At 38.8% G+C, this 144179-nt stretch overlaps 2 protein-coding genes across 3 annotated transcripts; one reads left to right on the top strand and one right to left on the bottom strand.

The window, feature by feature from the left end:
- Positions 1 to 7034: 7034 nt before the first annotated feature.
- On the bottom strand, positions 7035 to 8501 carry LOC138389287 (TIP41-like protein). The gene is made up of 2 exons (XM_069477543.1): positions 8190 to 8501; positions 7035 to 7828 (listed from the first exon to the last, which is right to left on the bottom strand). The coding sequence occupies exons 1-2, from the start codon at positions 8362 to 8364 to the stop codon at positions 7185 to 7187; spliced, it is 819 nt and encodes a 272-aa protein (XP_069333644.1). The 5' UTR covers positions 8365 to 8501; the 3' UTR covers positions 7035 to 7184.
- A 32465-nt stretch (positions 8502 to 40966) lies between these two features.
- On the top strand, positions 40967 to 141429 carry EYA3 (EYA transcriptional coactivator and phosphatase 3). 2 transcript variants are annotated; one of them, XM_069479644.1, is made up of 18 exons: positions 41011 to 41051; positions 71905 to 72005; positions 77555 to 77598; positions 82086 to 82165; positions 87315 to 87381; positions 89868 to 90004; positions 96403 to 96540; positions 105231 to 105316; positions 109290 to 109476; positions 111827 to 111966; positions 117010 to 117093; positions 119158 to 119247; positions 121354 to 121412; positions 123522 to 123682; positions 125905 to 126019; positions 127063 to 127184; positions 135184 to 135284; positions 137848 to 141429. In XM_069479644.1, exons 2-18 carry the CDS (start codon positions 71973 to 71975, stop codon positions 137926 to 137928), a joined length of 1725 nt encoding a protein of 574 aa, XP_069335745.1. In that variant the 5' UTR covers positions 41011 to 41051; positions 71905 to 71972; the 3' UTR covers positions 137929 to 141429. The 2 variants fall into 2 exon arrangements, with proteins under 2 accessions (XP_069335746.1, XP_069335745.1); XM_069479645.1 differs by lacking the exons at positions 96403 to 96540; positions 137848 to 141429 and adding an exon at positions 135958 to 136076 and having other exon boundaries at positions 40967 to 41051.
- Positions 141430 to 144179: the final 2750 nt, after the last annotated feature.

Here is a 144179-nt window from a genome sequence, read left to right as displayed (position 1 = left end):
CATTTGCCCCAGGTTACATGGCCAGTAAGTGGCATGACCAGGATTCTGAACACCCATCCTATTTTGCCCCATACTATGATGACAGTTCCAGACAAGAGGGCATGGCGAGCTCAGGGAGGATTCAGTCTGCCACCAACATCCCACTTTGGGCCAGGTGTGTGGTGGCTCACCCTTGTAATCCTAGCACTCTGGGAGACTGAGGCAAGAGGATCACTTGAGGTCAGGAGTTCGAGACCAGCCTGAGCAAGAACAAGATCTGTCTCCACTAAAAACAGAAAAAATTAGCCAGGCATGGTGCCACATGCCTGTAGTCCCAGCTACTCAGGAGGCTGAGGCAGGAGGATCACTTGAGCCCAGGAGTTTGAGGTTGCTGCGAGCTAGGCTGATGCCACATGACGCCACAGCCCTCTAGCCCAGGCAACGGAGTGAGACTCTGTCTCAAAAAAAAAACAAAAGAAAGAAAGAATCCAAAAGAAGGGAACTAGAGCCAGAGCAGCCCAGATGCCATAGATTCACTCTCCTCAACCCCGGCTACGTCTTGAGAGACATTGGGAGGGACTCTGAGTCTCCCATCCTCCGGGACTGGGAGTTCAAGCCAATTCTATTAATAAACTTCCCAAGAATTACTATTTTCTCCATCTTAGCAACTCCTTACTTTTTTCCTTCATTAGATTTATCACTTGTGTTCTTTTGCATTTTTTTCTTTGGCATTTTTATTTGGTACTATCTGTCTTCCTTACTAGAATATAAACTACACAAAGGCAGGGAATACACTGTCTCATTCATTGTCAGGTCCCCAGCTTCAGGCAGATGCTAGGTGTTTAGGAAGTATTAATGGAATAAAGGGTAGCCCTGGTGGGCTGGAGATCTGGGGGATATCCAGGCTGCCAACCCCTGGGCTACATATATTTATTTCCTTTATAAAATAGTCCTATACCATATGCAATTAGTAGAGATGGATTTGAAAACAGGCAGGCTAACTCCAAAGCCTATATACTTAACCATGAGGTTTTGCAGCTAATGCAAAGGAAGGTTATGCAGCAATTAAATCCATGTGCAGAAGAATATTTTTGGACAGGGGAAAATAGTCACAATGTGTTGGTGAGTGAAAACATTAGGCTTCAATATAGAGCACTTACCACACAGGGTTACTGGAAGAATTAAATGAGTTAATGTGTGTGAAACAGATAGGACAGTGTCTATACATGGAAAGTTCTGGATAAAGGTTGCCAAAGCAGTTGGGGAGCCATCTCTCATCTTTGGATTCTTAGGCAGAAGTCAGCCCCCAGGCCATAGCGTGGAGTGGCACCGCATCTGTAGGCTTGAGATAATGTATGTGTGCAGAAGGAAAGACTTTAAGGATCTGTGAGTCAGGCCTGGGTACTAAACTGACAAAAGACATAGTGACAGGAGAAAAGCATACACGTTGTATTTGATGTTAATATTTTTACGTGACACAGGGGCTTCATAGAAAGAAGTGAAACCCCAAAGAAGTGGTTAGACCTGGGGGCTTCTGTACCATTTTAACAAAGAGCGATAAATTGTGGAGACATGACAAGACAAAGGAAAAAGGGGTTTGGGCTGGGACAGCTAATTGTGGGAAGGCGACCAGGAAACAAATGACGAAAACATAGGTCCTAGTGACCCAGGCCTGGATGAGATTCTCCTCTTGAAGTGGGCGGGAATAAGGAGAATCAGAGCAGAGAGTCTGAGTCAAAATCCCCCACAAGTTCAAAGGCCTGAAATGGAGCAGAAAAAGGAAGACAGAGTTATGGGTCAGGGCCAAGGCCCCAGGGCTGAGCTGCAAGTGAAGAGGAGGAGGTTGAATTCAAAGAGAGGTGGTATCTTGGGCAATGGCCCCCTTCCACTTGTCACAGTTTTGCGTTCTGGACTCTGCCGCCTGTGATGTGTGGTTGGCTAAAAGGTACCAGGTCAGGAAAGGCAGCCATCAGTATCTTCAGGCCTCTGGCCTTTGGCTTTTGTTAATTATTTTTGGAGTGGAGTGACTCTTGGTATCAGCTACCAATGGCTTTGCCCCCTGGTGATGCTAATTAGCCCTGCCCTTAGCCTTTATGAGCATGTCTAGGAGTACAAAGGTGCAGAGTTACAGGCACAGGAGTGCCCGGGATGTCCTTTAAGGGAATGAACAGATGCAGGAGGAGGAGCTGGGGAAAATAACAAGTTGGGAAGACAAGGCATCATCCAGCAGTCCAGTCTTCTGGACGTTTCTTTGGCTTTGCTCTGCTGTGGATTCCTGACTCCCACTTCTTGGTTATCCCCAGTTCCTGGGCTGTGTCCTTTACAGGTTGGACTTTTCTAACCACATCCCCCTCTCTCCTTGTCTGCTGGCCAGTCTTGCACATACGAAGGGTCACTGGTTCCCGCCAGTCTTTGCCTTTCCGGCCCTTCAGCTCCTGAACCCACTCTGAAAGGTCTGCTGGACTCTACTGGAAGGTGCTCTCTGGCCAGGGCACCCCATGCCTACATCTGTTCTCTTACCCTCTTGTGAGGCAGGATTGCAGAACGGTCCGGAGCCAGACTGCTTGGGTTCAAATGCTGACTCTCCCCCTCCCCCCACTTATGAGCTGGATAAGTCAAGGCTACTAATATTTCACTACTAATATTTCACTTCTCTATGCCTCAGTTTCCTCTTCTGTAAAATGGGGATGAAAATAATCATGCCTAACTCATAGGGCTGTGGAGCGGGTTAAACGCAGTTAATGTATGGAAAGCCAGGGACACTAAACCAACCACAGTGAATCACATGGATAATCTTGTACAACAAGGAATCCTCCCACCCAAGACACCATTAGTGCTCCTAGTTGAGAAACATTGGCTTAGAGTATTGAGTCCAAACACCTAGGTTGAATTACTTACTAGTTTTATGATCTTACATACTTTATGAACTTCTGTGCCTCAGTTTACTCATCTGTGAAATAGGAACAAGGCTATGATCTGTAAAATAAGAACAATTATAGCCTACCTCATAGGGTTGCAGAGCTCAAATGAGCTAATATATACCAAGCTTTTAGGACAAGTCCTGACACACATAATCAGCTATATCTATTTAGCACCTTTTACTACTCTCTGTACTCCCTATCTGATGTTGTAGCCATAACTGGAAGTGGCATATGACATATCATAAACATTTTTCCTACATCATAAAATTAAGTCTTCTTACGACTGCTTCCTTTGAAAATTCTCCATAAGAAAAGTTTCCCAGCTGGGCGTGGTGGCCCACACCTGTAATCCTAGCGCTCTGGGGGCCGAGGTGGGAGGATCCTTTGAGCTCAGAGTTCAAGACCAGCCTGAGCAAGAGTGAGACCCTGCCTCTACTAAAAATAGAAAAAATGATCTGGGTATGGTGGCTCATGCCTGTAGTCCCAGCTACTCGGAAGGCTGAGGCAGGAGAATTGCTTGAGCCCCGGAGTTTGAGGTTGCTGTGAGCTAGGCTGACGCCACGGCACTCCAGCCCGGGCAACAAAGCGAGACTCTGTCTCAAAAAAAAAAACAGTTTCCCTCAGGAAGTTGTCAATTCCTGTGTGTATTACTCACAAGACAACACACTTCACACAGGGAACAAGAAACCGGATCATGTCCTAGACAGTGGTGAATTAGACCAGCCTGGGGTGCCAAGGTGTGTGGTCAGGATGGTTCAGCTGCAAATAACAGAATCCTTCTCACACACTAGCTTGAGCAAGAAAGAAATTTGGGGGGAAATTTGGATGAACTCAGGGGCAGGAAGTAGACAGATGTGATGAGGAACTAGAACCAGGAACTGGAACCTTCAGAAATGGATCCAGACTCCCACTCTTCCTTACCACTCCCCCTCACCCCCGGGGTCCTGCCGTCATCCCCTCTCGCCCAGACTGTTGCAACATTCTCTCTGCTTCTCCCCTTGTCCTCCCACCCTTCACAATCTATTCCTCGCACAGCAACCACAGCAATCTTTTAAAAATGTAATAAGATTGTTTTGTTTCCCTGTACAAAACTTTTACGGTGGTTTTCCATTTTAGCTGAATAATATCCAAATTCCTTACCAAGCCCCATGGTGATCTGGCTCTTGCCCAATCACTCTCCCCTGACTCACTCACTCCAGCCGTGAGGCTTTCTTGTTGTCCCTTGGTATACACCAGGGATGGATTGTAGGACCCTGTGGATACGAAAATCCACGGATGCTCAAGTCCCTTATATAAAATAGCGCAGTATTTGCATGTAACCTACACGCATGTTCCCATATACAAGTATACCTCATTTCATTGTGTTTCACTTTATTGTGCTTCATAGATATTACATGGTTTACAAATTGAAGGTTTGCGGCAACCATGCATTGAGCAAGTCTTTCAGTGTCACTTTTCCAGCAGCATGTGCTCACTTCATGTCCGTATGTCACATTTTGGTAATTCTCGCAATATTTCAAACTATAGTGATCTGTGATCAGTGATCTTTGATGTTACTATTGTAATTGTTTTGGGGCGCCACAAACCGCACCCATGAAAGCCAGGAAACTTAACTGGTAAATGTTTGTGCTGTGATCTCATGATAAAACTTGAACAGATGAGGAGTTGCTTCTTATGGATGAGCAAAGAAAGTGGTTTCTTGGGATGGAGGCTTCTCCTGGTGGCGATGCTGTGAACGTTGTTGAAATGGCAACAAAGGATTTAGAATATTCCATGAACTTAGTTGATAAAGCAGCAGCAGGGTTTGAGAGGACTGACTCCAGTTTTGAAAGAAGTTCTCCTGTGGGTAACATGCTCTCAAATGGCATCACATGCTACAGAGGAATCTTTCATGAAAGGAAGAGTCGATTGTTGCAGCCAACTTCGTTTTTGTCTTATTTTAAGAAATTGCCACATCACTTGACTAGCCTAAAAAAAATTGCTACAGTGACCCCAACCTTCAGCAACCGCCACCCTGATCAGTTAGGAGCCATCAACATGAAGGCAAGACCCGCCACCAGCAAAAAGATTGGGACTCACTGAAGGCTCAGGTGATTATTAGCATTTTTTAAAGCAATAAAGTATTTTTATTTTTTTGAGACAGAGTCTTGCTATGTTGCCCGGGCTAGAGTGCCATGGCGTCAGCCTAGCTCACAGCAACCTCAGACTCCTGGGCTCAAGTGATCCTCCTGCCTCAGTCTCCTGATTAGCGGCTACTACAGGCATGCGCCACCATGCCTGGCTAATTTCTTCTATATTTTTAGTTGTCTGGCTAATTTCTTTATATTTATAGTAAAGACTGGGGGCGGGGCGGGGGGGAAGTCTCACTCTTGCTGAGGCTGGTCTTGAACTCCTGACCTCAAGTGATCCTCCGACCTCAGCCTCCCAGAGTGCTAGGATTACAGGCATGAGCCCCCATGCCCAGCCAGCAATAACATATTTTTAAATTAAGGCATGTACATTGTATTTTTAGACATAATGCTATCACACACTTAATAAATTACAATATAGTGTAAACATAACTTTTATATGTACTGGGAAACAAAAAAAATTGTGTAACTCACTTTATTGAAATAATGTGCTTTATTGTGGTGGTCTGGAACTGAGCCCACAACATCTCCAAGGTATACTTGTATGTTTAATTCTCTCTAGATTACTTATAATACCTTATACAATGTAAATGTTATATAAATAGTTATACTGCATTTTTTGTATTTTATAATTTTTGCATTAAAAAAAATCTTTTATTTCTTCAATATTTTTGATCTGTAGTTGCTTGACTCTGCAGATGCTGAACCCGTGGATGCAGAGGGCCACCTGTACAGTCTCCTTCCCGCCTTAGGGACTTGACCCTTGCTCTTCTCTGTCCCTCGAGTTCTCATTCCTCAGTTCTTAGCTCCCCCCAGAAAGTCCACGCTCAACTATCCAGGCTAAAATGATTGCCCTTTCGCCCAGCCTCTTCCCTCTCTGTCCTCTCACTTGTTTGTTTTTTTTTTTTCTTTACAGTAGTCATCGTTCCCTGGAATTATGCCTTTTTATTTACTTGTTTATTGCTTGTCTTCCCCACTAGTTTAAGGCTTCATGAGAGCAGATACACGTCCCTTGTGTTCACTGCTGTATCCCTGGGTGTGGCATGTAGAAGATGCTCAATAAATTTGCTGAAGGAATGGAAATGCTTCAGGATCCAAGGCACAGCTCCTCTGTCCTCCCCCTGAGGCTAGTGGTTTCTTGTCATTCTCTGTGAGTCTGATTCATGGTTTTCTCTCTGGCTTCTTGACACCTACATTCATGTGACACGAAATGGTTGCCCCAGCCTGGAGCTATGTCATCTCTCTGCTCCAGCACCACCTGCTAACATATCCTAGAGTCCTAATTCCAGGTACCTGGGGGAGAGAAGTTGACTGACCCAGCGTGGATAAAGTTCAGTACTAGGTTTGTATGGGCAGTTACGTCTTGTCAAGGAGATCCCAAATAGAATCTATGACATGAAATAGATACAGTAAACTATTTACTATTTATTTAACTATTGAGCAATGTGCCAAGTATAGTTCTTAAAAGTTTATAGGTATCAACTCAATCTTATAGGTATCAACAATCCTAGGAAGTAGATACTATTATCCCCATTTAACAGGTAAGGAAGTAGAGGCACAGGTAGATTGCCAGTGATAAAGCCAGGATACTAACAAGCATTCCAATCTCAGACTGCACCTGTCCCTTAACCACATACACAACTTTGCATGATAAGAATTATAATTCCTTGGGGAAAGGGACAGGTGCTTCAATAAATGGTGCTGGAAGAACTGAATATCTATATGTAGAAGAATGAAACTGGAGCCCTATCTCTTACTATATACAAAAATCAACTCAAGATGGATTAAAAACTTAAATGTAGGACCTGAAACTGTACAACTACTAGAAGAAAATAGAGGAGAGGCCAGCACGCTTCTAATTCTAGCACTCTGGGAAGCCGATGGGGGAGGATCACTTGAGGTCAGGAGTTCGAAACCAGCCTGAGCAAGAGTGAGACCCTGTCTCTAAAATAAATAAATAAATAAATATAAATAAGATAAATTTTTTTTTTTTTTTTTTTTTTTTTGCCTGTGACAATCCTTTATTATTGTTTTTTCCTTTAAGGCTACAGAAAATCTGCTTGTAAACAAGGCAATTAATTCTCATAAAAATACCCCCCTACAAATAGCCAAGGTGTCCAGTCAGTTCCACCGTAAGTATATGTTGTATCACATTCTATTTTGCAGGTGTACTTTCTTGTGAGCCTTCTGGGTTAGGATTAATTTTTTCTGGAAATATTAGCTTCTCACAAACTGCTTGCTTTATTGGTAAATACTGGGATATTTCATTAGGTTCCGTGAACAGAGAAGGTGGAACATGCATTAAGTTAGCAATTTTGCTCTCTCGTGATGTATATTCTCGTAACATGTAGGTCTTATCAGCCTCATGGTAAAGTCTTGTGTCATTCATTCTGATAAGCACCCCATCAACTCTCAAGAAAAACCGCAATAGCAGGAAAAAACTAGAAGGCATTACTCTAACTTTCACACTCAGGCTTGAAACTCCATGATCATGAAGTTCATCCTCAAACAGAAGAACTTCTTCAAAAAACTTAATCTGTTCTCTGGCTTTCAATTTCTCTGTGTCTATGTGATCTGTTGTAGGTACAACCTTTAACTTAAGAGATTCTCCAAGTAATGTTCCCTTATAATCTGTTGTATAGGTCCAATCATATGGTTTAATAACCTCTTTGGAGTGTTCACCCTCCGTCCTGCTTTCCTGCCATTCTTCAGCGCAGGCTACTTTAAGCATTCCTTGATAGTTGTTTACACGTCTTAACGCATCTGTAGCATTGAACTCAATCCCAAAGCCAGAGCCATGTTGGATTCTTTTTTTTTTTTTTTTTTTTTTTTTTTGAGACAGAGTCTCACTTTGTTGCCCAGGCTAGAGTGAGTGCCGTGGCGTCAGCCTAGCTCACAGCAACCTCAAACTCCTGAGCTCAAGGGATCCTCCTGTCTCAGCCTCCCGAGTAGTTGGGACTACAGGCATGCACCACCATGCCCGGCTAATTTTTTCGGTATATATATTTTTAGCTGTCCATATGATTTCTTTCTATTTTTAGTAGAGATGGGGTCTCGCTCTTGCTCAGGCTGGTCTCGAACTCCTGAGCTCAAACGATCCGCCCACCTCGGCCTCCCAGAGTGCTAGGATTACAGGCGTGAGCCACCGCGCCCGGCCTATGTTGGATTCTTAAAACATTGTCTCCAAACATCATTTCAGGGAGAGATGGCATATGCAATTCATCAGCTAACTTCTCGACATCCGCTGATTTCATGATGTGGGTCTTGGATGCCGTCAGCTTCCAGGGACCGAAGGAGAAGTCCTGGTGGCTGCTCTGGAAGCCGTGGATCATCATGGCTGAGGCGACGCCCACGACGGCCACACGGAACGGGCTGGAGCAGTGGCAGCGGAGGCGGCGACAACGGCGGCGGCGGACACCGGTTCCTCCGCCTCCCTCCGGCCCAGCCCCCGCGGCTTCCGAGCCGTTACCATGCCCCAAGATAAAATTTTTTTAAAAAATTAAAAAGAAAAACGTAGGAGAAACACTTCAAGACATTGACCTAGGCAAAGATTTTATGGCTAAGACCTCAAAAGCACAGGCAACAAAAACAAAAATGGACAAATGGGACTATATTAAACTAAAAAGCCACAAAAAAAGAAAAAATAAAGAAAATAAAACAAAAGAAAAAAATAAACTAAAAAGCTTCTGCACAGCAAAGGAAACAATCAACAGAGTGAAGAGGCAACTTGTTGAATTTTGGAAGATTTTTTTTTTTGCAAACTATTCATCCAATGAGGCACTAAGATCCAGAGTATACAAGGACTCGAGCAACTCAACAGCAAAAAACAAATAATCTCATTAAAAAGTGGGTGAAGGACATGAATAGACATTTCTCAAAACAAGAAATACAAATGGCCAACAGGTATATGAAAAATTGTGCAACATCATTAATGATCAGGGAAATGCAAATTAAATCCACAATCAGATATCATCTTACCCCAGTTAGAATGACTCCTATTAGAAGGACAAAAAATAACAGATGTTGGCAAGGATGGGAAGAAAAGAGAACTCCCATATACTGTTGGTGGGAATGTAAAGTAGTATAGCCACTATGGCAAACAGTATGAAGATGTCTCAAAAAACTAAAAATAGAACTACCGTATGATCCAGGAATCCCACTACTGGGTGTTTATCCAAATGAAAAGAAATCAGTATGTCAAAGGGTTATCAGCACTTGCATATTTATTGCAGCACTATTCACAATAGGAAGGATATGGAATCGACCTAAGTGTCCATCAATGGATAAATAGATAAAGAAAATGTGGTATAGATGCACTGTGGAATACTGCTTGGCCACAAAAAAAGAATGAAATTGTGTCATTTGCAGCAATGTGGATGGAACCGGAGATCATTATGTTATGTGAAATAAGCTAGGAACAGAAAGACAAATATTTCATGTTGTCACTCATACGTGGGAACTAAAAAGGTGGATCTCATGGAGGGAGAGAAAAGAATGACAGAGGCTGGGAAGGGTGTGTGGGTGGGGGAGGCGGATAAGGAGAGGTTGGTTTATGGCTACAAACATACAGTTAAGTAGAAGGAATACATTTTAATGTTTAATAGCAGAGCAGGGTGACTAAAGTTAATAATAATGTATTGTATATTTCAAAATAGCTGGAAGACAGGACTTGAAATGCTCCCAACATGTGGAAATGATAAACACTTGAGGTGATGGACACCCCAAATACCCTGACTTAATCATTATACAGTTTATGCATGTGGCAAAACATCACATGCACCCCATAATATGTACAAATATTTGTATCAACAAAAAATTGTAATTCTCCTCTTACAATGAGAAAAATGAGGTTCACAGAAATAAAGAAATGTGCCCAAGGTCACCTGGCTGCAAAGTAGCAAACCCTTGATTGCAATAGTCCTACTTCCCCTATCACCAAGCCCACTGCAAAATAAAAAAAAAAAAAAAGCAGCTTAATTGAGATAAAACTCATACCATAAAATTCACCCATATAAAGTGTATAATTCAACAGTTGCTAGTTTTGTCACTGTTATGTACAACCATCACGACTGTCAACTTGTGCACTATGATTTTACAGATGAGATAATTCCACCCCAAAGAGGGGAAGTGATTGGCTAACAGCTACACAGACAATAGGCTGGTAGAACCCAGGGCACTATCCCAACCACTGTGAGAATGCTTCTGGAAAACGATGGCTTGTCATGGTGAGATGGCATGGGGCAGAGACGGGAGGAGGCAGGAGCTGGGTAGGACAAGGAAGCCCCCACTCCGTGGAGACAGTGACAGTCCAGAGCTGAAACTCTGGCCTTCATGACCTCTTCTGCTTACCCAGCCAACCTCTTTTTTTGCTTCTCTCCTTTATCCCTTTGACAAATCCTTGCGGTCCTTTTAAGCCTCAGTTCAAGTGTGTCCTCCGGAAAACCTTCCCTGATTTGTACTCCCAGGCGGCACTAAGTGTCCTTCAGTGGTGCCTCTGGCCATTTCTCGCTATCACAAGAACACAGCTCCTCCCTGTCTTGGCCCCGCTGCCTTTGACGGGTCCTCCCAGGGCTAACTGCATGGACGTGGAACTAAAAAGGCATAGATTTAAGTCCAGCTTCTGCCACTTCCTAGTATCTGTGGGGCCTTAGGGTAACACACAGTAGGCCCTCCCAAACTCCAGTTCCTTTCACTTTCCTTCTGGTTTCTTGGAAGATGGCCTTAAGGTTCTGTTTGCCCTGGAACCCTGGTGTCCTCATGTTCTACAGCCTTCTTGCTTGTGGCAGACACATTCTCATTACTTGGCCTGTGTTCCTACAGGAAATCATTCCTCCTCCCCCAAATTTAGCTCAGTCCCTGTGGTTTGGGTGGTCCTGACCCCAAGTTCCAGGGGTAGGCAGAAGACCCAAGACTGGTCAATCCAAGGTCTGCACTCCTCTGCCCCCAGTGATTGGTTCAAGTTTGGGCCTGTGAGTTAATCAGATCCCTTCATGATGTTTGTTACACAGACATCGAAGAAAGAAGCTCTCTTTCTCCCATCGTGAGATACACAGCAGTGAAGGCTTGGCACTGCCAGCAGCTGTCTTGCTGCCTGTCTGCGAGTGAAGCCAAACACGATCAAATAACCCTGAAATACGGAAAGAAAGAATTCTGATGCAATGGTGAGATCATAGTTCGCTGCTGCCTCAAGCTCCTGGGCTCAAGTGATCCTCCTGTCTCAGCCTCCCGAGCAGCTAGGACTACCAACATGTGCCACCACGCCCAGCTAATTTTTTTTGTATTATTATTTGTAGAAATAGGGTCTCACCATGTTGCCCAGGCTGGCTTCAAACTCCTAGCCTCAAGCAGTCCTCCTGCCTTAGTCACCCAAATTTCTAGGATTAAAGGCATGAGCCACCATGCCTGGCTTAGGCTGGATTTCTGACATTTACAACCAATAGAATTCTGACTAATACATGGGTTCACTTTACTTTTTCTTTCTTTTCTTTCTTTCTTTCTTTCTTTCTTTTTTTTTTTTTTTTTTTTTTTGAGACAGTCTCACTCTGTTGCCCGGGCTAGAGTGCCGTGGCATCAGCCTAGCTCACAGCAACCTCAAACTCCTGGGCTCAAGTGATCCTCCTGCCTCAGCCTCCCCGGTAGCTGGGACTACAGGTATGCGCCGCCATGCCCGGCTAACTTTTTCTATATATTTTTAGTTGTCTGGTTAATTTCTTTCTATTTTTTAGTAGAGATGGGGTCTCACTCTTGCTCAGGCTGATCTCGAATTTCTAACCTCGAGCGATCCTCCCACCTCGGCCTCCCAGAGTGCTAGGATTACAGGCATGAGCCACCATGCCCGGCCATGGGTTCACTTTAATATGCAAACGGGATGGGTGGATCTAAGCTGGCCTGTAGGTAAGCCAACAAGCTGAGGATAGCAGAGTAGCAAGGGGCAAAGAACTTGGGCCTTTGATGACACCATTAAGCTACTGAATTAACCAACTCTGGAGCCTATCTAATTTAAGACTTATTATGTGAAATAATAACATTTCCTTACTGGTTAAGTAGTTTCGAATTGGGCTTTTTATTAGAAGTAGCCAAAACCGTCCTTAACTTGCACTCTAGTCTTCTCTCCCTTATTCCTGTCATTTTGGCAAGGGATGGGTGGAGGTGGGGCAATCTCCCACCCTTCAGCCCAAGGAACAGCTTGTTTTCTTACAGTTAAACTTGCTTCTCTGCTGCTATTTTTTCTTGCACGCCCTCTCAGCCCCTTCTGGGTACATTCCTGATTCCTTCCTTCCTTCCTCTAAGTAGCTCCAAAACTTACCATGTTCTACTGAGGATTTGGAAATAGAGAGGGAAGTTCAGCACAGTATAGGCACCAACTTAAAATTATATATAAGATGTCACCGTCCTGAAACTTTATGGGACATGATGCCAAATTTGGCCATCTCTTGCCAAATTTCTTTCTGGCCATATTCCTCCTTGGCTATCAGCTTGCTACCATCTCTCCCAGCCTCTCTCTAGCTCCTTTCCACTCTCTAGCAGTCTGCTCCAAAACGTCTCCACTCTCATGCAAAATATTTTCTTCTCTGCACCAGCCCCCAGGGTGAACTTCAGACTGAAGCTGACCCAGAGCACATTTATTAAAGTGCCCTTCTAAACAGAGAGCCAAGTACCCCGAATCTTTGTCGTTTAGCGCCACAAAGAAGGGGCAGAAAATTGAAAGTACAGGATATTTTTTTTCTTTAACAAAATTAAATTCTTAGGCTGGTCTTCCTTTCCCACTACTTTTTGTAAGCTAAAGAGAACAGAAGGCCGGGTGTGGTGGCTCACGCCTGTAATCCTAGCACTCTGGGAGGCCGAGGCGGGCAGATTGTTTCAGCTCAGGAGTTCGAGACCAGCCTGAGCAAGAGTGAGACCCCATTTCTACTAAAAATAGAAAGAAATCATATGGACAGCCAAAAATATATGTAGAAAAATATATATTTTCTATATGTAGAAAATACAGGCATGGTGGCACATGCCTGTAGTCCTAGCTACTCAGGAGGCTGAGGCAGTAGGATTGCTTGAGCCCAGGAGTTTGAGGTTGCTGTGAGCTAGGCTGACACCACGGCACTCTAGCCTAGGCAACAGAGTGAGACTCTGTCTCCAAAAAAAAAAAAAAAAAGAGAATAGAATAACAAATAATTCTCTTTCTGTCCCAAGCAAGCTTCCAGAATCACTGTGCAGCACTGTAAAAAAATACACACACACACACACACACACACACGTTTGTCCCTGTGTAAAAAAAAAAAAAAATGGAAAAAAAGACAAAAGCAAAAATAGAAAAAACAGTTTTATTTCAGATATAACTCACATGCCTTTTAAAGTGTACAACTCAGTAGTTTTTAGTATATTCGTTCATGAAGTTGCGCAACCATCACCACTATCTAATTTCAGAACATTTTCATCACCCCCAAAAGAAACCCCGTACCCACTGCCAGTCACTTCCTATTTTCCCCTCCCCCAGCCCCTGTACAACTGATTTTCGGGGAAAGCGGTGTTGCACAAGTAAGTTTGATGTTAAGTGGGGGTTTTTGTTGATGATCTTTATTAGGTTGAGGAAAATGACCTTCTATCCCTAGTTTTTTAAGTGTTTTTATCCTGTTGGATTTTGCCAAATGTTTTTTAGACATCTATTGAGACAGTCATGTGGTTTTTGTCCTTTATTCCATTAATATGGTTTATTACATTGATTGCTGTATAAATATTAACACGATGGCTTTAACAAACTGCACGTTGATGTGTTAAGTCATATTGGTTTGTAAGCTAAGGTGGGCCTCATCTTAAGAACATTTGACAGATGACAGTCTAGACTTACATATAGGCTTGTTTAGGTTAACAATTTTTTTTCTCCCTGCAAAGATTTTCTGAAGGAGAGAATTCATCGTCAGTGAAGGGGATTAGGACATACCACCCAAAATATGCCACTTTGGCATATAGATTATTTTACGATGAAGGCACTTGACAGCTCTCTGACTTCTCCCTTTCTGCCTAAAAGCAGGTCATAAAATTTCCCTCGAAAAAGTGCCCTTTCTGTATCAGGAAGAGAACTTTCCTCTGGAATGCGCAAACAAACCTACTAAAATAACCCCCATCCTCTCTTAGTTTTCCCCGTATATTTCATCGTCATTGTCCCAGAATTAACTGCCCAAGCCCCTTTGTCTTGTCACATCCCCACAATTTATCATTCTTTATGTAAGAAGCTTTGGGGCCTAATGGCTTCTTTGGGTTTTCATTTTCCTTCTGACGACTCCAGAAGGAAGTCGCTTTTTTTTTTTGTATGCTTTTCTCCTGCTGTTCTATCTTATGTCAATTTAATTCTTAGGCCAGGTTGGGCATGGTGGCTCATGCCTGTAATCCTAGCACTCTGGGAGGCCGAGGCAGGAGGATCACTTGAGCTCAGGAGTTTGAGACCAGCCTGAATAAGAGCGAGACCCCGTCTCTACTAAAAATAGAAAAATCAGCCAGACAGGGTGTTGAGCACCTGTACTCCCAGCTACTTGGGAGGCTGAGGCAGGAGGATTGCTTGAGCCCAGGAGTTTGAGGTTGCTGTGAGCTAGGCTGACGCCATGGCACTCTAGCCGGGGCAACCGAGTGAGACTCTGTCTCAAAAAAAATTCTTAGGCCAGCCATAGGATCTAAGAGCGTAGAAGGAAGTTTTTTCTCTCCTACTGGAGCTTATAAAATACGATGCAAATATGAGATGCTTAGGCCTCTTAAGAACTATCTGTTAGTGCTGATCTCTCTGAGGCTGAGAAAAGCTACAACATGCATGATGACACATTGTCCTGGGCAGTGGCCTAACTGGTCAAAGTGGCCTCTATACAAAGTCTACTGACTCCACAGTCACCAAAGCTGCTGTGGAATTGATCTCTGGCCTCTAGGGGGCAGGAGTCTCCTCTCTTGGACAGGAAAGTAGACTGCAGTATGGATAGGGATAATGGCCAGTAGGAGTCCACCTTCTCCCTCCTTTCCGACCCCCTCCAATTCCGTCTTCTGGAACTTTTTGTCCTGAGAGGTGAAGTTGCTCTCGATTGAGAGAGTTGTGCATCCAGCTTGTCCAGCTACCACTTCGAGGGCATCTCCAAATCTGTGTCCAGCATTCCCTTCTTTGAGGAACTTCCCCCACCCCCCACCCCATGTGATAGTCACAGGGCTGCCAATCACAGGACTCCGCCCCTCTGACCCAAGAGTGACTCAATCCTGGGACACCTAGACTTTCTCAGGACTTTGGAATGGTGAGTGGAGAACCCAGTGATGGAAGACAGTAGGAGCTGAGTCATTTGATGTGTTTCCCCAGAGCAGTGCTTTTCATGATGTGGTACCCGGACCAGCAGCAGCAGCACCTGAGAACTTGTTAGAAATACAAATTCCTAGGCCCCACCCCACACCTACTGAATCAGAACCTGGGGGCGAGTGGGGGGGGCGGGTAGGCCTCAGCAATCTATTTTAACACCCTTTCAGGTGATTCTGTTGTACGCTAAAAACTGCCCTAGAGAAACTAGAAGTTTCTGCAAGTGGGATTCCCAGAACTTACCTGGATCTTGTCCTTTCCTTGGCCCTAGCTGTTGAGATCTTCCTTAGATTCTTTATCTCCCCAGTGTCCTTCTAGTAAATTATTTTTGTTTTGTTTTGTTTTGTTTGAGCAAGTCAGAGTTGCTTTCTGTTGCTTGCAACCTAAAGACTCTGGGACTAATGGTCCTCCTGCCTAATGCAAAGTTATATAGACCTTTCTTGAACCACGGGCCTTCATGCCGTATGCATAGGCTGCAATGGAAAAGCATCTTTTTCTATTCCTCTACTTATTTGACCCCTCTCTTGTCCCATCTTAGCTCTAACCCTCCTTTTTTAACTATTAACAACAGCTGATGGCATAATACAATTTTTCCCCCTATGTTAGTTAAGGAACAGAATAGCTGCTTTAATAAAGAGACCCAAAAATACAGGATAAAATTTGTTTTTAATCTCTTGTTTAACAGGTTTTGTTTTTTTTTATTTTTGTTTATTTTTCTTATTTTGGTTTTTGTTGTTGTTGTTTTATCTCTTTAAACATATTGATGGTTCAGGGTGAGTCCAGAGGTAGGTGGCTGTGCTCTGGGTAGTCATTTAGAGATACAAGTCTGTTGCTCTGCCATTTCCTAGGACACTGTTGAAGCAAGCTCTCCACCACAACATCTGCCTCCCAGCCCATGGGAAACGGGGAAAAGAGGAAGTAGATGGCTAACAATTTCCTTTTAGGAAATGATATAGAAGTGATACTCATATCAATTCTATTCACTTTCCAAAGGTGAGTACTTAGTTACATGGTCACACCCAGCTAGCTGCAAGGGAGGCAGGGAAATATGATCTGGAGCTGGGCAGCCATATACCCTGCTAAATCTTGGGGTAAGGATTATTTTATTACTGGAAGTAATGGATAATGGAAGACAATTAGCAATCTTTTCACACTTTCTAACTCTGAGCCTTATATCCAAGTGTTGAAAGGTCAAATGCCTTTAGGTGCTAGGCAGGTGCTAGTACAGCAATCTGTGACAAAGTGGGAAGTGCTTTGTCCTGTCTAGGGGATGCAACAGCTAGTTGCCTACAATGTGCCTTCACCCTTCTTCTTTGCTAACAGAACTCTAAGCTTGTTTGAGTGGTAGCGTGACCAGCCTCAGGGCATAAATCATGATTTCCCAAACCAATCATGAAATTCTGTTTCTAGTGTCCACAACCTCTCTTGTAGATGGGAGTGTCCATGTATTAATAACTCAGCCAATGAGAAAGTTAGGGAAGTCTTGTGGGGCACTTCTGGGAAAGCTTTTGCTTTCTTGTAAAAAGCTTGTAAAAATGATAGGATGTCACTTCTGTAATTAGGTTACAAAGGACTGTGACTTTTGTACTGCTGGCTCGCTCTCTTGCCCTCTCATTTGCTAGCTCTGATGAAGGCAGCTGCCATGTCTGCTTGAATGGCAAGGCCTACGTGGCAAGGAACCCAGGGAGGCCCCCAGCCAGCAGCTCTTGAGGAACTGAGGCCTTAGTCCAACAGCCTGTGAGGAACTGAATCCTGCCAACAGTCATGTGAACTAGGAAGCAGATCGTTCCAGTAGAGCCCTAGCTGACCAAGGACTCAGCTAAGCCATGCCAGGATGCCTAAAGCACAAAACTGTGAAAGAATGAATGAGTGTAGTTTTAAGCCACTACATCTGGGAGAAATTTGTCATGCAGCAGTAGATCACTAGTACACAAGTGGAGTGGTACACATAGCACAATGTGTGATAGGTGAGCACGGAGACGAGGCATGACACCACCGTGGTGGGGAAGGGCCGCATCTGGTAAGGTTTCTGAGAGGAGGGAAGGCTTGCACTGCAGTTTGCGGGCTCAGAAGGCATTCGTTAGGGGAATATGGGAACGGAGTTTCCAGGCAAGGTTACAGAACAATCAAGCTCTAGGACCATTTCCTGAACCTGTTACCAGCTCACTTGCCACACCCTTGGTTAGGGGCAAACTTACTGTGAAGTCAACAGAGCTTATACTTCAGGGCCTCTCACCTGCAAAAACTCCTTTTGAAGCCCAGGAATGGCCCTAGCAGTTTTGTGTTTATAATTCTGCATTCTTTTTCTTAAGGAGAGCCACCTAATTTAGGCCCCTGCCTCAATGGACTTGCCAAGAGCCTCCTAATGCCCTGCCCCTCGCCCCTCCCAGTCTTACGCTTACCAGTCCTGCTTGGCGCTGCCTCTTTGAATGATGTTTCTCGGCAGCCCACTGTCCCCCTCCAGCCATCACTTCCTTAACCTGAACAATCTAGGTTCTGTAGTTTTCCTCACAGGCGCTATTCTCTGGCTCTTTAATCATCCTCACTGCTGTTTTTGAAGACTTGCAGTTTTTCCTTAGGTGGTGGTGTCCAGAACGGATGTGTTTTTCTAAACAGCGAGTCTGGCTCCTGATCAAATGGCATCAGAGCAGGGCCACTTTGGGGCAGGCTGAGTCCCTGGGGACAGCTTTTCTGCCTAATGTCTCCCTGTCTCCCTCTCCCCACCTTCAGAATGGGAAAGGTTCAGAGAAATAAAGGAGGGGTGCCTGGGGAGGAGGCAGAGTGACAACAGGAGAGGGGGAGCCTTGTGATTATTTCCTTAGGGGGGGACCTACCTCTCTTTTAGGACGCTGTTGGCAGTATTTCAAGTTGTTGATGGGCTGTAAGAGGGAAGGAAACCGACATCATTCCTGCTTACTCTGTGCCAAACACATGGGCTTTCCAGCCAGTATATCATGGGATCCTCACTACACCCCTGCAGGTTAAGGGTGAGACCCTCCATTTCACAGCTGAGGAAACTTAGGTCCGGAGCTGTGAAGTACTGTGACCATGCCTCACCGTCAGCGAGTGCCGGGTCAGGTCCAGCTAACTTGACAGCCCAGCCTCCAGCCTCACCCCACGTCCCCCCATCCTTTATTGGTTCTCCCAGGGGCCTGCACCTACATTCAAATTCTAGATGAAAATTGGGCATTGCAGCAAAAATCCACCTGGAAATATGTTTAATAAAAGAAAAAGTCGGATGGGCGCGGTGGCTCACGTCTGTAATCCTAGCACTCTAGGAGGCCGAGGCGGGAGGATTGTTTGAGCTCAGGAGTTTGAGACCAGCCTGAGCAAGAGTGAGACCCCGTCTCTACTACAAATAGAAACAAATTAGCCAAACAACTAAAAATAGAAAAAGTTAGCCAGGCATGGTGGCGCATGCCTGTAGTCCCAGCTACCCGGGAGGCTGAGGAAGGAGGATTGCTTGAGCCCAGGAGTCTGAGGTTGCCGTGAGCTAGGCTGATGCCATGGCACTCTAGTCAGGAAACAGAGTGAGACTCTGTCTCAAAGAAAACAAAGAAAAAGTCATGGAGGCCAAATTCTTGGTTCTGGGAGATCTGTGTAATCGAAAAAGACTAATCAGTGATTCACTTCCAGAGAGAAAAATATATTGACAGCAGAAAGCAGGAGAGATCTAGGCCCCAATCCGGAAGACTGGGGGTGAGAGTTAGGCTGGACAGGCTCTAGTGTGGGGATAACAATGGGAGAAAAGAGAGTAACTATTGTTTATTGAGTGCTCACAGGTTCCAGGCACTGTACTATATGTTATGTGTGTGTGGTGAGTGTGTATATGTATGTGTATGCATGTGTGCATACGAAATATGTCTGGAAAATATCCAGCCATGTAATATGAAAAATCGAGACATTTATTGAAGAAGAGACAAGATACAAGAAACATTGTGCATAGGACAATGATACCTCAGTCCCTTCAAAGTAGGCACTTTGGGGCCTCACACAGTTCTCCTCGCGTCTCTTAACCTTACCTGTACACGGTCAACATTCTCAGGTGTTCTGTTGGTTGCAGGCTTCCAGAACATGGATCACTTTCAACAGTCTCTTGACCATCTTTGAAGTGTTTGTGCCACACTTTTATTTGTACTGCACTCATTGCATCGTCCCCAAAAGCCTTCTGAATCATCCGAATAGTTTCCACGGAGGATTGTTCAAGCTTAACACAAAATTTGATGCAGATTCGTTGCTCTGCTCGCTCAGTCATTTTGAATGCAACAGCCACACAGCACACATGCTCACTCAACAGTGTCTAGTACAGTGAGGGCATCATTGTTCACGCAAGCGCATCCCAGTCCACTCTCCCTGGCTGCCAAGATGTCCTGCTAACCGTTTTTGTTACATTAACAATGGCTGGATACTTTCTGGACAGACTTCATATATATGTATATATCACACACACATATATATTCTATAGGTTAGTGTATTTTTTTTTTTTTTTTTGAGACAGAGTCTCACTTTGTTGCCCAGGCTAGAGTGAGTGCCGTGGTGTCAGCCTAGCTCACAGCAACCTCAAACTCCTGGGCTCAAGTGATCCTCCTGCCTCAGCCTCCCGAGTAGCTGGGACTACAGGCATGCACCACTATGCCCGGCTAATTTTTCTCTATATATATTTTTAGTTGTCCATATAATTTTTTTCTATTTTTAGTAGAGACGGGGTCTCGCTCTTGCTCAGGCTGGTCTCGAACTCCTGACCTTGAGCGATCCACCCGCCTCGGCCTCCCAGAATGCTAGGATTACAGGCGTGAGCCACCTCGCCCGGCCTGGTTAGTGTATTTTATCCTCACAACAACCCTACTAAAAAGGTAGGATTATTATTCCTATTTTTAGGTTGAGAGTCAGACGAGAAGAATCTTACACACACAGGCAGTGGTGAAGCAGAGACTTGGACCTAGGTCGGTCTGGCTTCAACGCCCTTGCTTAATTTAACCACCAGGTTTTACTAAGTCAGAGGGAGTGGGAGAAATCCAGTTCCAGTGGATGACCCTAACACGGAGAAGCCGGGCTTAGCAATTACTAGAACTTGGGAGGGTGGGGCATAGAGGTGGCTAGGGCTTACCCAGACCCAGTTCTTGCAGGCAGCAGAAGTGACTCATGGGACCCCCAGGAGCTAGCAGTTGAGTGCTTTGAAAAGCGTCTGCAGCCCGAGCTCACGGAACCAGAGTAGAGGATGCAGAGTCTGTCAATATCCATTGGCCTCTCTCTGGATTGGCTCAAGAATCTGATGGGGAGGGGCTTAGGCCCGGGATGGTGATGTGAGGTTGGGCCAGGAAGCTGGAGCTTGCTGGCTCCTTTGCCCTCATAGTGCTCCTGCCCCAGCACTGGAATCACACACCTGTGTTTGGATCCTGCCCCTCCTACTAATGGGGCTTCGACTTAATGATTTAACAATCTTGAGCCCCAGTTTTTGTAAAGTGGAGATAATCAGAGTATACATAGCCAAATAGTAGATAATAATTGTGCTGTTGAATTCAACACATGAAGAATTAACATGGTGCCCCCCACAGTGGGTGCTGGGTAAACCGCAGCCATATTATTATTGCACGATTCCTACTTGGGGGAGCCAGAGAAGCTTTTTCTACTTTCCGCTCACTTTCCCTCCCATCACCACCTTCTTCGGTAGGAAAGTGGGACTGTATTCCAGGGATGGAGTAAATTTAATGTCTTTCTCATCTTTCATTTGTTCAAACTCTGAATGATTTTTATTGGTTTTATGGTTCACAGCTCATTTCACAGTTGTAATTCGTCTCTTCCCTGGAAGTCATTAAACTGGCACACAACGGCAATAAATTTTTTCATACTAGGAATTTCCACTATGCCATTTTTCTATGGCTTTTCTAGACAAAACAGATCAGCCATGGTTCATTGATTAAAAACATCAGTGGCCAATTCTGGTCTTAATAACAACAACAACAAAAAGATTTTATTGGGAACATATGGGACGGCTCACTGAAGGAAAGCTGAACGTCAAGCCTTAGAAAAAACACATATTGGGGTTGGGGAGAGGTGGAGCAAGATGGCCCAATACAAACCTCCAGTGACCATCTCTCCACGGGAATACCAAACTCAACAACTATCCACTGGAGCAAGCACCTTCAGAAGAACCAAAAATCAGGTGAGCAATCATACTACCTGGTTTTAACATTATATCAAGGACACAGGCACTGCAGAGGGCAGAAAAGACAATCTTGCATTGCCTACATCACCCCTTCCCCATCTCGCAGCAGAGTGGCCAGCATGCTGAGTGGAGAGAGAATTCATGTTCCCTGGGGGAGGGAGAGTGAAGTGATTGTAGGACTGGGCATTGGAATTCAGGACCACCCTGGCACAGAGGACGACAGCACAGGGCAGAATTCTGCCGGTGCCCAGGGTGGGAGCATTTAGACCAGCCTGGCCAGAGGGAAATCCTCTGCCCTGAAACTCGAGTTCTGGCTAGCCCCACCACTAGCTGACAAAAAGCATCGTGGGGCCTGGACTAAATTTGTGAGACAGTTGGGCCACAAAGGCTGCAGTCCTTGGGCAATTCCTGGGGCTGTGCTGGCTCCAAGCCAGTGGACTTGGGGTGCATGTGACCCAATGAGATACCAGCAGAGGCAGCCAAGCTAGTGCATGTGTCACCCCTCCCCAACTCCAGGCAGTACAGCTCAGGGAGAATGTTTTTTCACTTGGGGAAAGGAAAAGGAAGAGTTTGGAGGACTTGGTTTTGCATCTTGGATACCAGCTCAGCCACAGTAACATAAAGTACCAAGAAGACTCCTGAAGCCCCTGAGTCCAGGTCTTAGTTCCTGGAAGGCATTTCTGGACCCACCCTGGGCCAGAAAGAAACATGCTGCCCTGAAGGGAAGGACCCAGTCCTCGTAGGATTCACACCTGCTGTCTAAAGAGCTGTTGGGCTTTGAATAAACATCAGAGCTAGCCAGGTAACAATCACCATGGGCTTTGGGTGAGACAGGGCTGGCTTCAGGTGTGACCTGGCCCTAGTGGCCACTAGGGAGTGCCCACATCACTCCTCCGCTATCTCCAGCAGCCCAGCACAGAGAGTGAGGGAAGAGAGTGAGACTTTACGTGATAATCCAGGTGTTAGGTAGATAGTGAGAGATTCCAGGTCTCCCAGGGACAAAAATGGATGCCTTACCTTGGTGCTGCCATGAGCAATTGCCCCAACTGGGAATAAGGCCCCCAGCTTGGTGTCCCCCCAACCTTAATCCTGTCCCGAGTGACTGCTATACCTGGGGAGGAGGGAACACATTATGAATCTGCCAATCAGAATTTAGTGTGCCAACTGCAAAAGAATGCAGAGGACTCTCTAGCCCCCAGGCCAAGCAGCATAGGTACAATAGAGTCTGGAAGATGACTTAGGACAACCTAAAGCTAATTATCATGTCATTAGCTTAAATCTACATTGCAGTTCACCCCCTGGTGGGTTTTCAGAGAGACTCATGGGAGATCCCCATGTGCAGTAAGACTCAGGTCACATAACTCCCAACTGTCCATCAGAATGGTTCCATAATGATGTCTGAACCATGGGGAGGTCCCTATATGGACACTATAAAACAAGACCCAGACCATAAGCAACGTCTTTTTTGCTATGACAGTGGGTCCGGTCATCATTTGTGGCCTATGTATCTTGCTCTGTAAACCTGTATCTTGCTCTTGCTCTATAATCCTATCTTGCTCCCCCTCAATAAATTTCACCTCATGCTTGCCTTCCTTTGGTGTGTCTGGTCATTCCTTGGCCAAGAGCACACCAAGAACCGAGAACACAAAACGAGATTGCCAAACCCAACACAGGGAATTCTCCTGTATCTTACCCAAGTCCACTAAGGTGGTACCACCAGGAGTTGGCAAGAGTTATAGCATTACTGGGCTTGCTTGGGGCACCCCCAGTGCTGATATGGCTATACTGGCCAAACACTTAGATAATAACACTCAATTCTCCTTGAATATCTGGAAGGCCTTCTCAAGAATGATGGGTTCAAGGCTGGGCGTGGTGGCTCACATCTGTAATCCTAGCACTCTAGGAGGCCAACGCAGGAGAATCGCTTGAGGTCAGGAGTTTGAGACCAGCCTCAGCAAGAGTGAGACCCTGTCTCCACTAAAAATAGAAAGAAATTAGCTGGGCAACTAAAATAAAAAATTAGCTGGGTGTGGTGGCACATGCCTGTAGTCCCAGCTGCTCAGGAGGCTGAGGCAAGAGGATCTCTTGAGCCCAGGAGTTTGAGGTTGCTGTGAGCTAGGCTGACCCCACAGCACTCTAGCCCAAGCAACAGAGCAAGACTCTGACTCAAAAAACTTAAAAAAAAAAAAAAGAATGATGGGTTCAAGCAAGCCCGGACTGCAAAGATTAAAATAAATACCTAACTCTTCAATGCCCAGACATTGATGAACATCCACAAGCATCAAGAAATCAAGAACATCCAAGTAAACATGTACTAGTGACCAGTCTTGGAGTGATGGAGATACGTGATATTTCAGACAAAGAATTCAAAATAGCTGTTCTGAAGAACCTCAATGGACTTCAGGCTAACACAGAAGAGAAATTTAGAAGACTACTGGAGAAATTTAAAAAAGGGATTGAAGGCTGGGCACGGTGGCTCACGCCTGTAATCCTAGCACTCTGGGAGGCCGAGGTGGGCGGATCACTGGAGCTCAGGAGTTTGAGACCAGCCTGAGCAAGAGCGATACCCCATCTCTACTAAAAATAGAAGGAAATTATCTGGCCAACTAAAAATATATATAGAAAAAATTATCCAGGCATGGTGGCACATGCCTGTAGTCCCAGCTACTCGGCAGGCTGAGGCAGTAGGATTGCTTAAGCCCAGGAGTTTGAGGTTGCTGTGAGCTAGGCTGACGCCACGGCACTCACTCTAGCCCGGGCAACAGAGTGAGACTCTGTCTCAAAAAAAAAAAAAAAAAAAAAAAAGGGATTGAAATTAAAAAAAAAAAAAAAAAAAAAAAACAAGGAGAAATTCTGGTGCTGAAGAATTCAATTGACAAACTAAAAAATCCATCATAGTCTCTCAACAGCAGAATTGACCAAGCAGAAGAAAGAATTAGTGAGCTGGAAGACAGGCTATTTGAAAAGGCACAGTCAGAAGAGGAAAATGTTGCCCAGGATAGAGTGCCATAGTGTCAGCCTAGCTCACAGCAACCTCAAACTCCTGGGCTCAAGCAATTTTCCTGCCTCAGCCTCCCTAGTAGCTGGGACTACAGGTGCACACCACTATGCCCAGCTAATTTTTTCTTTCTATTCTTAGTTGCGTGGCTAATATTTTCTATTTTTAGTAAAGTTGGGATCTTGCTTTTGCTCAGGCTGGTCTTGAACTCCTGACCTCAAGGGATCCTCCCACCTTGGCCTCCCAGAGTGCTAGGATTACAGGTATGAGCCACCTTTCCCAGCCAGAGCCACTTATATCTGAACTAGGAAGATTAAAAGACAAACCTATAAAAATATTTAATACAGCAAGGATTTGAGAGATAGTATAAAAAGATATGGATGGAAACAACAAAAAGTTAAAAAGTTGAGGAAGGGATGGAGTTAAAGTGTAGAATTTCTGTTAGATTTCTCATTGCTTGTGTTTGTTTGTAAGCAGAGTTGTCCCATGTTTAAAATAATTGGTTATAAAATGTTTTTTTGCAAAACTCATGGTAACCTCAAATCAAAAAAATCTACAACAGATACACAAAAAATAAAAAGCAAGCTATTACAACACACTGCCATAGAAAATCACTTTCAATAAAGGAAGACAGGAAGGAAGGAAGGAATAAAGAAAGGACCACAAAACAACCAGAAATCAAATAACAATAGTAAGTCCTTACCTGTCAGTAATAACAATGAATGTGAATGGACTAAATTCTCCAATCAAACATCATAGAGAGGCCAGTGCAGTAGCTCAAGCCTGTAATCCTAGCACTTTGGGAGGCTGAGGCAGGAGGATTGTTTGAGTTTAGGAGTTCGAGACCAGCTTGAGCAAGAGTGATAGGAGTTTGAGACCAGCTTGAGCAAGAGTGAGACCCCCATCTCTACTATAAATAGAAAAAGTCAGCATTGTGGCACTTGCCTGTAGTCCCAGCTACTTGGGAGGCTGAGGCAAGAGGGTCACTTGAGCCTAGGAGTTTGAGATTGCAGTGAGCTACGATGATGCCATTGCACTTTATCCCGGGTGACAGAGTGAGACTCTGTCTCAAAAAAAAAAAAAAAGGGTAGAAAACTTCAAATAAACAACCTAATGATTCATCTCAAAGAACTAGAAAAACAAGAGCAAACCAAACCCAAAATTAGTAGAAGAAAAGAAATAATAAAGATCCAAGCAGAAAAAATGAAATTGAAATAGGCTGGTCTGAATGCAGTGGTATTTACAACTAATTGATCCTTTACAGATTCCTTTGTTCCTTCTCCATGCCCACTGCTTCACTTGACCAGCCTTTAAAAAAAAATGAAAAAATAAAAATAAAAAAAATGGAAATTGAAACAAAAAATACAAAAGATCAATGAAACAAAAAGTTGGCTTTTTGAAAAGATAAACAAAATTGACACACCTTTAACCTAAGAAAAAGGAGAGAAGACCCAAATAAATAAAATTGCAGATGAAAATGGAGACATTACAACTGATACCACAAAAATTCAAAGAATCATTAGAGACTACTATGAGCTACCATATACCAATAAATTGGAAAACCTAGAAGAAATGAGTAAATTCCTGGACACATACAACCTACCAAGATTGAAGTAAGAAGAAATCCAAAACCTGAATAAACCAATAGAAGCAGCAATAAAAAGTCTCTCATTGGCCAGGTGCGGTGGCTCATGCCTGTAATCCTAGCACTCTGGGAGGCCGAGGCAGGAGGAAGGCTCGAGGTCAGGAGTTCGAGACCAGCCTGAGCAAGAGTGAGACCCCATCTCTACTAAAAATAGAAAGAAATGATCTCGACAGCTAAAATTATATATATAGAAAAAAATTAGCCGAGTGTGGTGGCACATGCCTGTAGTCCCAGCTACTATGAAACTACTAAAACAAAACATTGGGGAAATGCTCCAGGGTACTGGTCTGGGCAAGGACTTCTTTAGTAAGAAGCAAGAAGCCCCCAGAGCATAGGCAACCAAAGCAAAATTGGACAAATGGGATCACATCAAGCTAAAAATCTTCTGCACAGCAAAAGAAACAATCAACGAAGTAAAGAGACAACAGAATGGGAGGAAATATTCACACACATCCCATCTGACAAGTGATTAATAACTAGAATATATAATGACCTCCAACAACTCAATAGGAAAAATATCAAATGATCGGATTTAAAAATGGGCAAAGGATCTGAATAGACGTTTCTCAAAAGAAGACACACAAATGGCCACCTGCTATATTAAAAAATGTCCAAATCATTAGTCATCAGAGACATGCAAATCAAAACTACAATGAAATATCATTTCACCCCAATTAAAATGACTTTTATCAAAAAGACAGGCAATAAAGAATGCTGGTGAGGATGTGGAGAAACTGTCGGTGGGAATGTACACTGTTGGTGGGAATGTAAATTAGGGCAACCACTATGAACAGAATGGAGCTTCCTCAAAAAACTAAAAATAGAACTACCATATGACTCAGCGATCCCACTGCTGGGTATGTATCCAAATAAGGGGAATTCAGTATATCAAAAAGATACCTGCACTCCCACGTTTATTGCTCACTATTCACAATAGCCAAGATATGGAATCAACCCAAGTGTCCATCAGTGGATAATAGATAAAGAAATTATGGTACATATACACAATGAAATGTTTTATAGCCACAAATAAGAATGAAATCCTGCCATTTACAACAACATGGATGGAACTGGAGAACCTTATGTTAAATGAAATAAGCCAAGCACAGAAACACAAATCTCTCATGTTGTCACTCATATGTAGGAGCTAAATATTAAAAAAAAATTGATTTCATGGAGACAGAGAATAGAATGATGGGTAGGGTATCAGTGAGGGGGGGATAAATTGGGGATGGTTAATGAGTACAAACATTTAGTTAAATAGATAGAACGAGCAACATATGATGGCACAACAAAGTGACTGTAATCAGCAATAAGTTAAGATATACTTTAAAATAACTAAAAAAGTGGAATTGGAATGTTCCTAACACAAAGAAATAATAAATGCCTGAGATGATAGATACCCCAATTACCCTGATTTGATTAATTCACATTGCATTCCTGTATCAAATCATCACATGTGCCCTATAAAAATATACAACTATTAAGTACCCATAATAATTAAAAGAAAGAAAAAACAAGTGAGCACACAGTGTAGTTCTAGGGATCTAGGTAGCAGGAAGTGATGAGCAGTCTCTCCAGGCACTATCAGAGGGGACTTGCATTAATCTACCCAAAGTCAAATTCTTACAACGAGGCATTTGGTAGACCTTACTTGGGTTATGCACCTACGCTCTTGTCTAGGGGAGGAGAAGGCAGCTTGGTTGATATTCAAGTATGTATACACTGGAAGAGAGTAAACTCCAGAAGAAAAATACAGGTTGTGTTACCAGAAGAGGGGCATGTATGCTGGATGGACACAAAGAGCAGGTGTCTTCTACACTGTTCTGTCTGTGATGAAATATCAAGATTCTGAATTTTCCAAATATTCTCAAACATGCAGAATAACAATGAACACTTACATACCTTCCAACTAAATTCAATAATTGCTAATATTTTGCTAGATTTGCATTATCTCTCTCTATATATTTTTATTTGTTGAACTATTTGAAAGCCGTAGACATCATGGCCTTTTACCCTTTAAATATTTCAGCATACATCTCCTGAATACAGTGACACTCTCCTGCGATACCATTACCACACTTATATCCGTAAGTATTCCACAATGTCTTCTAATGGCTAGTATATGTTAAAATTTCCTCAATTGATACAAAAATGTATTCTATACATTTTTTCTCAAATCAGAAGTAAATAAATATTCAGTCATTGCACTTGGTTGTTGGGTCTTTATTCTGTTTTAATCTAGAGCAATTCCTCTACATTTGGGGATTTTTTTTTTTTTTTTTTTTTTTTTTTTTTTGAGACAGAGTCTCACTCTGTTGCCCAGGCTAGAGTGAGTGCCGTGGCGTCAGCCTAGCTCACAGCAACCTCAAACTCCTGAGCTCAAGGGATCCTCCTGTCTCATCCTCCCGAGTAGCTGGGACTACAGGCATGCACCACCATGCCCGGCTAATTTTTTCTATATATATTTTTAGCTGTCCATATAATTTCTTTCTATTTTTAGTAGAGATGGGGTCTCACTCTTGCTCAGGCTGGTCTCGAACTCCTGAGCTCAAACGATCCGCCCACCTCGGCCTCCCAGAGTGCTAGGATTACAGGCGTGAGCCACCGCGCCCGGCCCATTTGGGGATTTTTCATGACATTGACATTTTAAAGAGTCCAGGCTAGTTGTCCTGCAGACAATTTTACAATGTTTCCTTTTCATTCCTTTTTTTCTGGTATAGTATTTTTTATTTTGGCAAAATATATGTAACACAAAATTTACCATTTTAACCATTTTAAAGTGCACAAAATTAGTGGTATTAAGTACATTCACAATGTTGTACAAACATCACCACTATCCATTTCCAAAACTTTTGCATCATCCCAAACTGAAACTCTATACCAATAAACAATAACTCTCCATTATTTCCTACCCCCCAGCTCCTGGTGACTTCTATTCTACTTCTTACAGAAAGCTTGGCACTTTTTCCCAAGACCACATAAGAAGAAAGAGGACAAGTGGTTTGAGGAGAAGGAAAGAGAGATTTATTAATTTTCCGGCAAATCAGGAAGATAAAGACTGCTGTGTAAAAAATGCCATTGTCCTCATAATAAGCAGAAATACAGAGCTTTTAAAGGGTGGGTTCTCAGCTTCAGGCAATTGTTGTTCAACTACAGTTGATGATCCTGATCTTCCCATCTCTGTCCCATCTCCTCTGAAGACAATCCTGTGACCTCCGCCCAGGACCTCCCTCCATCAGGTCAGGGCTGAACAATCTCCTGTAGCACAAAGAGCAGAAGACATTCCCCTGCCCCTCTGACCACTGGTCTGTGCAGAGATGCAGAGAGGATGCAGGTCCTAGTTCTCCAGAAGGAGTAGGAGAGGTTTTAAATAGACATAAAATATTTTTGCCATTTTTTTTCCAGGCCCTTCCTTCTGCTACACTTTCTGTCTCTATGAAGTCGCCTATTTTAGGTACTTCATATAAGTGGAATCATGATATTTGTCCTTTAATATTTGGCTTATTTCACTTAGCATAATGTCTTCAACATTGTAGCATGTATCAGAATTTCATTTTCTGCACTGCTTTTAAAAGTTAATTTGTTAGAGTCTTATGTTTATTTCCTTATAACCTTTTTTCACATGAAGAAATGTATTTAGATTTATTCCCAAGTTTAAGTGAATCTGCCTAGACTTTTACACTGGCTACATTTATTAGATTTAGATCAATGAGGTCATGGTGAGTAGGTTAATTTATCACCAAGTTGGAGTAAAATTAACCTTCTATAACAAACATAGTTTAGAGCTTTAAATGAATAACACTATTTTCTACAACATTCTTTTATTTTATTTTTATTTTTCTTTATTTTATTTTATTTTTTTTTTGAGACAGAGTCTCACTCTGTTGCCCAGGCTAGAGTGAGTGCCGTGGCGTCAGCCTAGCTCACAGCAACCTCAAACTCCTGAGCTCAAGGGATCCTCCTGCCTCAGCCTCCCGAGTAGCTGGGACTACAGGCATGCACCACCATGCCCGGCTAATTTTTTCTATATATATTTTTAGCTTTCCATATAATTTCTTTCTATTTTTAGTAGAGATGGGGTCTCGCTCTTGCTCAGGCTGGTCTCGAACTCCTGAGCTCAGACGATCCGCCTACCTCGGCTTCCCAGAGTGCTAGGATTACAGGCTTGAGCCACCGCGCCCGGCCTACAACATTCTTTTAAAAATGTAGTTTCTTATAATAAAAATTAATAGCCTCAGTGTTACAAATAAATACTCCCTGCAATTATTAAAACAAGCACTTTAATATTATAGAAAAGCTCTTTGTCCTTTTAATTAAAAGACTTAGTATACTTTTATGGTGAAATAATTCAGAATCCATTTAGATTTATCTTGAATTTTATGGTAACTCTTATGTAAAATTCACTAACCTTCTTCCTTATCTTTCTAAACAAAGTGGGGTGGATAATCCAGTGCTTAACATTCTCTAAAGCACTTAAGTTAATAGCATCTCATCTCAAGTTTCCTGATAAAGATCAGGACTTTAAGATTTATTATTTTTTTCTATATCTCTATACTCATGAAAGCTTCATAGCATAGTTTTTATACCTTCATTCTTTTCCAATTTTTATCACACACACATACATATATGTATGTATCTTGCATAATTCTAAGCAATATATATATATATATATATAAAATTCTCACTTAACCCTATGAGATAAGGGCTTTTTCTTTTTCTTTCTTTCTTCCTTTTTTGGATTTTTTTTCCTTTTTTTGAGATAAGTCTTTTTAAAATCTCCATTTTACATGTGGGAAAATGGAGGCACTACTTGACCTGTCCAATGGCACACAACTGTGCCATTGGGATTCATACAGACACAACTTTCTGCAGAGCTCTTATTCTTAATCTCTACACATTCTAACTTTAGGGGGAAATTAAAAGAACAACAACAACAAAAAAGCAAACTTGACAGATACATATAGCATAGAAACTAATAGTCCCCTTAACTCTATCCATGAGAAACATCCATTGATAACAATTTACGTTTTAATCTTACACCTAAATATACGGTACAAATACACATTATTGAGGAAGGTATAGCCATAATTAAAAGCAAACATTAAGCCATTATCTGGATGGCAGGAAACCTCTAGGCAACCTCAGTGTGACCCAGCTCACTCTCTGGAATTGGACAGGGATAGGGTCGGGGTGGCTCGCTTAGTTGTGGGCAGCTGACAGTTGAGCTCCACAGCAGGGGCCACCTGAACAGGAGGGGAACCAAGAGTAGGAACAGGAGGCCAAAGTGGGTCAGACTGTTACCCAAAGCTTGGTGCTTGCCCCCAAGGCCACATTGGAAGAATGACGACAAGTGGTTTGAGAAGGAAAGAGAAGTGGTTTGAGGAGAAGGAATGAGAAGTTTATTATGATACTTTGCTGGCAAAGGAGGAGGATGGAGACTCCTGTCTGAAAAATGCCGTTGTCCTCATAATAAGCATAAATACAGGGCTTTTAAAGGGTGGGTTCTCAGCTTTAGGCAATTGTTGTTCAACTACAGTTGATGATCCTGATCTTCCCATCTCTGTCCCATTTCCTCTGAAGACAATCCTGTGACCTCCGCCCAGGACCTCCCTCCATCAGGTCAGGGCAGAAACAAAGAACAACAGACATTACCCTGGCCCTCCCAACCACTGGCCTGAGGCAGGGATGCAGGTTTTAGTTTTCAAAAAGGAGTGGAGGATGTTTCAAAGCACAGAAAATGTTTTTGCTATTTTGTTTCAGGCTATTCTCTCTATTACACATTTCCCACTGTCAATATTTCCCTTCCATATCTATGGGAGGAGAGGTGACTACTCTGTTACAAGATCAGCTCTCAGTAGGGTGAAGGCAGGGGCAGAAACCAGGTATCCCAGATGAGTTCAGTCAGAAAGGATGAGCCAGCACCAGTGAGGTGAGGGGCTGGCCTGTGGTCTAGTGTTGTCCATGAGGACAGTTCGCAGTTATGTGGAGCCCCAAGGCTGTGCCAAAACAGCTGTTCCTGGTCATCTGTGCAAGAAGATACTGTCTCAAGTGTGTTAATTAAAATAGAAAGGCATCCTAGTAGAAGAGTATTGGACATGGCATGGGTGTGACCATGTGTGGGCATCAGGCATCCAGAAATAATCAAAGTGGGAGCCACAGCAGATAGCACAAGAATGACTATATACAGTGACCTGGGTCAGCAGTTCACAAAGGTTTTGTTCTCGGGATCCCTTAATACTCTCAAAAATTATTGATGACCCCAAAGAGCTTTTGTTTATATGGGTCATAGCTGTTTATATTTTCTCTTTTAGAAATTAAAACTGAGGAACCCACTGGCACACATTCCATTAGCCATCAGCAATGATATCATCATGTAGTCTCTGGAAAATGCCAGCACAGTTTTGAAAGAATGAGAATGAAAAAGGCAAATAATGAGTGAGTGTTATTTTTAAAGTAGGTTTGATTTCACTGACCCCTGTTAGCGTCTTAGAGATCTCCAGGGGATCCTCAGACCATCCTTTGAGAACCCCTGGTCTAGATAACATGTAGCATTTTATATTTGTGTAGTACTGCATAGTTTACAAAGCTTCTTGAATCAGGAAAAGTATTTTAAACTCCATGTTACAGCTGAAAAACACATTGCTATGGAGCAGGGGAGGGTTCCGGCTGTTCTGCCTCTGAAGAGATGTCACTGAGATGGTGGCCTGGAACCCATCACTGCAGCTGTTGCACTGGGATTGCTGCTTTCCGAGCTTCCCACGATTCCTGGGACTTGCTGTCTGCCACACTTGGCATTCTGTTCTTGGCTTTCTCTCTGCCAGGGAGCTGATCGTGTCCACCCAGTCCTTGGAAAGCTGTGGAGTGTCTGGGAGGAATTAAAGGCAAGAATATCAGATGCTCAGATTTCCACGTAGGGCCGGGCGCGGTGGCTCACGCCTCTAATCTTAGCACTCTGGGAGCCCGAGGCGGGTGGATCGCTCGAGGTCAGGAGTTCGAGACCCTGTTTCTACTAAAAATAGAAAGAAATTATATGGACAACTAAAACTATATATAGAAAAAATTAGCGGGGCATGGTGGCACTTGCCTGTAGTCCCAGCTACTCGGGAGGCTGAGGCAGGAGGATCGCTTGAGCCCAGGAGTTTAAGGTTGCTGTGAGCTAGGCTACGCCACGGCACTCTAGCCTGGGCAACAGAGTGAGACTCTGTCTCAAAAAAAAAAAAAAAAAAAAAAAGATTTCCACGTAACTAATTTAACTGTCAGGTGAATATGGAAGAGTCCACCTAGAGGGCAGAGATAGTGTTAACTGAATATATCAATTTTAATGTCATACCTTCTTAGTCAGGTTTCAGCACAGGAAACAGAAATAATTCTAGGTGTTTTAAGCAGAACACAATTAATTTTAGGAGATTGGATGTTGACAAAATCATTGGAAAGGCTGAGGAGCGAAACCAGGAGGTTAACTCTGGAATTGCTGATTTCAAGAACATACCTCTACGACTAAGATTCAGGGATCAGAAAGCTAGGATTGGGTGAGTACTGCCTTCGCAGCCGCTGTTGCTGCAACTCTTTCAAAACTCCTGGAGGGAGACTAGAAACGGAAATTCTGCTGCAGAAAAACCCCATGTCTCCAGCAATGATCATATTGGCCAGCAGAAATAGCCAAAGTATAGGAAAATGGCCTCTTCCTCATTTCTACCCTGCCAATCTTACCCAAGTGCATCTAATGGACAATATCTAGTTCCCATCCGGAATCCCACCTGAAAGGAAGCCTGAGAAATGCCATCTTTAACCTTCCTATCTCTGCAGTAAAGGAAGGCTCACTAGAATGAAGTGGGAAAGGATGTTCAGCCCCATCTGAACATACTCAGCACACAATATTTTTGTCTGTGGATTGATAAGAATGTGAGCTCCATGAGGGCAGGGGTTTTGTCTGATTTGTTTTTTACTGGGTCTTTAGAGTCTAGAGTTTTACAAAGTAGTAGCTAAATAAACAGGTAGAACACATCAAAACGAAGATTTCCTCAGGATCTGTTTTTGTGAACATCAGACAGATTACAGTAGTGGTAACAAGACTAAGTTATTCTGAAAATAGTCCTGGGGAATAAAAAAAAATATCAGATGCAGAGTGTAAAGAAAATACTCTAGTGAATTAAAGATGGCCTCAAATTCTTTGACATTTGCCCCATCACAAGGTGTGGTCTAGGTGAATCTAAGTGAATTCTATGACTGCTTTGACCAATAGACTAGGATGGAAGTGATGCTGTGCCAGTTTCCAGAATGGCAGTTTCCACAACCCATCTCTATGGAGCCCTCAGCTGCCATGTAAGAATTGCAACTACCCTAATAGAGAGACCACGTGGAGAGACTCTAAGCCTACATGGAGAGGGTCAGCTAAGTCCAGCCTTTCAGTGCCAGGCACTCAAGTAAGGCTGTGTTGGACCTTCCAGACCAGCCTAGCATCAAGCTATGATACTACTAACCGACTCTGGTTGATGTCATACGGAACGGAGAAATCACCCAGCTGAGCCCTGCCCAAATTCCTGCCTCAAAGCATTTGCGATATGCCATAGTGGTTGTTGTTTTAATCCACTGAGTTTTGGGATAGTTTGTTATGTACCAATAGATAACCAGAGTACACTGGAAGTGTGGTCTTAGTGAATACAAAGCTGACTATGGTAAGGATGGAGGAAATGTTCCATGTGTATCTCATGTGGATTCCCATGGCTACAATTTTAATCCATGGTTATAATTTTATAGTACATATTTCTGTAAGGTGTTCCTAAAACACCCATGTTTTGTTCCAGATACATTTTCTACAAAGCAAGCAAGAGATCTTGGATGTTGCTAAATGATATAGATTTCTCGGGAAAATAATAAGAACAGTAATAGTGACTATATAGAAAAGATGCCTGTGGGTAAACTGAGGATAATATATACTCAGGAAACTGAAAATGCTTTGTTCTAAAGGTAGCAATATATATTGCATATCTTAAAAATGTGAATTTACTCTACTCCAAAGGCTTTTTGCTTGTAAAATTTTGGACAAAACTATGAAAAAGACTCTAGTAATTTCTAGGAAAGGTCATGGAGGCAAAAAGTGACCCATGTTTTCATTACAATGACTAGATTGCTATAGATTTAAAACATTTTTTTGACTCACCACTATACTAATGAGGAGCTATAGATTTTTAAAATATTTATTTATTTTATTGTAGCAAAAATATCTATCATGAAATTTGCCATCTTAACCATGTTTAAATATACAGTTTAGCAGTGTTAAGTATATTTGCATTGTTGTGAAACAGATCTCTAGAACCTTTTCAGCTTACAGAACTGAAACTCTATACTCATGAAACGATTCCCCCTTGTTGTCTTCCCCAACCCTTTGTAACCACCATTCTAGTTTCTAGATCTATGAATTTGACTAATTTAGATACCTTACCTAAGTGGAATCATACAGTATTTGTCCTTTTGTGAATGGCTTATTTTACTTAGCATAATGTCCTCAAGGTTCATCCATTTTGTAGCATATGTCAGAATTTCCTCCCTTTTTAAGTCTGCATAGTATTCCCCTCTATGCATACACCACACATTTTGATTGTCCATTCATCCCTCAATGGACATTGGGTTGCTTCCACCCCTTAGCTACTGTGAATAGTGCTGCTATGAACATGGGTGCACAGATATCTCTTTGAGACTCTACTTTCAATTCTTGCAGATATATACCCAGAAGGGGATTACTGGATCATATGGTAATTCTATTAATTTTTCTGAGGAACCACCACACTGTTTTCCATAGGGGTTGTACCATTTTATAATCCCACCAACTGTAGATTGCTTTTAGAGGCTGAACTGTCAGGTATATAATAAGAAATTGCCTTAAGTACAATAGAGAACATCAACAGAAATAAAATCCAGACACTGTACTTCAGATATATCAATCAGGAGAGTTTAAATTAATAACTGTTACAAAACACTGATCATACATACATCATGTCTTTTTTTTTTTTTTTTTTTTTTTTGAGACAGAGTCTCACTCTGTTGCCTAGGCTAGAGTGTTGTGGAGTCAGCCTCGCTCACAGCAACCTCAAACTCCTGGGCTCAAGCAATCTTCCTGCCTCAGCCTCCAGAGTAGCTGGGACTATAGGCATGCGCCACCATGCCCGGCTAGTTTTTTCTGTATATATTTTTAGTTGTCCATATAATTTCTTTCTATTTTTAGTAGATATGGGGTCTTGCTCTTGCTCAGGCTGGTCTCGAACTCCTGAGCTTCAAACGATCCACGGGCCTCGGCCTCCCAGAGTGCTAGGATTACAGGCGTGAGCCACCGCGCCCGGCCCATCATGTCTTTTTTTAAGGAAATATATAGACGCCTTATTTTTAGACCTTTTTAATGTAATTAATTTTGGGCTTTGATTTACATTTTGGCTTTGTTTAGAAAGATTTGGTTATAATGTTTTTGAACTATATTAATAGCCTTTCTTTAGTGTTAAACTTTGTGGTGGTTGTTGTTTTAGAGACAGGGTCTTGCTCTGTCACCCAGGCTGGAGTACAGTGGTGCAATCACAGCTTACTGAAACCTCAAGCTCCTGGGCTCGAGTGATCCTCCTGCCTCAGCTTTCCAAGTAGCTGGGACTACGGGTGTGATCCACTGTGTCTGGCTCTTTTGTGTTACATTTGAATGAAATATTTCAAATCCGCAGAAAAGAATAGAAAACAATGTAACCAATATCTGAGTACTTACAACTCAGCTTGAACAATTCTAACCATATTTTTTGCCATATTTAAAAAATTTTTTCCCAAGAAGTAGTATAGTAGAGTAAGAAAAAACCCTCAACAAATACTTCCACTGCTTGCTGGCCACGGTAGCAAGCAAAATGCATGAAATCAAAGAAGAGAAACTTGTAAGTAAATGAATTCATACTTGGCTACCTGTTGCTCTTCCTGTAGTGTGAGAGGAAATGGCCCAGTAGTTACCATCATGGGCTTTGAAGTCATACAGAACTGTATTCAAGTCCCGTGTTTGCTTCTTGCCAGTTGTGCAGCCTTAAGCAAGTTTCCTAACTTCTCCCTGCCTCAGTTTCCTCATCCATAAAATAGAGATAATCATAATTTTTCCCAAGAGGATTAAAAGAGAAATGTGAACACTGATGTATTTACTACATATGGTCAATGAATATAGTTAAGCTTCAATAAATATTAGTAATTACTTGTGTTTACTGAGCACTCACCATATGGTAATCAGTCCTCTAGTGCTGAGAATTCAGCAGTGAACAAGAGAGATAAAGACCCCGGTGGAGTTTACTTTCTAGTGACAAACAAGTAAATAAGATAATGTCAAATAATGATAGGAACATGAAGAAAAGATTAGTTATGGGAAGGGAGGAGATAGGAGGGTATGGGAGGCCTTCACAAGGTGAGTGTAATTGCAGCCAGCAGAAGGAACCATTCATGGGGGAAGGTTTGGGGAACAGACAGAGGGAACAGTATGTGCTTAGGCCCTGAGGCAAGAAAAGTTGGTTTGTGCAAGGAACAGAAAGGAGAGCATGGCTGGAGCTCAGTACGTGAAAGGAAGGAGGCTGGGCACGACATCTGAGATTTGGGAAGGGCAGGCCACAAAAGGCCTTGTAGACCATAGGAAGGAGCTTAGATTTTATTCTTAATGGATGTAAAGACAGTGGAGATTTTTTGTATGGCCGGTGAGGTACAGCACTCTCTGCCCTGGGGAGGAATTTGTGTTTTCCTATAGCTCTGTTTTAGCATTACAGTCATGTGCTGCATGACAACATTTCAGTCAACGACATATGACATTGGCCCCGTAAGATTATAATACTTTTAACTATACCTTTTCTATGTTTAGATTGTTTAGATACACAAATACTTACCATTGTGTTACAACTGCTTGCATATTCAGTGCAATAACATGCTGTACAAGTTTGTAGTCTAGGAGCAATAGGCTATACCACATAGCCTAGGTGTGTATAAATGCACTTTATGGTGTTCGAACATCAAGGAAATTGCCTAACGAGGCATTTCTCAGAACACATCCCTGTCGTTAAGCACTGTGTGACTGTATGTGTATGTACGTGCTTTAGGAGTAACTTTTCTGAGGATGCCACATTGGTTACTCACGGGGTCCCCCTGGTGGACTCACTTGCATAGTTTCAGATCAGCAAAAGCAAAGTAAAATGACCAATTTTTCTCAAAGTAAATAAGCATTTTATCCTTTGATTTAACAAACATTTATTTGGCACCTATGATGTTCCAGGCTCTGTTCTTGTACTGAAATACATCCATAAACAAATCAAACATCCATGCCCTAATAGAGTTTACATTTGGTCAGGGGAAGGGAGACAGTAAACAAATTTACAAGCAACTTGTGATAAAAAGAGAAAAATTAAGGGAGGAACTGGGGTAGAAAGTACAAGGATGATGGTAGTGTTCCAATTTAAAATACAGTGTCAGAGACGGCTCATAGAGAAAGTGACATTTAAATAAAGATATAGGGCATATGAATTATATCTCAAACTTGTTATTTAGAATATTTTTATATCAAGAACTTAAAATTTGATTGAATAGTGCATGACATAAAGAAATTATTGTTAATTTTTGGTAGGATAATATTGTGGTTGTTTTTCAAACAGGTCTTACCTTATGGAGATGATCACCAAATACTCACCAAATACCTAAAATTTGCACCTGTAATCCTAGCACTCTGGGTGGCCGAGGTAGGAGGATCGTTTCAGCTTAGGAGTTGGAGACCAGCCTGAGCAAGAGCGAGACCTCATCTCTACTAAAAATAGAAAGAAATTAGCTGGACAACTAAAAATATATAGAAAAAGTTAGCCAGGTGTGGTGGCACATGCTTGTACCCCCAGCTACTCAGGAGGCTGAGGCAGGAGGATTGCTTGAGCCCAGGAGTTTGAGGTTGCTGTGAGCTAGGCTGACGCCATGGCACTCTAGTCCAGGCAACAGAGTGAGACTCTGCCTCAAAAAAATAAATAAATAAAGATGTAAAGTCCGTGAAAGGGTGAATGATGCAGGTATGTGGGGGAAGAGCATTTCGAGCAGAGGGAACAAATTTCCAGAGCCCACGTGCAGGTCTGAGGAAGGTGAAGAGGCCAGTGTGCCTTAAGTGGAAGGGTGACAGAGAGAGTAGGAGATGAGGTTCTACTGGCGGGTGTCGTATAGGCCAATGTAAGGATTTTGGCTTTCACTCTGAGATAGGAATCCACTGGAAAATGGATAGGATCTGATTAAGGTTTTAACAGGAACTCACTGCTACTGTATTAATGGATTGTGGGAAGGCAAGGGTATAAATAGGGCACTCACAGTCACCGATTGACTGTGGCTTATACCAACCGATTGACTGTGGCTTATACCAACAGGGGCAGTCAATGGTCAGATTTTGTACAGATTTTAAAGGCAAAGTCTGCAGAACTTGGTGAATTAGATGTGGCATGTGAGAGAAAGAAGTTAGGCTATCAGTAAATGAAGTTACTTAGTACACTGTTGTCATAGGAAGACATGATCAAAGATTATGCAGCCAAAAAGATAGGAAACAACGTATTTTAGAGGTGTATCAAGCAGTTAATTAATAAAAATAGTGTTCTGTGGTATTTGTGAGCTAATTTTTTAAAATTTTCAATTTGTGATTTCTTTTCTGGAACTCCTGACCTCAAGTGATCCTCCTGCTTTGGCCTCCCAAAGTGCTAGGATTACAAGCATGAGCCACGATGCCTGGCCTGTTCTTTTCTCATTATAAAAGTTTCACTTTTGTATCTGTAATTTTAGATTCTTTTTCTTAAAGAGGACCCCCAAATTGAGTAAACTTCAACTCCACAAAGCCTGAATTTAACCTTGCTCCTTGCCCATACTTGGGTTGTAATTTACAATTAACGAAGTATTTAAAAACTTTGTTTCTGAAAACAATGTGCACGAAATGAAGTTAATTGTAAACTCAATACGCTATTAGGAATAAACTGAATTCAGGGACAAAAAGATCACCTTGTGCTAGCCTCCCAAGTGTCTTCCAAAACTTCCCACCCATTCTTCCTACCAGTTTTTCTAGATCTACCAAATGCATCCAGCATTTCTCCTCACATTTCCTTTAGGTAGGTAGGGATTACATGCGTTTAAAAGGACCTGGAGAGGCCAGGCGTGGTGGCTCACGCCTGTAATCCTAGCACTCTGAGAAGACCAAGCGCGAGGACCGCTTGAGGTCAGCAATTCGAGACCAGTCTCAGCAAGAGCGAGACACCCCTCCCCCCCTCCCCCCCGTCTCTACTAAAAATTGAAAGAAATTAGCCAGACAACTAAAAATAGAAAAAATTAGCCGGGCGTGGTGGTGCAGCCTGTAGTCCCAGCTACCTGGGAGGCAGAGGCAGGAGGATCGCTTAAGACCAGGAGTTTGAGGTTGCTGTGAGCTAGGCTGACTCCACGGCACCCTAGCCTAGGCAATAGAGCGAGACTCTGTCTCAAAAAAATAAAAAAAATTTAAAAAAAGATCTGGCGAAACGAAGGCCGTGGTACTGTTTGCCAGGGATGCTAGCAGCTCTGTAGTGCAGCAGATATCAACCATACACTGCACGACTCAGAGGCGCTGAGCCGGGCAAGACAAGGGGCGGGGCTCGCTAAGCCGGCGAAGTGGGCGGGGCCTAGGCGCTTCCCCGCCTCCTGAGGCCCGACACATGCGCCCAGAGGCTTCTCGTGGAACGAGGTGTGGATTGAGGTGACCGTGGCCGCTTACTTCCGGTTCCTAGGGATACACTTCCGGTTCCTAGGGATGCGCATCCGGGTTACGTTAGCGCCGCGGTTTACTCCACTCGTTTGGTTCTACTGTGGGTCTGGACTGGTCCCCATGTCCTGCTGTGGGGCTTCTGCAGCCTGTGGGTGAGTCTCCGCGGTCGACAGGGTATGAGCGCAGCCGATCGAGTACAGCCTGGAGGGGGACGGGTCAAGAGTTCTGCCTCGGTCCTTGTGGGTGGGGGTCTCTTCGCCTGTCCCTTGTCCCTGCAGTGCTTCCCTCACTCCACCCCTTTCCTTCACGCTGGCCTCGCCTCTTTCACCTCAGCTTAGCCTTCTCGGTCCGCGCACTTCTCGCCTCGCTATTTTTCCTCAGCCTCATCATCAGCGCCTTTCTAACCCCGGTTTCTTGCCTTCCGCCTCAGCGCTTCCCTCAGCCACTGCCTCTCTGTTTTCCTTCTGTTTTCTTGTTTTAACACCTCTTTTTCCCATCCCCTGATTCTCACCGTTCTTTTACCTAGCGAGATGGCCCACCTCCTTATCGTGCTTACTCTTCTCCACTGCGAAACTGAGCCTCTCTCTAGGGTCTTAGGTCCTTGTCTCCCAACTTTCCTCACCTTTGACCCTTTCTCCAGAGACTAGTAGGTGACAGTGCTGCGCCTGTAGTTCTCTGCCTGTTTTTAGCTAGAGGAGGGCTCTGCCAAAGCCCCAATCTGGGAAGACTTCCCCAGCCTAGCGGAAGTTTTGCCCTAAAGCTCTGGGTTGGACTGAACTCTCGGGTAGCTTCCGTAGTTAGGGAACAACAAAGGCGTTCCCAGTTCTTCGCTGGAGCTCAGTTTTGGGGCTCTCAAGAGCAGCTAACAGGTGGCAGGCTCACGGTACTGCTGGCGGTTGGGCTTGTGTGATCTTGTTAATTGACAGATCATGAGGACGTTCTGTCAGTCTTGTGTTCCCATGAGAATGGATATGCACAGCTGAGGCAAAAATGCGAATGTTCTGGGACGGTCAGCTCCTTTTTCTGCGTGGGCTTTACTTACAGGACAATTACTATGAGCGAGGACAGGCTTTTTTTGGCGATTATTGGCCCCAGACTTATAAATTTATTGTCAAAAATTTTAGTGTGTTGTTACTGAAACGTTTTCTGTCAGAGAGTTCACTTGAGTGATTTCAAAGTAATTTTCTCTAGTTGAACTCAGTGTGCAAATGTATCCCTATCCTTGCCTGTTCTACATTGTTTTTTCATTTTTACTGTATTAAGGTTTCTATATCTCTTTCTGTTTCTTCATAAGCCAGACATTACAGTACCTCTTAGAATATTCTGCTAACTTTTGGTTTTTTTCTTTACCATTTCCACTTTAGTCTTAAAACCATCTTTTTCTCATTTTGAAACTTGGGGTGTCTTTCTTGAATTTCTCTGAAGGTTTTAAGTCCTGTATAATATGAAAGAACTGGATTTAATAATGGTTAGTGCCCCATTTCCCAAATTTTGTGATCTGAGGTATACTTAGAGATACAGGATTGGGTAATCTTTGTTTTTTTAAGTTTATAGTGTACATCTAGCATTTGATTGCAAAGGTTTTTTTGTGTGATCAGTTTCTGTAATCATATAGATTGTGCTCTAAAATTTAGTACTTCAATGTGAACAGAACAAATACAGGTTTTATCATCTAATTCTCTTTTAGCTAATAAGTTATAGAAAAATATCCCTCATTATGTGATACATATACATATAAGAGTGTATAAACCTTGACTTATTCCAAAATTGGTCTGCTCTCTTCAGCTATTTTTAGCAAAGGACTTAGGAGCTTGACTATGTTAGTCCTAGAAGCCACAAAGAAGGACCCTTCTGGTGGGCTTTCAAGACTTATCTAACTGCTGAGGGAAGCCCCTTTGAATGTTTCTTTTTTTTTTTTAAGCTCGTATTTTGTTTTATTAAGCTAGACATCAAAGAGATTTGTAAAAAATGTAAAACAATGCTACTCTTTTTTTTTTTTTTTTTTTTTTTGAGACAGAGTCTCATTTTGTTGCCCAGGCTAGAGTGAGTACCGTGGCATCAGCCTAGCTCACAGCAACCTCAAACTCCTGAGCTCAAGGGATCCTCCTGTCTCAGCCTCCCGAGTAGCTGGGACTACAGGCATGCACCACCATGCCCAGCTAATTTTTTCTATATATATTTTTAGCTGTCCATATAATTTCTTTCTATTTTTAGTAGAGATGGGGTCTCGCTCTTGCTCAGGCTGGTCTCGAACTCCTGAGTTCAAACGATCCGCCCACCTTGGCCTCCCAGAGTGCTAGGATTACAGGTGTGAGCCACCGCGCCCGGCCAACAATGCTACTCATTAAATTTTTTTTGTTTTGGAAAATATTTTAATAAAAATAAATTATATTGACTTGTAACAGGTTTATTATTTTTACTTTTAAATGAATTAAAAAGCAGTTCAAATATTTCTCAATTTCTAATAAAGATCAATAAATATAACCCATGTAAATAAAAGTGTTTTGGAATACTCAATAGTTTTTAAGAGTTTGGGTCCTTAGTGAAAGTTTCTTATCGCTACCTCTTTCCCTGCACCTACACTGGAAACTGTAGCTTCTGTCCATCCTGGCCTTAACATGTCCCATCCTTAAAAACTAACCCCAATGAGTATAGTTTACTCCAGCTGCTTCCTTTTAGTCAGGTTTGTGGACTTTTTTTTAAGCCATGGGAACCCCATCAAGAACATCAAACCCAAAAATGAGAAATCACTGTTTTCAAAACAGTAGGAAATCATAAAATCTAGTTTTAAAAATTACATAGCATTGTCACTGGTAACAGGTGACACTTTGTTTTACATGTAAGTAAATCAGGGCTTAAAGAATTAATGATTTCCTTCAGTCAGTCTGCTTGTAGAAAAAAAAAAGAATTGATGATTTTTCCAAGGTCATTTTATTTTATTTTTGTATTTTTTTTTATTTCAGCATATTATGGGGGTACAAAAGTTTAGGTTACATATATTCCCCCCCCTCAGAGCTTCAAGAGTGTCTAGGAGACAGTGCGCATTGTACTTTTTATGTACACACCCGTTGCCTCCCCCCTACATCTGCCCGACACCCGATTAATGTTATTCCTAAATGTGCTCTTAGGTGATGATCAGTGAAACCAATTTGATTTTTTTTTTTTTTTTAATAAAGAAGTCCTGCACATGCACTCAGAGTAGTGGGTTTTAGTTTCATCAAAGCTGAAGGCTGGAGAGCACCATATAGTATTTAGTGGGTCATTTTGATACATTTATGCCATGGGAATGAGATTATTAGGATAAGAAATCTGTGGCACAGATTTTTAAATCCAAGGCTGAAATCATTTTCTCTTCAGAAAGGGACTAGAGAAAGAAACTTTTGTGCAGAAGTGGAAGTCAATTTAGGAGTCTGTCTTTTTTCTTCTAAAATAACTTTGGCCTATTGTAATATAAATTCTACACAAAAGCCCTTAAATGAAATGAACATCCTATGTTCTCATTGGAACAGTTGTGTTTATGCTGCTAGTCTTCATACAGAACACTGATAGACTTTCTGATTACTGAAAAGCCTGCCCTTCTATCTAGCTGCCAAACCAAAAAAACAAAAAACAAAAAAACCAAAAACCACTAGAAATAGCTTATTTAGTGCATGTTTATTTTTAAGGCTCAGGAGAGGAATCACTGTCTGTTTTCTATAGAAACTTCTACTGTAGCTTGTTAATCTTAGTTTGTAACCCTGAGAGCTCAATTTAAAATACATTTCTGCATATTGGTTTTCTGTTTTGTTTTGGTTTGATTATTTTTGGTTATTCTTTATTTTACTTGCTAGTATACTTTGTCTTACATGTTTTAATTTTTGTTCTTGAACCCTATGTTGTGTTTTAAGGAGGATGCAGTTTTAAAAATTTAAGAAGCAAAATGTACCTCCAACATATTCTTGCTGTTTGTATCTTGCAGCATCCTGGTTTCTGTGATTTGCCTAAGCTGCTTCATGACTTCATTCTGTTTGTTTTGATTACAAATAAAAGGCTCATAGAACTTCTTTTTTCGTTGTTGTTTGTCTAAAAGATTTTTGTGTTCTGCATATAACAGGATATTTTAGCTTATGTATGATTTAAATGAAAGAATAATAGTTCAAAGGAGAAATGTATATTTAAAAATATGAGGAATAGTTAATTCTTCCCATATAGTCATCTAATTGGTTTATATACCAAAGGATTGAATTGTTTTATTTATAGTAAAGTGGAAAATAGGTGGACTTTCTGTCTTTTGATTAACTTAAAAATACAAGTGCATGTTCTTTTACAGAATATATGGCTTAAGCTATAAGCTACCCTTATTGGGAGTAGTATGTTTTATTGTCAGAACATAGCAAATAATGGAACATGTCATCATCTTGGTACTTTTATTTTGTCCCATCAACCTAAGTCCTAGGGTAGCTAATTGGTAAATGTAGAAACAATTAAGATATTTTCTCTGTTATTTATAGTAAATTTAAAAACAGACATTTAAAAGATAGGCTTCATAAAATTTGTCCTTACTGTTTTCTCTTTATAAATATGCAATAGTATTTTGAATCAGAAAGGAAATGTGTAGTTTAACTAGTACACTTATTTTAAATAAGTTAACAGAGCAGCCCAAGGCAGTCAGTGCTTAATATCTTAAAGATCTTACCACAGATTCTGTTGGATGCACTTTAACTTATTAGCTTGGTTAATGTTTGTACCAGTTAGATTTGTTTTTTTTTCTCCCTAGAAAATAGCAGTAATCTTTGTAATAACATTTCGTAATAACATTTCTTTCAGCAAATATATGGGTACCTGCTATGTACAATTATTAGGTTATTAAGTATGAAATGTTAGATTTCCTTAAGTACTGAGTTTGACAGTTAAAATCTGTGACATTTCACTTTGACATTCTTGTTTTATTTTTATTGTAAAGGTACATCCTCATTCTTTCAAATGCATGTTTTGAATTGTGATTATCTTTTAAATTTTTTTATTACAATTTTTGTACAACCATAGATAAGTCAAATTCGCATTATTTTCAAATATCAGTTCCATTGTAAAACCAATACAACACAAATAGCTCAAAATATCAACAAAGTGTTTGGAAAGGATGTAGCTAATGAAGACAGTTCATTGATGGTTTAAAAAGTTCCATTCTGGTAATTTTAATATTAAAAATGAGCCACGGGGATGACCTGAGACCAAGGGGGATAATGATAAAACTGTAGTGGAAGTGAATCCTTCTCCACCTACAGATAAATTAACAAGGTTTGACATTACTATTCCGACAATATTAGACCATTTAAAACAAATCCACAAGGTAAAGAAGCTGGATAGATGGCTACTACATAAATTAAACAAACGTCAAAAGAAAAATCGTCTCAAAGCTTGTCTTTTGCTGTCACCGACATAAAGGTGAACCATTTCTACCATTATTATGTGTGATAAAAAATAAGATTCTTTTTGACAATCACAAGCATTCAGCACAATGACTGGTTAAAGTGCTGAAACATGGTCCAAAACCAAATATTCATCAGAAGAAGTGAATGATGTCTTGGGTTGGTGGTCCAGAGCTGCTTTTATCCACTGCAGCTTCATAAAACCTAGTCAGTTGATTACAGTGGATGTCTGCTACCACCAATTGGACAAAATGATGAGGATGCTTGCGATTAAATAGCCAAGACTGGTCAATAGAGACAGGCCAATCCTATTACAACACTCAACCACATGCCGCACAAAAACACTGCTTAAACTACAGAGCCTGGACTTAGAAACTCTCTATCATCCACCAGGTTCACCAGACCTTACACCAACTGACTACCACTTCTTCCAGATTTTGGGCTACTTCTAGCAAGAAAAAATATTCAATTCTTAACAAGCTGTGAAAAATGACTTTCTCAATTTCATTGCCACTTGCTTTCCAGTCTTCTTCACTGTTGACATACACAAGCTACCATTAAGATGACAAAATTTTTTTGATAGTTTAGACACATACTTTGATTAACTGTACTACTTCTTGTTTGAGATATAGTAAACTAAACTTTGATTCAAAATCAGATATTTCTTATTTAATGACTTAATACAATAATATATATTTAGGCTGTTCATATGATTAGGTGACATTGTACAGAGCTGAAATTTACCCTTTTTTTTTGACATTTACCCTTAAATACTGAATTTGATTTGATTTGTACATTTCCAAATTAAACATAAGACTTAATATAATTAGAATTAAATAAGCTTAATATAAAATAATGTTTTTTCATTATAGATACGATTAAATAACTTTCACTTGAGAAACTTTTTTACAACTGAACTGTAAAAATCTGTAGTGGTAAAACAGTAAAAATAAAGTGAACTTTACATAGCATTTACTGTGTGCTAGGAACAATTCCACGTGGTTTACATGTATTAACTCTTTAATCCTTACAACTCTATGAAGTAAGTGCTATTCTTATTATCTCCATTTTACATATGAGGAAAGCGAGGCATAGAAGTTACATAACTTGCACAAAGTAACACAACTAGTTATTGAGAGAGCTATATCTGAACTTAGTCTTTTCTGGCTCCAGTGTTCATGACCTTTTTTGTACAAGGTTCTACTACTTTAGTGATTTCTTCCTTTATAGGTTAAGGTTAAAAATCCAATTTTTCTAAAGTACAAAAGAATACTGCTTTTGGTTGGGAACCTTTAGAGGAGGTTTTACCTGGCTTTTTTATTAATACTGGCTTACAGCAAATCACAAACGCTTTACTACCTGTTTCTCTGGTGGCAAAAACCGTATGTTAAGAAAGCAAAACAGGATTAAATTCCTCCCCCTTTTAGAAAAATCATCTTATGGGAAGTTAATTACTTCAGGGTTATTTGCAGAAAAGGCAGTGTTTTTAATAAAATGCCCTCTCAAAGTTAATTTTTTTCGTTCATCTGCAGAGTATTAAATAAGCTTATGTGATAGTCTTAAAATGCTGAAATCTTAACATCCCCCATATGAATTTAACAGCTTCAAAATATAAAACAGAAGATAAAAATGAAATTTCTGATTTGCCTCTAGTCTCATTTCCAAATTTGGAAATTTGTGCAAAATTAAGTACATTCAGTAGGGCTACCATGTTTAGAGTAAAATATTTAGTGTTTTTGCTTTTACTTCAGAAGAGAGAAAGGGAACTTTCAAGAACCAGTTTAATTTTTTATATTAAAAAAGTGCAAATCATTTGGAATATTAATCATATTAATATTATCCTTTTGTGCCTTATTATTCCCAAATAAAAATTTTAATTGCATACTGGGGGGAAGGAGAGGATTTTATATTAGTTGAGGTGCACCTCAGTGCAAAAATCTTGTACTCAAGTTATTTTTGTGAATATTTTGAAAACATGAGAATCATAGAAAAGTATATTTCTGGTAAGAAGGAACACTTGATTAGGAGTACTACTTATGTTAATTCTTATATGTTAATTCCTCTTATTAATTCAGACATGTTAATTAAGTACACTTTTTCATAGTGGCTTTTTTCTCAATGTTTTTTTTTTTTTTCCTGGTGGGAAAAGTATAGTTATGGAGCTGAAAAGAGTAAGCTTTATTTACTGTGGTGATTTATTTATTGATATTTAGATTGTTGTTTACTTTTACTTAAACATTTAATTTTTGATTCAGAGCAATTCTCTTTTAAATGTAGGCTTGATAATCAGTTTGTCTTTTAAAATTTCACTAGTTTTCTTTCACCTGAAATTTAATAATGTAGCAATTATGAATTTAGGAAAATTAGTAGTTAGTTGCTATCAGCACTGTTACTATGGGAATAAATTAGAGTGATTAGCTTTCAGGTGGAACTGAACTTTATTCTTTAGTTTCCATAGTACTCAAAAAATATTTAGGTCAGCTTCACCTGTTGTCCCCCTTCCCCGTTTCACAATGAGAGGAACATTTAAGAGTGTATATTCTGGAAAACTTGAATCTATGTTCCTGGAGGGCCATCCCCAACCTTTACATTTGAATAAACTCTTGTTAAACTAAAAAACAAAAACAAAAACAAAAAAAGGAACATTTAATTTAGCGCAGTGATGTTAATATTTTCCTATAATCTCACTCTCTTTACCAACAGCGTAATCCAAAATATATGTGTACGAAGTTTTTTCTTGGAATATTTCAGACTTTAGAGGACATTTTAGGATAAAAATAGTATATAAATGTCTTCTAAAAAATACCCTAGGAATCAGTGTGTTATTACTTCACTGAATTTTTCTCTTTTAAATTTTAAAGATGTCAAATTTAGGAAACATCTGTGATGATAATTTAAAATAAAGCAGAATATTCCAAATCTGCTGTTCGATTTCACCAGGTCTTCCTTTGCAATAGGTTAAGAAGCAGTGATTAGATAACGCTGATGAATAGTGTTCTTCAGAGTGAAGCTAAGGCTTTTGCAAAGAGAATAGGCCATCTCATATTTGATGGGGCATTTAATATTAGCTAGATTAGCTAGATGAACTGAAAACCTTTGCTTTACCTCATTTCTATGTATTTTCTCTTAGTATATATTTATGTAGTGTTGGTACCTTACATTTTGTGAAACTGGTTTTTTTTTTTAAGTGACTGTTGATTCTTACCAAGATGGTTTCATTTTCCTTTTTTGTTCTCTTTTGGAGGTTTGCTTTTATAAAACTATAACTTAGAGAACCACCAAATTCTGAGTGTTGCTTCATACATAGTTTGAAGTGGGTATTTTCCTCCTTTTTTGACTGGCCAGTTTTTTTATTTCTGGTAAAGTGGCCCACTATAAAATGCATTTTCCTTTGATACCCAGTACTTATACACATATATGTATATGTTAATATTTTAAATTGAAACAGAAGTTTCGTGAAATTGTATTTCTCTTTACTACTGGTGATACATTGTAATATTTTCTATCTTGTTTTGTTTATGTCATTTAAAACAAACTGGTTTCTAGTCACTAAGTCAATATGATAACCTATTAATGCAGTGTACCTGCAGTTTGAAAATTCTAGTGACTGCTGGGTTTTTTCCAATATTGTCTTTTTGGAATTAAAAATGTTTGGGCCTGCTAGTTTTATTTTTTTCTCTGAAATGTACCTTGATTCTGTAAAGCTTTTAACCTAAATAATTGTGCAGAGCTTCTGTCATTAAAATCCTTTGCTAGTTTCCATCTAACAGTCAAAAGTTTAGATCCATTCAGCTGCTTTTCACAAACTTTGCTTCTGTTTTTGGCAACTAGTCAAAAAGTTACAAAGCTGCTTTATTCTACTTTCTTCTGGCCCCAATCCAGTCTTTGTGAACCAAAAAAAAAGAGAATTGAGGAATGAAGCAGTTTGCTGCTTCATGGAGTATATGGTTAAGGTGAAAGTAAGCTGGTTGAAGAGTTATTAGGGTTTGTGACAGTGGACTGCATTTATTTATTGTCCCAATTCGTTTCCTGTAATCACAGAGAGGAGAAAGATGGTAGAGATATCAACAGTTCCTAGCCTATCCTAGCCATTAGAGTGAAACAGGGTCAGCAGGCATACTCTACTATTTTTACCACTACCACCTCTTAACACTTAATGAGCGCTTACTATGTGCCAGGCACTATTTAAAGCACTTCACTTGTATTAACTCATACTTATTGGGAGGCCTGGGAGAAGTATGAGAAAGGATAAAGAAGAAAATTTGCCTTCTTCTTAATATCTTCTCATTACCTGGTTTATGCATTCTGGCTGTTGCTGACTATAGTATGTAAAATGTAAATCATACATTTTAAGCTTGGTTAGCTTTTAAAAATCACCAGTCCTGTCTGTGATGTTCCATTATGAGGCATGTAGCTGTAGATTGAGAGCTCAGGCTTTGAAGATCACCTCCCTCAGCTTGAATCCCAGGTTGGTGACTTACTAGGTTTATAGCCTTGGGCAAGTTACTTTCTGTGCCTTAGTTTTCTCATCTGTAAAGTGGTAATAATAACAAATAGTACCTATCTTATAGACTTATTGAAAGGATTAAAATAGTTAATATATCAAAAGTACTTAGACCAGTGCCTGATGCATAAAGAGCATTCCATGAGTATTAGCTATTAATAGTTATCAACTCACAGTTGGATCTCCTGAGAGTATTTGTGGCTGTGATGAGTTCTGTATATTTGCTGAGTAACAGGACATGGTTGATGTTCAATGTTATATTGCTCAGGAGCTTGAAAACATCTTTTCTTGAGGACTTGTAGGGGGAATGTTCTTGTGTAGAGTGTTGTGTTGATAGCTAGGTGATAAAGATTATCAGAGCTACAGGCCCAACTTGTTTAATGTCTCATAAGCATCTCTTATTATTTGGACCTCATTCTTAATAGTTTTAATATTTTGCTGTTTGGGAAATCTAAGAGGAGCTACTTAGTGAATTGACTTTCACTCAATACCAGATTTCTTTCCTGTGTATCTATGTCTAAGATATTTATTTTAATTTTTTTTTTTTTGATAAACACTTATGTTATACTTACTATATGCCGGGCACTATTTTAAGAGCTTTACAGATAGTAACTCATTCAATCCTTATGGTAATTTTATGAGAAAGGCACTATTATTCACATTTTACAGATGAAGTAACTGAGGCCTAGGAAAGTTAAAAAATTTATCTAAGATTACACCACTCATTAGTGCCAGAGCTGGTATTTGGACCTAAGTAGTCTGGCTCCAGAGTTTGTGCTCCAAAAATACATTACGCTTGCCAAACTTGCTTCTTACAGAGGTGTTATGTCGAAAAGGGTAAAATAAAGAGTGTTATATCTTACTTCACTATTATTCACTCTTTCTGGGCTAAAATGACAGCCCTGAAATTATGGGTGATGGCATTATTTGTCTGATGGATTTTTTTTTAGTGATACATAGCAGTTGTGAATATTTTGGGGGTGCATGTGCTATGTGCATACAATGTGTAATGATCAAAGTAGGGTAATTGGGATATCCATCACCTCCAAACATTTATCTTTTCTGTGTTGGGAACATTCCAATTCTTCTCTTCTAGCTATTTAGAACTATATAATAAATTATTGTTAACTATGGACACTGTACTGTACTATTGAACACTGGATCTTATTCCTAATAACTGTATTTTTGTAGCCATTAACCTGTCTTCATCCTTGTCTGATGGATTTTTGAAGGAGTAGATAAGTTTGGGGAAATAAAACATTAATAAAAGAACTGAACCTAGATTTTACATTTCTTCTGGCAGCTAAAGACATACATTGCAAAAGATTTAGTTCTGTTAGTATAGTATATAGTAAATATTATCCAAATACTGGAGTGCTGTTTGATATAGAGGATGGTGGAAATATAGATGAGATATATAGAATGAAATAGAATATTAGAAAATGGATGAAATAGGGTACAACTTTTCCTGTGTAACTAGAAGCAACATATTTATAGAATATTCCTGTTGGAGTATAATACCATGTGTTAGGCCACATAGAGAAAAAAAAGTGATTCACTTAGAAGGGTTGATTTCACAGATTAAAGAAGAATGAAGATAAAGTTTTGGAGTCTGAGTTCTGTGGAGTCTGGATTTCCAAACACAGTTGCTGTGTGACTGACAAGTTACTGAAAACTGAAGAGAGGTCTAAGGAGTGTTGGAAGTAATATAGTAGAAGAATTGTTAGACTATTATTAAGCTTACCATGACAGAGCTAATTCAGATCAACCTGTTCCTTCTTAATGGTTTTTACTGTGGTTTTGGAACTTTTCCTGTGGAACACAACTTTCAACTTATTGGAAGCTTGTGGGGAAAAGTTTCTGCTAATTTTTATTAAAGATTGTTTTATAGACAACTTCAAAGGATGATTTTCCAAGAAGTAATATTAGAAATTGTAAAAACAGTTCTTCTCAGAGAATCTATTCCTGAGAAAATATTGTTTATTAAGAGTTTGGAACAGTCTAAATATATTTTTTAAAAAACTTTCTCAGTAAGGTCTCATAGTATTCTGTTAACTGTAAAGTTACTATAAATATTCCTACAGCTGACAATACCATGATATGTTAGTCAGTCAGGCCTCCCAAATAAAGTAGCCGGAAGAATTCACCAACTTTACCACAGTCAGTTGGCTGGCTGTTTATTTATGTAAGGAGTTGACCAGCATGGTGATGGCTTATTTTTATTTTTATTTTTTTGAGACCAACTCTCAACCCCAAACTCTTGGGCTCAAGCAGTCGCCCTGCCTCAGCTTCCCCAGTAGCTGGGACTACAGACATGCACTACTATGCCTGGTTAATTTTTTCTATTTTTAGTTGCCTGGCTAATTTTTTTTCTATTATTATTTTTTTGGTAGAGATGGGTTCTCATTCTTGCTCAGGCTGGTCTCAAACTTCTGATCTCTAACGATCCTCCCACCTCAGCCTCCCAGAGTGCTAGGATTACAGGTGTGAGCCACCTCTCTGGCCAGTGATGGCTTTTATCTGTCTACAGAAAGTCCATCAGGGAAGGTGTAGTTGGTTGCAGTTTTTTCACAGAAGTGTGATTTGTGCTGTTGCCTTAGTTGTGAGAGCTGAAAGGCTGCCTTAGGATCATTCTAAACCGGGCCTTAGGAGAGGTCACCTGAATGTAGGTCTCCTGGCTATTTGTGTCTACTTCAGCTGGGCTCTGAGTACAAAGGATTCTGAGTGGATATGTTAGTAGGTATGTTAGATGTTTTTTAAAACGTAGTAAATCAAGAGGGGTAGCCTTTAGCTGATGAGACTTTAATGGATTTCTGAAAGAAAGGAAACAGTGAGATTGGATTGATGGAGAAACTAGGAGAGGAAATCACAGCCTAAAATATATGTAGAAGTTTCAGAAATGTACCAAACACCAAGTAAACAAATATGAAGGGCCTGGAACATTCATCAGTTTGCTGGCCCTTGCTCTTGATTTTGAGCATCTGGTGTTTGTCCCCTGGATAAAGCCTACTTAGAGAAACACTTTCAGACATACTGGACAATTTGCGTGGGAGGGCATGTATTTCCTTGCAGTCTATTCAAATCATATCATATTCTTGCTTAAAGCACTCACTCATTGCTTTCCAAAACTCCTGTTATAAGCTGTGTGCAATCTTGCCCTTCTCTGTTTTTCAGGCCTCATTTCCTGCCACTTGTTTATTTGCTAACACTGGCCTTTTTGCTATTTCTCAAACATGACAAAATGTTACCTTTTCAGTTTCTTTACACTTGTTCCCTCTTGGGAAGCCCTCCTTCACATCTTCTTACAGCTCTATTTTTGTTATTCGTATCTCTGCTGAGAAATTACCAGCTTAGAGAAATTATCACCCCATCTGAAGTAACCTCCTCGAAGTGAGAGTCCTGGCATAGGAGACCAGCTATATCCCAAGTAATTTATGTGATGCTCAGAAGAAACAGGGATTTATATCCAGAAAGCAAATTACCTGCAGATACTGCCTAACTGCATTTTTCACTCCTCTTCCACAATCACTAGAGGTGGGTGTATATATTAATAATTAGAACCTGCATACACCAACAGATAAAGAAAGATTTTCATCCTCTTTGAGAAAAAGCTATTTAGTTGAAACTCCCAACTACAAATATGAACTAATAACCTAGATTTATCAGTCATTTAAGGAAAATTAATACATGAAAGAGAGGTACCAAGTGTAGTCAACACTAAAGCAAATAGTAATTAGTATAAACTGAAGGAGATTTTAAAGATAAGCATTACTGCTAATTTTAGAGGAAATAAAAAGGCAAATGAGAAATGGAAATATTGAAATAGAAAAATTTTTTAAATGGACTGAATAGCAGAATAACAAATTAGTAAGTATAAAGATTAAGCTGAAGGAGTTTCTCAAAATTCAATGCAGAGGATGTCAGCAAAAATGGCAGAGTAAGAATGCCTAAAAATGTTCTCCATAAAAGCATTGATAACACTAGCAAAAATTGTCAGAGGTAACTTTTTTCAGAATTCTGGAAATTAGCTACAGGCTTGCAGCAATCTGGGAGCATTTATTCAAGAAAAATGCCTGAATCTTGGCAAAGACAGCAAACTTTGTGGCATTTTAACTTGCTCTTTTCCCATACCACCCTGTCTAGCTCCACAGTAGCCTTGAAAATTAACAGCCTCCAATCATGAAAATCAGCCACTGAAAGGGACAAAAGGAGTTTAGAGTGTCTTCAAAGCCCCATTCCCAGAGAGTTGTCATTATTTCACCTACCTGTTGGTTCCTTGAAAGACCTCATTCACAAAACCGTCTGTATTTGACTTGATTTGGAGTTCACCGAGTACAAACTGCATTATTCCCCTGGAGTGTTCGTTGGAAACAAAGGCAATTGTTGAACATCTTGAGTGCCTGTGACAGTGAAATAATAGTTGAGGCAAATAATAGGCTAATCAAAAAGCATAAAAGGAAAAGCTGGAAATGAGATGTTATAAAGGAATTTTTAAAGTTTTGATATATTTCTGAGAACCTAGAAGTCTATGTGCATGTGTAGGACTGTGTGTATGCATAGGAAAGAACTAAGAAGTCCCTAAGCTCTCAGTTCTGGTTGATCTTGAGGCTCTGTGCAAGCAGGAAGTGAAAGCTAAGGCAGAGTTGTAAACTTCCTGGCTGGGTGTGAAAGTAACACATATACAAAGCCTGTCAGTACAGACTGGGACTTATTTGTTCCAGGCTTCTAAGGAAATCTCTGTTCAGTCATTAGCTGAGCATTAACAGAGCAGAGACTTTAGTGGCCACATGACTGAGAATCCAGACTTTACATAATTAGTTATGAAAAGTGACTAAAAGAAACAAAGAACAACAGTAGATAGTACCAACAACAAATACTGGATACTCTGATTTCCAGAGTTGTCACATTACATATTTAAAATGTCTCGTTTTCAACAGAGTATTAAAAGGCATGCAAAAAAACTACACCAATTAAGTATGGTCCATCCAGGAAAGAAAGCAGCAAAATAGAAACTGTCCCTGAGGAAGACCAAACATTGGACTTATTAGACAAAGACTCTAAATCAGCCATTTAAAATATGTTCAAAGAACTAAAGGAAGGTATGACAACTATTTTGGTCTCCTTGGTTTGCCATAACAGAATTTTACAGACTAGGATCTTTAAATAACAGAAACTTATTTTCTTACAGTTCTGAAGGTTGGAAGTCTGAGATCTTTTTCTCTTTTTTTCTTTTTAAAATGAGTATCAGCTCTCATTTAGGTGTAACTGCTTCTGAATGATTGTATGTTGTGTAGGTCTACCTTTAGTGATTTAAGATAGGGGTAGAATTCTTCAGCCATTTCTATTTAAGTAGGGAAAAGGTATCCATTTGAAGGCAGTCACATTTAAAGTGAAAAATAAGAATTTATACAGTTTGACCTTATTTAAGTCATCTATCTAATGGAAAACTCTTCTGTTACAATGATATCAAATAATAAAGCCTGTGTTTCAAATCTCTGTACTCATAGATAAACCGTTGATGCAACTGTGTTTATAATTTTATTAGCCAATGTTTCAAATCTCTGTACTCATAAATAAATTGTTGATCCAATTATGTTTATAATTTTGTTAGTCAACATTTCAAACCTCTATGTTCATAAATAAACTATTGGTCCAATTGGTTATAATTTTGTATTACAGTCATAGAATTTTATTCAATTTCATATGTGATTTTCTAAAAATCTAAACAGACCCTATTATAATTTTTGAGGTACAATTCATTTACAGTAAATTCTTCCTCTTAAGTATATAGTTCTGTGAGTTTTACAAATGTATACGGTCATGTAACTGTCACCACAATCAAGATATAGAATAGTTCCATCATCCCCAGAAAGTTCCCTTGTGCCTCTTTGTAGCCAACCCCTTCCCCTATCTCCAACACTTGGCTACCTCTTATCTGTTTTTTGTCCCTATGGTTATGTAATATAAAGAATGTCATACAGACTGGGCACAGTGGCTCATGCCTGAAGTCCCAGGACTTTGGGAGGCCAATGAGGGAGGATTGCTTGAGGCCAGGGAGTTTGAGACCAGCCTGGGTAACATAGTGATACCCTATCTCTCAAAAAAAAAAAAAAAAAAGTTTAGCCAGGTGTGGTAGCATCCACCTGTAGTTCCAGTTGCTCAGGAGACTGAGGCTGAAGGATTGCTTGAGCCCAGGAATTTGAGGTTACTGTGAGCTGTGATCAGGCCACTGCACTCCAGCCTGGGTGATAGAGTAAGACCCTGTCTCTTAAAAAAATGTAATCATACAATATTTAAGCTTTTGAGTCTGCCTTCTTCCACTTAGCATAATGCATATGAAGTTCATCCAGATTGTTCTGTGATTTGCTATGTGTAGTATTCCAGTATATGGATGTACTACGGTTTCTTTATCCATTCACCAGTTTGAAGGGCATTTGAATTGTTTCTGGTCTTTGGCATATGTATGAAAAAGCCACTGTACACATTCACATACAGGTTTTTACATGAACAGAAGTTTTCATTTTACTTTGTAGAGACCTCAGAATGAGATTGCTGGGTTGTATGTTGTTTCTACCTTTATAAAGAAACCGCCAAACCGTTTTCCATAATGGCTTTACTGTACCATTTCGAATTCCCACCAGCAGTGTACAATTTCTAGTTGTACATTGTTCTAGTTGCATAGAGTTCTTTCTGCTCTGAATCTTTGCCAGCATTTGGTCAGTTTTCTTTTGTTTATTTTAGCCATTCTAGTAAGTATGTAGTGGTATCTCGTTTTATTAAGTAAGCTTTTTATTTTGGAATAATTTCAGATTTCCAGAAATGTTTCAGAGATATTACAAAGGGTTCCCATTTACTCCTCACCCAGTATCTCTGCTATGGGATTAACATCTTACATAACTATGGTACGTTTGTCAAAACTGAGAAACCAACATTGGTACATTACTATTTCATTACTGTTTACTTGACTCCAGGCTTCATTCAGATTTCACTACTTTTTCCACCAGTATCCTTTTTCTATTCCAGGATACCAAGTTGCACTTAGTATAATTTTATTTAATTTTTATTTCTGGCTCTAACATGTTATAACCAATTTATATGGCCTTGGTTCTGTTTTTTTGCAAGAATATTTTTTCAGCTCGTATCTATCCCAAAATGCTTTATATGTCATGTACTTTTCTTTTGGGAAACGGGTTTGTGTATCATCCTTTTTGAGTTGCATTCAGAGGAGATTCCAAAGTTTTGGATTGCTGACCTCTGTAGATTGGATCCTTTCATTTAGGACAGAATAGTACATACAGAGAGCCTCAGAGAATTGTTTCAATTAAGAGTATTTATCGGCCGGGCGCGGTGGCTCACGCCTGTAATCCTAGCACTCTGGGAGGCCGAGGTGGGCTGATCGTTTGAGCTCAGGAGTTCGAGACCAGCCTGAGCAAGAGCGAGACCCCATCTCTACTAAAAATAGAAAGAAATTATATGGACAGCTAAAAAAATATATATATATAGAAAAAATTAGCCGGGCATGGTGGTTCATGCCTGTAGTCCCAGCTACTCGGGAGGCTGAGACAAGGAGGATCGCTTGAGCCTAGGAGTTTGAGGTTGCTGTGAGCTAGGCTGACGCCACGGCACTCACTCTAGCCTGGGCAACAGAGTGAGACTCTGTCTCAAAAAAAAAAAAAAAAGAGTATTTATCAAGAAAATGAATAAGTTCCTAAAGTTTACCCTTTTCATTGACTTGTTGGCTTGAAGTTAGAATTAACAGTTTTTATTGGTTAAATTAGCTAAGCTTTTATATTTTCATTCTGTTTGATCTGTATTATTACATTTTAGTGTTTGATCTGTATTATTACATTTTAGTGTTCAGTTAAATAGCATATTCAACACTGACATGAACTTCTGATACATAGCAGCCAAAAGCAAGTAAGATTTCTTTCAGAATATGTCTTTAGGCCGGGCGCGGTGGCTCACGCCTGTAATCCTAGCACCCTGGGAGGCCGAGGCGGGTGGATTGCTCAAGGTCAGGAGTTCGAGACCAGCCTGAGCGAGACCCCGTCTTTACTAAAAATAGAAAGACATTATATGGACACCTAAAAATCTATATAGAAAAAATTAGCCGGGCATAGTGGCGCATGCCTGTAGTCCCAGCTACTCGGGAGGCTGAGGCAGTAGGATCGCTTGAGCCCAGGAGTTTGAGGTTGCTGTGAGCTAAGCTGACGCCACGGCACTCACTCTAGCCTGGGCAACAAAGTGAGACTCTGTCTCAACAACAACAACAACAAAAAAAAAAAAAAAAAAAAAAGAATATGTCTTTAATATCTGGCACATTCTAACTTGGATTCCATTTCAGTGTTTTTCTTCCAGCTCAAAATATTCTATGAATACTTTAGAAAGAATTTCAGGGCTTTATACATGGCACACAAAAGGACAGTTCCAAAGAAAGTAGTACATGCCAAAAATATGTATTGTTGAGTTAGAAAAGTCACATTTTTCTAATAACAAAAATTTCTGATAATGCAGTACCATCCCATGATGTGTTTATCAGTGTTCTTAATATAGTGCTGAGCATAATATTACAAAATTAAAAGTTTAGTAAGTGCTTTATGGAGAAGCATACTACGCTATAGATAACACAAAATGACCACATGACAGAAATGCAAAATATGAATTTCAATCAAAGTAGAAAAATATGAGTGTCAGTCTTGAGGAATAGTTTGCCTACATTGTTGAGATCAACTAGAAAGGAAGAATTGCATCCTACAGGTTTAACTGTAGCAGTAAATTTTTTCCCAAGCAAAATACATCAGAGTACAGTGGTTATATGTTGATTTTAAGTGCTTTCTCATGAATACTAGTACTTGAGTTTGTTCTCAGGGCTTTGGAAAGGTCTATAAGGCTTCTCGAGACCCATGAAGTACCTGAAACTGTCAGTGTTATTATGTTACCTGGGTATTTCTTCCACTATATAAATTTAGAGTTTGACATGGAGTGAAAGCAGAATGCTAACTTTGAAGTTTTAGTAACAGTTCCATAAGAGAAGCAAACTTTCTAATTATTTGAAAGTTTTTGAGTGTTTTCTGTTCACCCTATTATTACTGAAAGTTTGTTACTTGTCCCTGAGACTGAATCAGTGAGAATGAAGAACGAGGACAAGTGGTTCGAGGAAAAGGAATGAGAAATTTATTAATTTGCTGGCAGATGAGGAGGGTGGCAGACTAGCGTCTCAAAAGACCACCACCCTGACTTTAAGCAGCAATACAGGGCTTCTTAAAGGGGGTTTTCAGCGGTTGGTCGCAGCATCACACATCGTGGCTTCAGGCTATTGTTGTTTAACTGTAGTTGGTGGTTTTCCTCCACTTTATCTCTAGTGAAGATGATCTCACAACCTCAGGACAATTCTTTTGAGCCATTCCTATGGTTTAAGATACTAGAAAACTAAGAACAAAGAATATTTTTCTGCCCCTTAGGTTACTGGCCTCTGGCATGCCAGTTTTAATTTCCAAAAAGGGTGGGGGGGTTTTAAAGAGACATTTTTCCTTTTCAGACTTTTACTTCTGTTACACTATTCCTCTCAATGTTTGGAAGCATTTTTTCAGCTGTGTGTACAAAGTCGTGTTCTGTTAACATATTTATTTTTCTTCATTTCTCACCGTTGTTTTCAATTTGTGCATTTTATTCAGTGGCCAGGAGATGACCAAACAAATCTAAGCAGAGAGGTAATAGCAAAAATCAACAAATGAAAAACATGAACTTCTTTGCTATATTTGTATTAGTTTCCTGTGGCTGCCATAACAAATTACCCCAAGCAAACTTTGAGGCCTAAAACAATAGAAATTTATTATCTCATAGTTCTGTTACTGAAAGCTCAGCCACTTGTCCTCAAGGCTGCATAAGAAGAAGGAGAACAAGCGTTTTGAGGAGGAGGAAAGAAATTTTATTACTTTGCCGGCAAAGGAAGAGGATGGAGACTCCTGTCTAAAATGCCATCCTCCTAATACTAATCAGAAATACAGAGCCTTTAAAGAGTGGGTTCTCAGCTTCAGGCAGTTACTATTCACTTACAGTTGATGATTCTGATTGTCCCATTTCAGCTGAAAACTGTCTTTCAACTTCCACCCAGGACCTCCCTTTACCAAGTCTGGGCTGAGCCTTCTCCTTTAGCACAAACAACAAAAGCCTTACCCTGCCCCTCCTAGCCACTGGCCTGAGGCAGGGATGCAGGTTTTAGTTCTCAAAAAGGAATGGAGGATATTTTAAAGAGACAGAAAATATTTTTGCTGTTTTTCTCAGTGCATTCCCTCTGTTACATATTCCCCACTCTCAATATTTGCCTTCCATATCTGTGGGAGGAGGGCTGACTACTCTGTTACAGTTCTGGAAACCAGAATTCTGAAATCAAAGTGTTGGCAGGGCTGAACTTCCCCCATAGGCTTTAGGAGAAATCATTCCTTGCCTCTCCCAGCTACTAGTGGCTTCACTTCAGTCTGTTTCTCCATTTTCACATTGCCTTTGTGCTTGCGGGTGTGTTTGAAATTTCTATCTGCTTTTCCCTTATAAGGATGCTTGTGATGGTATTTAGGGCCTACCCAGGTAATCCAGGATAATCTCATTTTAAATTCCTTAATTTAAGTATGTCTGCAAAGACCCTTTTTCCAAATAAGGTAGCATTCACAGGTTCTGGACATTAGAATGCAGACCTATCTTTGGCTAGAAATTTATTTCACGATAGCTGTGTGTTTATGTGTTTGGGAAAGGGGATTCCTTTCTCTCCTCCTCTTCCTCTCTCCCATCTTCTTCCCTTCCTCCCTCTTCTCTCCTTCTCCTCTTTTCTTCTTCCCTCCTTCCCCACTGCCCCCTCCCCTCCTTTTTTTTCTTTTTTAACTTAAAACTTTAGCCAATTAATAAGGGGAAGAACCCTAAGAGCTCCTAACCTGTAAGTAGCTCATATGATCCTTGTTACAGATGTGATATTAAATTTCATTTGAAGTATTTTATTCTTTTCTTGTATTTGAAGGGAACTTTTCAGTTAATACGGACTTCAAAATGATATTCTTTTTTTTTTTTTTTTTTTTTTTTTGAGACAGAGTCTCTGTTGCCTGGGCTAGAGTGCCCTGGCGTCAGCCTAGCTCACAGCAACCTCAAACTCCTGGGCACAAGCAATCCTTCTGCCTCAGCCTCCCAAGTAGCTGGGACTACAGGCATGCGCCACCAGGCCCGGCTAATTTTTTCTATATATTTTTAGTTGTCCAGCTAATTTCTTTCTATTTTTAGTAGAGACCCGGGGTCTCAGTCTTGCTCAGGCTGGTCTCAAACTCCTGAGCTCAAACGATCCTCCCACCTCGGCCTCCCAGAGTGCTAGGATCATAGGCGAGAGCCACCGCGCCCAGCCCTAAAATGATATTCTTTAAATCAGTTTTTTGTTTTTGATTTTTTTTTTAAACCTGTAAAGAATTAGAGTTGTAACTTAGGCATCCCTGGTGAAGATGGGAGAAGTGAAGTTTTGGGTTTTGTGTCTCTAAACATACTGAAAGTTCTTAATGAACTGATTTTAAGTAAATATTTAGAGGAATCAAGACCCTGGAAATTGTGCTTGATTGAACAAATATTTATTTAGTGCCTGCTACATGCTATCAGATAATAAGAATAAAGTGGTCTCTGCCATTGTGAAATTTAGAACCAAGAAAAATGAATAGTTGTAACAGAATTGTTAGGAGCCACAGTAGGTCAGAGGAATAGTTTTGAAGAACTTTTTTTTTTTTTTTTTGAGACAGAGTCTCGCTCTGTTGCCCGGGCTGGAGTGCCGTGGCATCAGCCTAGCTCACAGCAACCTCCAACTCCTGGGCTCAAGCAATCCTCCTGCCTCAGCCTTCCGAGTAACTGGGACTACAGGCATGCGCCACCATGCCCAGCTAATTTTTTCTCTATATATTTTTAGTTGGCCAGATAATTTCTTTCTATTTTTAGTAGAGACGGGGGTCTCACTCTTGCTCAGGCTGCTGTCGAACTCCTGACCTCGAGTGATCCTCCCACCTCGGCCTCCCAGAGTGCTAGGATTACAGGCGTGAGCCACTGTGCCCGGCCTGAAGAACTCTTTAATGAAGCAGGGAACTCTTTCACTAATAACTGAGGTTTTAGGTTGGGAGGTTTGTTTTTCTGAAGTCAATGCTTATCTTTGTCTAGAAATGGTAAAATTATTTATTTTTATATACTTTCTAGTTAAACTTGCTTGTTTTGTTAACAGTTCATCAGAGCTTATACATTGTACATTAAGGGCTTAGTTTGTAAAAAGAAATGTTTTTTTTTGTTTTTGTTTTTTGCTAGACTCTACAGTATTTTAATAAGTAGCATGAAAAAGAATCTCAGGTAGTTCTGTGAACCTCTTCTGCTTCTAAGGTCTGTAGGATTCATGATTGGTTCTTTGCTCAACTATGTTACATTTAATCCATGTAAACAACAAAAAAAAAGAATCTTGTTTTTGGATTTTTAGGAGGTCTTTAAAGTGCCAATCCATACATTGATTGGGTTTATAAATTTAAAACATTTTAAAACTTTAAGAACATGTTGTTATTCTACAAATCAAAGTAATGTATTGTACTATAGAATAGTTAGAGATTTAGTGAAAGAAAAGGAGTAAGTGGCCTCAGGTAATATTAAGAATGCAATTTTTAAAGGAAAGATTGTATGCTCAGTTCTACTTGAAAGGAGAAAAAAGCTTTAGGACAAGGGAGTTCGGAGTCTCGGGTTTCCACCACTGGTTTTGCTGCTTACAGGTTCATGAGGTGGTGCCTTGACCCGTTTGGTTTAATTTCCTCAACTCTAAAATAAGGATTACCTCTAACGATCTATAATACTCGATATCCTTTGTAGCATCTTATATATTTCCTTGCCTTAGGAGGAGAGAATAATGGTTTCTGTCGAGAAGAGTGAAACCAAATGTGAAGTTTCTTCTAATAGCAAATTCTTTAACTATTAGAAGTTCAATGCTTTTGCTCAGAAATGTAAAGTGAGCCAACCCTGAGTTTGTGTACAGTGTTTAAATAACTTGACTTCTTATGAAGGAGATAACACAGCAAGAAAATCAAATAAATCTTTCTGCCTGTACTGTTGTCATAAACTTCTTCAAGGTTTTGTGGGTGAGGGAGGATCTCTGCAATTTAAATTGCTTTTACCTCAAAGTTAGAAATTTTTCCTGAGGAAAAAAAGTGGAACAAGAATGCAGAATTTATGTCCAATTTTAGCTTAATGTCAAACATTTTTGTAGAAGCATTTTTAGAATATGTGCTTAAACATTTTCCTATACAAACCTTTAAATATATAACTTTGTATCTGCTTTTGATTCATATCAAATTATGTGTAAGCTATTATTAAACTATAATAAAAAAACTTACTTTTTTAACATTTTAAACAAGGTTGTATAAAATAGGTTACAGTTTTCATTTTAATATGGAATGTTCAGTTGTAGAATTAGGATAGCATAGTTAAACCATTCTTCACATGTTGTTTATAATTTTCATTTCTGTGAACAACAAACTTATACTATTTTTTAAAATAGGGTTAGCTTTTTCTCTGTGTATGTAATTCTTGGGAAAATATCTAAGAAAAATTATACAGGTTAGGTGATGGCCAATTTTATGACCTCTTTTATACTTTATTTAGGGAACAGGCTAAAGATACATGTGATTTTTATAGCTGTACCTGAATATGTCTTTTCTTAAAGCCCAGATAACTTCAGGTTATGTTGTTTAGATTTTTTTTTGTTTAAATTTTTTTGAGTGGTTTAATATGGATGAAGAGGTATGTTAAGAATATTGCAATTTATTTCTTCAGTTAGTAAGAGTCTTCTCAAGTGCAGATTTGATCTTCGTGGTGACTTAAACTGCCTGTTTTTATCATTTGATAGGTTTATATGTTATTATTTGTCACATAATAGATGATTGGCAGATGTTGAATTGGTTTGGTTTATACTGTAGACATTAAGCTTTATCTGTAATAATTATTGCAGATATTGCTTTCATTTGTTATGTCATTTTAATATTACATTTGTTTTTTCATTTCATAGTTTATTTTACGTAAGTGGTTTTGTTGATTTGTTGCTTATGCTTTCTTCTATTGCCCATAAATTTATCTTTTTCCACAAATAAGATAAATATGCTATTCTATTTTCTCCAAAATATTTTGAATGCTCAGTTTTTTATATATTTATAATTAACATAGCATATGATGTGGATGTGTTTTTTCCACATTGATAATCCATTTTCTGACAATATTTTTTTAACTACTGATTTTTCCATATTCATATTTTAAGTACTTTTTAGATTTGATCGTTATTTTGGCATTTCTACTCTCTTATGGGTTTTTTAAACTTTTTTATTGTGGTAAAATAAATATAGCATAAAATTAACTTTTTTTAACTATTTAAGTACAGTAGTCCCCCTTATCTGCAGTTTCACTTTCAGTGGTTCTTTCAGTTACCTGCAGTCAACCTCATTCCAAAAATATTAAATGGAAAATTCCAGAAATAAACAGTTCATCATAACTTTAAAATTGCATACCACACCGAATAGTGTGATGAAATCTCTTGCCATTCCCCTCTTTCCTGCCTGGGATCTGAATCATTCGTTTGTCCAGTGTATCCACACTGTAGACACAACCTGCCTGTTACTCACTTAGGAGCCCTCTTGGTTATCAGATTGCCTGTTGAAGTATCACAGTGCTTGTGTTCAAGTAACCCTTTCTTTACTTAATAATTGCCTCCAAGTGCAAGAGTAAAGATGCTTGCAACTCACATATACGAAAGGGAAGCTGTAAAGTGCTTCCTTTAAGTGAAAAGGTGAAAAGCTTTTGACTCAATAAGTAGAGGGAAAAAAAGCATTATGCTGAGATTGCTAAGATCTACAGTAAGAGCAAATCTTCTATCCATTAAATTGTGAAGAAGAAAAAAGAAATTTGTGCCAGTTTCACTGTTGCACCTCAAATTGCAAAAGTTGTAGCCACAGTGTATGATAGGTGCTTAATTAAAACTTTATCATAGGTATGTATGTATAGGAAAAATCATAGTATATATAGGGTTTGGTACTATCCACACTTTCAGGCATCTACTGGGGGTCTTGAACTCCCTCCTAAAGCCTCCTAGTTTCTAAATTAGATTTTTTTTTTTTTTTTTTTTTTTGAGACAGAATCTTGCTCTATCCCCTGGGCTAGAGTGCTGTGGCATCAGCCTAAGTCACAGCAACCTCAAACTCTTGAGCTCAAGCAATCCTCCCACCTCGGCCTCCCAGAGTGCTAGGATTACGGGTGTGAGCCACCTTGCCCGGCCTATAAATGAGAATTTATTTTGAGCTGATATCTTTAGGCTTTAGGTTTGGTACTTTGGGTATGAGGACACTTGTTTCTGAATTCATTAATATATCCCCTTCAGAATAGGTTAGTGCTTATTGATTTTTATTTTTGAAAAATTTATTTTTTGGTGATAGGGTTTTGCTCTGGTGCCCAGGCTAAAGTGCAGTGGCATCATCACAGCTCATTGCAACCTCAAATTCCTGGGTTCAAACAATTCTCCTGCCTTCCAGGTAGCTAGGATTACAGGCATGCACCACATGCCCAGCTAATTTTTTTTCTTTTTTTGGTAGAGATGGGGTCTTGCTATGTTGCTCAAACTGGTCTTGAATTCCTAGCCCTAAGCAATCACCAGTTTAGGCCTCCCAAAGTACTGGGATTACAGGCTTGAGCCACTGCATCAGCCAGTAATTGTTGGATATCAATACTTGAAGCAATTGTCTTAAAGGCATTAGAAGAGGGTATTTATTTGCTTTTTGTTTTCATTCTTCAAGGTATACACAAAAGTATATTTGAGGATGCCATGGTAAACATTTGCTAATTACCTACTTCTTTTAGGTCCTAAAGTAATCCACACATTAATAAAAATCTTAAGTGATAATATACTACTTTTTTGATATGTTTCCAGGCTACTATCATTTATAACTATTATTGTGTTATTTTTAATTTTGGTAAGGATGCTGTTAATTTTCCCCTGAGAAACTTCTGTAGCCTGATCTTTGATACGCTCTAAAATACAGTGTAGTCAGTGATCAAATTTATGGACTACCTATGTTCTATATAGGACTGTATCAAAGATATTCAGTTAACCCCCACATATCTCTGCATACTTAGCTACCTTCTAAGACCTATAATCAGACTGGTTTTGCTCTGTTTAGACACTTATCTTGAAGTTTAATTAAGAGTGATATATACTTTGTTTTCATTGAAAACAATTTGATCTTTATTCTGTGCTTTATTTTATTTTTTCATTTTTCTTTTCACCAACTCAAAGCGGAATATTCTGTGCTTTAAAAAATATATATGGACATCAAAAGAAAACAGACTAATAGCCAAAAAACATATGAAAAATTGCTCACCATTTTTAATCAGGGAAATGCAAATCAAAACCACAATGAGATACCACTTAACTCCAGTGAGGTTGGCTTTTATCAAAAGGTTTCAAAACAACATATGTTGGCAAGGATGTGGAGAGATAGGAATGCTTATACACTGCTGGTGGGACTGCAAATTAGTACAATCTCTATGGAAAGTAATATGGAGATACCTCAAAGAACTAAAAGTAGAACTACCATTTAATCCAGCAGTCCCACTACTGGGTATTTACTCAAAGGCAAAAAAGACATTCTATAATAAAGACATCTGCACTCAAATGTTTATAGCAGCACAATTCACAATTGCAAAGATGTGGAAACAACCCAAGTGCCCATCAATACATGAGTGGATTAATAAAATGTGGTATATGTATACCATAGAGTACTACTCAGCCATAAAAAAGGTGAACTAACTCTTGTATTATCCTGGAGAGAGCTGGAGCCCATTCTTCAACGTGAAGTATCACAAGAATGGAAAAACAGGGGCCGGGCGCGGTGGCTCACGCCTGTAATCCTAGCACTCTGGGAGGCCGAGGCGGGTGGATTGCTCGAGGTCAGGAGTTCGAGACCAGCCTGAGCAAGAGCGAGACCCCGTCTCTACTAAAAATAGAAAGACATTATATGGACAGTTAAAAATCTATGTAGAAAAAATTAGCGGGGCATGGTGGCACGTGCCTGTAGTCCCAGCTACTCGGGAGGCTGAGGCAGTAGGATCGCTTAAGCCGAGGAGTCTGAGGTTGCTGTGAGCTAAGCTGATGCCACGGCACTCACTCTAGCCTGGGCCTGGGCAACAAAGTGAGACTCTGTCTCAACAAAAAAGAAAAAAAAAAAAAAAAGAATGGAAAAACAAGCACCACATGTACTCACCATTAAATTGGTACAAATTGATCAACACTTATGTGCACATATGGAAGTAACATTCGTCGGGTATCAGGCAGGTGGGGGAGGTAAATTCACACCTAATGGGTGTGGTGCTGGGGGGTGGGCATGCTTGTAGCTCTGACTCAGTGCAAAGGCAATTTATGTAAGCAAAGCATTGTACCCCTGTAATATTCTGAATTTTAAAAAAAAGGAAAAAAAGAAAAAATATATATATGGACATACATATTTAATTTCCCTTTCTAAGCCTGAGAGCTGTAATAACACATTGAAGTGACCTGAGTTCTTGCCTGTGGCCATTTACAATTACTGGATAAATAGTGTGTTAAACTCAGTATGAGACAGAAACTATGAGGTAGGAATCTAATTAGAATTTTGGAATAAAATATTTGTTACTAATTATTTCCCTTGTAACCTCTAGGGAGTAAAAATGAAATTTATAGCTGCCATATTACAAAAGGATTCTGCTTTATTTTTGAACATGTGAAATCACAATAATATTTAAAATTGTGACTTTTTGGAATCAAACCAAAGTTTCTGTTTTTTCGTTGTCAACATTTGTAGGTAGGGAAATGTGGAGTCTTAGGAAATCTATTTCTGTTCTCAAAAAATTTTGAATTTTCCTAGAATTCTGTCCATGAAGGCATATGGATACTGACAAGCTCTACCTCCAAAAAAAGGTGATAAAACAAGTGTATTTAGAAACCAATGGTAAGAATTGAAATTAGAAAATTGTGAAAAGACATTACTATTTAAATGTCCTAAAGATACTTAAGATTAACTCAGAGCGTGTTTTGTAATTTCATCAGCTGTTTGACTAAACTTTAATTATTTTAATTACATTAAAAATCCACTTTCCGCTTGTATGTCAAAGCTATTATATTATTTGATATTTTAAAAGATGAATCTCATTGAATGTAGAATAATGTCAGGTTACATTAATGGAGGAAAAAAAAGAAAACCCACCACAGATTAAACTCTAGAAGTAATACATGGAAACTAATACTAAGATTTTTATAGTAATTCTGTACTTCTTTTATTATCAAGTACTAAAATATGATGTGTATGTTATACAACACTTTGCTTTCGTTGCTGGTAAATATGACTTTTGTTTGTATAGCATGTGCCACTTGCAGAAAATGGTGTGAGATCTTACTAAAAGTTTTAGCACGTTGATAAATGTTAGGAATGTGCTGAACACTTGCATTCTTATATTTAGTGTGTTCTTATATTTCAGGTCTTTCAGATTACAAATTATTGGAAGGAAGGAGAATTGATGGAAAATAGTACTTAGATGCATGTTGTGATGGAATTACGTAATTTATCATCATTAATGCATTTTATACACAAATGTGCCAGAATGTATGTTTGCAGACTTCTTATGTATCACATGTTGCCAATAGAATCCCAGAAAATTCTGTAATATATCATACTCTTTCCTTGGAGGCCGCTTAATTACTTTGAGATATCAAGCCTGATTTTTTAAGTTCTTTTCTTCTACATATAGAAATTATTTATGCCCTTTTTATTCTCCTAAATTGAAAAGCTAAGAAAATAAAGGTAATTTTTAATATGGAAACAACAAAGGGTGCTTATTTTTGAAGAAGAAATAGGACCAGTAGAAAGGAATGTCTTTCAATTTCCCCTTGAAGGATTTCTTGCAACTTATCAATAATTTAATAAAAATAGCAGATTTGTCTTTTCTATTATAAATTCAATTTAATAGTACCATATTTCTACAGAACAAAATTCAGGATTTTAACATTTGGTTTTGTGTGGCTTGAGAATTTATTTCCCTACTGTTCAGAGTAGTGTTTCTTAGTTTTTAAAACCCATGACCCTTTTGACCAATAAACAATCTTATGTTCTCCTTTAATGTTCAGATTTTTTTAAATAAATTAGTTTTTGTGTTTAAAAACAAAATCAAAGCACATGTATTATCATTCTTCTTCTTTTAATAATACTTCTCACTGTTCTCTTATCCAGAAATGGATTTTATAACCATTCCCCTGTAGGAATTGGGGGTGTGGATATCCCTTCCTTCTCCCTTGCTGAGAATATACTGGAGGTTACAATTTTGACAGTCATGGAAAACATGGAATATTTTCACTTTTTGTGTAGATGAGAGCTGGTTACACAAAAATTCAACAAATGAGATGTTAAAGACATTACATTGCCCTAACGATTTGGTCCTATTTTGCTCTTATGGGATGAAATCATATATGTATAATGTATATTTAGACAGCACTAAAATCCCATAAGGTAAAGAAAAGACTTTTCAATTTAATACTTAGATAGATATAAACTGGTAAAACAAAAAATGTTTCATCTTGCACAGTTGTGAATCAGCTTCACGTCACGTTGATTATGCTCTTCTGAGTTGAGCAAAACAAGTGCAGGGAAGATAGCTCCTGTGGGCTTTAGTTATTGCACTCTGTAATTCTGCAGCACTGGTTATCTGCGTCATGTAGTAGGAGAACTTAGCTTTTGAGGCTCTGTGTATGAGCTACACGTGAGTGCATTGAGCATCAGGTGTTTTTGACCTTTAAACTTTTTTTCTTTTGATATTCTAGATCAGGACAGAGAATAAAGCTGTGTCAGAGTTGGACAGTTTTGCATCTAATTGTATCCCTTACACGTGTTTTCTCTCCTTTAACCATTCTGGAGTGTGGCTCTAAAATAAAGTGTATTGTATTGCACCAAGACAGAGTAATAGAAGTAGACCGGTGGTATCCTGGCACAACTGAAGCTTTTTGTTTTTCTTTTCATACTATTTGTCTTTTCTCATTATTTCTGCAGTGTGATTCTTAGCTTTGTATGTTAAATTAGGTACAGTGGTTGCAGAAGAAGTGAAAACAGCTGTGACTTTAAAAGCATAAGCAATCACATCTGTTTGGTAGAAGTGCTAGTCTCATTTTTGTTAAATAGAAATGGAGTATTTCATTTTTGTAATGAGCTTTCTAGAATAATTTCTGTCTCTCTGTCTGGTTTCAGCAGGGCACAGTAATGTGGTTTTACCAGTAAATGTGGGGATTAGAATCCTGTTTTTCTTTTTTCTTTTTTTGTTTGAAAATCAGAACAGGAGGAACAGGGTCTGAAAAGGTAAAGATTTTGTTTGAATAATCGACTAGGCAGTATAGTTAGTTAGTGGAAGCTCATTATTTCAGAATTAAATTGGGTCTTAGCTTTACATGATTATTTTTCCTTAATTCTAAAATTCAAAGTTTCACTATACTTATTTTCATTGTTAAGATGCAGAAGAATTGAGTTTTCCTTTAAATTCATTACACATAGACAGATAGTTGGTTGTGAATATATTTAATTGATATTCCAGTTTGTCCTATTTAAAGTGATTCTGTGTGTCTATGTTAACAGTTATGTAAATGTTCCACATTAAAGCAGGTTAGATGTTATCATAACTTACTGACTTGCTAGGCTAGCCTCTATCATTTTTAATGTAACTCTAATCCTTAAAAAAATTATTTTATTATCTGCACGTGGCCGTCATTTTAAAATGTTTAATGCATTAGGCACTATAGTAACCAGCAGAAGTGGTTCCACGTGTTGGCTTTTGCAAGGTATTATAAAAGTCATTGTGTACGTCTCTCTTGACTTGGTACAGCATGTCATTTTGAAAAGCCACGTGCAAGTTTTGAGATTTTGAGATTGGAACTCACGTAGAAAGGTTGGGGTAGCAAAATATTAAAAAATTATTCTCTGATGGCCTCAATGATAATACTTTAAGAGCATATAAAGCTTTTTTTGAATCCCTTCTTTTTTAAAAAAACAGACTGTGAAGACTGCTGAGAGAGACTTGCAGTTCAGTCACATAAGCATAATAAAGAAATATCGGGCCTCATGGAAGAAGAACAAGATTTACCAGAGCAACCAGTAAGTATTTCCTTTAACGATTTAAAGTTGACTATAGAAAAGTTAATCTTAAAGGATTTTAAATACTGTACAGTTATACTTATAGATTCTAAATGTTGTATTTTGCTAACTTAAAGCTATTTAGAAAGTTCAGCATTACAAAGTGGATATTGTATTTGGAAATGTCATTTAAAAAAATCAGTGGCTAGTGTTACAGTTTTTAGAAAATAAAAGAGGATGCCTATTTACTAGTCAGGCAGTATATCACCATTTCTGCCAGAAAATTTAGTTTTATTTTCACCTAAATTTCCCTAATTTACTTAATTTTTTTAAATGTGAGGAAAGTATCATTTGACTATTAGCTAATTCTTAAAAACAGATAAGACCTTAGAAACGAGATTGAATTGTTAATTTCTTTTAAATATTTAATATAATAAAATAATTTTAAATGTCCCCAAGTGATATGGATTTATCTTCTTTTTGTTTTTTGGCCCTTAACATTTAGAAAAGGAAAGCAATAGTGTTAATTCTTTTAAGATAACTTTTCTGTTCAAGGGTCTTTTCCTTTTGTCTCTAGTTTCTTTTTCTAGGGTTAAATAAATACTGATTCAATTTGCTATCTGAGTGGGCCGCTTGTATTTCATATTAAGAGAGAATACAGAATGGTACATGCTTACTTTTCTTTATGAAAATCCAACCTAGAAAAATTTGAATTTTGAAAGCACACAATAGGATATATTTTTTATGTTCTAGATGTATTCTTTACATCACAAAAGGATGTTTACCAGCTTCCATTTAAACAATGAAGTCCTTATAATATATTTTTAATATTTTTCTTTATGTTGAGAAATGCATGTTGGTGGTTACTTTGCCATTCATTATTCTTCTAGCCCTCAGTTGACGTGTTTAAGTGTAACATTAGGAAGACATAAGCAGCCAATAAAAAGACCTTTTGAAACATTTGAAATGTGATCCCATCCCTGGTGGAACATTAATAATCAGGGAAATGGTAAGGTTAAAAATTATCTTGAGTAGTTTATATAGGGTATACACTATTGAAACAAATAGATGAATTATAGATACTCAATGTAGCAAGGACAATTATGTCATTGAGTTTTTAATGTGATAAGACAGAAGTCATATTTTTCATATTTTCAAAAGACTTACGTAAGTGTTAACATACTGTTTGTTGAAATATGGGTATTGTTAGTTACGCCTTACCTGTTTATGGTAATAAGAATTGTGAGGCTGACCTCCTAGCGAGCCATGTCTCTGCTCCGCTTCATTTCCGCATCATTCTATTCAATTTGTATAACATGATGTGCAAAACCTGATTGTTACTTCAGAGAAAGGTAAGAAATTGAAGCACTTTAAAACCAAATTTCTGCAAGTATAAGTGGTTATAGTCAGTAACAGGGCATCATTTCTTTACTGATTTGTGCCCAGGTCTTAATTTATAAAGGTGACTGAGTCAGTGCCATTAAAAAAAAGTTTAATGTTACTCATAGTTCCCCTAGAAAGGAGAGGCATAGCGTGCCATACAGGGCCACAAGGGAAAGTACCATTGTTGGTCAGGAGGCGGGAAAGGCATGGGCCATAGACTTTATTGAGGTTTCTATAGGAAAGGCAAGGCAAGACAGGTAAACAATTTAGAATTGGCTAGATTGGGTAATTCCAGCAGGCTTTGTGGCCTAGGGGCTATTTCTCGTCCAGTACCTGGCCCTAGGTTGATTTAGGGCAGGCGAAATAGAGGCTTAGTGTGTGAGAGTTAGATAGAGGATGTGGTTTAGAGTATGGGCACTACTGGATTGCCGGGGAAATATAAACAACTTTGGCCTTTAGTTAGGCCCTGATTTATGGATGCCAAATAGACAGATACAGAATCTAAGAAAACACAGAACACTTAACTGTTAAGAGATCTAAAATATGAGTGGAAAGAATGGTCCTATCCCAAGTTAATAATAAATAAAGGCAACTTTTTTTTTTTTTTTTTTTTTTTTTTTTTGCCAAGGAAGAAAGGACTTTTTTTTTTTTTTTTTTGAGACAGAGTCTGGCTCTGTTGCCCGGGCTAGAGTGCTGTGGCATCAGCCTAGCTCACAGCAACCTCAAACTCCTGGGCTCAAGCAATTCTTCTGCCTCAGCCTCCTGAGTAGCTGGGACTACAGGCATGTGCCACCATGCCCGGCTAATTTTTTCTATATATATTTTTAGTTGTCCAGATAATTTCTTTCTTTCTTTCTTTTTTTTTTTTTTTTGAGACAGAGCCTTACTCTGTTGCCCTGGCTAGAGTGCCGTGGCATCAGCCTAGCTCACAGCAACCTCAAACTCCTGGGCTCAAGTGATCCTCCTGCCTCAGCCTCCCAAGTAGCTAGGACTACAGGCATGCGCCACCATGCCCAGCTAATTTTTTCTGTATATTTTTAGCTGTCCATATAAATTTCTTTCTATTTTTAGTAGAGATGGAGTCTCACTCTTGCTCAGACTGGTCTTGAACTCCTGAACTCAAACAATTCGCCCGCCTCGGCCTCCCAGAGTGCTAGGATTACAGGCGTGAGCCACCGCGCCTGGCCAGAAAGGAGTTTTTAATATGGCAGATACCTTGTCACATCAGAAGACCAAGAGAAGCTACCTCAAATCTGTCTCTGAAGCCAACATTTTTAACTCTACTGTTTACCTATATATAGGGAGAGAGATTACTGATGGGCATTATTATTGAACTTATTTTAATCCTATTGTCTCTTCTTAACTCTTACTGAATTTATCCCTTCTCTTGTTTCTCTACTACTTGCTTGCTCTACCTGAAGATTTTGTTCAGGTTGTCATTCACAACACACAAATTCTAACCTCCGGTTCTTTCACTTTCCATCTATTGCTAATCAACCCTCAGCCTTCCCTGCAATCAGAAATGGTTCTCTCTGTAGTTACCATTTAACTTGAAATCACTCAATCTTTTCCTCCAGCAGTCATCTTTCTCAGCTATTGTCCAAACTGGAACTATTTTGAAAAAGAGTGAAAGGGTACACTAACCTGACTTGGTTTTAGGATAAAAGGCATAAACTAAGACTGTTGCTGGCAAACTGGAAGTATTAAAAACCCCTTTATGGTTACCAGGAGTGCTCTCTGAATTCAAGTTTTTTGATTTTCTTTTTTGAGACAGGGTCTTGCTCTATCACTTAGGCTGGAGCTCACTGTAACCTTGAACTACTGAGCTCAAGTGATCCTCTTACCAGCCTCCTGGGTAGCTAGGACTATAGACATGCGCTATGCCCTGCTAATTTTTAAATTTTTGGAGAGACAGGATCTCACTTTGTTGCCCAGGCTGGTCTCACACTCCTGGCCTCAAGCCATCCCTCTGCCTCCCAAAGCTGGGATTATAGGTTTGAGCCACTGAAGTTTTTTAAAAAAGAGTTCATTCCCACATTTATAGCAATCACCTGAATTATTTTAAATGAGTTCTAATCCTCCAGACTCATAGAAGTTTTTATCCCTTATACCTGAAATGTACAAACATCATTGTCAACCTAGTGTTTATCATCTCTAAAACATCACAGAAAATAAGAAGGTACTTGAAACAATATAAAGAAATGCTGCACTGTTTGGGCTTTTTTAATTTAAAGGTGGTGTCCGTGAGGAATTAGGTGCTGGAAATTATAGACGAGGTGCTCATTTAATGCTACTTAGTGACAGCATTCTAAAACATAATATTGAATAGACCCTAATATTGACCAGACCCTGGTGAACACTTAGAAAAGGATATGACAATCACCAGGGGCTACTATATATTTTCTCTAAGAACTCTCAACATTCTCATTCATAGCTTAAAGATTTAGGATATAAATAGATCAAGTATCTATATTAAAGTTAAAGTATCAAAGGGTGATAATGTTACTTCTTCAAGGACTCTTAGTGTATATATTGCACTGTGAGGTATTTCTTATTCTTGATCCAGTGCTGCTCTTTATACACTACTGTTCACGTAGAGGCTATACAATCATCAAAGAGAGAATCCTCCCATCTGTTGATAGAATTGTTGTATTTTTTGAAGGCTGTTTATGGTAACATAGCGAAGTTATTTACAACTTCGGTGATTTTTTTTTTTTATAAGCTAAGTGTGGCTCTGTTAGTATTACTCGCTAGAAGTGCGTCTTCCTCCAAAAAAGGGTGTAGGTACCTCATGTTTTATTTTCTGTACTTGTGTTGTGTTGTGACTAAAGAATACCAGTTTTGTGTCCTGTGTGGAAAAGAGAGAAAAAAGATAAAGTAGATGAAATTGTCTTCCTTATTTAAGTTATTGGTTTTCCCACAGTAGAAATATATGTGAATGTATGTTTTTGCATTTTATATATTTTTGTATTTTATGGACCCAGATTTAACAACATTTTATTTTGCTGATTCCTGCAATTAGCACAGAGCTAAAAAATGATCTACAATGATCAAGTGACCCTTAGAGAGTAGCTATGTCATGGGACCAGCACAGTCCAGCTGTGGTCTCTGAGAACTTACTCTGAGAATTATCAATTTTTAGGTCATCTTTTATCACATGGATTAATGCAACAGCCTCTTCAGATTTTCTTACATTAGTTTTGTCCTACCTCCTATTCATTTTTCATGTATACTTTATCAGAGTGATCTTTCTAAAATTCAGAATGATCATGTTATCTTGCTAATATTCCACGGCCTCCTCATTACCCTCAAGATAAAATTGAAACAGAGTCTCACTTTGTTGCTTTGACTAGAGTGCAGTGGTGTTATTATAGCTCACTGCAGCCTCAAACTCCTGGGCTCAAGCAATCCTTCTGCCTCAGCCTCCCGAGTAGCTGGGAATACAGGCATGTGCCACCATGCCCAGCGAATTTTTTCTATATATTTTTAGCTGTCCAGATCATTTCTTTCTATTTTTAGTAGAGACGGGATTCTCACTCTTGCTCAGGCTGGTCTCAAACTCCTGACCTCGAGCGATCCTCCCGCCTCGGCCTCCCAGAGTGCTAGGAGTATAAGCGTGAGCCACTGTGCCTAGCCCCTTTTGTGGATTCTTAAACTGTTTCAATGGAAATGCCTTCTCAGAAGGAAGTAGAAAAGGTGAAATATGGAAAAAAGAATAGAATAATATTTTCTAAATTACTAGTAACCTGGTAAGAATTTATTTTAATTTTTGGCACTTGAACAATTTAAGTATAAAGATATTTCTGTTAAATAAATGAGTAGATGATATCCAGATTGCCGTACTTACTGTTTGATTAAGTATAATGTGTCTTACAATATAAAACCAACTATTCTGTATCCTAGCTTGGCTATTTTATTCTGGTAAACATTCTACCTTGAGTAAAAAATCCTGATAAACATTTTACTTTGAGTCTGAGGAACACTTTTTTCCTTAAAAAGAAAAGCTCCATGTAAAAATAGTCTGTCTCTAATTCTAAAATATAACATGGGTTAAGTAAATAAATCTAAGTGAAACAAAATGAAACAGTTAGCCTGTACTATATTAGTTAATATTAGCCTGCTATTTGCGTAGCTAGATGATTTCAACAGATCACTGCATTGATACTTTTGTATATTTATTTTTGCAGGTGAAAAAAGCCAAGATGCAGGAATCAGGAGAGCAAACTTTAAGGTATATAAAGTTGAATTTGTTTTTAATGATCTCATAATTTTTTCTCACGCTAATTTTAGTGTATTTGTGTGCTTTGGGTTGACTGCCCTCTTTTTGGTTTTAACTTCAGCCTTTACATTTTGAGATTATTTGGTTTAAGATTAAAATTTTTCTCCAAAAAAGTTTTTCACTGAAACACATATGCTTATTTTTTTTCTTACACATTATTTATTCTATAACATTTACCAAATTCATGTTATGTATTAGGCACTGTACTATATAGGGGAGGCCTGATGGTAAAGATGAAAAATACCACATTCTTGATAGTCATGTGTACAGTATACAAAATAGGAAGCAGAAGCTGAAATAAAGGGAATCCAAGGGATTTGGCATTAATTATCAAATGAGTATAGGATGCCTTAGTCATTAACTCCACTCCCCTTATGGAAAAGAGGCAATTTGTTAGCATCTCACACTCTGGCTTCCATGCACCATAGTTTTCAGTTTTCCATACTTCTTACCTTCTGTCATTTTTGCACTAACCATATGAGCCATTAACTGTGTCACCTCTAACACATTAATTTCAAGAATCTTACTCTTTTACCACCACACACTATCATTTCAGCTCATTTATTCTAGAACTGCTAGCCATGTGATGTTTTATACTTCCAATTAAATGATTATCTTATTTTCACTATTAGCCACTGACCCTTCCCTCAAAAAGAAATTCAATTTCTTTCTCATGCTGCTTAAATGATAATATCTACTGTACTCAGTCCCTTACAAACACTCTTTAACTTCCTCCCCTTTTTCCCTGTGTCATACTTGCCTAGCAAAACCACAACCTTGGATAAGCCAAACTATCCACCCATTCTATACTTATTTCTAATTACCCATACATTGTAAGAGAAAAACATAAAACTATGCCGACTGGTCTTAGTTTCCATTCATGATTACATCTCAAACAGTCACTTAAACACCCTTCCTGGTTGTCTGATTTCCTGGTCTCTAATCATCTTAAATCCTTCCTTCCTTTCCCCCTTGCCTCCTGCCCTCCCCCTCTTCCCTCTCTGTCCACCACTTACATTCACTCAGCTGTGGATCTTACTCCCTAATTCACATAGAGATTAGAAACCATTACATAGGAACATCTTGCTGTCTGTCTACCCACTGTATCTACCCACTTGGTCTGCTTCTCTGTGGATATTCTTTGCTTCCTTTTCCTCTGAAGTTAATTCCCTTGTTCTTATACAAGGCTCACCCCTCCAGTTGTACTAAAGAACCCATCACCTTCATCTCTTCCTGCAATTATCTTTTCTTTTACCTTTAGCAATGTTTTTGTTATGATAAAATATACATAACATACAATTTACTATTTTAACCATTTTAAGTGTACAGTTTAGTCTCACATTAAGTACATTCACTTTGTGTGCAGCTGTCACCACTCTCCATCTCTAGAACTTTTTTATTTTCCCAAACTGAAACTCCATACCCATTCAACAAGAATTCCCCATTACCCCCTCTGCCAGTGCCTGGCAACCACCACTCTACCTTCTGTCACTGTAATTTTGACTACCCTAAGTACCTCATAGAAGTGGAATCATAGAGTATTTGTCTTTTTGTGACTCAGTATAATGTCTTCAAGCTTCATCCCTTGGTAGCATGTGGCAGAATTTCCTTCCTTTTATTTTTTCTTCAAAAAAAAAAAAAAGTACTTGGCTGCTGAGGAGTTTGTATTCCTTCCTTTTTAAGGCTGAATAATATTCCATTGTATGTCTGTTCTACATTTTGTTTATTCATCTGTCATTTGTGTTAATAATGGACAAAAATTCTGTTGAATGAGAAGGAGGTATTTAGATGTTTTTGGTCATTTTATTTCAGAGCGACTTTTTATTCCCCATGGTGCACACATTGTTAAGCAAAATTTGTTTGTGTAACTCTGAAAATAATTATATTTTGAGACAGTATATCATTTCTCTAGAGATAATAACTTTAAAATATTTATTTTTTAATTTAAAAAAATATTTAACAAAAGTGCTAGTTAATTCACTGTTTTGTGCTGTTGTTTCTGTTTAATCTCTAGATGTCTATTTGAATATATAGAGGATTTTGCTATAACATAAAACTCTAGGACCATGACGTTTTAGGAACTGGTCCAGTGTATACTAGACCATACAGATACCACCAGCTTCTAAGATACAGGAGGTAGAAGTAGTCTTCAACAGTGGGTATAACAGTGATCCCCAGACTTAACCAGGTATACCTATAAGACAAACCAGTTATGGCAGTCAGAAATGTGAAGTTCTCCACTTTTATGCCCTTCCCCTATTTAAGTAGATGTGGCATGGGCCCTAGAAGTCTGTATTTTTATCAACCATTCAGGTAATTATAATAAATTAGTCAGTTTGGGAAACACTGATATAACTTCTCCATGTATTGTCTTACCCTTACCCTTCAATTCCCATAGTTACATCTTGGTTAGTGCATTAAGTGTGATTCCAAAAATATAAGCATTTGAGTAAAGGGATAAAAATAAACTTTATCTGGGGATATAGCCTTAAAAATTAATTGATCTGAGGAAAAAACTATTTGGACATTCAAAATATACCAGAAAAGAATCCTTTATTACACTTTAATACTAGAGGTCAGTTTCAGAAATAATGTGAGGCCGGGCGCGGTGGCTCACGCCTGTAATCCTAGCACTCTGGGAGGCCGAGGTGGGCGGATCGTTTGAGCTCAGGAGTTCGAGGCCAGCCTGAGCAAGAGCGAGACCCCATCTCTACTAAAAATAGAAAGAAATTATATAGATAGCTAAATATATATATATATATATATATATAGAAAAAATTAGCCGGGCATGGTGGCACATGCCTGTAGTCCCAGCTACTCGGGAGGCTGAGGCAGGAGGATTGCTTGAGCCCAGGAGTTTGAGGTTGCTGTGAGCTAGGCTGACGCCACGGCACTCACTCTAGCCTGGGCAACAGAGTGAGACTCTGTCTCAAAAAAAAAAAAAAAAAAAAAACAGAAATAATGTGAGAACTTTAAGAATTTTGATACTGTATAGTTTTTATTATATATATATAACATTTATTTTTAATATTTTCCTGCATAGAAACTACTTTTACCTTTGATTAGTCAGCCTTATCTTTCCAGAGGTATGGAGCCTCGGATACAGTGTCCTGCACCTCTCCCTAGAGTATAGAAGAACAAAGCAGATTTCTTTCTAGGGAGCATGAATGTGGGAAGGATTTCTGGACTGGGAAGAATTCGTAATATCATAACACAGTTATAGTTTGTTCTAGTTTTGCTCTAAGTACTTTTTATATATTAACTGATTAATCCTCATAACAACCCTTTGAAGTAGGTTCTATTTTTGTTCTCATTGACAGTTAAAGAACCTGGGGCACAGAGAATTTCAGTTACTTGCCCAAAAGTCATAGAGCTCGTTATTGGCGGAGTAGAATATGAACTTGAGCAGTCTGTTTCCAGAACCTGCAGTCTTAATCACTGTGCTACAATGGAAGGAAATAACTGGAGAGTAGAAAGTTACTTTAGAGGAAAGGGAGAACATTGTGAGGGACAAAAGTTAGAATAACTTCATTCCAGAATTTCAGTGGAATCTTCCCAGCATTAAAAAGTATCTAACATAATGATTTGTCTTCCCAGTTTAAATGACTTACTTTTTGCAATTTCTCTTAATTTTCCTTATAAGTTTAAAAAAAAAAAAGTGTTCTTCAGTCCTGGATGTAATAACATAAAAAATGAAGTGTTTCTGATTTTTATTTTTTAATTGGGAGAGAAGAGAAATGCCATGGGTTCAGAACCCCTGCTTGGAAATAAACATTTGTAATTTGAAAAAACTTCTCACGTGATTATGTTTTGTAGCCAATTGAGAACCACTGTCTGAAATCAGGCATCTTCCTACTTTCTTGTGGTACTTTAGAAACTAAGTGACAGAGCACTATTGCACAGAATAGTGACTGTAATAAATAATAAAACATTGCGTATTTTGAAATTGCTAAAAGCATAGATTTTAAATGTTTTTACCACAAAAGAATAAGTATGCAAGGTGATAGATTTAACAAGCTTAATTCGGTCATTCTGTAATATAAACATGTATCAAAACATCACATTGTACCCCATAAATATGTAATATATACAATTTTTTAAAAAGTGACAGCAGTGTTTTTAGATGTTGTGGAATTTCTCTTTTGTGGTATGGTCTTAGAGAAAAATCTGACTTACCTGTGACTTAGCTAGAGTTTCTGAATGATATAAAAATGAAAGGGATCTAGGGACATGAGAAAGAACACTAGAATGCTGAGGTAGTGTACTAACCCTAGCCACAGCGCTCTTCGTGCAGTTGCTAAAAACGAACAATAAGGCTATCGGGAAGATTTACCTTGCCTCTTACTTGTATAGCCTAGAAGGAAATGGGTCTGATCTCAGCACTTTTAGCAATGTAGCAAATCAGTCAGGAGCTAATGTATTTATTTTGATTCTCCCAGTCAAGTAAGCAATCCGGATGTCAGTGAGCAGAAACCTGAAACATCAAGCCTTGCTTCAAACCTTACCATGTCGGAGGAAAGTAAGTATTAATAGCATACTCTGTGCATAATGGAACAGATATTCCTATAACCAGGTATATATTCTTATACATTTGGTTTCCACTCATTGCCTTGTTTGTCCCAGAATATCCAGAAAGCCTTACTATCCTTGTGTGTGTTCATCCTTGTGCTCTCCTGTAAGCTTTATTGATATACAAGCTGGGGAGAAATCACATGGGATCCACTCACCCAAGGAGTCACACTCGATGGTTTTATTTTTGTTCTGACGCTGGATGTTCTAAAGGTTAATAGTGTCTTACTCAAAATCAGAGAAGTCTGTAGGCCAACCCCTGATTGCTCCTCCAGAGGACCTGATATTTTTCTACCTTTCTAATAAAATAAAATGATCCCACCTATCAGTCTAGACCACAAAAGAAAAGCAACCCCCTGAGAGCCAAAGATGGATACTGGGCCCTGAAAGAGATCCAGCTCAGAAAGATAAAGCCTCCACTTACCACCCCTCACTCTCCTATAGAATAGTTATATTCCTGTACTAGGCAAAAAAAATTGTGGAGTGTTCTGTTTTTTCTTGTGGAGAAGACATAGGCTTTGTCTGGCATACCTACTTACTGCCCTAAATTGCCTCCACAGATGAAATAGTCCTCCCTAAAATTAAATAGCTATGCCTTTCCATATTTTACCACACACTTAAAAAAAATAAATTTAAGTGTAAGACACTTAAAAAAGGCACTTGTTTGGGAAATATTTCTACTCTTAGATGATTATCCTTAACTTTGTATACTTCCTATGTATTAAAAAAAAAGTATGACTATAGAAAAAAAGGTGTGTCTTGAGTTCTATATATTATTTCCTCAAAGGTGATTCTATTCCATTGGTTCTCAAATGTTTAGCATACATAAGAATCATCTGTAATACTTGTTGGTAATGTAGAATTCTGGCCTCACCTTCAGAGATCATTCAGTAGATCTGATATGGATGGGAAATCTGCATGTTTGAGAATTTAGCTAGGTGATTCTTACGGGAAACTGTCCATACTGTGGGAAACTGCTCTAATCGATGAAATGTCTCCTCTAATTTCTTGAATATCCCATTCGTCCCCAAGAAGAAGGCCTGTTCCCTAAAATCTTATACTTTACATTCTTTAGAGCCAGGAAATAAGTTGAGTCGTCTTGCTCCTTCCAAATCATTTCTCTTCCTTTTTTCCCTCAAAAACATTAGTTTCTTTGAAGTCTAACCTGTAACTTCCCTTGCCTTCCCCCTGTCCTTTTTTTTTTTTTTTTTTTTTTGAGGCAGAGTCTCACTCTGTTGCCCGGGCTAGAGTGCCATGGCATCAGCCTAGCTCACAGCAACCTCAAACTCCTGGACTCAAGCGATCCTCCTGCCTCAGCCTCCCAAGTAGTTGGGACTACAGGCATGCACCACCACGCCCGGCTAATTTTTTATATTTTTAGTTGCCCAGCTATTTTCTTTCTATGTTTAGTAGAGATGGGGTCTCACTCTTGCTCAAGCTGGTCTCCAACTCCTGAGCTTAAGTGATCCTCCCAGCTCGGCCTCCCAGAGTACTAGGATTACAGGCGTGAGCCACTATGCCCAGCCATCCTACCTTACCTTTTTTACCTTAGATTGTACTCCCAATCGTTCTGTTCTTTAAAGACTAACTTCTCTATTTTCTTCTACTTCTAAAATCTTACTGCTCTTTGTAATTTTTAACATTCATGCAAATGATTTATCCAATACCTCTCCTGTCTTTATTTTCCTTCTTACTCAGTATAGATTCTCTGGTCCTTTATTATAATTACTACCTTACAAATACCTTCAATAACTTTGCCACTTGTACTGTCCTTGCTAAATCCCAGTCCTAATTTAACCTAATTCTCTACCTTCTCCGTAAGTGCATACAAATAGCTAAACATTATTGGATAAAATTATATTCCTAACTCATTAGTTACACTTTAGTCATAATCACAGGGCCCCAGTGGGTACTCAATGTGCTTGAACATCCAACTACATTTCCCTAATGAGTTTTGCCTTTTAATATTTCACACTAACTTTTCTTCTTGCAAAGTACCAATACTTATTCACCTTTCATCACTCTTGACTGATGACTCCTCAAATAAAAGCTGTTGGACAGGAAATTACCTTCTCATCCCACCATCAGATCTTCAGCCTGCCTGTGTTTTTACCCATGTTTTCTTGCTTCTTCTTGTCAGAATGGAAATAGTATTCTTGCTCGTTTAAAATGTAAGTCCTTTTATCTGTGCTCTATATCCTATCCTTTCTCACCTTCCCCAAGGATTTCGGTATTGCAGTTATCCAGCCACCACTCCTGCATCATCACATTCTTCTCTTTTTAATCCTTCCTGTAAATAAAGAGACTTGCTCTGGTATGTTCCATCTTAAAACACAAACAAAAGCCCCCTCTTTGATTCCATATATCTTGCTGGTTATAGACTTTCTCTTTGTTCTATGACATACGAGTACCTCAGAAAAGAGTTTCCCTCGCTTACTTTCTTACCTCTCTTTCACTCTTCAGGTCTCTCAAATTTAGGTTTTATCCCCACTCTTCAATGAAACCGTTCTTGTCAGGGTCATCCATTACTTTCATACTGCCAACTCTACTAGACATTTCTCTCTTCTCATATTCTCCCTCTCCACTTTTCCTTCCACTTTTCTCTTTTGATGGCCCTTCTCCCTCTCTCTGAACTCTGAGGTCTTGTGGGCCTCAGAGCTTAATTCTAGGCTACCGTCTTTTCTCTTTCTGGATCCTCCCATCCATTACATTACTTTAAATGTCTGTTTTTTTAGAGACAGAGTCTCTCTCTGTCGCTCAGGCAATCATGGCTCACTGCAGCCTCAAACTCTTGGGTTCAAGCAATCCTTCTGCCTCAGCTTCCTGAGTAGCTGGGACTACAGGTACACGCCACCATGCCTGGCTAATTTTTAAATTATTTGTAGAGACAGGGTCTCACTGTGTTGCCCAAGCTGGTCTTGAACTCCTGGCCTCAAACAATTTTCCTACCTTGTCTTCCCAAAGTCCTGGGATCTACAGGTGTGAGCCACCATACCTGACCTACTTTACATATCTTATACATTGTTAATGAACTCCAAATTTATATTTCCAGTCTGACTTCTTCCCTAATTTCATTTGTGAATCAAACTTCCTGTTTGACGTTTCCACTTAGAGGTCTAAAAGGAAAGTCATACTTAAAATTTCTGAAAAAGAGCTTTTGATTCCTTTAGCACCTATCAAATCTATTCTTCTCCCAAACTTGCCATCTCAGGAAATGGTATTATCTCTGCTCAAACTAAAAACCTAGAAATATCATTTATTCCTCTGTTTTACACATTCCCTGTATTCAAATCCATCGGAATGTCCTGTTAGTTTTACTTTCAGAATATATTTCAGGATCTTTGCTTCATCCCCGTTGTTGCTACTCTAGTCTAAACAAGCATATTACTTACTTGATCCTCCTATTGTATAATAGCAGATTTTGCCTTGACTCTGTATAATCCTTTCATGATTCCCAAGTACTGCCAAGATCAAGACTCGCTCATTCTCTAGAGAAATAAAAATTGGCCTGAGTCTCCTAGGATATTTTGTTGATCTCTTCCAGGATTAAATTAAATTGGAGGAGGATAAGGGTTTGGGTTTTTGTTTTTGTTGTTGTTTTTTAGGAGATGGCGGTCTCTCTGTTGCCCAGACTGGAGTACACTGATGTGATCGTAGGTCACTGTAGCCTCAAACTCCTGGGCTCAAGTGATCCTCCTGCCTCGGCCTCTGGAGGAGCTGGGACTACAGGCACACACCAACATGCCTGGCTAAATTTTTCTTTGTATTTTTGTAGAGATAGGGTCTTACTGTGTTGCCCAGGCTAGTCTCAAACTCCTGGCTTCAAGTGATTCTCCTGCCTCAGCCTTTCTGAGTCGCTGGGTTTGGGTTTTTTAAAGTACTTGTCAGCAGAGAGAGAACCATCATACAGAATTTGAACTTACCTTATGTTCTATGTACTATATGGTAAGAACTTTAGATCTAATTGAGATCTTCATTTTTGTCAAAATGATTATTGATTACTGTGATCTTCAAGTTTCCAATAATATTTTTAAAGACCTCAAACAATGGTATTGGACAAGATCTTCTGTGATAAAGTCACAGGTGTTGATTTGTCTTATTCTTGGGCATGAATTGATCCCTTATTTGCTCTTGACCAGGGTTCCCTCTTGGGGTCAGAAACTCTTTCAGGGAACCTGTCTAGACAGAAAGTTAATTGATTCGCTTTCAATCTCTGTTCACAGTAGAGCAACCTCCTTTGTAGATGCTGAAGGAAGTTCTTGAGCAGTTTAGAAGTCTGGTGAAAGCTCTTTATGTTGTAACTCTGTCTACAATATGGATTGAAATAATGCCTAATGAATAGGGTTCTGCTACCTGTCAAATTTGAGTCAGGTGTTTACAGCAGTTATCCCACATGCAATTGTGAGACCAAGCCTTCACAGCAGCTATTCCAGATAAAGTCATGACAGTCGAGAGGACACTAGTTGGGAAACTAGTATCTTTACTTGCTAGTTCATCAGAGCATTACATCAGTTCCTCAGGTCTGTCTCTGCTTTGCAAAGCCTTCGCTACAAAGCAGAAAAAATAGTAGTATAGAAGCATACTTGCATCTGTTCTGTTGATTATACACAGCAGTAGTAATAGTTTTCTAGTAAGATTGGGTGCTTCCCCTAAATCTGTCTTTCTGTAAGCCATTTTTATGGCCTTTTACTCAGAATAGAGTAAGTACCCGAAGAATGAATAAGCTGAAGAAGCATAATGTGGTTTCTGAGATATGGATCTTGCTTTTTAAGTTTGCCTGTGAGCACAGCTGAGAGCTTACGGGGTTGCTTCATCTATGGTTTTAGGTCAGTGATGGGTGAAGGTAGAGATCAGTCAGTACCAACCTTTAGCTCTTTTCCATGCCCCTTCATTCTTCTTTCACTGTCTCTAAAGTATGTGAACAGGTCTATAAAGACAAAAGTGAGGTATTTTCTACTATATAGTCTTTCTAACTTTCTGGTATCCAAGTTGTATTCTGTTAATTAGTTTGAAAGACTATACAGTGAGATATGCAGTTTTCCCATTCCATTTTTGAAATGTTCTAACTGTTTTACCTCGTGATATTATCTTTCTTTCAGTTATGACATGCACCGATTACATCCCTCGCTCATCCAATGATTATACCTCACAAATATATTCTACAAAGTAAGTTGAATAATTATTTCCAAAATGTATATGCTTTTTCTCCAGGTTCATTGCAAAATTTATTGTGATATTTAACTTATTTTCACTTCTCTTAGTCTCTCTGTCCTTAGTCCAATTCCCTCTAAATATAGTGTATGTGGCTTCCTTTTAAAAAGTAGATGGTTGCCTAGAATGGATCATAGTTACAGAGGAGCTCACACTAAATGAGTAGGCACTGAAAATGCAAAATAGTGTTAGTGATCAAAGCATATCATTGATTGACCTGTGATCATTCTCTTTTTTCCTCTACCTTGACATACAGATCAATAAAAACAGCTCAAGCCGAGCCCAGCCTGGGATTTCTCAGTCTAATCTGTATTCAGTTTCTTGATTGAGGAATGTCCTCAGAGTAGAACTGGGTTTGAAGTTAGATAGGTTTGGTGGGTTGAAGTCACTAAGAGAACGTTTTGGGCCTTCATGGGGTAAGGTCGGCATTTAAGATCAACTAGGCTACTCATCGCCAAGAGAGGTAGGTGCAAAACAGTGTGTATACCAAGCTCCCAATTGTGCATTCATGAAGAATCAACCTATACATACAAAGACACATACAAATGCCCTTATTAAGCCAGGATATATACTTATGTGCCTACAAATGCAAGATACATAAGGAAATTAGTAACATAGACAAGTGATGTCTTCGGGGCTGTTATGAAAAGGAAACTGGCTTTCCCCCCCTGCTTGAACCCATTTGCACCTTTTGAATTTTGCATTACTTAAAAAATAAACTAAAAAGTCAACTCAGTGAGTTCTCCAAATTCTACTCTTGTATTAACATTAATGGTGTCCTTGGGCTAGTCATTTTCCTGTGATTTTCTTGTGTGAAATGACTGAACCTATTCTCGGGGATTATTATAAAGAAATTAGATACTAAATATGAAAACACATTTGAGCCTTGGACTATAAAGAAACTACATGAAAAAGGAATTATGGTCTTAAACATATCTGGAGATCTATTTGAGGTCACTAAGATTTTAAATCATTCCCATGTGACTTGAGTAACAACTATAACCTGAGCCGATTCAACTCTGGCTAAGAAGAATAGACATTTTAAAATTCAGTTTCTTAGAATCTACTGAGATGTGAATATGTTACATATTCCAAATTCACTAATTCATTCAGAAAGTGTTTGCATACCTGCTATATTTAGGACACTTTATTAGCTATGCCTTCTATCTTAATTCTTCCTTATCACTAATCTGAACCATTGCATTATAATTTTTTAACTGGACCTCCATTTCCAATTTCTCCTCCCCCTTCTAAAGCATTTTACAAAACAATGTCAAATTAATCCTTATTAAAGAACAGCTCTGTTCCTATCACTCTGCTGAACAATTTTAGTTGTTCCCAATTTTAGATTTGTCTGAACTCTTTTAGCCTGGCATTGAAGGTCTTTGCTATCTATCTTTCTATCTTTGGCTTGCTTCTTCCTTTCTTAATATAATCTATGCTCCTTGCAGGCTAAAGCCCTTGCTTCCCTTCCTCTGTACCTTGGCAGGGTGTTTTTCTTGTCCTAGAACATCTTTTCTCTCCCATTTCTGTACCTCCTATCTGCTCAGCTCATATACCACTTCTTTATAACCTTTCTTGATTTACCTCTTCCTCAAAAGGTACAATCCCCATATTTTGTTGTCATGACTTATATGGTACATATAGCACTTTCTTTCTTAATTATAACATAATTCACCAAATATAATAATTAATATCTAAAAATTCAGTGCAATATCGTGGATGAAATGACAGTGTCACCCAGCCAGTATAAAGTCCCAGGGGTTTCACTGCTGAATTCAATCCCTAGCTATCCCTGATGTGGTTGGCACCGGCTCGTGGCAGTATGCTGTGACTTAAATATCAGGGAGGAGATTGAGTCTCATCTGCGACTTTCCAGATTTTATTATTTACCTGGCTTCTATTTTGTAGGCTTGATCTGAGGATATTGGGACCCATTCCTACCCACTGGTTCCTGATGAGGTTACTCACCTTTTCTCCACTAGCCTCACCCTCTTTTCCAAATCCCCCTTTCCCTCTAAGACCTTTAGTTTGGCCCAGGGGGCTGAAGCCAATTGCCAATCCTGTTCTATCCAGTTTTCTGTTTTTAGGGTTTTATTCTGTATGTAGACATAGGGTATAAATAAGTTTAATCTATCCTTGTGTCTCACAAAAGGCCATGCATGTAGCACACCATGAATGTTTTTGTAGGATCATAATTGGAACTTGGGAGGATGTATCAAACTATTACATTTTTCATAAAATTGTTCCTTGGGTAGGTGATGGTAGAACCTGAAAAGGAAAAAAGAGGTCTACTTTCTGACCCATAAGAGCCATTTTATGTAGAACGTTAGTCTACCTGTTGCTAGTTCTTTGCTGTTGGTAATATTAGCTATTTTTACCTGTTTTTCATAACTAAAATAAATCACACATGGAAATTTTTGTTTGTTGAATTTTTCCAGACCATATGCACATATCCTCTCAGTTCCTGTTTCGGAAACTGCGTACCCTGGGCAGACCCAGTACCAGACGCTACAGCAGTCTCAACCCTATGCTGTCTACCCTCAGGCAACCCAAACATATGGACTACCTCCTTTTGGTAAGGCATCCTATTGTAGACAGTTTCTAATAATGTTGATTTTATTCCCCAGAAACTTCTATAAGCCACACTTGGCTTGGCTGATCAGAAAGCTGAAAGATGCATCATTTTTTGCACAGCACTTAGTCAGTTATGTGTGTGGTGGAAATTGGGTATGCAGTGTTCTAACAGTATGTTTGATGCAAGTAATATAAAAATCATAGTTTTTGATACTCATTTGTTATCCACCAAAATTTAGCTATTTCCAAAGTGCTAAATCTTGACTCTGAAGCTTGGAATCTTTAAGTTTGGAACCTCTTTGAGGAATTACTATTGATTTGACTTACTTTATATGCAGTATAACATTGTACCATAGGTAAGCATAATGAATATATTTTGAGGTGGCTACAACCAGGTAGTCTAAATATCCAGATAGAATATGCCTCATAGTTTTACTCTGTTGTGTTTTTTTGTTTGTTTTTGCCAATTTCTCCCTTTCCTCCCTGCCTCAGACTGATCAGATATTGTTCTGCTGAACCAAAGTCATCCTAGAATTTGGGAAATCCCCAATTTTCTATAACCTTATCATGTGCATAGGGAGTTATTTTCATTGGTTTTAGGTATCTTGGACATGAACTATAAATTAGTTGATTTACCAGAAATCACTTTGAAGTTCTTTGGGCAACTTAATATCTGTGGTGATTTTTCTATGTGTATGAATTGATAGATAATATAGATTGTTCTTCATTGACCCTTCCCTGCTCTCCTAGTACTGATGTCAGAAAATTGAGAGAATACTGTATTATTTTAAAAAATAATGCAATATGTTAATAAATTTATAACACTGTAGACTTTATTTCAACAAGCTAGGAATTTGAAAATTTTCCCGATAGATCACCACACAGATTTTTGATGCATCAACGTTGTCTGCTTTTGGTTTCTACATTCCTACTTCTCCTGGCCCATTTGGCTAGTCTTTTATGATAGTGACAGCTCTCTTTTAGGCTTGTTAGCATTCTTTGGTTCCTGGTAACTGCTAGAAACAAAAATTGGGGGTTATGTTTAATGATAGTGGGAGTTGATAAATTCATGAGAGAAGGGAAACAGAAATTCTCTTGTTTCCCCATTTGTACATCCATGCCCCCATGCCTGTCAGTATCAGCCAGCATACTCAAACCTCATATTTGTGATATATGTAACCAGCAAAGACTGAATAGTGAATTGGCCTTTTGGAAGAACCGTCTGTGAATATGTCTTTATTTCTTTTTGGTTATTTAAAGCTACTCTTACAATGGCTGGCTAATAAGAGTCTAGCAATTATAATTATTTTCACATAGCTTTTTTACCCTCTGTTTTGACTTGAATTTATTATTAGCAAGCCCAAGCCCTTTATATTTTAATAACATTGTTTAACAGTTGATCATTCCTGCTGTTCAATATTAAATAGAACTTCAATTATATCTCTGAACTCAGTTTATGGAATACCTAACATAACGCCATGTACATATAGATTCTAGATGTTAGGGGTATTTTTTTATGATCACTGCACTTCCTTGTATTAAAAAAGAAAGAAAATTCTGTAAAGTAAATCAATCTGTATTAAAAACTTGAAGGATACAGTTTTATATTATGAAGAAATAATTGGCTCCCTTAATAATCTGGTTTTATTGTGGGCAAGGGAGACTTGTGTTTCACAATTTCTTCCATCAGTAATTGAGAGAGAGATAATCATTAGCTTAACTTGACTTTAAGTAATGTATGAAATTTACCAGAGAGAGATTTAGGTTGGGGCTACTGTGAATGTTAGATATGACATATTCTCAGCCAGGTGTGGTGGCTCACGCCTGTAATCCCAGCACTCTGGGAGGCCGAGATGGGCGGATCATTTGAGCTCAGGAGTTCGAGACCGGCCTGAACAGGAACGAGACCCTGTCTCTACTGAAAAAAAAAAAATAGAAAGAAATTATATGGACAACTAAAAATATATATAGAAAAAATTAGCCGGGCATGGTGGCACATGCCTGTAGTCCCAGCTACTCGGGAGGCTGAGGCAGGATTACTTGAGCCCAGGAGTTTGAGGTTGCTGTGAGCTAGGCTGCCGCCACAGCACTCTAGCCCAGGCAACAGAGTGAGACCCTGTCTCAAAAAAATAAATAAATAAATAAAGATATGGCATATTCTCAGGATTTACTAGGGAGGGAAATTAAATGTTTGTAATACTTTTAAAAGTGACTATATTTTTAAAAAGCATTTTCTAGTGTTTTAGCATGTGGCTTTTTTGGGTAATGTGTTCACTTAAATATGAGAAAACATTTGATTTCTTTATTTTGAAAGCAAGATGTTATTATCATAGTGCTGCCTATTTTCAGATTAGTCTGTGATTTCAGATATAAGTAGGGCTTCAGAAAATCTTATATTTATTAAGTGCTTATTAAGCAATATGCTAATAAGTACTTCACACTTTATGTAATTGTCTCATTTAATCCTCAGAATAGTCCTAAGAGGTAAGTAGTAGCATTTTCCCTTTTTATGGATAAAACTGAGACTTAGGTAAATCACTAGCCCAAGATCATAAAATTAGTAAATACCTGGGATTAGAATTGAGCCCATGTCTGTTTAATTCCAGCAGTGCTCTTAACTTTAGGTCTACATCAAAAAGATGGTTTCAGAGTTGAGTTTGAAATTAAAAACCTTCCTCTTGAAGAAAGAAGAAAAGACTAGAAGAAATCTAGGAAGGCTATATTATGAGTAATCTTTAAAAGTAAAGGGATATTGATTATATTCTTTCTAGAGCTATATACAAATGGGGTAGGGGTGGCAAAAAGGGAATTAGAGGTTTAACTCCTAGTGTTCTGAAGGAGTATGTGTGAGGAGAAGGGTACTAATTTATTATTAATGGAATTCATAAAATATGTCATTAGCTGCCACTATTCTGATATTTCTTAAAAGAATTTTAATGTGAGATTGAGGAGTTGGCAATATTTATTAAGAGCCTTAAGGATGTTTGTTTCATTTCCCTTAGTGAAATTCTCTCATTGCACTTCTGGGAATTTATCCTGTGAAACTAATTGGAGATCCTCACAAAAATTTACTGACCAGCATATTCATTGCAGCATTACTTATAATAGCCAAAAATTAGAAACAACCTACATATTGAATAGTAAGGTATATGTTAAATTGCAGTGTATCTGTGGAATGGAAAACTAGCCATTATAAATCATACTCTTAAAACATATTTAAGGTCTTGAGAAAACAGTATATTATTAATTAAAGAAAGCAGTATGTAACACTGGAAACACAATGTAGTACTAATTTAGTATTTTTAAAAATATGCTTAGAGAATAATTTGTAAGAAAATGTGGATTTTTAATAGTACAAACACAATAGATTTTATTTCATTTACCGTGGACTGTGCAAAGCAGGGACACAGTTTGAATGTACACAGGTTTCAGTTAACACATCCCATGCAAAAGTGAGTACTGTATTTTTTTTCTGTATGGTGAGGCTATGTGATTGTTTTCTTTCACTTCTTGTATTTTCCTCATTTTCTATAATATACATCTACTTCATTTATAATCAGGAAAAAGTACTCAGATTTTAAATTACTTAGTATTTATAATATCTCATCCCAATGAGCTATTGAATCAACAAACCAAAATATTCTTTCATGTCTTTTTTTCTAGCATTGGTGTGTACTTCAGTTCCTAACCAAACTAATCTCTAAAGGTCTACTACTCTGATCTGTGTTACTGTAACTGAACTGATCAGATTAGTTTGGTTAGTGACTAACCAACTGTGAAGCATTTGTGCTGAGAAACTTGGGTAGAGTTTGTGATAAGACCCCACTATGGGGCGGCAGGAGGATAGCACTCCAGAACAAACTTTCTTTTCCACTGTTAGACCCACAGTAGGCTCTGGGTGCTTACAAGTATGTGAGAAGCTTTGTAGTTGTAGGCATAGAGCAATGCACTAGGTGTCAGGTGACCAGGGTTTGGTGTCTTTGTTTGCTATGGGCAATAGTGCTATAGAGTCAAACCATTTGGTTTTGCTGCCTATTACCTGGATTCTGAGGGGTGCTTCTAGGGGAAGATATTCACATGCCTAAAGAGCAGGGCTGTAGTGATGCTAGAGGCAGAGTCTATATTGTCTTTTATTCCTCCATTCGTCATAAAATAATTATATATTAAGTATCTACTGTATGTTTTTGGCCAAAGACATTCCTACTTATCTTGGACATTTCTGTCCCAAGTTTTCACCTTACAAGAGGGACTATTTATAGACATTTTACAGTTTGAAACTTTAAAAAAATATACTAAATAATAAGACTAGCAAAACATTCTCAGTTGATACCATTGTTATTAATAAGGCTTTATTTTAATACAATATTAGCAAACATGCTCACAAATCCAACACATTAGGGTCAAAACCTATTTGGAAAAAGAAATCACATTGATTACAATAAATCTGGAAGTCATTGAAATGGCAATTTGCCATAAAACATGATATACAGCTACCAAGATTAATGACATTGTTCACATTTTATATCATAAATGTCTAAAAAATAACAATCTCAAATATTTTTAGTGTTAAAAATCAAACATAGCACAAGATCTTAGTTGTGGCTAACCTGGATAAGACATATTTAAATGATCATGAACTAAGGGGGACAGGGGCAACGCTCCTAATTCATACTAGAGATATCAGTGTTCCTGTCTCTTCAAATAGGTTATTTCATATGGTTAATAGTTTGGAAAAAACTATGACATTTTCTATTTGTATGCATTAAGAGTTTGGGACAGAGCCATTACCATGTCCCATTGTCAACCTTTTAAGATTTTCATATTTCCCTTTACTATTCTTAAATTTACTTATCAACAAATTTGACAAATCTGAGTTGCACTGAGGTATCTCAGTGCCCTGGGGAGGCAGAGTTCCTCGTTCCCAAAGTATAACATTTTTTATTGTACATATTGTTTAATTGACTGTAAATTCTTTGTCAGATTAGGAGTAAATGAAATGAGTTAATGTTGAATTTGAAGCCATGGCTAATCTTAGAATGTGTTTGATTGATAAACCTTATTAGACCCTGATTATCAGCTTCAACACACTGACCCAGCAACCATGGCTATTCAGAACATAGCGAACAACTAAAAATTAAAATTTTTAAACAGTAGCTTTTGCATAGCCAAAATCAGCACCAAAACTATACACTCATGAGTGTTTAGCTGATAAAGAATATACTTAGGCTGTCATGCAGAAGCAAAGCTTTGTTTATGGTTTCCTAGTTTATTGCAAATTAAAAGCCAGAGAAGTCAAGAAGTGACAAATCACTTCTTGTATCACAGAAAGTGATATAAGAACCTAAAAATCATAGAACTATAATTGAGTTCTATTTAGTACTAAGTAAATGTCTTCACACAACACAATGGCCTCTATGGCATTTCTGTAATATATACATATGGCACAGCACAATATTGATCTTTGTAACAATAATTCTGAAAAAATTTGAAGGTATGTTCGCTATTTCCTCCCTGCTAAGAAGACAGGAAAGGATATAAATGTATTTTAGAAAGATTGTCCCTCAGGAGGGAACATTATAATAAAAATAGAATAAAAATGAACAGGCATTATATCTACCAGCATATGATAGATTTATATATTCTGACATGGAAAGATGTCTTTCAGAGGTATTATGTAGAAAAGCAAATTATGAATAGTATATATAACATGATCCCATTTTTGTTAAAAAGACTAAGTGAATGTGTAGAAGAAATATGGGTAACTCTTCTGCAAAGTGTTCATAGTGGTTAAGTCTGGATGATGAGATTATATATGACTTTATTATATTTTTAAGCTACATATTTCTGTAATGTTAATTTTTAAAAATAAGCAGGTATGTCTTTCCTAATCAGAAGAAACAAAAATAGCAAAATAACCAGCTTATGAAGGCAGAGAAGCATTTACTATATATTAGAAAAATTTCGTGCTTGTTTAATGGGTAAGTGAATTTCAAACTTATGTATGTGGAATGTCTCCCACCTTGACAATACAGATAAATGATTTATCACTGTACATGAACATCAGGCACTCTTTAGGCACTGGAGACAAATACTCCAGTTGGGTCTCAATAACTTTTTTCTGCATCCTGGTCAATTTTCTCCAACCATTGAAATGAACTTATATACATATCACTATTGGGGTCTGTGGCAAGATTTTTGTTTCTTTGGCCCCATCCCCTAATTCTTTGAAAGTGTATTTGCTTGTGGTATATTACAAGTGGGAGAATTAATAATTTTCTCTTAACAAGCAAATTTATTTTTAAGATTTAGATTTTAAACCTACTGGCTGATATTTGAAAGCATAACTATGCTCTCAGTCCCAGTGTATTGTTTGTAATTGGTCCAATTTATCTGATTCAGGTGCATTGTGGCCAGGTATGAAACCTGAAAGTGGTTTAATTCAGACTCCATCTCCAAGTCAACACAGTGTTCTTACCTGCACTACAGGGTTAACCACAAGCCAGCCAAGCCCAGCACATTATTCTTATCCCATTCAAGGTAAATAGGCATGGTTGTGTGTGTGTGTTTTAATTATTATTATTGTTTCTTGTTTGTAATCTACCTGTATCTCCAAACAAATTGGACAATACAGGATTCTGTCTTCTAAAATAGAAAAGAGTGATACTTGCATTTGTGCATGCTTTTTGTGTTAGGCAAACCAGAGCTGAGGAGCATGGTTTATAAGTAGTTTAGCCTTTGAATGTGAGTTGCTTAATAGAATTGAAGCCTTCTCTTTTGCATGTTGATGTCTAGAAAACCTCTTTGATTTTATTCTAGTCTATTCTCAGTAGCATTTTGTCCTGTAAGTGAGCAAAAGACTCCATGGGTTAGAATTTTGCTGACTTCTTTTTTATGTGAATTGTCGTAGTGGTATATGAGATGTGTGCTGCTTTTCTGCTGTGACTTTGTCACAACTACACCCCATTTACTACTTGGTGAGAGCATTTATGTTGCTCAAAATGTTCATTCTTAGTCTATCTCAGTATAAAAGGCGTAGAATTAAAGCTTAAACTCTAAATATCTTTGCCTACAGAGTTCTTCCTCTAAAAGTTCAGAATTGTGACAAGGGTATTAGAAAAGAAGACAGAAAACTCAAAAGACTATGGAATTAATTGCCTACCCTTCCAAATCCAGTGCAGGCAATTTGCCATTGCTCCAGACTGGGATTAATGTCTGTGGACCTGGCTTCTCATCTGCCTCCTTTCTCCTGATTTCTCCCAGCTTTAAAATTTTATTCCTTATAAAATGGTTAGTATAAGGATGAGTATAGGACAGCAAAAACCTGTCTGAGGTACTCTTTTTTTTAAATATATTTTTTATTTACCTTTTTACTTTTTATTTATTATTTATTTATATTTATTGATTCAATAGTTAGCTATTTAGTTTGTGCTGAGGTACTCTTAAGATAAGAACTTTGGTGATGAAAAAATGTTGTGATGTAGATTAGATTGAACAGAAGATTTTGATTTTCAATTTTAACTATTTTCAAAAATGATTATTACTTCTACTTAGTCCAATGGGAACAAGAATTGGTCACTATGTTCCTAAGCCACCTTTACCTCCTTTTGTTTACTGAGTCTCCCCTTTTCTTACTTATTTTCCCTTCTTTCTTTCTTTGTCTCCTCCCCCTTCTTTCTTTCTAAAATGAGAACAAACCAAGAGGGAAAAAACTTGAGAGTGTGACTTTGCCTTCTGCAGCACCCTCTTTCATTTTTATAAAGTAATTTCTCTATGTTGACGTGCTTGTTGGGTCCAACCACAGGCAAATTTAGTAGCCAACTCCCTCCTAAACAGGTATATCCCTGATGACTACACCTAGGTTGTGAAAGAAGAGCAACAGTTCTCTTATATTATAACCCTCTACCAAGGTGCTGGACTTCGAGGAACCTGATGGCTATGTTTACTTCTCCCTCCTTGTGAAACAAGAGGAACCACCTCTTTGGGGATCTGTTAGGACTCATTGCTTTAAAAGAGTTGTGAAAATATCCCTTAAACTTCAGTAACCACTATCCTTACTTGTTATCTATAAGTACACTTTTTCCTTTGGATAGCTTAACCTGATTTCCCCTGTTTTGATAGTAAGGATAATTGCTGATATTTATGAATTCTTAACTATGTTCTCGGCATTGTTGTAAGCAGTGGATAGATGTTTTTATACTTACGTAATCTTCACAACAACCCTATGAGAGAATTAGCCCCATTTTACAGAGGAGGAACCTGAGGCACAGAAAAGCTAAGTATATCCATATCCAAAGTCACAAAGTTAGTAAATAATTAAAACAGGATATAAGCTGGGCATTCTGACCCCAGAGCATGAGTGCAATATTTATGATTTTCAGTATTGAGGTCATGGTGTTAATGACAGCTCTCCCATATTTGAGAACCTGTACTAACAAATATCCAAATTCATTTTTCTTCCCTTTTCCTGGCTAATCTGTTGGCTCATTTTTTGTTCATTAGAACTTAGCACAGGATAGAAATTAAAGCAGAAGCTAACCATCAAATTACCAACTTTTGCCATTTGTTCTGAAGAAAAAATTAGTAGAAAAACAATTGGCTAAAATGAAATATAGGTATTATTGGAAGATTTTAATTACCTGGGTTCACTACTTTCAATACCACTCTCCTCACTCCCACTTCCCCTTTACTTTAGCATGGATAATGAATGCTTAGCATGGATAATGAAGCAGCTATCTAGAGCTGCTGCTTTCCCCTTACATAACTACCCGATTTTTTCTAGGTGGTCAAAACAGCGGTATTCACTCATTCTACCCTCAAGCATCTTGCAGTTGACAGCAGCCCATCTTCCCTTGGGAAGTTATCTGAAAAAACAAATTCCACTTCTGGCTTGATTAACTCTTATCAAAACCTTTTCTTTAGTTTACACCTCAGTGGTACCATAATGAGAAAGGACTGTCCTTGTACACTCAATAAAATCCTTTGAATAGTTAGATCAGACTGCTTTATGGTATCAGTCATTTCCTAGAGTCTCAGGTGACTATGTGGCCCTATCTTTCATCACTTTCTTCAGTTGGGATGGTTTAATTGATTAAATAATATTCAAGGACAGGTATGGTGGCTCACGCCTGTAATCCTAGCACTTTGAGAGGCCAAGGTGGGAGGATTGCTTGAAGCCAGGAGTTCAAACCAGCCTGAGCAAGAGTGAGGCCCCCTCCCCACCCCCTACAAAAAATACAGAAATTAGCTAGGAGTAGTGGCATGGGCCTGTAGTTCCAGCTACTTTGGAGGCTGAGGCAGGAGGATCACTTGAGCCCAGGAGTTTGAGGCTGCAAGGAGCTAAGATGAGGCCACTGTCCTCCAGCCTGGGCAACCCTGAGACCCTGTCTCAAAAAAAAAAAAAAAAGAATTGAAGTGGCAAAATTAATTTTAACTCAGTCTTCTAATAGACAGTAAGCTCTCACTAATTTTAACTTAATCTTTTAATGAATATCTTTAGGCTCTGATTTTGTTGATAACACACAGTAGTCTATTAAATTTAGGAGATTTGTTTGTTTTTATTAATAGACTTAATTTTTTAGAATAGTTTTAGACTTAATAGAAAAATTGAGCAGATAGTACAGAGTTCCCATAGTATCCCCCTGAACCCACACACACTTTTCCCTATTATTAACATCTTACATTAGTATGTTACACTTGTTACAATTAATGAACCAGTATTAGTACATTATTATTAGCTAAGTCCACAGTTTATTCAGATTTCCTTTGCCTTATTTAATGTCCTTTTTCTGTTTCAGGATCCCATCCAGGATACCACATTACATTGAGTTGTCATGTCTCCTTAGGCTTTTCTAGACTTTGTAGTTTCTCAGACTTTTCCTTGTTTTTCATGGTCTTAACAGTTTTGAGGAGGACATATTATAAGATGCCCTCTATTGGAATTTGTCTGATATTTTTCTCATGATTAGACTGGGGGTTATGGATTTTTAGAAGGAAGGTCATGGAGGTAAGATACCTTTTTCATTGCTTCATGTCAGGTGTACATACTATCAACATGGTTTACGATTATTGATGATGACCTCAATCACCCGGCTGAAGTAGTGTTTGTCAGGTTTCCACCCTATAAAATTACTCTTTTTCCTCCTTTTCCATACCGTATACTTTGGATAGAAGTGGCTGTGTGCAGCCCACACTTAAGGACTTATGCTTTAGGGTGGCATATCTACATAATACATCTGAAATTCTTCTGCACAAGAGATTTGTCTCTTCTCTTCCATTTATTAATTTATTCAATCATTTGTTTATGGACCTGTAGATATTTAGTGTATACTTTGGGTCATAATCCAGTACTACCTTATTTATTTTGTTGCTCCGATTATTCCAACTTGGCCACTGGGAGCTCTTTTAGTTGGCTCCTGCCTTTTCACATACTCCCATTTTTTGTTTGGGTGTTTTTTTGGTTGTTGATTTGTTTTTTTCCAAGCACTTCCTTACTTCCTGGCACTACAAGATGCTCGTGGCTTATGTTGTACATTACCCATCCAAGTCCTGTAGTCAGCCATGTTTTCAAGACGTCCTGGTTCCTTTTATCAGAGAGAATGGTATTAGAAACCAAGATCTATGTGCACAGGATGCTCATTGCTACTGGGGTGTCAGGTGACATTTCTTTTAGGCTCCCTCAGCTGACAGAGCACAGAAATGTATGTGTGTATACAACCCATGTAAAGATACATATCTATAAATATTTCTATATGTAGTACTCTATATCTGTGTTAAGTTAAACATACTAATTTCTCCAGCTCTAATCCATTACCACATACATCATTCTAAATTCTGTCCCTGGAGTCTGCCAACCTCCTCATTTGCCGGCAAATTAGTAAACTTCTCTTTCCTTCTACTCAAAAAACAAAAAAAGAAACAAACTCCATCTCTTGGTGATCTGTAAATCTCTATTTCAACCATGAGAAACCTTAATTAGGAGACTTTTATCCATGAGAAACCTTAATTAGGAGACGTTTATTACTTTGATTTACTAAGCTCCCTGAGGGGAAGTTTTTTGTTTTGTGTATTGATGAACAGTACTTGCACATAGTAGGCACTCAATAAATATTTGATAAATAAATGAGTTAATGAATGAATGACCCACTTATGCCATCAGTTTTAACCAAAATATGCAGCTTTTACTAATTCCCAAATGATCAGGAATTGGATGAGTTTTTGTTATGTTGGTCACATACTGAAAGTTAAGTTTTAGGAACGCACCCAACTGTCAGCCTCTAGCAGAAAATAATGATTTTGCCCTTCAAACCTAGTGCATGCAAGACTGATATATATGAATCTCACAAGTACTTGAGTATCACCTACTGTATGCCAGGCACTTTGCTAGATGCTGGAGATGATAAGATAGGAAGATTCTGCCTTCATGGGAGCTTACTGACTAGTGGGGGAGACAAGAAATAAGCAAATAAATAAATATCAGATTTTGGAAAGTGCCCTGAAAGAAAAAAAATAGATTGTGATTGGGAAAACAAGAAAGGACTTAGTTTTATTATAATAGAAAGGTCAGAGAGAGCCTTTCTGAGGAAGTGAGTTGTGCTGAGGAGGAGTCATGCCAGGAGGACGAGAGAGACAGAGAGAACAATATTGCAAAGGCCCTCAAATGGTAAAGAGCTTGTCTGGTTTTGAGTAACTCAAAGCCAGTGTGAGCAAAGGAGGTAGAGTGACACAATGTAAAATTAGAGAGGTGGGTAGAAACTAAATCTTGCACAGATTTTATGTGCCAATAATACTTGGGTTAACCTTCCAACTTTGAGGCAATGTCACATAATTCAACTGTGCCACTCGTCATTCTATAACCACGGTCTTCTGATCAAAGCTCTGTCTGTATATGGACTATATTAAGTGCGCATCTAGTGGGGCATGGTTCTCAGAAGCTTTGTACTTCAATGATTTTGCAGCTCCAGGAGTGAGGACTATCTAAAAACAGTTGGCCATGCCGTGGCATTTAAAGAGCTAATAGCCATTAGATATAACAGTAGGACCTGTCACTTGAGTTTTATTTGATTCTTTTTTTTTTTTTTTTTTGAGACAGAGTCTCACTCTGTTGCCCAGGCTAGAGTGAGTGCCGTGGCGTCAGCCTAGCTCACAGCAACCTCAAACTCCTGAGCTCAAGGGATCCTGCTATCTCAGCCTCCCAAGTAGCTGGGACTACAGGCATGTGCCACCATGCCCGGCTAATTTTTTCTATATATATTTTTAGCTGTCTATATAATTTCTTTCTATTTTTAGTAGAGATGGGGTCTCGCTCTTGCTCAGGCGGGTCTCGAACTCCTGAGCTCAAACGATCCGCCCACCTCGGCCTCCCAGAGTGCTAGGATTACAGGCGTGAGCCACCGCGCTCAGCCTTGATTCTTTAAATTTATACTTTTCATTGCATATTTCATTGCTGCTGCTTTTGTTTTTAAGCCTGCAATTGAATATTGTTTTGTTGCGATAGATATATATACGCATACACACACACACACACACACACACACACACACGTACGTATATACAGGATGATCAGTACATTTTTTTTATAAAGTACCTGGCTTTTTAGTCATAGCTGTATGTGGAGTAGGGCATATAGTGAATGGTTGTGTACATTTTTAAGTGAATTTAGCTTGGGTTCAATGATGGTTACAAGAGCCTAAAAAGTATAATTTGTTTAATTATTGACTGACTTCCCTCACTAGACTTTAAACTCCATAAGGGCAGGGACTTTGTCTTGCTTATTATTTTATCCCTCAGTGGCTAGGGTAGTTTTTAGGCACATAGTAGACCCTGATATACTTATTGGTTTGCTGAATGAATGATTGGCACGTATTAAAAATGATTTGGTTGAGTTAGAGAAAGAAGTACTATTGAGCCCTGTGAACTTTCTTAGGTCAGCAGGCCAAGATCACCTATGGTAGAAGCTACTACTGGTGAGAGAAATTTGTAATTTTTAGTATGGTACTTTTTAGAAACTCAGATAGTTATCAGCTAGCTGATCAAGTCATTAAACTTTCTAGCAGGGATATAATAGCGTATATGGCCATTTTTCTTATTACATCTACCGTTTTACCTCCAGCCCAGTTCAGAAAGTGGTCTGAAAACTGTTAAATTTCTAAAACCACCTTATCAGAGTTCATTGTCCCCCGTGTGTTTATAGATCACATATGAATGAGTTGTACCTCCAGCCATTACTAAGTTATTGAAAAGGTAGAATAAAGCTAACGATCGATAGGAGAAAAAGGAGTATGTATGCTAGAACCAGGACCAAAGGAAAATTGAACTAGAAATGGACTTTGTTGAGGAAGATAAACTTAACAGATTAAATAAATTCTTTATTTTCTTTCCTACCTTAAATCATTTATATTCAGTCTGTTTTATTGCAGGCCTGCCTAGGATAATGTCCTGGTAATAGAATCTGGAAACTAGTCAAAATTCTTTTCCCACAGGATTGATTAAAACTATTTATAGAGTCATCTACTTTGTGTATTGTCATTTTTTTGGTTCTTCCTCTTAGAACAAAGAATGGGTTAAGCCATAATAGAAGAGAATATGAATATTGATGAGAAGAAAATACCATCTGTAAAGTTAGGAAATATGTTTCATTTAGTTTAAGAAAGTAAACCCTTAAGAGTCCCTTAGTTCTCCTGAGACAAGGAGTTATAAGAAAGTTACTCTGGACAGTCAGGAAATTTGAACCCTAGCTCAGCAACTGACCCTGAGGAAAGAACCCTGGATGAAGAATTGGGAGATCCAAGTTGTCATTTTGATTATCTACTACTATCTCCATGTCTCTGGAAAGTTACTTTAACTCTTGTTTGTCCCAGGTTCTTAATCTGAAAGCTTGGGTTGCTGCAATTGCTATAATTGATGTTAATCTCATCTAGACACTTCTAAGCAGAATATCCTTGGGGAAAGGGATGAAAATTCTCAGTTCTACTACATTTGTTCTCCTGCCTGTTCTTAATGGAGGTTTTCTTATTAACTTTCCCTGTGGAGGACTTTATTGCTAATGGGGGCAGGTAGTCAGTCAGGTCTACCTGATGGTGAATGCCTTATGGTGTGTGACTGCAGTAGGAACCCTGTTTAAGTGTATTTATGGGAAGTGAGGGAGAAGAGTTCAAGACCAGTACCTCATCGTAGCAATTACATTGTCCACCTGAAGAAAATCACCGTGGTAAATTCCAGTCATTGCAGTTTTAATTAAAACCCTGGTGGAATCTGTGATACAAGGGTGTAAAACTTAATCCAAATTTCTTGTTTTAAAACAGACAGCCCCAGTAGCTTAGAAAGTACATTTTTACCTGACCAGAATAATATTTAATATTTTCTGAGTTTTTCCTGGCTCAGTGGTAAAATCTCTAAATGCCAGATCATGATGTTTGTTGATCCACATTAATAATCCATTATTTGAGTAGAGCCCAGGAAGCAATTCCAAGTACTTTAGAATTTAAAGGACCAGCTCTACTTCTCAAAGTAATTATGTTGCATCAGGAAAGGCATAATTTGGGGCAAGTGACAGTAAACAATATCACAGTATAGGGTTTACCAGAGCTCTGCTGATTTACAGTAAGTCACATTGCAGGTGAGTCATTTTTCAGCCTCTGGAGAAGATGGACTGGAGTGATTGGGTTTAGTTCTGATTTTATTTCAGGTATTATTAGTATGAGCTGTGAATTGTATATGTGTCCTTCTAGGACTTTAGTAGGAAAAGTTGAGACTCAAGTTGAAACAGAAGCATATTCGAAGTGTTTTGTTTCTAAGTCTAAATTGAGGTATGGCATGCAAAAAGGCTAAAACAAGTGTTTGTTTCCTTTGTCAATGTTTTTTTTTTTTTTTTTTAGACAGAGTCTCACTCTGTTGCCCAGGCTAGAGTGCCGTGGCATCAGCCTAGCTCACAGCAACCTCAAACTCCTGGGCTCCAGCAATCCTTCTGCCTCAGCCTCCCGAGTAGTTGGGACTACAGGCATGCGCCACCATACCTGGCTTATTTTTTCCATATATATTTTTAGTTGTCCATATAATTTCTTTCTATTTTTTAGTAGAGACTGGGTCTCATTCTTGCTCAGGCTGTCCTTTGCCAATGTTCTTGATCTCCTTGTAGGTGTGTTCACTTAAGATATAATATGTTTTCAACTTTTTCTAGCCTTTTACATAATGTCTTTAACTAGTATCTTTTAACACTCTCAATCCTATAGCTTCAAGCACAAATGCCAGCCTGATATCCACTTCATCTACAATTGCCAATATTCCAGCAGCAGCAGTTGCCAGCATCTCAAACCAGGTATGGTGCTACTTTTGTTCATCCTTTGTATATGGTTCATCTAGCTTGCTCTTCCTCTCTCATTTCCATGGTCAATTTGCCCATCTAAGAAACAGCCAGGAATAGTATGGACTGTGAAGACCTTTTTCTGGATACCTTCAGAACTAGGATCCTGGATGGTTTCTCAGGCTACCATCCAGTTTCTCTTGTTCCTTTACTAAGCCTCTCTAAAATGTGGTGTATCTGCTCCTTTGTTTGTCTCTTCTTCCTATTCTGCCCCCACTAGAATGGGGGCATGAAGCTCCGTGAAGGTAGGGATTTACTTTTCTATTTTGTTCACTTAAATATTCCCAGAGCATAGAAAAATACCTGCCACTCACATCAAAGGCACTTGATAAATATTTGTGGAATCAATAAATAATTACCTGCACTTTAAACCACTCATTCTTTTGTAAATTTTTAGAAGTCTGGTCTGATGATATTATTATTAACTATGCTTAAAAGATCATTGGTAATATCTTCAATTTTTTAGAGGTTTTTTGGTTTTTATTTGTTGTTTTCTCCGCAGCAATTAATAGTATCACCATTACCTCCATGGATCTTTTTTCTGGCTACAGTTAACATTACTATTCTGGTTCATTTTTTATATTTTGCTGTTTTTGCATTTGTTGATTCTTTTAGTCCACAAATATTTATTGAATTGCCATCTATGTACCTGACATTCTTCTAGGGACTCTTCCTTTCATTGCTCCTCTTTTTGATTCTGTCTTTTAACATGGACAGTCTCTATTTAGTTTTTCCACATGTTAATTACTTCATCCACAGGAATGTTTAAGCACACTCACAATGTCCGTTTACTATAAAAAATGAAAATTTTAATCCTGACTTTGTGACATTTACAGGTTTCCAACCGATTGATGAATATTTTTTCTTTAAAGTCCTGTTGTTTACCTAAGTTCAGCATATCTAAAACCAGTTTTTCATTCCAACCTTTTTCCTGTCTTCTTGTCCTCCAAAAGTAAAACCACTTTCCCCTATGACTTCTCAATTCTTGTCAATGACATCATTTTTTTCCTTTTTTCTTTTTTTTTTTCAATTAATTTTTTTTTAAAAGAGACAAGATTTCCCTCTTGCCTTGGCTGGAGTGCAGTAGCCCAGTCATAGCTCACTGCAGCCTTGAAGTCCTGGGCTCAAGGGATCCTCCTGCCTTAGCCTCCCAGGTAGCTAGGACTACAGGCATGTGCCGCCACCTGGCTAATTTTTTAAAATTTTAATTTTAGGCCGGGCGCGGTGGCTCACGCCTGTAATCCTAGCACTCTGGGAGGCCGAGGCGGGTGGATCGCTCAAGGTCAGGAGTTCGAGACCAGCCTGAGCAAGAGCGAGACCCCGTCTCTACTAAAAATAGAAAGAAATTATATGGACAACTAAAAATATATATAGAAAAAATTAGCCGGGCATAGTGGCGCATGCCTGTAGTCCCAGCTACTCGGGAGGCTGAGGCAGTAGGATCGCTTAAGCCCAGGAGTCTGAGGTTGCTGTGAGCTAAGCTGACGCCACGGCACTCACTCTAGCCTGGGCAACAAATAAAAAAAAAGAAGAAATTAAAAAAAAAAAAAAAAATTTAATTTTAATTGTATTTATTTTTGTATTTATTTATTTTTGTAGAGTTAGGGTCTTGCTGTGTTGCCCAAGTTGGTCTCTAACTCCTGGCCTTAAGCAGTCCTCATGCCTCAACCTCCCAAAGTGCTGGGATTATAGGCATGAGCCACTGCATCTGGCTGACGTCAATTATTTTGTCCTTAATAAACCTAGGCCTAAAACCAGACCAGTCATCTTCCATTTTTTCCCACACCCATCCCTAATCCAGCCATTTCTCAAATTCTTCCCTTCCTTTTCATTTTTGCTATCATTTCCCATGTTTTGGTTTTTTCTCCCCTTTAATCATGAATTTGGTTAATTGCTCATCTCCTCTCCATTTTTCTCCTCTGTGCTTGTCCATGCTCTAAAATACTATCTGGTTAATTTTCTCTAAATGTCAATTACCTACTCAGAATTTTTCATTTGAGAGTCCCCATTTCCTGTTGTCCTCCCAGTGTGCATGCACACACACACACGCACACACACACACACGCTATACATACACCATTGCCTAAAGAATCCTAGTCCTATTGCTTCACCAGGTATTCAAGACTACAGAGATCCTTTGTTTCAATCAAACTGAACAGCTGTGGCCCCTTAATAAAACCTTTTCAGGGCCTATTCATGTTCTTCTCTGCCTATTTAATCTCAAAAAACTCTCTCACTACCACAAGCTACAGTGATAGTTATTTCTCAGTATTTCACTCATTTCACGTATAACTTACTGCCAATTTGTCAGGAATTTTTTTCTCTGTCTTGTCTCCTATTAGATTTTTAACCCTCTTGACTTGTGCTAGTGTGACTTAGTCTTTTCTTTAATATTTCCTCTTCTTGCCCATGCACAAATACATACCCACATACATACGCACACACACACACTCTGAATTGCATTTGGTTTATTATAGATGCTCAGTGACCATTTATAAGTAATTGGTTTGATCAGTTTGCTTTTTGTCACCAATATCAGTGTCAATGGAATTTTTTAAAGGTGTGTATCGGAGCTGTGTGTCATACCTAATTTTTTTACAGCTTTATTAAGGAGTAATTGACATATAATAAACTTTACAGATTTAAATTTTACAGTTTGATAAATTTTGCCTTATATATGCCTGTGAAACCACCAAAAGTTTCCCCCCAGTATTGTAAGGAAACTTTATTTTTTTATTTTTTTTTATTTATTTATTTTTTTTGAGACAGAGTCTCACTCTGTTGCCCAGGCTAGAGTGAGTGCCGTGGCGTCAGCCTAGCTCACAGCAACCTCAAACTCCTGGGCTCGAGTGATCCTCCTGCCTCAGCCTCCCGAGTAGCTGGGACTACAGGCATGCACCACCATGCCCGGCTAATTTTTTCTATATATATTTTTAGCTGTCCATATAATTTCTTTCTATTTTTAGTAGAGATGGGGTCTCGCTCTTGCTCAGGCGGGTCTCGAACTCCTGAGCTCAAACGATCCGCCCACCTCGGCCTCCCAGAGTGCTAGGATTACAGGCGTGAGCCACCGCGCCCGGCCGGAAACTTTAGTTTTAAAGAAAAACTTGCTTGTTTTATATATAGAGATAATCAGTTTTTAAACTAGGAAACTTTAATGTAGGAAATGTGCTTAAGTTCATCTGTCCTTGGAAGCACTGCCATCTAGTGCAATGGTTTGTAAACTTCTTAAAGAGTAGAATCTTTCCCTCAAAAATTTTATCCAGAAATTTATATAAAAATTCAGTATATAAAATTGAGGGGAGCGGCTGCTAGAGTAGAAAAGGAGGCATTGTGTGTATGTAAGAGTACATGGGGCCAGGCGCGGTGGCTCACGCCTGTAATCCTAGCACTCTGGGAGGCCAAGGCGGGAGGATCACTCGAGGTCAGGAGTTTGAGACCAGCCTGAGCAAGAGCGAGACCCTCTCTCTACTAAAAATAGAAAGAAATTATATGGACAGCTAAAAATATATATATAGAAAAATTAGCCGGGCATGGTGGTGCATGCCTGTAGTCCCAGGTATTCAGGAGGCTGAGGCAGAAGGATTGCTTAAGCCCAGGAGTTTGAGGTTGCTATGAGCTTGACGCCACGGCACTCTAGCCTGGGCAACAGAGCGAGACTCTGTTTCCAAAAAAAAAAAGAGTACATGGGATCCTGCCCCTCATCCCAAAGATATCTGAGGTATCTCCTCTTAACTCTTAGGTTTCTGCAGAATACATTTTGAAAATCATTGATTTAGTTTGGATACTACTAGATATGTAAATGAGAAGTCAATTTAACATTTTGGGAAAATAATTATGAATAGGAGGGAGAAGAAAGCCCCTTGTGTTGAAATTAATGTATACTATAAGAGTCTTGTTTTCCCCCCTTGTTCCCTTTGGCCTACAGGACTATCCCACCTATACTATTCTTGGTCAGAATCAGTACCAGGCCTGCTACCCCAGCTCCAGCTTTGGAGTCACAGGCCAGACTAACAGTGATGCTGAGAGCACCACATTAGCAGCAACCACATACCAGTCTGAGAAGCCTAGTGTCATGGTACCTGCACCTGCAGCACAGCAGAGACTTTCCTCTGGTAAGCACTACAGCTCTGAAAACCTTGGCTTAAGGGCACTTCATCTAACAGGTGCTTTTAGGCCATGGTAAAGATGATTTTGTTCTGGTTTAAGCCACTGTTACCATGCTGTTGGCTTTCCCTCTCAGTTGAGAAATATTTAAATATTGGAAGCAGGCTGTGGTGAGTCAGAATGTATGCCTGATACTGAGAACAGAAAAGTATCAAAAATGAAAAGACTGTGTTTCTGACTCCTACCTTGCCCTCTCTGTAGCTTTAATACGCTTGTCACAGGGAGCTTCAGGATGTTGGCGGATTTGGAGATTGGAGGACTCCGGTTTTAGTTTTTACATATTTTGAACTGTTGCTAAGACCTCAGAGCCTTGTTCTTTCAGTGTCTTCAATGCTCTTAAGATTTTGAGGAAAGTTATGGTCCTTTTCCCCAAAGAAACACATAAAGTTTAACCTAGAATTTCAGAAGGGTCACTGCTCTGATACGTATCAATGAATTACGACGTCTGGGTAAAAACCTTTGACAGAAAAACTTCATACACACATTCAATAAACATATACACATACTTTTTATCTCTATATTTATGAAAATTTGGTGGTTGACTATCATATCATGTAGCTTGAGGGAAGCATTGTTTATCATTGGCCCTGGTGCATGTTTAAAAACAATGCTGTCCATGTCACTCTTAACCAGTCTAGTAAGTAAGACATACAGATGGGTAGTGCTTCATATGTACATAAATTTGAAACAATTACAGGTGTAGATTAAAAACTAAGGTTTTAAATTCATTTCTCTTAATGTGGTTGTTCTTCATAACAATTTTAACTTGAATAATGGAGAAGTTCAAACATAGAAGTTGTGAGAATACTATAATGAACCCTTACGTATCCATCATCTATCTTCAGCGGTTAACAACTCATGGCCAATTTTGTTTCAGCTATACTTCATCCAGTTCCCTCTCTAAATTCCATGCATTGTTCTCTAAACTATAAGCATAGTGCTCATTAACATAACCACAGTGCCATTATCCCATCTTAAAAATTAAGTACTAATAATTTCTTAAATTAAGTGCCGAAAGGTATTCATATTTCCAGTTTTCTCATAAATGTTATAGGTTGTTTTTCTTTTTATATTTTGTTTAAATTAGGGTCCAAGTAAATATACAGTGTGTACCTATTTCAAAACAACGTGTTATACACGAGAAGTACATATGATTTTTACTTGTTAAAAGTAAATAAATAAATTAAAGGAAGAAAAATTAGAATCCACATAAGGTCTACATATTGTGATTGATGGGTATATATTGTGTTTTATGTCTCTTCTAACTTATTATTTCCCTCTTTTCCCCACTTCTTAGTTTATTTCTTGAAGAAACTGCATTGTTTATCCCACACTGTTTCCCAGTCTGAATTTTGCCGATTATGTCCTCATAGGGTAGTTTAACATGTCCTACTGCCTTCTGTGTTTTATTGTAAATTAGTAAATGGATCTAGAGCAGTGTTTTTCAACCAGAGGCAATTTTGTACCCCAGGTTGGCAATATGTGGGAACATTTTTGGTTGTTGTATGCTAGTTGAGGGGTGCTACTGGCATCTTGTGGGTAGAGGTCAAGGATACTGCTTAACTAAACATCCTACAATGGATAAGACATCCTTCCACAACTAAAGTAATATGGCCCAAAATGTCAGTTGTGACAAGTTGAAAAACTCTGACCTAGAAGCTTGACCAGATGGCCAGGTGCAGCAGCTCACACCTGTAATCCTAGAACTCTGGGAGGCTGAGGTGGGAGGATTGCATGAGCTCAAGAATTCAAGAGCAGCCTGAGCAAGAGTGAGACCCTGTCTCTGCTAAAAAGAGGGAAAAAAAAATTACCTGGGCAACTAAAAATAGAAAAAATTAGCTGGGCATGGTGGTGCGCACTTGTAGTCCCAGCTACTGGGGAAGCTGAGGCAGGAGGATTGCCTGAGCTTGGGAGTTTGAGGTTGCTGTGACCTAGGGTGATGCCATGGCACTCTAGCCTGGGCAACAGAGCAAGACTCTATCTAAAAAAACAGAAAACAAATAGAGAAGCTTGACCAGATTCAGGTTCAATTTTTTTTTTGGCAAAACAACTTCATAGATGTGTTCCTCCATCAAGAGGCAAGCATATAAAGTCTGGTTTTAACTCTTATTGTGATGTTAGCCAGTGTTGATGCTCAGTATCTAGATCTACGTTTCCTGATTACTTTCGGAAAGTCTAGTTTTCTAACTTTTATTCCTGCATTATGACTCACAAGCACAGAGAATCCGATGACCCTCTTCCTGCTCTGGTTTTTATAGCCTGTGACTACTGGCAGCATGTCTTGTTTTTCCTTTCCAGGAGACCCTTCTGCAAACCCATCTTTGTCCCAGCCTACACCAAGTAAAGATGTTGATGATCAGTCCAGAAAAAATATGACTGGCAAGAACAGGGGCAAGAGGAAAGCTGATGCCACTTCTTCCCAGGACAGTGAATTGGAAGTATGGGAAGAAATTCATTTGAATTACCTACATTGTTTTTCTCATTTTATGAAGCATGTGTGTGTAGCTCATGGAGAGAGAATGTGGTACCATGTAATGTGCGCTTTAATTCCTGAGCAAAAGAAACTGAACTGGCCACATGGAAAAGAAAAAAAAAAAAAGTAAAAACACGTTTCTCCATATCCATAACTTTCCTTACCCTTTCGGATGCTTTTCATCAGAAGCATTGAAAAAGCTTTGCCAAATTAGGTAGCCAAGTAACTTTTTAATGGAAAGAACAAACTATTCTCTATATTCCAGAGGAGAACAGAACAAATAATGCATGATATTCAGAAAGCGGAGGGAGTCACAAGTGATATCATACTGTTCTCCATTCAGAAATCTAAAAGGAAAGTAAGGGGACTAGAGTGCTTTAAACCAAGTTTCTATAAGACAGATCTGATAACCCTATTAGTGAGATTGTCACTGATTTATTGTATAGTATAAGCACTATGAAGAATTTATCGACATACAGTTGACTTCATTGTTAAAGACAAGAAAGGCATCCAAAATGCTAAGAATAATGGAATTTTAACATTACTCTTTGGTTTTCTGTTTCCAGTTTTTCTGCAATGTGAGTATTTAATAAGGGGGAAATATGTATTTTAAAATGAGTCCAAGACTGGACACGATGGCTCATGCCTGTAATCCTAACACTTTAGGAAGCTGAGGTGGGAGGATCACGTAAGGCCAGCCTGGGCAACATAGCAAGACCCCATCTCTACAAAAAATTTTTAAAAACTTAGCTGAGTATGGTGGCATGCAGCTATAGTCCTAGCTACTTGGGAGGCTGAGGTGGAAGGATTGCTCAAACCCACAGATTCGAAGCTGTAGTGAGTTATGATCGCCACTGAACTCCAGCCTGGACAACTGAGGGTGGACCTTGTCTCTTTTTTAAAAAAAGAAGTGTCCATTGATAGGTACTCTAAGGCATAGGTAAATTGAAGCTAGGTTTGGAGGCCTCTCTTCCTCTTTGTGGGAAGGCAGGTAGAGAAGAAAGAAAAAGAAAAACTAAGTTTCTGATGTATTTCTTAGGAAAGACTGAGAACTTACTCATTTTTTAAATTGTGGTAAAATATACATAACAAATTTTACTACTTTTACCATTTTAAGTATATAAGTCAGTGTCATTAAATACGTTCACAGTATTGTGTAACCATCACCAGTATATGTTTCCAAAATTTTTTCAGGTTCCTAAACAAATACCTATGAAACAATAATTCCCCATTCTGTCCTCCTCCTAACCTCTGGTAATCTCTATTCTACTTTCTGTCTGTGAATTTGACTATTCTGGATATCTCATATAGGTGGAATTATGCAATATTTATCCCTTTGTATTTGGCTTATTTCACTTAGCATAACGTTTTCAAGGTTTATCCATATTGTAGCATGTATCATAATTTCATTCCTTTTTATGTCTGAATATTTCATTATGTATATGTACACCACATTTTGTTAATCCATTCATCTGTTGATGGACACCTGGAATTTTTCATCTTTGGGCTGTTGTGCCTAATGCTACTTTGAACACTGCTATACAATTTTTTGTTTGAGTCCTTCTTACGAATTCTTTTGGTTATATAAGTAGGAGTGGAATTGTTGAATGGTGTGGTAATTCTATGTTCAACTTTTTGAGGAATCACCAAACTGTTTTCCACAGTGGCTATACTGTTTCACATTCTCACCAGCAATGCACAGAGGTTCCAATATGTCCGCATCCTCACCAACACTTGTTATTTCCTATTTTTTTGATGATAATTATCCTAATATGTGATAGCTATCCAAATGTGAAATGGTATCACATTGTGATATTGATTTGCATTTCCCTGGTGACTAAGGATGTTGAGCATCTTTCTATGTGTTTACTGGTCATTTTTATATTTCCTTTGAAGAAATGTCCATTCAAATCCTTTGCCCAGTTTTGAATTGGGTTGTTTGGGTTTTTGTTGTTGTGTTGTAGGAGTTCTTTATATATTCTAGATGATTAATCCCTTATCAGATATATGATCTGCATATGTTTTCTCCCATTCTGTGTATTGTCTTTTCACTCACTTAGTAATGTCCTTTGAAACACAAATTTTTTTAATTTTTAAGAAGTCTTATTTTTTCTTTTATTGCTGTGCTTTTGGTGTAATACTTAAGAATTCAAGGTTATGAAGATTTTATTCTGTTTTTCCTAGATTTTCATTGGTTAGCTCTTAAATTTAGGTCTATGATCCATTTTGAGTTAATTTTGTACATGGTATAAGTAAGGTAAGAGTCTAACTTCATTCTTTTGCATATGGATATCCTTCTCAGCATCATTTGTTGAAAAGACTTTACTCTCCCATTGAATGATTTTGGCATCCTGTCAAAAATTAATTGACCATATGTATAAGGCATTATCTCTAGACTCTCAATTCTTTTGCATTGGTCCATATGTCTGTCCTTAATCCGAGTACCACAATGTTTTGATTACTGTAGCTTTGTTGTAAGTGTTGAAGTCAGGAATTGTGAATCTTCCAACTTTGTTCTCTTTCAAGATTGTTTTGGCAATTTGAGATTCCTTGAGATTCCATGTGAATTTTAGCATGAGTTTTTTTTTGTTTTGTTTTTAGCTGCCCTAGGATGAGTTTTTCTATTTCTTAAATAGTACTGGGATTTTGATAGGGATTGCATTGAATCTGTAGATTGGTTTGAGTAGTATTGTCAAATTAACACTATTCAGTCTTCTAATCCATGATCTTTCCATTTATTTAGGTATGTCTTTAGTTTTCTTCAGCGGTATTTTACAGTATTCAATGTACAGATCTTTTGCCTCATTGGTTAAATTTATTCCTAAGTATTTTGTTATTTTTGATGCTGTTGTAAATGGAATTGTTTTTAAAACTTCCCTTTCAAATTATTCATAGCAGATGTATAGAAAGACAACTGATTTTTTTAATTCATTCATTAGCTCTAACAGTATTTTGTGGGTTCTTTAGGGTTTTCTACACATAAGATCATGTCATCTGCAAACAGATAATTTTATGTTTTCCTTTCCAATTTGGATGCCTTTTTTCCCTTCTTGCCACCAAATCTCTCTGGCTAGAACATCCGGCACTGTATTGAACAGAAATGGCAAAAACATCATCCTTGTCTTATTAAAGCTTTCAGTCTTTTGCCACTGAGTATGATATTAGCTGTAAATTTTTCATATGTGGCCTTTATCACTTTGAGGACATTTGCTGCTGCTGCTTTTTGCTTTTTTCTTTTTTCTTTTTGAGACAGAGTCTCACTCTTGCTCTAGGTAGAGTTGCAATGGCATCGTCATAGCTCACTGCAACCTCAAACTCCTGGGCTCGAGCAATCCTCCTACTTCAGCCTCCTGAGTAGCTGGGACTACAGGTGTGCACCATGACGCCTGGCCTTTCGTTCTGTTTTTAGTAGAGATGGGGACTTGCTCTTGCTCAGGCTGGTCTTGAACTCCTGAGCTCAAGCAATCCTCCCACCTTGACCTTCCAGAGTGCTAGGATTACAGGCATGAGCTACCTCGCCCGGCCTAACATTTGCTTCTATTCCTAGCTTATTGAGTGTTGTCAAATGTGTTTTCTACATCAATTGAGATTATCATGTGGGTTTCCCCCCTCTATTAATGTGATATATTTGATTAATTTTATATGTTGAATGAACCATCCTTACATGCTGGGAACTAATGTCACTTGGTCATGTTTAATTTTTTAAAAATATGCTGCTGAATTTGGTTTGCTACTATTTTGTTGAGGATTTTTATATTAATTTTCATAAGGGATATTGGTCTATAGTTTTCTTATAGTGTCTTTTTTTTTTTTGGAGACAGAGTCTCACTCTGTTGCCCCAGCCAGAGTGCCATGGCGTCAGCCTAGCTCTCAGCAACCTCAAAGTCCTAGGTTCAAGCAATCCTTCTGCCTCAGCCTCACGAGTAGCTGGGACTACAGGCATACACCACCATGCCCAGCTAATTTTTTCTATATATTTTTAGTTGTCCAGATAATTTCTGTCTATTTTTTAGTAGAGACGGGGTTTCGCTCTTGCTCATGCTGGTCTGAAACTCCTGACCTCGAGCGATCCTCCCGCCTCGGCCTCCCAGAGTGCTAGGATTACAGGGGTGAGTCACCGCACCCGGCCTCTTATAGTGTCTTAATCTGACTTTGGTATCAGGGTAATGCTGGCCTGATTGCATTGATCAGGAAGTGTTCCCTCTTCCATTTTGGGGAAGAGTTTAAGAAGGATTAGTGTTAATTCTTTAAATATGTGGTAGAACTCACCAGTGAAACCATCTGTTCCTGAGCTTTCTTGTTGTTGTTGTTGTTGTTAAGTTTTTAATTATTTTTCCAATCTCCTTACTAGTTATGGGGCTTATCAGGGTTTCTATTTCTTCTTGAGTCAGTTTTGGTACTTTCTGTTGTGTATTTGTAGGAATTTGACCATTTCGTCTGGTTTATCTAATTAGCTGGCATACAATGTTCATAGATTCTCTTTTAATCCTTATTTCTGTAAAAATCAATAGTAATGTCCCCACTTTCATTTTTGACTTTAGTAATTTGAGTCTTTTTTTTTTTCTCCCTAGTCATTCTAGCTAAAGGTTGTCAATTTTGTAGATATTTTCAAATAACCAGCTTTTGGTTTTATTGTTTTTTTATTATTTTCTTCCTTCTGCTGGCTTTATGTTTATTTTGCTCTTCTTTTTCTAGTTCCTTAAGGTATAAAATTAAGTTATAGATTTGAGATCTTTTTTAACATATGTAATTACAGCTATAAATTTCCCTCTTAGCATTGCTTTCGCCATATCCCATAAGTTTAACATGTTGTGTTTTTATTCATTTCAAAGTATTTTCTAATTTTGTCTTTCTGATTTCTTCTTTGACACATTGGTTGTTTAAGATTGTGGTGTTTAATTTTCACGTATTTGTGAATTTTCCAGTTTTCCTTCTGATATTGATTTCTTGTTTTATTCCACTGTGATTGGAAAAGATACTCATTATTTTTTATATTTTCTTCTCTCAGCGGGTATTTCTGTGGGACTTGGATGAAACCATCATCATCTTCCACTCTCTTCTTACTGGATCCTATGCCCAGAAGTATGGAAAGGTAATTTAAGTCTTCCTTTGTTGTAACTGTCCCTCTTCTGGACTACATAGGTGCATAACTAAAATGATTTTCTCTGCTACCTCCATCTTACCCTGTTTTCTTTTCACTTTCCATATAAAACTTCAACAGATGGCTTGCACCAGGCAGGCTACATCATAAAGCTAGAGACCGCTAAGACCAATGCTGAAAGCTTAAGTTGTTTGAGAGTGACATTTTGTGAAGATTAAAGTATATGGCCCAGTGCAGTGGCTCATACCTGTAATTCCAGCACTTTGGGAGGCCAAGACAGGAGGATCACTTCAGGACAAAAGTTTTATACGAGCCTGGGCAAATAGCAGAACTCTGTCTCTACAAAAGTAAAATTACCCAAGCATGGTGACATGACACATGCCTGCAATCCGAGTTACTCAGGCGACTAAGGTGGGAGGATTTGCTTGAGCCCAGGGTTCGAGGTTGCAGTGAGCTATGATCACACCACTGCACTCCCGCCTGGGCAACAGAGCAAATACAGTAATGAGGCTCAAAACAGAGTAGAATCTCGGGTTTATAATCCAAAGACTGATCTGTTATACCTTAAGATACTTTTAACAGCCCAAACTGAGCGTTTCATTTAGCCAAGTATGTGCCAGGTATTTATAAGTAAAATGTGTAGATAAAATGTCTTTCTAAAATAGATTATATGCTTTTTTAAACTAAATATACCAAACAAAATTTAACTTGCTTTATCTTCAATGTAAACATCAATTTTTTTTTTTTTTTTGAGACAGAGTCTCGCTCTTTTCCCTGGGCTAGAGCGCCATGGTGTTAGCCTAGCTTGCAGCAACCTCAAACTCATGGGCTCAAATGATCCTCCTGCCTCAGCCTCCCAAGTAGCTGGGACTACAGGCGCACACCACTACGCCTGGCTAATGTTTTCTACTTTAGTAGAGACAGGATCTCTACTCTTGCTGGGGCTAGTCTCAAACACCTGAGCTCAAGCAGTCCTCCTGCCTCGGCCTCTCAGAGTGCTAGGATTACAGGCATGAGCCGCCACACCCGCTATAAACATCAATTTTAACAGAAGGATGAGCTGTTTTAAGAAGATTAATGCTGTGTATTTCTACACTAAATTACCTCAAAGTTCATATTTCTATGAATAAATTTTATAAAAATATCTGCCCCCAGCTGGGCACAGTGGTACACACCTGTAGTCCCAGCTACTTGGGAGGCTGAAGCAGGAGGATTGCTTAAACCCAGGAGTTTGAATCCAGCCTGGGCAACGTAGCGAGATCCCTGTCTCTAAAAATAAAAAATCAAATATAATATCTGCTTCCTTTGCCATCTTACTACTTCTAGTTATTTTGTATTGTTTCTAATATATCTGTTAGGAGTATTTTCCACAGACTTTTAGTATTTAGGCTGGTCCACTGACATAAGCTATGTAACTAAGCTGGTTTTAAGAATGTATAAAATAATAGAATGCACCCTCTAATTGAAAGACTGATGGTTCATTTTTAAGCAACTTGCATTTGTTTTCCTGCAAATATTTTGGTTCTGCAGCTTTTCTTTACTTCTTGGTTGTTGAGATTATCAGATAACTGGCTTCTAGCGTTATATTTTGTGTGTGTACATATATGTGTGTGTACATGCAGGCAAGATAATGAATATTATAATGGCAATATTTCAACAATAGTTAGAATTTACTCTGGAACAGGGAATTTCCCAGAAATTTAGTGAATGTTTTTTAAGTGGGAGGAGAGCTCCAAAGGGAATGATGGATATTGTTTTGACTGTTAAGCATTGAGTTAGTTTTTTAAAATATATCCTCTGTCCCCATTTACTTTTATTGTTTCTAGTTTCTAGAAACTGAAGTCCTAAAATTTTTAACTGTCCATATCTTCTCTATTGCACAATCCTGGATTCCTGTAACTATGAATTAAATTGCATTGGTTATAGTTTGAAGCACTATTGTGGGCTTGTGTTGTTGTTTTGGCCTTGACCCCAAATAATTTTGAAATATTTGAAGATTAGAACCAGTGCTGGGATTACCAAGTCAGGCAAATTTTCCTCTTAATTGTCTTCTAGGACCCAACAGTAGTGATTGGCTCAGGTTTAACAATGGAAGAAATGATTTTTGAAGTGGCTGATACACATCTATTTTTCAATGACTTAGAGGTAAGCATTTTAAATTGCTTCCGTGCTTTGGTGAGAAGTTTTGTTCAATAACTGTTTTAAAGCTGTTTTAGAAGAAACATAGTTAGCGGGTGGGTATGGAGAGATCAGCTGGCCACTTAAGCATATCTAGTCTTAGAAAAATAGTGCCATGGATGTGTCACCACAGTCTTGGTTCTGGCCCTCAATTTTATTGGCTCAAAAATTTGATTTTTGTTAGCTTATTTGAAGGTGATCTAGCACTAAGGGACATGCCAGCCTATCAGGTAAAACACTGACATATAAACCAGTATTCCATTTTATTAATCCATATTAAATAATATATATAAAATGGGTTTGATTATTTTTGTTCTCAATTATATTTTGACTGTTCTTCAATTTTAGCTTTTTAAAAGATTATTTCAAGGGGGCGGGGCCAAAAAAGATAGTCTCTTGATTTGTCAAATCTATAAATGGTTATTGTAACCCATTATATTCTATACATGTTTATTGTTCATATACAGGTTAACCTTGATGTACAGAATCATTTTTTAGTTAGGTGCTGGAAAATTAAGAAACACTAAGAGCTTAACAGGGACATTTTTTGGCTTTGACATTTGAGTTCACTTTTGTGGTAAATGTGTTGTAGCAGAAAGAGCACACCACTGGGAGTTGGAAGACCAGAGCAAGAATCTTAGATTGGGAAAGTTATGTTCCCATTCTGGGCCTCAGTTAAGCAGTCATCCTATGCAGGAAACTACTAACAGTTATTGTATCTGGGGAGGGGAATGTGTTGCTGGGACACAGAGGTGGGAGGAAGGAGACTCTACACTTCACGCCCTTTTGAATTTTGAGCTGTATACTACATACGTTACCTAGTTTTTGAAAATAGTAAACATTTTAAAGTAAAATAAGATAGCATTTTAGAAATATAAAATAATCATTTTTTTAAAAAATAGAATCTAATTCTCAATAGACAGTTCTCCAATTAATTAAATTAATAGGGCTCTAAACTTCAGTACTTTTTTCTGAACTCCTTAATACTTTAAGCTTCCCTCAGCTTCACATATTGCTAAATTGGGACATCATAGTTTTTATTCAGGAAACATTTATTGAAAACCTACTATGTGCCAATAATTATTGCCCAATTGTATTTGTAATGATTTTCTAGACATAGTCCTCACTCAGGACTGAAATTTCTGTGAAGAATTTGACCTGAATGTGTTCCTGCCCCCCAGGTCAGTGGTTCTCAACTTTAGGAGGCATAAGAATCACCTGGGGAACTTCGTAAAAATGGAGATTCTAGGACTTCAATCCCAGAAATTCTGATTCGAGGAGGTCTGGGATGGATCCAAGAATATGCATTTTTTTAAAAATTTCCCCAGAGGATTCTGATGCAGGTACCCTAGGTGGTATTAGAGGAGTACATCCATCAGAGTTAGGCAGTGGGTGGCATTTTATATCAGTAGTAGCATGGGCTTGGTGGAAAGAACCTTGGATTAGAAGCAAAAAACTTAGGTTCTTTCTGTTCTCCTTTTACCACTCACTAGTTGTATGACCTTGATAAAATCATTTCACCTCACTTTTAGAACATGAGGAGATTGAATTAGATGATCTCTCTACCTCCTAAGTCTGAATTTATAAATTTCTATTTCAGTCATTCTCAGTTTTGATACCATACTCTGTTTCATTTACAAAAATTTGTTGGGTACATGCTTGTAAGGGCATTGGACTAGACCAGAGGGACGCAAAGGAGATGTAAGATGTGGTTCGTGCCCCAAGTGGCCTACAGTGTGATAGGACTTATAGTCTGGCGTAGGACATAGATACACCTGAAGTGTAAGGGAGCTTGTGCTTATTCCCATGAGCTGTTGGAGAAATGAACTATTGAGAGAAGAGCAGAAATTAGGGATGGGATAGTTAAGGAAAATTTCATGAAGACTGTGGGGTGTGAATCAGGCCATAAGAGAAATTGGATAGCAAGGGGTATGAAAGTGATCACCTACACATAAGAGAGACCGTAAGACATTTCATCATCCTGCCATCGTATGTGATCTTTTTACAATATGTCATAGCAATAATAGCTCTTCTACTCCCGGGACTGAAATATTATGTTTTGTCTTTTAACAGGAGTGTGACCAGGTACATGTGGAAGATGTGGCTTCTGATGACAATGGCCAAGACTTGAGGTGATAAATACAATGATGTCTTGAACATTAGTATACCTATTATGTGCAAGATCTGTGTAGGTGCAGAGGAAAACAAAGATGAATAAGTTACAACTCTGAAAGTGCTCACAATCTATCAGAGGACACAGAAGCAAACATGGTAAACCATGACATACAGTGTGAGAAGGTGACAATAGAAAATACAGTGGAGCACAGAGAAGGAAGTAATTCTGATGGGAATAGGGAGCAGGTAGTGCCGACGATGGAGAGGCCTTCTCAGTGGAGTAGCATTTGAGCAGGACCTTAAAGAATAGGTAGCAATGACAAGATGAGGAGAAGCATTCCAAAGTGAAGGATATACTAGTTTCTCTTTGGCCAGATTTTCCGTCAGGAGAAAATGTGCTTCCAGTGTGGGTAGTTTTAGATGCAAATAAGCATCTAAAATTTCACCAAGGAAACTAACTGCAGGAGTCTGATGGTGTCAGGAATAACCCTGTGGAAGACAATCTTAAACATTTTATTATAGTGAAAGCTATACCATTGAGGTCTCAGTGGCCAAATGGTTGCTGAAGTCTCCTTCTTATTCTTGTGGCTATTGTCTTCTGGTCCAGTAGTCTTAGCTAAGAATGATCCAAAATTTATCTAGCTTATATTTAAAGACTTTTAGTAAAAAAGACTATCACATCTGTCTTTTCATATTAATTTGTTTTAATGTTTATCCCTTTGCATAATTAAAATGTGTTTCCCAGTGACTACCGTAAAATTCAGTGTTCCATCCATGAATTCTCTAATACAGAGCAGAACTGGACACCACCTTAGTACGAACCTAGTCAGATAGAGCTGACAAGATTGAAAGGTTTCACTTTCAGGAGTAGCATCTACTTGTGCATGTTGTGGCCTTGCACAGCCACAGAAGACACCTTTCTTATGAGACTTTACTATTCTGTTTAGAAAAGAGCCTGATGTGAAGCAGTATATGATCCACTGTGAACCCCAGTTGTTTTTCCTCTTATACATGTGACTATTTTATGTCTCGGCAGCTTTATTTTCTTAAATACAGAGTCTCACTCTTAACATATTGAACTTTATTTTGACTTTTGGTTGAACCAAGTTGTCTCTAATTCTGTCAGTCATTTTAAAATCTTTACTTACAAAATATTAATCCTTCCCGGTCTGTATAACTGTATTAGTTATCTGTTCTTGCTGTCTAATAACTACCCCAAAGCTTAGTTGCTTAAAATAATTAAATATTCATTATCTCAGAGTTTCTGTGAGTGAGAAACTTGAAGGTGGCTTGGCTATGTAGTTGTTAATCAGGGTCTCTGGAGTTGGAATCAAGATGTTGGCTGGAGTCTCTCACGTGTGGCTGATGACAGGAGGCTTTAGTTCCTCGCTGCATGTGCCTCTCCGTGGGAAAGCTTGAATGTTCTCATGTGACAGCTGGCCTCTTCCAGAGCAAGTGCTCCAAGAGAGAGCAAGAGAAAGCTTAGTCTCTGAATTCTAACACTATCATTTTCACCAGTTTCTATTTATATTCTAAGTATATCCCATACCTAAGGGGAACAGAATTAGAAGAGAGGAGTAGCAAAGAATTTGTGGACATATTTTGAAGCTACTAACATTGACCCATGAACTTAATAAACTAGCTAGCAGATCACTGGGGGAAAATCTGCCATTTTATCGTTATTGGCATTTCAGGTCATTTCCTTCCATTATTTTTTTACATTTCTCCTTTTTATATAGTTGCAGTCATTTTGTGTGTGTGTGTGTATGTATGTATGTATGTATGACAAAATTTTATATTCTGCATTTTTCACTGTATGGTATTGTCTATCATTAATGAAAAAGATGCTGTATCTTCCAAGCCAACCTCTAGTGAATGCTAGTGCTTGAATTGTTTCTTCTTCTCCTTCCCTCTCTCCCAATCCTTTCTTTGATAGAATTCATAGAGGTGAGGTAGAGGACTAATGGAAGATAGACTCTCATATACGAAGATTAAGGGAGAAGATTGTTAAAGCCATTAGCCTTGTTTATTAGATACCAGGAACAAGACAGACAATCCCAGGTGGCTCTCAACCAAAAACCCCATACTGTATAGATTTTAATTTTCATTATCCTCTCTCTTTGCAGCAACTACAGTTTCTCAACAGATGGTTTCAGTGGCTCAGGAGGCAGTGGCAGCCATGGTTCCTCTGTGGGTGTCCAGGGAGGTGTGGACTGGATGAGAAAACTGGCTTTCCGCTACCGAAAAGTGAGAGAAATCTATGATAAGCATAAAAGCAACGTGGGTGGTAAGTGTGGCATACAGCCAGTCTAATTCTCTGTTTCTTTCTGATTTCCTGCTTTCCTTTCCAGGGATTCCTTAGATTCCCCTGGCAACTGCTTATGAATTATGCCACAGTAACATGTTCACTCTATAAAAAAATGGAGGTTTGGTTGAAAACCTTTGGGAAGAAGCTCTGCATTTCTAATGGACTTCTCTTAGCATAACTTTGCAGAGTTCTCTTGTTCTCTTAGACAAATGCCTTTTTAAAGGACATGTGTTCCATAGATTATGTTTGATGATGTGTTTTATTCTTTAGTAACAACTGTCAATACTAGTTAATAGGGTGCCACATTTTTTTGACTGATTATTATAACCATCAGGACAAGTTAAGTAGAGCTAGTTAGTAAGTTTGTCTAGCATTGTAGGATGGCAGTATCAATGTGTTATGATTTGAAGCACATTGGAAATTCTTTGTCGAGAAATATTTCAAATACCAGATGCCACTGTGGCTATAATTCTATTATTTAGAATTAATCACAGATTGGCCAAATTAGAAGAGACATTAGAAATCTCATATAAATTCCTCATTTTACAGCTGACAAAATTGATGTCCATCACAGGGTAGTAAGGGCAGCTTACCCATGGTTACATTGCAAGCTTGTGACCTTACCATGATTAGAATCCACATTCCCTAACTTTTGGTCCAGGGCATTTTATATTCATGTGTTCCTTTTTTGGCGAGATACCCTTATGAGAAGATACTTAAAACTATGAACCATCACCCTCAAAGATGTACATGCCCACGAAATGTACATGAGGTATATTATTACTCCAGGTCAAGAATCCTTTAACTGCACCATGTTGCCTTACAGGGTGGTGCGGAGTGTAGTTCAGTTGGCTTTGAAATTCAGTTTGGTTCATTTCTGTTTAGCCCTCTAAAACCAGATAAAAACCATGGGCTTCCAGACATTAGCAATCTAATTTACTTTTTTCAGATTCCCCTTTTTATTGTTTATTTCTTCTCATGATTTAGAGCTAGTATTTTTTATTTTGGCAACTCCAAGTCTTTTTGTTATACTTTTTGTCTCTCACACACATTAACCTTTTTTTGGTTAATTTTTATATATAACCTAAGTCTCTGATCCTTTCCCTGCCCAGTGCCTGGACCTGGTTTCCTAAAGAAAATGATTTAACCCTCTGTGAGAATCCCCCAAGCCTACTTTGGGGAACAGATGAAAAATAATGTCCAGCTGTATGTTTTATACAATATGAATTAACAGAAGTACCACATCATATATTAAGTATGTGACATATATGTACTGGTTTTGTTGTTGTTTTATCCAAAATGTTAAATAAGAGTCATCTAATTCTAGGCTTGCATTTTGAAACCATCAGTCAAAACAGATTATACTCCAAGTTCTCCTCCTCACAGAAATGCCTTCTGCTTTTATGGAGTATTGCTAATATAATAGTATAGCTAATAGAATTTTTTTTTTTTTTACCTTCACTACAGAAAATTCAGAGCCAGATTTATTTGAATATTTTATCTCAAGTGTCCAACAACAAGCTCCCATCAAGTTCTGTTTTGTTTTGTGCTTAATTGTCTAGTCTTATGTAGTATTTTAGCCTATCAGCCGGAGTTGTTTCAGAAGTAAGTACAGTACAGAGAGTTGCTCATTCACCCTGGAATCTCAAGTTGACATACTCTGACACAGGTGGAAGCGCAGTCACCATGGGAGTCATGTGTAGTAATGGAAAGACTTCCTGAGACAAAAAGCTACTAACTTAATATGTAAGCTTAGACCCGGCCCCCTTTCTCCCTTGGACTTTGGTTTCTTTTAGAAAGAAATTAGAACTACTGAGGACTCCTCCAGCTGTAACACTCATTTTTTCCACTTTGGTTCTATGTCATGACCTAAAGCAGTGCTACTCAAAGTGTGGCCCACCGATCTGCAAGTGATATTACTGGTTAGTGAGGAAAAAGGGAGCTTGTACCAGAATGCAATCATGTTTCTGTCAGCTGATTTTATTGTTGTCATGCCCCATAACAAAACATTCTGATGAAGAAAGTCAAAATGGCTTTTTAAGTAGCACTACTCTAAGATTTCTTTAAGAAAAGAAATATATTAGCTCAGGAAAATATTTTAGTGACTCAGATTATTTTTAAATTGAATTTAGAAGTGGCTTTCTCAGTATCAGCAAGTATATGTTGTCAAATGATAAACATGTCTGCTTTTATTCCCAAAGGCCTCCTCAGTCCCCAAAGAAAGGAAGCACTACAGAGATTAAGAGCAGAAATTGAAGTTTTAACAGATTCCTGGTTAGGAACAGCACTGAAGTCCTTACTCCTCATCCAGTCCAGGTATGGAAATGATTGATTCTTTTAGTTCTCATCTTTTCAGAGACACACTCTTTACTGCCCGAATCCAGGACAGGCAATTGCCTAACATAGGTTTTGGGATAGGAGAGAGAGAAGTCGAAATGCTGCTGTAGGGAAGTATTTAGGTTAGGGTGGGAGACAAGGTCATTTTATGTTAACAGCATACCTTAGAGTTTTCAGAGAAGATTTATATACAGAATCCTTTTTCTTTCTCCTTACTTTTTGCTCACAAAATTAAAACTCAGTAACCCAGGAGATTGGCCTGGCGACATCAAAGAAGACAGGTAGGAGCCATATCACAAATATCCTAAGTGTAGGAAACGCCAAGAAGTATGCTCAATCCCACTCAAGAAGGCAAGAATCAAAAGAAAAAGGGTACAGGAAACAGATTGTGGAAATATCACCATGAGGCTTAGACCAGGAAATAAATGCAGCCATGTCTGCTCCAGTACCCTATTGCTCCCTCCCTCACAGCAGGAATTCCAGATGCACAACCTAGTAAACATAAAACTGACACTGAGGGCTAGATATCCAGTGAGGGTAAAGGACATGTAAAATTAATGTGTATTATAGAATTTGTGTTGCTGTTGTATGAAGAGCAGAGAGAACTTAAATCATATCTCATTTATGGACTGAATTGCATTCAGATAAAATAGTGCAGTGCCTGAGAGCTTTTTGCTGTTTGTTTTCTGAAATATGCTGTCAATGACACAGGTTGGTAGTATTTGCTAACAAGTGTTTGTGAGCTAGAATGATCATTAGGCAAGAATTAAGTTGCTGCTCTGTGTCCACTGAGAGACAAAAAAGAGTAGGATCTCTTAATAATATAGAAAATAAATAACCTGAAATAATAAGATCATCATAATAATAATAATAGCTGAACATTGGCACTGGATGTATCATACCAGGCCCTTTGAGGTTAATTTTTAATAATTACATCCTAAAGAGGTGGCCCATTTGAATTCTTACCCCAGGTCAGTTTAGTTTTATCTGTTTCTTTTCTTTTTCTTCTTACTCCCTTCTAGAAAGAATTGTGTGAATGTTCTGATCACTACCACCCAGCTGGTTCCAGCCCTGGCCAAGGTTCTCCTTTATGGACTAGGAGAAATATTTCCTATTGAAAACATCTATAGTGCTACCAAAATTGGTATGGTTTCTATTCTATTTCTTGTCACTGGCCTTATAATAAAACTCTCTACTCATGATATACCTATTATTTGCCAGCCTCTCTACTAGAAACTTTGTATATAGGATCTGTAACCCTCACAACAGTCTTCTGATATTTCTGATGAGGCAGTTGAGGCTTAGCAGTTATATAGCTTGCTCAAGGCCTAACAGCTAGTTACATAAACATATCTTTTATAATATTTGAAAGAACATAATATCTAGCTTAGAAATCTATGTTTGCCTCATTTCAAGTTTTCTGTCTTTTTCTCAGAAAATAGATGATAGAAAAAGCACTAGATTTAAAATCAAGGATTAAACTGAATACTTAAAAATGGTTAAAATCCTTCTCACCCATTAGGATGGCTGCTGTCAAAAAATAACAAGTGTTGGTGAGGATGTGGAAAAATTGGAACCTTGTGCACTGTTGGTAGAACTGTAAAATAATGCAAATGTTGCCAGGCACAGTGGCACATACCTATAGTCCCATCTACTTGGGTGTCTGAGGCAGGAGGATTGCTTGAGCCTGGGAGTTCACGTTCACCCTGGGCAACATAATGTGATCCTGTCTCTTAAAAAAAAAAAAGAAAAAAGAAACTGTTAATGAAAAATTGTATGGTGGTTCCTCAAAAAATTAAAAAATAGAAATACCATATGAGCCAGCCATCCTACTTCTGCATAAATATCTGAAAGAATTAAGTCTCAGATTCTTGGGATATATCCAAATATCCAAAAGCAGGTTCTCAAAGAGATTATTTGCATATCCATATTTATGGGAGCATTATTCACAATAGCCAAAATGTAGAAGCAACCCAAATGTCCATCAGTGGATGAATGGATAAACAAAATGTGGTATAGACATATAATGGAATATTATTCAGCCTTAAAAGGGAAAAAAATTCTGACACATGCTACAACATGGATGAACCCTGAAGACATTGTGCTAAGTGAAATAAGCCAGTCACAAAAAGACGAATACTGTATGATTCCACTTACATGAGATACCTAGAGTGGTCAAATTCTTAGAAAGTAGAATGGTGGTTACCAGGGACTGAAGGGAGGGAGGAAATAGGGAGTTAATGTTCAATGGGTTTAGAATTTCAGTTTTATAGTGTGAAAAGGTTTTAGAAAGCTGTTGGACAATAGTGTGAGAATACTTAAATACTCACACTGAATTATACATTTAAAAATGGTTAAGATGGTAAATTTTATGTTATGTGTTTTTTATCACAATGAAAATTTTTTTGAAGTTTAAATTAGTAAATTACAAGTTATACATATTTTACCACAATTTTCTACAAAGGAAAAAGAAAATAAAAATCACGGAGTAGGATTTAAGTCCTGGCTCCCCTATTTACTAGCTCTTACCTTAACCAAATTATCTTATCTCCCGAGCCTCAGTTTTCTCATGTAATTGAAAATCCATTGGGAAGTTGTGAAAATCAAATGAGACTGCATATATGAAGGTAGTTTTTAACCTCTAAAAATATATTTAATACCAAGTATATAAAGTGATAGGTACTTAATAAATATTGGCTGGATTAATTAATTGGCATCAGGTTTATACAAAACCACTTGTGCAGCTGAGAAGACAGCAGAATGTCTCACTCTAATTCTATATGTGCTCTGGGGAAACCATCCACTTGCCCCCATATCCTTTAGTCTATGTGTGTAGTCCCTACTTCCCTATTGTAGCAAAGGGGAGGGTCCTGGAGTTTAAAGATGAGCTGTGGTCATTCATTTTCTAATCTATACTACATGCCTGTTGATCAGCTTTTTACATAAAAAAATCTAATTTTCTTTATATCCCAGGATCTGTGGAGGTCATAGATAAGCCCACCAAATCCTATTGACACTTGTGTTTTTCCTTCATTCAACAAATGTTTTCTTAGATGCAAGTTGACCAGAAAATGTATATATATATTTATTTATTGATTACCTTTTATGTCCCAGGCATTGTTCTAGGTACTGGGGGTGCAGCAGTTAACAAAAAAGAAAAAAATCCCTGCCCCATGGGATAAGACAGTCAATCAATAAGTAAAACAAAATATGTCAGATGGTAATAAGTACTGTGGATAAAAATCAGTCAGGGAGCCAAGGTAGGTCATGTTTTAAATAGGAGTTAGAGAAGGCCTCAGTGAACATGTATCTTTTGAGCAAAGACATAAGGGAATGAGCCATTAGCCTATGTCTGGGGAAAGAACTGCTAAGGAGAGGAACCAGTGGGAAAAGTTGGGGTCATGTTCAAGGAAGAACAAGAGAGAAAGAATAGTAGGAAATGAGATTGAGAGGTTAAAGGAGAGTGTGGGGAGTTTCTGTAGGGCCTTAGACAATGAAATGCACTTAAGATTTTGAGCAGAAGAGTGACATGATCTGACTTACACTTTTTTTTTTTTTTTTTTTTTGGTAGAGATGGGATCTTACTCTGGTTCAGGCTGGTCTCGAACTCCCAAAGTGCTGGGATTGCCAGCATGAGCCACCATGCACAGCCTGACTTATACTTTAAATGGATTAGTCTCACTAAGACCCTCCTCAAGGGTCTTGAGGAGGATAGCAGGTAGAAAAGTTAAGTTATTGTAACAACCCAGCCTGAGATCATGGGTGGCTTCCAGATGGTATTAACAGCAGTGGAGGTTGAGAAGTAATCAGATACCGGGTGACAGTATGAAGGCAGAACTGACAGGATTTGCTGATAGTTTGGATCTAGGATTTGAAAGAAAAAGAAGTTAGGTATGATTCCAAGGATTTCAGCCTAAGCAACTGAAAGGATGAAGATGTCATTCAGTGAAATGGAAAAGACTGTGAAAGAATGATTAGGAGTTTAGTTTTGGACATGTTGAATTTGAAATTATTATTAAACTTCCAAACAGATGTCAAGTAGGCAGTTGGATATCTGATTTTGGAAGTTGAGAGATACTGACTAGCTATACAAACTTGTGAGTTCTTGTGTACACATGGTTGTTTAAGACTGGATGAGATCATAGAAGTGAATGCAGATAGCAAAAAATAGAGGTCTAAGAACTAAGCCCTGGAGTCCTTTAATATTTAAACGTTTGGATCATGGGGAAGACCCAGCAGAAGTGTCAGAAGGATTGCCCTTGAAGTATGAGGAGAATAGTGTCTTGAAAGACGAAGGAAGGGTGATCAATTCTATCGCATGTTGATGAGTCAAATGAGACCTTTGAATTGAAGGTGGTTTTTAACTTTGGCATGCAGTTTGAGTGGAGTGATGGGGATGAAATCCTAATTGGAATGGGTTTAAGAGAGAATGGGAAGAGAGGAGTTGAAGACAGCAATGATACAACTATATTGTCGTTGTATGTTGTTGGAAGAGATTTGTTTAAAGAACAAGAAGGAAGGCAGTAGCTGGAGGGGTATGTGGGCTTGAGGATTTATAAGATTCATAAGAGAAACTATATCAAATTCATATGTAGATGGAAATGATCCATTAGATGAGGAAAAATGATAATGGTGCCTGCTGTGTGCTAGGCATTGCCAAGGCACTAGGAACACAGCAGTGACAAATGTCCTCTGTCCTCATGGAATTTACCTTCAATCAATGGTGTTAGGATAATTGGGTTACCCATATGGGGGAAAAAAAGGCAGAATTGTTTTCCTTCTTTTCATTAATAAAATAAATTGCGAGTGGATTAAAAACTTAACATGAGGTGGGAAGATTGCTTGAGCCCAGGAGTTAGAGGTTGCAGTGAGCTATGATCAGGCCACTGCACTTCAGCCTGTGTGACAGAGCAAGACCCTGTCTCTAAAAAAAACTTAACATGAAAAGCAAAACTTTAATTTTTTTTTTTTTTTTTTGAGACAGAGTCTCACTCTGTTGCCCAGGCTAGAGTGAGTGCCGTGGCGTCAGCCTAGCTCACAGCAACCTCAAACTCCTGAGCTCAAGCGATCCTCCTGTCTCAGCCTCCCGAGTAGCTGGGACTACAGGCATGCACCACCATGCCCGGCTAATTTTTTTTTTTTCTATATTTTTAGCTGTCCATATCATTTCTTTCTATTTTTAGTAGAGATGGGGTCTCGCTCTTGCTCAGGCTGGTCTCGAACTCCTGAGCTCAAACGATCCGCCCACCTCGGCCTCCCAGAGTGCTAGGATTACAGGCGTGAGCCACCGCGCCCGGCCAAAACTTTAATTTTTAGAGGAAAATATAGAAGAATCAGTATCATATTAAGATGAGGAAGGATCTCTTTTTTAAATATCAAAAGATATTATTAAAAAAAAACAAGAAAATGATTGTTTTGATTTCATGAAGCTTTTAAAGTTATATACCATGAAAGATAACATCAAGTGACAAGACAAGCCATACACTGGGAAAAGATATTTGCAAAACATTTAATTGATAATTAGTATACAGAATCTGTAAAGAATTCCTGCAAGTCAATAAGCAGCAATTGCGAATATAGAATATAGAAAAATTGGCAAAAACCTTGAAATAGCCAGTTTGCAGAAAAGGAAAACCCTACTCTCAGTAAACATATGAAAAATTCCTTAACCTCACCACTTAAGGAAATGCAAATTAAAATGTGATGCATTTCACACCCATCAGATAGAGAAAAATTAAGTCTTGACAGTCGTGCCAAGCTGTGTTAAGGTAATGGGAACTCTTACTCTGCAGATGGAATTGAAAAGGAATATAACCTTTTTTAGAGAACAGTTTGTTAATGTTTAATAAAGTTTGAGATGTACGTGACCCTGTGATCAATTCCACTTTGAGATATATGTACTTTTGAGCAGGGATCTGCAAATTACACCTCATGGGCTAAATCCTGCTCCTTGCCTGTTTTTGTAAGGTTTTTATTGAAACGTAGTCATGCTCACTCATTTATGTAGTTGCTTTCACACTGCAGTAGCAGAGTTGAATCGTTGGAACAGAGACCATATGGCCTGCAAAGTCTGAAATATTTATTGTCTGACTCTTTACAGAATAAGTTTGCTGACCCCTGCCTTTGAGTAATTCTCATATGCACAGGGCGGAGACATGTGCAAGGATTTTTTTGGTGCAGCCTTGTTCATAATAGAAAATAATTGGAAATAATTGGTCTGTGAACCTGTTTGTGAACAGAAAATGGATAGATCTATTCAAACGATGAAATACTATATTGCAGTTAAAGGTGAATGAGCTAAAATTACATCTACTCATAAGGATTAATATAAAAAACAATGTTGAACACAAAAATACATCACAGATAAATGTACAGTATGTAACATTTATATTAAGGTTTAAAATGTTCACATTTTTAGGGGTATTTAGGAAATTTCAAGTAAATCTATAATATCTTATTTTTAGGTAGTTATGCAGGCATCTGTGGGCTTTTTTATTCTCCCTTTTATTTTATGGTTGAATTATTTCATTTACAAGAGATTGAGTTGGAGTGAACATATATGAACGCTCCCTTTGGATATTGCTGCTGTCACTGCTTTACTATGTCATGTCGTAAGAACCCAGAACACTCACTGAGCCCCCACACCTGCAAGGTAGATTTTCTGTAGTGCTCATTATACCGAGTCCTGGCACCCACAGGCTCATCAATCTAATGGAAGTGATTTCATTCCCTCTGACAGTAAGTGTGCTTATTTGGTGGTTTCCCTCAGTCTCAGTTCATCCGGAGCTAATTTGTGAAGCTGCAGTGGGATCTGGTGCCATGGTAACCACAGTGGGAGGCTCGAGACTTTCCTTCACAGAACTGTGAAATGGGAGCAAGGAGAGGAAATATTTTTTCAGTTCCTCTGAAATGATTTCAAAATGTGGTTCTCTTAATGGCCACTGTTTGGTTTTGGCCATTAAAGAAAATTCTCAGAATCACTTCTGAAAATGTCAAAAGTGTTTTTGATAGAGGAAACCCAGGAACCAATGTTCTCCAAAGGCTTGGCTGGTCTTACAGTTCACCAGCTTCAATTACTTGATGTTTGGTAAACTGCCTTGTCATTGGCCTCATCATTCTGAAGGGGAACGCGCATGTCCAAGATTGTTTTGAGAATCTAAATGGAAGTATTTTACCAATTGGATTGGAGTCATTTTTTCATGTGCTAATCTTTACTTTGAGCTGTTAATAACTCTCTTTGTCTCTCAGTTCTTTCAGAGGAGACATTGCAGAGTGTATTCCATCCTTGATTACTGCATGCCAGGATGATAAAAATACCTCTGTGTCCTTGTCTTCTAAATATGAGGTGTTCCCTTTGTTGAGTCTTAGGAGAAAGTCTAAAATCTGACTCACTTAATGAGTTTTTTTTCTATAGACAGATCATATTAGACTGTGGGTCTGGTAGAGGTTGGCTTAGTTTGTAAGGCTGTAATCGTTGGAATTAGACAAAATTTTTCAATACCTTGAACATAAAAATTCATTATTAGTTGAATTATTTAATGTTTGAATTGTGGGGCTTAAGATATGGACTGTAGTCCTCCATTGAATCATTTGTGAGGTTAATATATGTTAACTCAGCAAACATTGATTGAATGCTTCATATGAATGTAAGGTATGACAATGCTATTGTAAAGTGTTAATACTAAAAGGGACCTAAGTGCACCTAAGCCAAGCCTTGTATTATAAGTGGGAGACTGAATCCAGAGTGCACTAGTGTCTGGTCCAGGTGACTAGTCCATCTATTTTGAGGTGCTACTTGGGCTATGGATGTCGAGATTTACACTTGCTCAGATGTGCCAAGCAGGACTTCTGAGTATGGAGGTATAAGTTCTTGTCAATTACGTTATAGTCATCTTAGATTTGTGTATTTGTATATTTATTGCAACTTTCCAGCAGATGGCAGTCAAGTGTCTTGAAGAAGAGACACCTTTATCATATTCACACAGGAACCCTGGTACTAAGTCATTGGATCTAGCAAGAAGAAAGACTGAGAAGGTTAATGGAGCAGGATGAAGAAGGAAGCCAAAGTTAGGACCTTGCTTAACTGAAGAAGGTGGCAGAAACAGGGAAATAAAGTATAAGAGATGGTGAAGAAAGAACAAGAGATATAATTTCCTTTTATTTATGCACATAAAGAGCCTTTCCCACAGCATTATCATCTGTGCATGCTTTAGGTGTTGGTTGCATATGGGATTTGAATTTTGTTACACTGGCATGTTTCTCAGAACTACAATGGATTTAAGTCACCCATTTCCCAAGGTCAGTTTCAGTGATGCAATGTCTTGGTTACAACTACAAAGTATAGCAAGTGAGGGAATTCTGGGTATAACAAATAGTGTTGCCGTATTTATTGGTCACTTTTCTCAGTTCTGCTCTGGGGCTCCTCCTCCACTGAAAGATATAAGGCCCATGCCCAGGACTGTTTTTGGAAAATGAAGAATTGGATGAAAATGGCTCTTTGTCTGTTACTTATTTCTACCAAAAAATTAGGGCCTCATGCTTCCACTTGTCTTTCCTACCCTAAAATATTTCCCCTCAAAAATTAATTTTTCATTGTGGCACAATGGCAAGAGCTTGGATTTGGAGCCAGGGACCCCCCCCCCCCCAAGTCCAAATTCTAGCTACTAGCTTGTTTGTGATCTGGGAGCAAGTCACTAGACCTGGGAGTCCCATTGACATCTATAAAATAGGGAAGAGTGCCCATCTCACTAGATTATTTTGAGAACTAAATGAATAAATTGATAAGTACTTTGTAAACTGTAAAGTACAGGAGAGGTAGAAGAGAGAGGTGGTATTCATAGCTCTCGACATAGACAAGACTCCTTAGTCTCCCATTTATAGAAATTCCCTCACACTAAGAACTTAGGGACTTCACCCTCAATGTGTAGGTTAAAATAAGTTGTTGTTTCAATGGCACGATTTCACATTCTTTGGGTAGAGGGTCTACTAGATCTCTGACTCCCACCTCTACATCCTACCAAACAAACTATATAAGCTGCCACTTAGTCCACCTAAGCACAGGCAGGTAACTCTAGTAGCAGCCCTTTTCTTTGGTTTTGGAAAAAAAGAGTATATCCTTATAGGAAATTTATTTTTCTCATCAGGTAAGGAGAGCTGCTTTGAGAGAATTGTGTCAAGGTTTGGAAAGAAAGTCACGTATGTAGTGATTGGAGATGGACGAGATGAAGAAATTGCAGCCAAACAGGTAACCATCATAAAGAAAATTGTGCAATTAGAAAAATGGCCAAAACTATAAAATCTTAGCAATCTATTGTACATTTTTACTGTTTTCCCTTCCTTCTCTTCCTCTCCCATTTTTCTTTTAAAAAAAAAAAAAAAAAAAAGAGGGCCATTTTTTCCCCAAATGGAGTTTTCCCTGTAAGTTATTAAATCCTTCCCTTCTCCCTCCTCCCTGCCACTCAAGAATCTTAAGACCTTTGAGGCTTGCTACAGGAACCCCCAGCATTAAACCTGAGACGGGCCCCATCTTCATCTTAGAATGCAGTGCCTTCTCAAGAACATCAGACTGGACTGCAAAAAGGCAAATCATTCTGACTTTTTCAGGCTTCAGATTGTCACAAACAAACAAAAAACCAGTACAATCAAGTTGTTTTCTGTAGAGAAAGTCCTTTCTGCTTTTGAGCCCTGGAAAGATTGTTATGATGTTAAACTCTTCACTATCCAGGTCCCAACTCCAGGCCATTCTTTCTTAATAAAGGAGACAGTAGATGAAAGAGTCTTGGTTGTAGAATCTAAAATCCCATCTGTTTAATAGCTGTGTGACTTTGGACAATTTAGTTATCTTCTTTGAGTTTCCTCATCTACTAAATGAATCTATAGAAGTTCTTCCCTTGATACCTCAGTTTATTTTCTTCCAGCAACTTGATTTCTTAGATTTGAAGGCATTGCGTTGCCAACTAGGATCAGCTTCCCTGGTTTTCTTCACCCAGTTAACATAGAAACCTCTGCAACTGTAATAAACTATGAGATTGGTAATTAGTTGGCATTATTACTCATTATGTTTTCATTTGCTACTTTATGTAGCAATTCAAGGAACATTGTTTTTTCCACATATGTTATCACTGAAGCTTTGATTTTCAAGTGCTTCTCATTGCCCTCTTTGGGGAAAGACACTAGTGGGTATAGGCATCAGTGCTTCTCGATCTGAAGGGCATGGGGAGAGAAATAACAACTTAAGTCATTAGCAGAGTTGGTGTCTGTAAGCTGATGTCTGTAATCATCTACAGTAGAATAGACCCACTGGAAAATGCCTTAGCACTTGATCCTGTTTAGCCTCCACCCTGTGAGGGATCTTTTCTTCAGCCTCTCTGCAGAAGACTTTGCAGTCCTTGCTTGGAAATACCCGAGGATGAGGACACTGATTCCCAGGTAGCCTTTTCCACCGTGGGATCAGCCATGCTGTGTTAGGGTGTTCCTCCTTCCAGTGAACAAAAATGTCTCTCTCGAACTTTGACTTAATGGTCCTCATCTGGCAATCCTGAGCATAACGTAACAAGTCTGCTTCCTCTTTTGTATATTAATAGTCTTTTAAGTATTATGCATGAGCAGCTCAATTGGAAAAAAATAGGATACATGGCAAAATAATTGTGTTCTAGGACCTCAATGTTCTGAGTAACTTTGAACCACTTTGAACAAGACAGTCAGTAAAGCCAGTCTCCTTCAGCTACATCGAACATGGTTTCCAACACTTAGGTTTATCAAAGCCCTCCTTTAAACCATGGCTTCCAAAATCAGGCATGGTGGCTCGTGCCTATAATCTCAGCTACTCGGGAAGCTGAGGCAGAAGGACCACTTAAGGCCAGGAATTAAAGACCAGCCTGGGCAATATAGCAAGACCTTCTCTAAAAAAAAAAAAAAAAAAAATTTTTTTCTTATACATTTCCATCATACAAAGTGCTGGGTAAAAACAAATTTTTTTAATTAGCCTAGGCACAGTGGCTGACACCTGTAGCCCCAGCTACTGGGAAGGCTGAGGCAGGAGGATCACTTGAGCCCAGGAGACCCTGTCTCAAAAAAAAAAAAAAAAAAAGAGTATCTCACCCTGTCACCTAGGCTAGAATGCAGTGGTGCCATCATAGCTCACTCCAGCCTCAACTCCTGGGCTCAGGGTCTCAGCCTTCTGAGTCACTGGGACTACAGGTACAAGATGGAGTCTCACTATGTTGCCCAGGCTGGTCTCGAACTCCTGGCCTCAAACAATCCTCCCACCTCGCCTCCCAGAGTACTGGGATTACAGGCATGAGCCACTGCACCCGGCTCTGAGACCTTATCTCTTAAAAAAAAAAAAAAAAAGTGGCTTTCAGAATAGCACATAGTATTCTGGACACAATGCTGATCAAATAATGTAATGGGATTATTATTTCCCAGATCTGTGTGTCCTACATCTTGGACGTGGGCAAGATTTGGGCCTTGTGGCTCTGAAACTTAATGAATTGACCATGTGTAAGACAATGTAATCTTATATCAATACTAATTTTTCACCTGGGCCATTTTATTTGATCCTGAAGACCCTATATATAAAAGCTAAAATAGGTATATCTCTCATAAAAGCACAAAGCTACCACTGAAACCAGGAACAACCTCTCACATTTATAAAGTGTCCTATAATGTACAACAGCCATACGAGGTGGGCCAGAGTAAATAGACTTCTCCCTAAGGTATGTGGTAACCCTGTGGGGGAAAGGGTAGGGGCAAATATAAGTTCCCAAAAGAAATTGGATTAACCAGCTATTTCGTCTCTCTTCCAGCACAACATGCCTTTCTGGAGGATCACAAACCACGGGGACCTAGTGTCCCTTCACCAGGCTTTGGAGCTTGATTTTCTCTAAGAACTGGAATAAGGAGCCTACCCTGTGAACTTTTCACTCCTCAAGGGAGCTAGAGACTGGAACCAACTGGGATCTTTCTCTCTCTTTCCCTCTCTCTTTCTCCATGGAACGCTGGCGAGAACACAATCAGAACCAAGAGCTGCAGTTTTTGCCAAGAGTGAGCCGCAGCCCCCGTGTTCCTCCTCCTTCAGAAGCAGGAGACAGTTGGATAGAGAGAACAATAGACTCAGTGCAGCTACAGTGCTTTTAATTCTTCTGTGTTTTGTTTTGTTGTTGTTGTTTCAAAAAATGAAGAAAAAGAAAAGGCAATTCTTGGGGCAGAGTTGCACTCATAGTCCATGACCAGATGGAGAACTGCTATTAACTTGTGGTGATGGGATAAATGCAGCAGATTTTATAATAACATCTCTTGCAGTCTAGAATCTCCATAGCTGTAGAACTTATTTCCAGGTGAATGTGTATGTTATTTTTATAGCTTAAGGGCCTGGTCTCTGAAGCAGGTTTTCCCTCCTTTTTCTAGCAAGAAAGGGATGTGTAAAGTTTCCTTGAAAATAGTAACTGAAATATCTAAAATACCTCTCTGTGGCAGTAGCCCCCCTTCAGCTGCTGCAGTGGTCTGCTCTCTGGGATGGTTCCTTCCCTGTTCTTCCATCTCCTAGTTTGCCGAACTATGGGGGCACCGGACACTGAGCAACTTTAAACTTTGGCATTTCCCATCCTAGAAGTCTTAGTCCCCTTCGCAATCCTCCTTCCCCTTTAGCCAAATGGCACAACCCTAGAAACTCCTTTTCTTAGACAGTAAATTCTAAGCCTTCTGCTTGACTCTTATTCAAAGACTGTGTCCCCAGAGGCTTAGCCTCCAAACTGGAGAGAAGGGGCTAAGGGTTCTTAGGAATTTCAGCTTCTTTAGCTCTTGAGACAGAAAGCTTCCACTTACTCCTCCTGCAGAGAAGCACCCTTCACCCGTGAGAGGCTCACCCCCGCAGCCTCTTCCTTCTTAGTCATGCTCACATCCACCTCCAGGCTCTGGCCAGTCTCTGGGTGTTGGACCCAAGAGGTCAAATCAAGTCTAAAAACCGGCTTTTAACTACAGTTTAGCCAGAATTACCAATGTATTTGACTTCCTTTGAGGGAGCCCTTAAGCCATATGAAGGGTATCCTAGGCATAATATTTACCCAGATCTCTGCCTGAAAAGAGAAGATTGCTGTAATTAAAACCCAGTCTCTCATGGAACACCTCACCTCTCAAATCCCATTCTAAAGTGGGAAACCAGAAGCCCAGAAAGACTTTTCCTGATTTAAATGAGAGTGCTGGATCCTTTGCTTCATGTCTGAAAACCTAATCCTGGGCCAAATGCAGCGACATCTCACAAAAAGCATCTGGGCAGATTGGTGGGTACCCAGGCACTAGTCACAGCCTTCCAGCCCAGTGTTTGTTGGGTGCCCCATCCCTCCAAGACCAACCTGGGTATCTCCTAAGGCAGGATAAACTTCCCTAGAGCTGAAGAAGTTCAGCCTCTCCCAGGCTGCACAGAGAGCAATGCAGGCTTGGTCCTCAGGAGGCATCCTTGAACGAGCCCAGCTATAATCACTCGTGCCCAGAGATTCTGCCTACCCGTTTTCAGAAATGTTACAGCACAAAGCAACAAGACTTCCAATGCCAGGTCACCTAGATGGCAACAGAGATGGGCTGGTATACACAGTCCTTCAGAACTCATTGAAAAGTTCTTCATGACTCGCAGTGTTAGGGAGTTTTTGGAGAGTAGCTGAAGGCAGTGCTCCATTACTTAGCTGCCTCTTTGGCCTTGCTTTCTGTGGGGGTGGGGGGAGGGAGATGGAGTCTTGAGGTAGACCTTGCCTTGGCCTGTATTCCGCATAGTTGCCCCGATGCTGCTTTGCCTCACTTGATGGCTGATCTTAGAAAGCTCTGGGTTTTACTTTCAGGCGTCAAGCCCTCCCCCCTCTTGCCAATATAGCTGTTGGTTTCCTGTCCTGGACAAAGGCCACCCTGTTGGTGCTTCAGGTTTGTGAGGCTGTGGAGTGGTACCCCATGTAAGTACACACAAATACTTCCCTCTCCCCACCCTGTGGGAGCTCTTTAACTCTTAGACTATGACTTGGACTCTTTTATCAATGGACTTTTTCTTCTTTCCCTGACTTCCCAGCTTAGCTCTTTCCAAAAGGAACTTGAACTTGGCCAAGAGAGGTAAGGAGGCTCTCTAAGCAGAGCAGTCTACTGCTTTCTGGTTCCTCCTACTCTCATTTAGAGGACAGACAGAAAATAGGAGCTTTTTGGCCCATCTTTGCCAAATTGAATTGTCCAGGAAACACATTGCTCTTCTTATTTACCCTGTCTTTTCCTCCTCCCCAGCACAGAAATCTAGAAACAAAGTGGGTAGCATCAAGTGCTGTTGGAAGCTGAGGGCCAAAGGATACTGTGGGTCCTTTCATCAAGGGGGAAGCCCAAGCCCTCTTTACTAGAAAGAGGCCCCCACAAAACTAGCCAGATGATGAGTCCTTCCCCAGCGAGGCACCTGGGTTCTCTAAGATGGGTCTGCACATTTCATGGTGAGGGCTGTCTCTAGCAGCAGAGCTGGAGTCGTCAGGTATGTCCTGGATTTAAGAGGAGTCTTGACTTTGGAATGTAAAACTGACTGTGCCTTAGCATCACCCTGTCCAGTGCCCCTGGGGCAGCTGGTTGTGTCCAGGAGAATGGACACCTGCTCCAGATTTAGATGCCCATTTGGGCTTTTGTTTGCTTTGGGGTGTTCCTGTCTCCTGCTCTGCAGGTTGGGGGGAGGGTGGGCAAAGCTAGTGTCCCAAGAGACTTGTGCCACAGCTTGTTCGCAGTTTACACAAACTCAGCTTTAAAGCTCCGATAGATCTGATTGGCAAACTCCAGCTGCAGCATATGGAGCTTCTAGATGTCCACTACCTTGAATGGGTGTCAGTGCCACTGAGCCAACGGGGAGAAGAGTACAGGGGCAGAGCCACGTCTGTCTCCCTCTTCCTTGGGAGAGCAGTGGTCCGGGCCAAGGAGTGGTGAGCCTTCTTCTCACTGCTCACTCCTCCTGGGGGGCGGGGGGGCAGTGAGGGCCCCTCTTAAGCAAGCTTCTATTTCTTACCACTAAATTAGTTTCCTTTTTCATCCAAAACTTAGAACTCCCCAGATACCACACTAAAGAAGCCAAATCTGAATTCTGAGATTCTAAAATATCTTAAACCACAAGAGAGAAAATCTAGTTCTGCTTCAGCCCCGATCAGCAGGCTGTCCCTTCCTCACCTCTGAGTCAGACAGCTCCAGAAAGCAAGGCTCCTTGGCTAGTTCCCACTGCACTGACGGGAGTCATCCCATTGAGGACGACTTCTACTCAGAACACGACTCTCCCTCTGGACTTCAGATGCCTCTTTTAGCAGGAAAAGGCATTGATTGGATTAGATATATTTATGTGACTGCGGGCATTCGTGGCTGTAGAATCCTTGACCATGATGTTATATGTAATGGGAACTATCTTATAAACTTGAAAAAAATAAAGTTTTTATTTTCTATACAGTTTGCTCCTGTGTGTTTTCTGAATAGGATAAGCCCAATTGCCAGCTGTGTAGGAGCCTAGTTAGGGCTTCATAGAGTTTCTGAAGAGTTCATTAGAAAGATGTCACCCTTTCAATAACTGGGTCATTAATTTCACCAAAAAAAAATTTTAAAAATTAACCATTTGGTACAAATACATGTGGAAAAATTAATATTTTTAAATAATTTGCAAGAGAGCATTTATTTCTTAATTGTTTCAAAAATACATTGTTTTGTAAAGTTTAGAACTGGAATGATAAGAAATTTCATTTGCTGTCAAATGTGCTGGAATTTAATTACCAAAGAGAGAAATAATACCTTGCTGTGCTGAGCTTAAACCACAAAAGCAATAAAACTGACAAACTGGTATCAAAACCTTGTTTGATTTGCCCTGATTTCATGCTACGGCAACTACTTTTTCTCATTTCATTTCTCCCAGTTTGGGTGTGGCTGTCCCCCACTGGCCTGGAAAACAGTCAAGAAGGCTTTCTGCCTTTTAGTCCAATGAAGAAAATTAGAATTCAGTTCTAACTTCCAAGTACCATACATGTTAGGCTATAACATGTATTTTTCCTCATTAGGTGCAGATTTTGAATGACACCGTAGTTGAAGCAAACCTATTAGTTGGTATATCCTTATTCAGTTTATAAGCACAGATATTAAAGGCATTGATTTTCAAGCCCAAGGAGTCGATAAACATCTCCATCTCCCACCTACAATTAATATAGCATGTAGATTTCTCTTACAAATCCTTTGGTAGCAGGTAGAAATTAGTAATTTATGAAGTTTTTTATTTTTTAAAAAACAAGTTTCTTGTAATTTAAAAAAATTCTTGGAACGTTCAAGTGGAATTTCTAGTTGCAAATAATGTCATTGTCATCTTTTTTAAGTTGATGAATTCTTAAACTTTAAAAATACATACAAATGTCGACTGCTAGATTCTGCAGCTTTTTAAGTGGTACATTATATACATTGTTTGGATTTATTTCATATAGAGAGTATTAGATGAGAGCTTAGCCAAAAATAAAATTAGAACTACATCTTTTTGGATTTTCTCAGGAAAAATGGGGAATTGCCTAAAAAACTGGGTCTTCTATTTGTGCATATATAGCATCTCCCCGCACCGTACTTTTCACGTATGATAGGAATAAGTTTGGTGACACATGTTTCACTGTTTTGGTGACACCCTAAAGACCTATGTCCAAGACAAGGTTGGGCACTAAGCCTAGTGATTTATAAGGGCCAAGCCTGCCCTGGCTGGTATTGATATTCCCTATGAATTGAGAAGAAATGATAACGATTTCAATTGTGCGTGTATGTTTAAATGTATTCAATTAAATAATTGGTCCTTTGTTCTGAAATTGTCATATCCTTTCTTTTATGAGATGAAGATAATAGATGGTGATACTTCTGGGGTATTTTTGTGTTTTTGTTGTTTTGGGGGGTGTTTTGTTTTTTTGAAACAGGGTCTCACTCTGTTGCCTAGGCTAGAATGCAGTGATGTCATCATAACTCACTACAACCTCAAACTCCTCGGCTCAAGTGATCCTCCCACCTCAGCCTCCCAAAGTGCTGGGATTACAGGCATGAGCCCAGCCGATGGTGATAGTTTTTAATGATTTCTTTTGTTTAAATTGGCAATCATGTTGGCCATTTTACCAGTCTATGATACTCAAATTCTGGAGGTCACTAGATTGGATGATCTGCAGTTCTGCCTATAACATGCCATGTCAAAATCACCAGCATCGTCTTCCCAGAGCTTCTCCCTGTCCCCATCCTTCATCTCTGGGTCATCCTTAACGCCAGGTCACGAGAGCACGAAAAGTCCTTCATCCTGTGGAATGCCATTTGCAACATTCCTTCCCTCTTTGGGTAGTATAGACATTTTAATAATGTTGATCCTGCCAATCCATGAGCATGATATGTTTTTCCATTTGTTCACATCCTCTGCGATTTCCTTCCTCAGTGTTTTGTAGTTCTCCCTGTAGGTCTTTCACCTCTCCTTGGTTAAATATGTTCCTAGGTATTTTATTTTCTTTGTTGCTATTGTGAAAGATATTGAGTCTTTTATTTGATTCTCAGCTTGACTGATTTGTGTACATTGATTTTGTAACCTGAGACTTTGCTGAACTTAATTCCAGGAGTTTCCTGACAGAATCTTTGGGGTTTTCTAGGTATAAGATCATATGATCAGCAAAAAGTTACAGTTTGACCTCTTCTTTCTCCATTTGGATACCCTTGGTTTCTTTCTCTTGCCTGACTGCTCTGGCTAGGACTTCCAGTACAATGTTGAACAGAAGAGGTGACACTTCTGAATTGATAGAGGTATGTTGAGGTATGTTCCATCAATGCCTATTGTATTAAGAGCTATTATCATAAAAAGGTGCTGAATTTTGTCAAAAGCTTTTTCTGCATTTATTGAAACGATCAGAAGAGGTTGGAAAAACTCGTATAGCTACTGGCCTAGGCAAAGAATTTATGCAGAAGACCCCAAAGGCCTCACAGCAACAACAAAAATAAATAAATGGGACCTGATTAAATTTAAAAGCTTCTGCAAAGCCAAGGGAACAATCCATAGAGCAAACAGACAACCTACAGAATGGGAGAAAATATTTGCATGCTATACATCCTGGAACCTGCAAAGAACTCAAGCAAATCAGCAAGAAAACATCAAGTGGGG

Source organism: Eulemur rufifrons, chromosome 8 (genome assembly GCF_041146395.1).
Source record: "Eulemur rufifrons isolate Redbay chromosome 8, OSU_ERuf_1, whole genome shotgun sequence".
Lineage (NCBI taxonomy): Eukaryota > Metazoa > Chordata > Mammalia > Primates > Lemuridae > Eulemur > Eulemur rufifrons.
This window is presented reverse-complemented; position numbering and strand designations above follow the sequence as displayed.

Bases quoted from the DNA above. Each gene is read 5' to 3' on its own strand.
- LOC138389287 (XM_069477543.1), bottom strand. From the start codon at position 8,364: ATGATGATCCACGGCTTCCAGAGCAGCCACCAGGACTTCTCCTTCGGT. The intron at 7,829-8,189 runs ATAGGCCGGGCG...AAAGAATCCAAC, and splicing joins CAATGTTTTAAGAATCCAAC to ATGGCTCTGGCTTTGGGATT.
- EYA3 (XM_069479644.1), top strand. From the start codon at position 71,973: ATGGAAGAAGAACAAGATTTACCAGAGCAACCA. The intron at 72,006-77,554 runs GTAAGTATTTCC...TTATTTTTGCAG, and splicing joins AAGATTTACCAGAGCAACCA to GTGAAAAAAGCCAAGATGCA. The intron at 87,382-89,867 runs GTAAGTTGAATA...GAATTTTTCCAG, and splicing joins TCACAAATATATTCTACAAA to ACCATATGCACATATCCTCT.